The sequence below is a fragment of the Convolutriloba macropyga genome, chromosome 11, assembly GCF_964194025.1.
Source record: "Convolutriloba macropyga chromosome 11, txConMacr16.3, whole genome shotgun sequence".
NCBI classification, from domain to species: Eukaryota; Metazoa; Xenacoelomorpha; order Acoela; family Convolutidae; genus Convolutriloba; species Convolutriloba macropyga.
The window spans coordinates 7,168,449-7,312,627 of NC_134478.1; the positions used below are offsets into that span (position 1 = coordinate 7,168,449).

At 34.7% G+C, this 144,179-nt stretch overlaps 1 protein-coding gene across 1 annotated transcript; it reads right to left on the reverse strand.

Annotated features, from left to right (window-relative positions):
* Positions 1-42,651: 42,651 nt before the first annotated feature.
* Positions 42,652-111,378, reverse strand: LOC142349351 (uncharacterized). The gene is made up of 5 exons (XM_075400834.1): positions 110,725-111,378; positions 109,998-110,122; positions 49,255-49,641; positions 43,667-43,810; positions 42,652-43,140 (listed from the first exon to the last, which is right to left on the reverse strand). Exons 1-5 carry the CDS (start codon positions 111,183-111,185, stop codon positions 42,743-42,745), a joined length of 1,515 nt encoding a protein of 504 aa, XP_075256949.1. The 5' UTR covers positions 111,186-111,378; the 3' UTR covers positions 42,652-42,742.
* Positions 111,379-144,179: the final 32,801 nt, after the last annotated feature.

The following is a 144,179-nucleotide window of genomic DNA, read 5'->3' on the forward strand; positions in this document are numbered from 1 at the left end:
TCAAAATTCAAAACTGACTAAAACTGAAATTTTAGCCCCCCCCCCCCGATTTTCTGACGGGAAAACCTGAAAACCTGAGCAACCAACAGTCATAACACTTGGTTTTGGTAACCTTTAAGCTACCCGTGGAACTCGCGAATGTTTTTGCATCAGACCCACAAGTGTGGCTATTAACACTTATTAAGTGCAAAAGCGCAAATTTCATATAATTCTGATTGATAGTTATTTTTGCATATGGTAATTTTGCGAACTCTTAGCTTTTGTTTATTGGCAATTGCTATATATTCAAGGCATCTAGTGCTACGCAGGAACCACACTTGCTTATGTCAACGAAAACAAATATTGCAGTAACTTGATATTTACAGTGTGAGTTTTGACCGAAATAACTTTTTTTGATTAACCAATCAGGAAAAAGTTATGATGATGTTATAAATATTTAACTTAAAGATTATTTTCAACTGTTTATGTGGATAAAGAAATTGTATCATTTCAGAACCAATAAAAACTGTTACCAGAGCAGTTGGCTCTCAGAATAGACAAAAATTTGATTCCTCATCAATTTTTTTTCTTTTATGCTAAGATTTGCTAGATCTTAAGATCTTGGAAGTTTTAAGTGAGTTGAGTTTTCTTTTCCAGAAAGAAGCAACAAAATTAGCGACTGGCTGGAGCCTTACAAACTTCAGCACGAGATTGAATACAATTTATCACTAAGGATTGAGATTGAATACATTCTCTCACTTAGGATTTTCTCAACTTCCAGCAATATATTAAAGCTACAGTCCTTCAATACAACCGAGCGACTAAAAGTTTCGAAGACATTGTTAGCCAATTGGAACCCAGCGAAGAGCCAGGCCGGCGTACAGCTCAAGAACTAGGATGTGATAATTTGGTTCCACTTAGATTCTTGAGCAGCCGCAACACTTGCATGTGCTATAATGAAAATTTTATATATGTATCATACTGAATATTAGATTTTTGCTGTTTTTCAAGATAGACTGCGTTCTATGATCACAATTTAGAATCAATTGTTTCTTTGCAACAATGTGAAATGTTTTTTGTAAAATGACTGCATCTCTTGTCCCTATTTAAAAGACCAGAAATTACTAATGCTCTTTTTTAAGTGTTGGCAATAATCCAACATTCCAAGAACTCTTTTAGGAGATATAGACTGGAAATATAATATTTTCTGTTGTTTCTTTTTAACTGCTGTTACTCATATTGTTATTTTTCGCTGTTTAATATTTTCAAGGAGACATGTTTGATGATGAAAAAAGGCCATTTCTGCAGACTAATGAAACAACGGATACTTTTCGTGACACCATAGTTCGGGCTCCCAATTTTGCTCTAGGTTTAGAGTTCACGGAATTGCGAGTTGCAACTTTGATTTCTGCATTAGATGACTACATAGCAATAAAAATGACACTAATTGGTAATCAGAACTGTAATAGCCTCTCATCTAACCTCAGTCTCTAGAGTCTCTTTTGGAAAAACTCTCTGAAAGTAACTTTTGTCAATTAGGTACACATTTGTGTAGTGACAACCTGGCTACAAATACAACTAATTAAAAATATATCATAGTAGCTATCTCTAAGACCAAAGATTTTTATTTGCTATTACTCCGCAGAGCTTTTATGGCTTGACAATTGATAGTTTCGATGAAAACCGTACACAGCTTTATCAAAATTTGATTTCAAAAATTCGGAAATGCGCTGATAAATTTCGTTATGTTTTTAAATCAATTTTAAGAATTCAATTTAATAGACCGAATTAACTATTTTAACTATACTAACTATTTTTGTTTATTTTTAAAATAGCCTCATCTAAAATTGAAATTTTGCAAACAAAACTTCCATCAATTTGATTTTTTAAAAATTCAGTTGGATAATTTTTTGTATATCATGTTTAGGGCCTGCTCAAATTTTTCTTTGTTGCTGTTTAGTACTACTGCAAAATGAAATATCTTCTTCACTAACGAATAGCCGACTTGTTTATTAAAAAATATAGTTAATGATGATATTACAATTGATGTGCCACCTTGAATCCGCTGTTTGTAGTGATTTTTACTCTATTTAGCTTTCTTAAGCTGTAGTTTGTGTTACCAACTATGAGCCGTTTCGCTTATAACAGAACAATTTGAGTAACATAGTTTTTGCTCAATTTGTTGTAAAATTTGTATGAACCATATTTGTTGTCTAAATGCCAACCAAGTATTGGGCTTTATATGTGGCTAATTATATTTCAAAATACTGCTCAAAAATTTCTGCAAAATTGAAAGCAATGCCCAATGTTGAATTCGTGGTGTTAAATTTTTACCATCTGTGTTTAAACCATCTGTGTTTACCTGAACTTGATGCCCGCTAGAATTGTGGTTGTATTCCTTTTCCCTTGAAGATATTTCTCAAGGAATTTTTGATTTCAAGTTCCGTAAAACAACAAATCAACATTTCTGTTACAAACCTAGTCTCAGTCTTAAAATTGAGACCTAAAATGAATCAGATTGACGAATGTTGAAATAAATGATGAAATAAGTGGTGAATATCAGTCTTTTGCTAGATTTCGTTTTGGTGACCCAATAATCCCCGTGACGCATGCCTTTGGACAGATTTCTCGCCGTGTCCACTTTTTTGGCACCCACAAAAGGCCCTCGTTTGTTGTGGCCTTTTTGATTTTTCTCGTTTGTTGTGGCCCATTTTTTTCAGATTTGACGTGAGGTACTACTCCTGGAGCCGGCAAGCGCTTGCAGATTTATTGCAAGCGCTGGCTTACTTAGATGCTTTAGCTTGACTTCAAACTGATTGACTCTTAGCAATGAAATAGTCATACGTTGACGAAAGTTCGTCCCGTGACTCTGATTGGGGGGTCATCGTTGTGATTTTGGGTGTTCACGTGGGCCAGTGGTCCGAGGTTCTTCTAACGATCTGCTTCAGAAAATTTTTTTACTGAAGAGGGGCGGGCTGGACCAAAATCTATGACAAAAAAATCTTTTTTTGTTACATTGAAGGGCCTAGAGCCGAGGCCTCTTCTCCTTGAACTGAAGAAAACATTTAATGACATTATGATGAATTTTTCTTGCTTTCTATAACATCCTTTTGACTTTGAATATTTCCGATGCTTCCAGGAAATATGTTTGCTTTAACGACATGATTTGTTTTTTTATGACTCAGGTAATTATCCAAAAAAATCTATCAGCAGACTAGTTAAGTGGCAGTTCAATTCAAAATTTTTCTGGCTCTGAAGATTGAACCAACAATCTTTTAATTAACTCAAATCCAAAGGCGATTATAAAAATTTTTTCTTAATGAAAAGCCCAATTTTAAGAAATACAGTTCTGGAGCGACAAAAATCGTAGAACAATAGAAGAGCTAAGCGAGAACTCAAAATTTCCTGAAAACTTAATCTCACTGTTTGATATCCTCAGTGAATACTGCCCAAAATAATACACAACACAATCGTGCCTCCATAACAACTTAATGCAAACAACTGTGAATTTCCGATGTCTCCCTTCTTTCAGAACGTTTTTTTTTGTGAAACCCTAGTTTTCTTGAAGTTCATAAGTAGCATATTAACATTTTGTAAAATATATCTGTATAATTATTAAATCTGAAATCTCCCTTGCCCATGAACTGATTCCTGCTGTATCGAAGATATAAGAACAAAAAAATGCCAATGTTAACTTTTTCGATGAAACGTTCCATATTTCCCTCAACCGCTGGCTTCAACAAAAACTGGTGGTTTCTTGACCTGACTTTCCAATCATAGCCTCTTTCTTGCTCACTGTTCCTTTATTTTTTGTCACGGTCAACGGATACAAATTTCCAAAAGCTGCTAGTTTTTTTTAACGTTTTCCGTATTCTTTCTAGAGAGTTACAAAACTGATAAAATTGTCGATTTTAAAAACTATTTTTCAGCCAGTCTTTTTTCCTGTTTCTTAAAAATTGGTGCCAGACGCATAATTTAAATAGACGTTGTCTATTAAGAGTTTTCGTGGTTTTTTTTTTTTGCACTAAACATATTTCCAGCTATTCCAACTAAACCCATTTGGATTTTCATAAAATTGATGAAATATCATTTCTCAAGAGGTATCAAGCTGCTCAATTGTCTTGTAAATTAAAATAAACGTTCCGAAAGTTTCTGCAATTTGTGCAAATCTCAACATCAAGACAACTTCAATGTTTGCCAGAGCTTTTTGTTTTGTTCATTTAATCAAACCTCCATTCAAAACGGATGCAGGTTGTTTAATCCAGTCTTAGGCGTTTCCGCCTTACTTGTAATGTATTGATCTTTAAAATAGCTTTTAGTTTTGTCTTTGTTATAAAACTATTTCAATGAAGACAAATTTTAGGCAAGTATCAAAATGAATTTTCCTATTTAAAACCTCACAATGTTTTTCTATCTCTGTGTTATCTAAGATACGCAAATCTTGTTGTTTATCCTGCAACATCATTTTTAGCACTAAAACTTTGGTTTCATCAACTGTTTAAAAAGGGTAGATTGTTATAAATTCTCGGGTTCTGAGGGATCAATGTGTTTTTCAGCAGAACGTGGATCATGGTACAAATGATGAAAAGTATTACTTCGAGCTGCTCATTTGGCTTTGAAATGCAGTCACAAAATAGCTGGCAAATGGCTTTTTGTAAAAAAAAAAATTCTGGAGTGAAAGAGATTTGCGAGCAGCAGATATACTTTGTGAGAGCCTGGGAAAAGATCCCAGTTATTTTGTGGAATATTTTTCTGCATTACTTCAGTTTGACAACCTCGCTTTAACATTTAGAGTACTTGCTATGTTTCTTTTTTTCACTAGTTATTAACCTTCGGTAAAATTAAAGTTGAAATGGTGATTTACAGCAGTCTTGATTCCATAAAGGTTTCATAATTTTTGTATAAGGTTTAGTTTTTTTAGTTTGATAGTGTGCTCATCGGAGTGTTTGCTTAAATATACCATTGGTCTTCCAGCCGGCTCAGAAAAAGATCAGTTTGTCATCTTGTTTATTTTGAGCGTACATCGGTTGCATTTATTTATTTATTGTTCCGACCCCTCTTGAGGGAGGGGAGGAACTATATACTCAAATGGGGTTTTTTTGTTCCGTGAATTTTCGCCGATCGATATATTCATCGTAGAGAGTTGAGACTGGTATCATTAGAAAGCTCGTCCAGCGTAGAATATGGAATTTAAAAGATTTTAAAAATTTCCGTTTTCTACAGGGAGTTAACGTGGTTTAAACTTCTGAGAAAAAAAGGGTGAATTCACGTTGTTTTTATTCACATTTTTCGGAATTTTTGCGTAAATTTTCGTCAATTTGGCTAAAATTTGTTATAATTTTTAAGAATAGTGCCGTTGATTTTATTTTTGAAGACGAACAAGCATTGTTGATTGTTTTGATTTTAACTCTCGTCTCAAATTTGCTAAAATGGTTGCAGTTTCCTCCTGTTCACACACCCATTGCTGGTCTTTGCAGATATATTCCAATTTAAACCAATCAAAAGTCAGCAAATTTCTCAAATTCGTTTCTTCAAAATCAAAGAATTCGAGAAAACTTTGGAACGGCAGTAGATATGGAAAATCCAATCTAGGGTTTCCTGACAACAATATTCCCCCTCTCCGAATCCAAGAGCTATAATTACGTTAGCGCAAAGGTGATCGTCGTAAATTGCCTGAAAAACAAAACAACTAAAAGTTATCATCAGCTTGATTATCTTGTAAGTCGACATTATCATTCAGCATAACATGACCAATGAGCAAATTAATCAATTTTTTAATCATTAGTGTAATTTGAAAACCTGGGGAATGTTCACGCTTGCCCGAAGATTGTCTTGACTTGTACGACGCATGCGACCGCATACTAGGAAAACAACATTTGAGTTTACTTTAATTTCATGACGAAAACTAGGTTTAACTCTCACTGGCAAAGTCTTGGTTCACGGCCGATCATTGTAATTAATATCAGTTCAGTTTGATTCATCTTTAGATCCGCACTCGCTACCATCTTGGATAAATCTTAGTAATTTCTCCTGTATTTGCTCCCCAATTTTCAACACATTAGGAAAATTGAATTTTATTACATTTTTTTGAAAAAAATTCTGCAACAAGTGCTTTTTAGCAATTTTGTTGTTAACTGAATGTTATGAATGAGAACTGTGATATTTTTTGATAAAAATGAGGTAAATAGAGGATTGATTGTTCCGACCCTCTTGAGGGGGGAGGAACTATATACTCAAATGGGTTTTTTTTGTTCCGTGAATTTTCGCCGCTCGATATATTCATCGTAGAGAGTAGAGACTGTTATCATTAGAAAGCTCGTCCAGCGTAGATTGTGGAATTAAAAAGACTGTTTTAATTTTCGTTTTCTACATCGAGGTTTAAACTTCCGAGAAAAGTAGGGTGAATTCACGTTCTTTTTGTTCACATTTTCCGAAATTTTTGCCTAAATTTTCGTAAATATTGTTAAAATTTATAAGAATAGTGTCGTTCATTTTAATTTTAAAGACAGACAGGCATTGTTGATTTTTCTGGTTTAATTTTTTTGGTCAAAAATTTTGGCTAAAAATTTCAAAATTCAACCTTTTTCATCAAAAACAACACGAAATAAGCTACTTTAGTCCACTTTGATTAAATTAAACGGCAGTACACTCCCAAACAACACTGATACAACCATTGTAGACTCAGAAAGGGGCTACTCCTACTTCAACTTCCGCTGAGAATGCTCTGTAATTAAACCTTTGCCGTTTTTTGCTGACTTTGCTCATTGATTATCAAAAATGCAGAATCTAGTTTTGAGTTTTCAACTAAAAAATTATCTATATCTACAAAATTCGGTAAAATCAATTGTTCCTAATGGACAATAAACATTAGTGGGGCTGGTTTTGGGCCAATCTTGGACTGTTACAATCCAAAAAGAATTCGGATTGCAAGCAGTTGGTCTTTTTTTTTTGAAAAAAGACCTTTTTTTAATAATAAAGAACAGAACATATCAAAATGAAAGCTCAGGAGTGATAGATCCAATTGGCTTCCTAAGCAGTTCCAAGCTAATGCATTTACTTTTTTACTTGACAGTTTATGGTCGTTTCGACTTTTAAAAATAATTGATTTTTAAGTAAATAATGGCTTAATGAACTTTTTCTCTTTTTTTTAATTTGGACAACTTGTAGTTTTGTGTCAGCAAAGAAAGAATGCTTTTCCATTATACTAATTTAAAATTTAGTCTCTATTGGGGTTTTAAGCCTGAATTTATTGTTTTCTGGCTTTGATGCTGCTAGATTTCAGATTTTTTTTGTTTTTAGTTATTTGCCAGTTTTTCATGATTTCTAGTTTTGTCACATTATCAGATTATTGACAGTTCTCATATCACAATATTAGCGTTCAAAATAAGACACGATTGAACATACTAAAATTCCAAAAAGATATAGATTACCGTTTTAACGGCCTCGACACTTCTTTCTTGAAAAAATTAATTGAATTTTTTAAATTTTGTCTCTTACTGTCATTTTTACTAGGTCTTTTCGGCGGTATAAAATTTCCTGTATAGTTATAGGTCTCATTGACTTTTCATGGAGAAAAATATGAGCCGATGTTCTGATATTAGTAGATTGCTGATGGCTTTCACGACTTTAAAAACAATCGTTCTCCAAAACTAAAAAAACTTCGGAATCTTGTTCTTTTTATTTTTCTTCTTGTTACCTAGTCTCGTTAATTACAGATCAAATATTATGGGTATCAAGGGAAGTTGTCAAAACGGATTGGTGTCCCAAAATCTGTTTCTTAAAAGAATTCGTTATGACCTTACTGGCTTCGACACCTGTTTTTCACATAAAAAGTATATTCATTTGCTTTTTGTAATTTTTAACATTCTTTTTTGTTGACGCAAAACATATTTTGGATAATTGCAGGTCTCAAGGGTATCCTTTGAATGAATAAATGAGCCTATTTGAAGGTTTCATTTTGTAATTAATGTCTTTCGTGACGTTGGATGTAATTTGTTTCGAAAAAAAAACAAAATCATTACATACTTTTGCCCTTTTCTCTTTTTTGTCTGCTCGTTACCTAGTCTCACTAATAAAAGGCCACATACTATTGTTTGAAGAAAGACGCAATCGAATATATTTTGAGGGCCAAATTATGACTTGACGGTTTTGACAGCGTTTTTTTGGCAAGCTTCAATTGACTTTTTGTTTGTTGTTTTTTGTTGTTCTTTTTAGCCGCTTAAAAAATTGAATAAGAAAAGATCCTAATGCCCCTCTATAGAAGCATTGGTAATTTTAGACCTTTGAGATATTTTTTTGATTTCTAATGGTTTTCATTATTGAAGTTAACTGTTTTAAAAAAATAAGCGAATTTTTTCATTGTACTGTTTTTGTTCTAATTGTTACCAAACTTTTTAATAGACTGGTCCAATATCTTTTCTGGTGATTTATAAGTTATTTTGATTAGTTTTAGGTTTATCTGATGGTATGTTGACTTTGTTATTAAACTTTGTTTTTCAAAACGGACATAAAGTTTTTGATGTAATTAATGTTTGTTGTTTTTGCTGTTTGATTTTGCTGTTCGTCTTGACTCGCTTTCTTAATATTGGCATATCACAGCAATCTAATGCATCAATTTTTACTTCACTGAGTTTTTTGCTTTAGAGGCTATATATCGTTTGTATAATTTTCTTTTGAAAGATACTTGGGCTTTTTGGGTTTTTTGTTATTCCCAAAATATAATTTTCGGGTTTTCCTTATCTGTTCCTTATTTGGTAGACAATTATGCCAAAATTGTGGATGAGCGGGGTCGGAACCTTATGTGCCATCGCACTTTACCGAGCTCCCTTGTTTCGATCAGGCGGACAAAATTTTGCTGTGCAATTATTAAGCGTTAGAAATTGATTTTTTCTATGGACTAGTTGCTACATAAAGATTTATGGATTATTTTTCATGTATGGAAATACAAAAATAAAAGTCCTCATCTCTAATTGAAGAAATTTTTAAAACCTGAGTAGTGTTTGAGAACTCTAGGATTTCAACACCTTATTTTACTCATACAATCATGCACTGAAATATAATGTTGCCAAGCAAAAAAACCAACAACAATGGTTTCCAATGAAATTCTGCGTTGCTAATATCAGTAGGGCATAACTTTTTAAGAATAAAATTTATGAAACGTAATGTCCCTCTTAATCAGTATTATATATCCTCTAAAAAGCTTTAAACTTGTCGAAATTGCTGACTGTATTAAAAACCATCATTTTATTCCCACACTTTCCTTTACTCATACAATCAAGCATTGAAGAGCAATGATGCAAAGCGAGAAACCAACAAAAAAACGAAGTATCTCGTTGCAAACATCAGCAGGACAAAACTTTAAGAATAATATTTATGAAACATATTTTCCCTCTTGATGAGCCTTATCTATCCTCTGAAAAGAGATTTGTCGAAGTTCCTGACTGTATGGAAAACCAACATTTTATTTCAGAGTTTACTAAATTTATAAGAAATCATCAATCTTCAGTTTTATTGAACTAAAATGCCCAATATTAGCGAAGCATATCAGAGAACTCCTATTTTGGTCCTAACTTATATTTCTATGCAAGATGTCTATATAAAAGGAGTATATGATGTTGCCAGATCTAGAATCAATATGGGAGAGTAAGAGTTTTTATATATTGCTTGAAAGTGGAAACGTTTGTAATAATGCAAGCTTTTCATTTTTTTAGTACTTTTTTTGGTGTTTGAAGTAATTTAATTGAGCTGTAAATTTTGATCTGAGTGTGGTAAAACGTATTAAGTTAATGCTGAAATTGGAATTGTGAGGTTGAACTCAGTAGATACTTTGACATTCTTTTAATTACTTCATATTGTGAATAACGTTGTTCCGTGTAACCTTGAATCATTATCGGTAAGAGATTCTGTATTATCTTTTGTGTCACTTGTGCATTATTTTTTTCAGGACATTGTTTTAGTCTGTTCATATTTAGTATTTTTTCTTCTGAATTACCTCTTGATAATTCGAAAAATCAGTTTTGTTTGGAATACGTTGTTTGGTTTGAATAATGATGTCGGATCTTTTCTATTCCCCCCCCCCCCAGCATATATATTAGTGAGCATAAATTTTTTATGACCCCAGGTGCACGTGCTATTTCCGTACATAGTAACGCGCTACATAACAACATATAATTTGTAACTTGGGGTCATAAAAACACTGAGGGGGTGGGCGAAACAGAATAAATCCATGTTTTCCTTACTTTTTGAGATGATTCACAGTTTTTTGTTTAGTTTGATTAAATCTGCTTTTCGAATTTTGCTACGCCGTCAAAGGCAAGAAAAATGTCTTGTTGTATAATTATATTCCTAAGAGATCTCAAACAGTTGGACAAATTCTGGTCAATGGCGGGCATTACAGCTATTGTTGATTAGACTACAGGTGTCGCATTATTGTGCTGCATCTTTAGGTTGACTTCTGCGGTATCCACTTTGTCAAAAAAAATTTGAAATTTCTTTCTGGTCTAGAGTTATGGCTTAAAGTGTTGCGTGTTTTTGGATTACTGATTCTCTAGTCGATGAATTGATCACTTTCAAGAAAAATGCGATCGCTTTTGAACAGTGAATTTCTGGATAATTATTAATTGAGCATTTCTGACAAGTATTTCTCTTCTTGTTGCTCGAGAATGAATCACTTTTCCTGAAAATTGACGCACTGTTTGTGGTATAGCTTTCTTGTGTTGTCTAATTGTCTCAAAATCACACTTGTCGTCATTTTCAACAAATTTTTAGCCAATCAATCTTTTGTTTGAGTATTGATTGCTATTGTGCTGGTCAGTGAAACTCTGATTGTCAAGCGATGCGCGCTTCAATTTTGAATACATGATATTGGTCGCTAAGTTATTTTAGTTCAAATCCTTGAGAAAATATCAGCGGTGCGGTAACACTAGTCGAAAATTTTTCATTGGATGTTGTGAGATTAATTAACTAAAACTTTCATATGGTGTTTCTGATGGCAATAGGTATCTGTTCAAAGTCTGAAAATTTGATCAAACTAAAATTTATGCTCACAAATACAGTAGAAATAAATTGGCGCCACTGAGAATTCATGTGCCCTATTTTTATTCACAGTTATAGGCGAGGATTTCTTTCTAGCAGTTTTTTTTGTTCCTGAAATTGATTTTTTAAATGACCATCAATTGATTGCGAAAGAGTTTGATGTTGTCGCAATGTTCTAATTACAGTAGATGTCTTCTTTAAACATAATTTTAAAGTTTAACGATGCATTCCTTTATGGTAAACTAAGTTGTGTCATTATTTAGTTATTGTTAGGTATTTCTGTTATTATAGGAGGCTCTCCGTTGTAATTATTGGTTTGTGTGACCGTTGATTGAAATTATTACAGCCTTAAAAGTCTTCTTGGATGCAATATTTGTGGCTGGGATAATATTTGCTGTCTTATTCATAAGTTTATTCTTCTTACTATAAACGCTGTAGTATTACGAGAGTCGTTACAAATGAACGGATAATTAATCCCGCATTCTTTCGCTGCGCGCTAAACAAATTAACGCTCGTTAAGACTACCAGTACACAAGTATTTAAACAACTCAGTTCGACTTATTTAAAAAACACAACTTTAGGCCTGGATCTCCTCGCTTATATCCAGGATAGAAAATGTACGCTGTCGAGCGTAGGCGGCCTGTAAAACCACACTCACTTTTAATTTAAATTGTTTCTGCTTTTGACAGTTGCAAGGCAGATCTTTTCCCCCAAGTTCAATAAAGATGAAGCAGATTGCTTCAGGGGAAAAGACAATAGAGTCTCATAAAAAGCCCCCAAGAAAACCATAATTGTTGCGGTTTTAGAAGGGGGGAAAGAAGAAAACAGTCGCCTACGTGATCAATAATTGATGCTCTCAGCTTTTCAGATTTTTATTATTTTTTGGAGTTTCAATAAATTTTCCGTGAGATAAAAAAGAGTTAATTCTCTTGCCTTCTTGGCCAATAGGATAATTAAGAAGCACCTCAATATGAACGTGAGTTTGTGATTCGCTCCCTATCGGCCCAAACTGAGCTGAGAGGAATTTATTTTTTCCCTCAGCGAAGTGGGACGGAATAAAAGTAGAGAGACATAAACTACAACTAGAAATCAGCAGCAGATAACTGCTTCCATTTTTTGATAACAAACTCTAAAATAAAAAAGAGATTGCATATAACTTCCAACAAGACAAAATTTGACTAACAAATAAACAACCTAACTAACAATTCCTTCATAAAATTTTACAATTTTTTTGTCTGAACAGAACTACCACCCGACTAACCAGAAGAACTGATCGATCGCTAGGCAGCTCATCTCGATATCACAACGGCGCAACTGGTAATTAGTAGGCTGTAATTTTATAATTATTCTTTTATAAATTAAACACTTTCAGCCCCCCAACAATTTTAAATTGAGACTTATAGCACAGACAGGTCTTAGGCATATATCTTTGCCTTCGATTTGTTATATCTTGTCAAGTTAGACTGGCATACATAAGAGATCCCGTATCGTGAGATCTGTAGCAGACCCGCCTAATTTGATAACAATATCTGCGTTTTGTCGCATATGTGATAGTGGTTTCGTTTGCTAATAATGATTGCTGGATCTTTTTACAATGGTGTACTTTTAAGTACAATTTCTCTGTTGTCTTGGAATTGTGTGATTTGTGGTAGTTCATTTTCATAGTTGTATATCACTTTTAAGAGTTGAGAGAAAGCTGAAACGTGATGCTGTATCTGTTGCTACGTCAAGTAAGACGAATTGACGAATTAATATCAAATTTTTTGGAAAGGGTAACAAGTTTCAAATACGAAGTTGTTTGTTTTATGACATATTTTTTTTCGTAAATAATGGATCCTTTCTGCTAGCGCCCCCCCCCCCGCTTAGTTAGGCGCCCCAATTATAAATGTTCAAGCATATTGTTGACGCTAAATAAACTTTTACGTTAACATATGTAAACAATATGCATTTACAAAAGCTAGCACAGCTATGCTTTGAAAGTATTACGTATTCAAAGGTAATTTGTTCCATATAACGTAACCATGAATAAAAATATCTTTATTAGAATCTTCTTGATGCTATCGGCTACAATAAGGGCTCGATTTTTTATAAAAAATTTTTAAGGAAACTATTCTAAAAAGCTTTCAATCTACTTAGACATTTCTGTTTCAATGAAAAGCAAAAATCGCTCTTGAAATTCTGGTAATCTTAGATTTTTGGGGGTGCAAATAATAAAGTTTGTTTCTTGGTTCAAAACACTGAAAGTTGTCTGGTTTTTTGTGTTTGTGTGTGTGTGGGTGTGTGGGTGTGTGTGTGTATCTGTTTGTTTTGCTACTAATTTTTGGGCTATTTGTTTCTTAAATGAACTGCTGTGTCTGAAAAGGTAGTTATATAGCGATTAGAACAAACCTTAATCGTGACCTTCTTTCATTCATTCCGCAATTGTTATTCCTGATATAAAGATTGTTATTCCTGAATAAAATGAACGAAGGTCACGGTTAAGGTTGGATCTATTCTACTGGCAAAGGTTTTCATCGACATCCGTGGTCTTTGAAACAATAGAATTTTTACAATCTTTAGTTATATAATTGTTAGGTGTGTCTATGTGAGTTTTAATTTTTAATGTTTTTAAAATTTAGTTTGAGAGACAACTTTTATAGTATCCTAGATCTTGAAAACATTGGTTCGGTGATTTGGAAATAACAGTATTTTTGAAAATTTGAAACGGTCATTACGACGCAAAGGTATACCCCAAAATTTCCGCCTTATTAAAATTGGCTCCAAAAATGGATTTATACAATGAACAAAATTAGGAGACATACTTTGTATCTTACTTTTCGCAAAAGGGTTCCGCCAATTTTGCAAATAAAAGAGCATTCGAACCGAAAAGTAGGTTACAAGTCTTGTAGCACTTTTCCGTTCAATTTAGGTATCTATTATTCGCATTAAACGTATCTCTAATCCGCAACTGAGCCTAATTAAATGCGCGTATTTTGAGCATGCAAAAGTGGTTTAATACTTTGTAAAAAAACAATCGGAACGAAGTGTAGGTTACAAGTCTTGTAGCACGTTTCCGCCCAATTTCGGTATCTATTATTCGCATTAAAATTATCTCTAATCCGCAATCGAGCCTAAATAGATGCGCGCATTTTGAGCACGCAAAAGGTGTTTAATACTTTTCAATAAGCATTATATTAAAGATTCAATTGAGGCTTTTAAAGCTTTAAAGCGATTTAAATACAAACAACTTTAAAGACAAAGTCGAAAATCGACCCACCTGTTTTTTTCCGAAAAAACCCTAGCCTGTATACCAATCTTGGACTGGCAAACTCAGGGGAACTATAGATAGGGGCACTGATGTAGAAACAAAGGGGCATTTGTTTAACAAGAAGGGAAAATCGACCTCAAAAACCAAGAAATATCATCAAAAAATATTGAGGGATTTTTTTAGAAAAAAAATCAAATATATTCTTTTTTTTGTTTTTAATTCACCGAAAAAAAAACAAAGTTTGTAAACTAATCAAAAAATTTATTCTGAACACCAAAGTCGAGTTTTGCAGTTTCGTCCAGTGTTTCTCAAAATTCCTCACTTATTTAAAAAATATGATGTGACACTATGGGTTAAGGAGTCGTAGAATGTTGCTCAAACTATTTTCATAGTATCTCCTATTCATATGAATGGTATTAAACCAAAATGTTTGCTTTGTGGTCAATACTTTAAAAATTGGTACATCAGAAAAATAAAGTTTGGAAACGCGGTAAATTTGTCTCTTTTGTATGTAAAATACTTTCTTATTTCTGGACTATTGGGTCTAGGTGGTTCAAAGTGATAACAGAAAAGTTTGTCAGGCTACTTTTGGCTGTGATTTAATGAAATTTAAGATAAGTGTTATATAAACTCATGTTTTGCGTTTTCGTCCAATGTTTCTCAAAATTCGTCTCTCATTTAAAAAATATGATGTGACCCTATGGGTTAAGGATTGGTAGAATGTTGCTCATACTGTTTTCGTAGTATCTCTTAATTATAATTATTGTATTAAATCGAAAACATTTGCTTTCGAGTCAATATTTGAAAAATTGATACATAAGAAAGGTAAAGTTTGGAAACGCAAAAAATTCGTCTGTTTTTTATGAAAAATGCTTTCATATTTCTGGTCTATTGGTTCTAGGGGCTTCAAAGTGATTAGAAAAATGTGTGTCAGGTTACCTTTGGCTATGGTGTAAAAAAATTCACGATTAGTTTCATATAATGTCCAGTTTTGCGATTCCGTCAAATGTTTCTCAAAATTCGTCTCTTATTTAAAAAATATGATGTGACCCTATGGGTCAAGAAGTTGTAGAATGTTGCTCATACTATTTTTGTAGTATCTCCTATTCATATAAATTGTATTAAATTGAAAACTTTTGCTTTGTGGTCAATACATGAAAAATTGGTACATTAGAAAAATAATGTTAGGAAACGCAAAAAATTCGTCGGATTTTATGTAAAATGCCTTCTTATTTCTCGATTGTTGGGTCTGGTTGGTTCAAAGTGTTAACAAAACAGTGTGTCAAGCTAATTGTGTCAAGCTAATTTCGTAGTATCTCCTACTCATATCAATTGTATTAAACCCAAAACTTTGCTTTGGGGTCAACACCTGAAAAAATTGGTATATTAGAGAAATAATGTACGGAAACGCAAAAAATCCGTCTGTTTTTTATTTAAAGTGCCTTCTTGTTTCTCGACTGTTGGGTCTAAGTGGTTCAAAGTGATAGGAAAATGTTTTGCCGGGCTGATTTTGGCCAGGATATAAAGAAATTTAAGATTACTGTTATATAAAGCCAAGTTTTGCAATTTGGTCCAATGTTTCTCAAAAATCGACTCTTTTTCAAAAAAATTTGATGTGACCCTATGGGTTAAGGAGTCGTAGAATGCTGCTCATACTGTTTTCGTAGTATCTGCTATTCGTATTAATTGTATTAAATTGAAAACTTTTGCTTTGTGGTCAATACATGAAAAATTGGTACATTAGAAAAATAATGTTAGGAAACGCAAAAAATTCGTCGGACTTTATGTAAAATGCCTTCTTATTTCTCGATTTTTGGGTCTAAGTGGTTCAAAATGATAGGAAAATGTTTTGCCGGGCTAATTTTGGCCATGATATAAAGAAATTTAAGATAACTGTTATATAAAGCCAAGTTTTGCAATTTGGTCCAATGTTTCTCAGAAATCGTCTCTTTTTTAAAAAAATTTGATGTGACCCTATGGGTTCAGGAGTCGTAGAATGCTGGTCATACTGTTTTCGTAGTATCTCCTATTCATATTAATTGTATTAAATCGAAAACTTTTGCTTTCGGGTCAATACATGAAAAATTGGTACATTAGAAAAATAATGTTAGGAAACGCAAAAAATTCGTCGGATTTTATGTAAAATGCCTTCTTATTTCTCGATTGTTGGGTCTAAGGGGTTCAAAGTGGTAGGAAAATGTTTTGCCGGGCTAATTTTGGCCATGATATAAAGAAATTTAAGATAACTGTTATATAAAGCCAAGTTTTGCAATTTGGTCCAATGTTTCTCAGAAATCGTCTCTTTTTTAAAAAAATTTGATGTGACCCTATGGGTTCAGGAGTCGTAGAATGCTGGTCATACTGTTTTCGTAGTATCTCCTATTCATTTTAATTGTATTAAATCGAAAACTTTTGCTTTCGGGTCAATACTTGAAAAATTGGTACATAAGAAATGTAAAAATTTGAAACGCAAAAAAATTCGTCTATTTTTTATGTAAATTGCTTTCATATTTCTCGTCTATTGGTTCTAGGGGGTTCAGAGTGATTAGAGAAACGTGGGTCAGGTTAGCTTTGGCTGTGGTGTAAGCAAATTCACAATTAGTCTAATATAAAGTCCAGTTCGGCTATTCCGTCAAATGTTTCAAAATTCGTCTCTTATATAAAAAATATGATGTAACCCTATGGGTCAAGAAGTTGTAGAATGTTGCTAAAACAATTTTTGTAATATCTCCTATTCGTTTTAATTGTATTAAATTAAAATTTTTTGCTTTGGGGTCAATACTTGAAAAATTGGTACATTAGAAAAATAATGTTAGGAAACGCAAAAAATTCGTCGGATTTTATGTAAAATGCCTTCTTATTTCTCGATTTTTGGGTTTAAGTGGTTCAAAGTGATAGGAAAACGTTTTGCCGCGCTATTTTTGGCCATGATATAAAGAAATTTAAGATAACTGTTATGTAAAGCCAAGTTTTGCAATTTGGTCCAATGTTTCTCAAAAATCGTCTCTTTTTTAAAAAAATTTGATGTGACCCTATGGGTTCAGGAGTCGTAGAATGCTGGTCATACTGTTTTCGTAGTATCTCCTATTCATATTAATTGTATTAAATCGAAAACTTTTGCTTTGTGGTCAATACATGAAAAATTGGTACATTAGAAAAATAATGTTAGGAAACGCAAAAAATTCGTCGGATTTTATGTAAAATGCCTTCTTATTTCTCGATTTTTGGGTTTAAGTGGTTCAAAGTGATAGGAAAACGTTTTGCCGCGCTATTTTTGGCCATGATATAAAGAAATTTAAGATAACTGTTATGTAAAGCCAAGTTTTGCAATTTGGTCCAATGTTTCTCAAAAATCGTCTCTTTTTTAAAAAAATTTGATGTGACCCTATGGGTTCAGGAGTCGTAGAATGCTGGTCATACTGTTTTCGTAGTATCTCCTACTCATATCAATTGTATTAAACCCAAAACTTTGCTTTTGGGTCAATACCTGAAAAAATTGGTATATTAGAGAAATAATGTTCGGAAACGCAAAAAATCCGTCTGTTTTTTATTTAAAGTGCCTTCTTGTTTCTCGACTGTTGGGTCTAAGTGGTTCAAAGTGATAGCAAAATGTTTTTCCGGGCTGATTTTGGCCAGGATATAAAGAAATTTAAGATTACTGTTATATAAAGCCAAGTTTTGCAATTTGGTCCAATGTTTCTCAAAAATCGACTCTTTTTCAAAAAAATTTGATGTGACCCTATGGGTTAAGGAGTCGTAGAATGCTGCTCATACTGTTTTCGTAGTATCTGCTATTCGTATTAATTGTATTAAATTGAAAACTTTTGCTTTGTGGTCAATACATGAAAAATTGGTACATTAGAAAAATAATGTTAGGAAACGCAAAAAATTCGTCGGACTTTATGTAAAATGCCTTCTTATTTCTCGATTTTTGGGTCTAAGTGGTTCAAAATGATAGGAAAATGTTTTGCCGGGCTAATTTTGGCCATGATATAAAGAAATTTAAGATAACTGTTATATAAAGCCAAGTTTTGCAATTTGGTCCAATGTTTCTCAGAAATCGTCTCTTTTTTAAAAAAATTTGATGTGACCCTATGGGTTCAGGAGTCGTAGAATGCTGGTCATACTGTTTTCGTAGTATCTCCTATTCATATTAATTGTATTAAATCGAAAACTTTTGCTTTCGGGTCAATACATGAAAAATTGGTACATTAGAAAAATAATGTTAGGAAACGCAAAAAATTCGTCGGATTTTATGTAAAATGCCTTCTTATTTCTCGATTGTTGGGTCTAAGTGGTTCAAAGTGGTAGGAAAATGTTTTGCCGGGCTAATTTTGGCCATGATATAAAGAAATTTAAGATAACTGTTATATAAAGCCAAGTTTTGCAATTTGGTCCAATGTTTCTCAAAAATCGTCTCTTTTTTAAAAAAATTTGATGTGACCCTATGGGTTCAGGAGTCGTAGAATGCTGGTCATACTGTTTTCGTAGTATCTCCTATTCATATTAATTGTATTAAATCGAAAACTTTTGCTTTCGGGTCAATAATTGAAAAATTGGTACATAAGAAATGTAAAAATTTGAAACGCAAAAAAATTCGTCTATTTTTTATGTAAATTGCTTTCATATTTCTCGTCTATTGGTTCTAGGGGGTTCAGAGTGATTAGAGAAACGTGGGTCAGGTTAGCTTTGGCTATGGTGTAAGCAAATTCACAATTAGTCTAATATAAAGTCCAGTTCGGCTATTCCGTCAAATGTTTCAAAATTCGTCTCTTATATAAAAAATATGATGTAACCCTATGGGTCAAGAAGTTGTAGAATGTTGCTAAAACAATTTTTGTAATATCTCCTATTCGTTTTAATTGTATTAAATTAAAATTTTTTGCTTTGGGGTCAATACTTGAAAAATTGGTACATTAGAAAAATAATGTTAGGAAACGCAAAAAATTCGTCGGATTTTATGTAAAATGCCTTCTTATTTCTCGATTTTTGGGTTTAAGTGGTTCAAAGTGATAGGAAAATGTTTTGCCGCGCTATTTTTGGCCATGATATAAAGAAATTTAAGATAACTGTTATGTAAAGCCAAGTTTTGCAATTTGGTCCAATGTTTCTCAAAAATCGTCTCTTTTTTAAAAAAATTTGATGTGACCCTATGGGTTCAGGAGTCGTAGAATGCTGGTCATACTGTTTTCGTAGTATCTCCTATTCATATTAATTGTATTAAATCGAAAACTTTTGCTTTGTGGTCAATACATGAAAAATTGGTACATTAGAAAAATAATGTTAGGAAACGCAAAAAATTCGTCGGATTTTATGTAAAATGCCTTCTTATTTCTCGATTTTTGGGTCTAAGTGGTTCAAAATGATAGGAAAATGTTTTGCCGGGCTAATTTTGGCCATGATATAAAGAAATTTAAGATAACTGTTATATAAAGCCAAGTTTTGCAATTTGGTCCAATGTTTCTCAAAAATCGTCTCTTTTTTAAAAAAATTTGATGTGACCCTATGGGTTCAGGAGTCGTAGAATGCTGGTCATACTGTTTTCGTAGTATCTCCTATTCATATTAATTGTATTAAATCGAAAACTTTTGCTTTCGGGTCAATACATGAAAAATTGGTACATTAGAAAAATAATGTTAGGAAACGCAAAAAATTCGTCGGATTTTATGTAAAATGCCTTCTTATTTCTCGATTGTTGGGTCTAAGTGGTTCAAAGTGATAGGAAAATGTTTTGCCGGGCTAATTTTGGCCCTGATATAAAGAAATTTAAGATAACTGTTATATAAAGCCAAGTTTTGCAATTTGGTCCAATGTTTCTCAAAAATCGTCTCTTTTTTAAAAAAATTTGATGTGACCCTATGGGTTCAGGAGTCGTAGAATGCTGGTCATACTGTTTTCGTAGTATCTCCTATTCATATTAATTGTATCAAATTGAAAACTTTTGCTTTCGGGTCAATACTTGAAAAATTGGTACATAAGAAATGTAAAAATTTGAAACGCAAAAAAATTCGTCTATTTTTTATGTAAATTGCTTTCATATTTCTCGTCTATTGGTTCTAGGGGGTTCAGAGTGATTAGAGAAACGTGTGTCAGGTTAGCTTCGGCTATGGTGTAAGCAAATTCACAATTAGTCTAATATAAAGTCCAGTTCGGCTATTCCGTCAAATGTTTCAAAATTCGTCTCTTATATAAAAAATATGATGTAACCCTATGGGTCAAGAAGTTGTAGAATGTTGCTAAAACAATTTTTGTAATATCTCCTATTCATTTTAATTGTATTAAATTAAATTTTTTTGCTTTGGGGTCAATACTTGAAAAATTGGTACATTAGAAAAGTAATGTTAGGAAACGCAAAAAATTCGTCGGATTTTATGTAAAATGCCTTCTTATTTCTCGATTGTTGGGTTTAAGTGGTTCAAAGTGATAGGAAAATGTTTTGCCGCGCTATTTTTGGCCATGATATAAAGAAATTTAAGATAACTGTTATGTAAAGCCAAGTTTTGCAATTTGGTCCAATGTTTCTCAAAAATCGTCTCTTTTTTAAAAAAAAATTGATGTGACCCTATGGGTTCAGGAGTCGTAGAATGCTGGTCATACTGTTTTCGTAGTATCTCCTATTCATATTAATTGTATTAAATCGAAAACTTTTGCTTTCGGGTAAATACTTGAAAAATTGGTACATAAGAAATGTAAAAATTTGAAACGCAAAAAAATTCGTCTATTTTTTATGTAAATTGCTTTCATATTTCTCGTCTATTGGTTCTAGGGGGTTCAGAGTGATTAGAGAAACGTGTGTCAGGTTAGCTTCGGCTATGGTGTAAGCAAATTCACAATTAGTCTAATATAAAGTCCAGTTTTGCTATTCCGTCAAATGTTTCAAAATTCGTCTCTTATATATAAAATATGATGTAACCCTATGGGTCAAGAAGTTGTAGAATGTTGCTAAAACAATTTTTGTAATATCTTCTATTCATTTTAATTGTATTAAATTAACATTTTTTGCTTTGGGGTCAATACTTGAAAAATTGGTACATAAGAAAAGTAAAGTATGGAAACGCATAAAATTCGTCTATTTTTTATGAAAAATGCTTTCATATTTCTGATCTATAGGTTCTATGGGGTTCGGAGTGATTAGAGAAACGTGTGTCAGGTTACATTCGGCTATGGTGTAAACAAATTCACGATTAGTCTTATATAAAGTCCAGTTTTGCTATTGCGTCAAATGTTTCAAAATTCGTCTCTTATAGAAAAAAAATGATGTGACCCTATGGGTCAAGAAGTTGTAGAATGCTGCTCATACAATTTTTTTAGTATCTCCTATTCACATCAATTGTATCAAATTGAAAACTTTTGCTTTGGGGTCAATACTTGAAAAATTGGTACATAAGAAATGTAAAGATTGGAAACGCAAAAAATTTGTCTAATATTTATGTAAAATGATTTCATATTTCTGGTCTATTGGTTCTAGGGGGTTCAGAGTGATTAAGGAAAAGTGTGTCAGGTTACTTTGGGCAAGGGTGTAAACAAATTCACAATTAGTCTTATATAAAATCCAGTTTTGCTATTCCGTCAAATGTTTCAAAATTCGTCTCTTATTTAAAAAATATGATGTGACCCTATGGGTCAAAAATTGTAGAATGTTGCTCATACAATTTTTACAGTATCTCCTATTCATAATAATTGTATTAAATTAAAAACTTTTGCTTTGGGGTCAATACTTGAAAAATTGGTACATAAGAAATGTAAAAATTGGAAACGCAAAAATTTCGTCTATTTTTTATGTAAAATGGTTTCATATTTCTGGTCTATTGGTTCTAGGGGGTTCAGAGTGATTAGAGAAACGTGTGTCAAGTTACCTTCGGCTATGGTGTAAACAAATTCACGATTAGTCTTATATAAAGTCCAGTTTTGCTATTCCGTCAAATGTTTCAAAATTCGTCTCTTATATAAAAAATATGATGTGACCCTATGGGTCAAGAAGTTGTAGAATGCTGCTCATACAATTTTTTTAGTATCTCCTATTCATATCAATTGTATCAAATTGAAAACTTTTGCTTTGGGGTCAATACTTGAAAAATTGGTACATAAGAAATGTAAAGATTGGAAACGCAAAAAATTTGTCTAATTTTTATGTAATATGCTTTCATATTTCTGGTCTATTGGTTCTAGGGGGATCAGAGTGATTAGGGAAACGTGTGTCAGGTTACCTTGGGCAATGGTGTAAACAAATTCACGATTAGTCTTATATAAAATCCAGTTTTGCTATTCCGTCAAATGTTTCAAAATTCGTCTCTTATATAAAAAATATGATGTGACCCTATGGGTCAAAAATTGTAGAATGTTGCTCATACAATTTTTACAGTATCTCCTATTCATATTAATTGTATTAAATTGAAAATTTTTGCTTTGGGTTAATACTTGAAAAATTGGTACAAAAGAAATGTAAAGATTGGAAACGCAAAAAATTTGTCTAATATTTATGTAAAATGATTTTATATTTCTGGTCTATTGGTTCTAGGGGGTTCAGAGTGATTAAGGAAACGTGTGTCAGGTTACTTTGGGCAATGGTGTAAACAAATTCACAATTAGTCTTATATAAAATCCAGTTTTGCTATTCCGTCAAATGTTTCAAAATTCGTCTCTTATTTAAAAAATATGATGTGACCCTATGGGTCAAAAATTGTAGAATGTTGCTCATACAATTTTTACAGTATCTCCTATTCATATTAATTGTATTAAATTAAAAACTTTTGCTTTGGGGTCAATACTTGAAAAATTGGTACATAAGAAATGTAAAAATTGGAAACGCAAAAATTTCGTCTATTTTTTATGTAAAATGGTTTCATATTTCTGGTCTATTGGTTCTAGGGGGTTCAGAGTGATTAGAGAAACGTGTGTCAAGTTACCTTCGGCTATGGTTTAAACAAATTCACGATTAGTCTTATATAAAGTCCAGTTTTGCTATTCCGTCAAATGTTTCAAAATTCGTCTCTTATATAAAAAATATGATGTGACCCTATGGGTCAAAAATTGTAGAATGTTGCTCATACAATTTTTACAGTATCTCCTATTCATATTAATTTTTTTAAATTGAAAACTTTTGCTTAGGGTTAATACTTGAAAAATTGGTACATAAGAAATGTAAAATTTGGAAACGCAAAAATTTCGTCTATTTTTTATGTAAAATGCTTTGATATTTCTGGTCTATTGGTTCTAGGGGGTTCAGAGTGATTAGAGAAACGTGTGTCAGGTTACCTTCGGCTATGGTGTAAACAAATTCACGATTAGTCTTATATAAAGTCCAGTTTTGCTATTCCGTCAAATGTTTCAAAATTCGTCTCTTATATAAAAAATATGATGTGACCCTATGGGTCAAAAAGCTGTAGAATGCTGCTCATACAATTTTTTTAGTATCTCCTATTCATATCAATTGTGTCAAATTGAAAACTTTTGCTTTGGGGTCAATACTTGAAAAACTGGTACATAAGAAATGTAAAAATTGGAAACGCAAAAAATTTGTCTAATTTTTATGTAATATGCTTTCATATTTCTGGTCTATTGGTTCTAGGGGGTTCAGAGTGATTAGAGAAAAGTGTGTCAGGTTACCTTGGGCAATGGTGTAAACAAATTCACGATTAGTCTTATATAAAATCCAGTTTTGCTATTCCGTCAAATGTTTCAAAATTCGTCTCTTATATAAAAAATATGATGTGACCCTATGGGTCAAAAATTGTAGAATGTTGCTCATACAATTTTTACAGTATCTCCTATTCATATTAATTGTATTAAATTGAAAACTTTTGCTTTGGGGTCAATACTTGAAAAATTGGTACATAAAAAATGTAAAATTTGGAAACGCAAAAATTTCGTCTTTTTTTATGTAAAATGCTTTCATATTTCTGGTCTATTGGTTCTAGGGGATTCAGAGTGATTAGAGAAACGTGTGTCAGGTTACCTTCGGCTATGGTGTAAACAAATTCACGATTAGTCTTATATAAAGTCCAGTTTTGCTATTCCGTCAAATGTTTCAAAATTCGTCTCTTATAAAAAAAAATATGATGTGACCCTATGGGTCAAGAAGTTGTAGAATGCTGCTCATACAATTTTTTTAGTATCTCCTATTCATATCAATTGTATCAAATTGAAAACTTTTGCTTTGGGGTCAATACTTGAAAAATTGGTACATAAGAAATGTAAAGATTGGAAACGCAAAAAATTTGTCTAATTTTTATGTAATATGCTTTCATATTTCTGGTCTATTGGTTCTAGGGGGTTCAGAGTTATTAGAGAAACGTTTGTCAGGTTACCATCGGCTATGGTGTAAACAAATTCACGATTAGCCTTATAAAAAGTCCAGTTTTGCTATTCCGTCAAACGTTTCAAAATTCGTCTCTTATTTAAATATTATGATGTGTCCCTATGGGTCAAGAAGTTGTAGAATGTTGCTCATACTCTTTTGTAGTATCTCCTCTTCATAAATATTGAATTAAATTGAAAACGTTTGCTGTGGGGTCAATACCTGAAAAATTGGTATATTAGAAAAATAATGTTCGGAAACGCAAAAAATTCGTCGGTTTTTTATGTAAAATGCCTTCTTATTTCTCGACTGTTGGGTTTGGGTGGTTCAAAGTGTTAAGAGAATAGTGTGTCAAGCTAATTTTGGCTATGATGTAAAGAAACTTAAGATAAGTGTTATATAAAGTCAAGTTTTGCTATTTCGTCCAATGTTTCTCAAAATTCGTCTCTTTTTAAAAAAAATTGGATGTGACTTTATGGGTTAAGGAGTCGTAGAATGTTGCTCATACTGTATTCGTAGTATCTCCTAATTATATTAATTGTATTAAATCGAAAACAGCGTGTCAATTCTTTAAAAATTGGTACATAAGAAATGTAAAGTTTGGAAACGCAAAAAATTTGTCTGTTTTTTACGAAAAATGCTGTCATATTTCTGGTCTATTGTTTCTATGGTCTTCAAAGTGAATAGAAAAATGTGTGTCAGGTTACCTTTGGCTATGGTGTAAACAAATTGACGATTAGTCTTATATAAAATCAAGTTTTGCTATTCCGTCAAATGTTTCAAAATTCGTCTCTTATTTAAAAAATGTGATGAGACCCTATAGGTCAACAAATTGTGGAATGTTGCTCATACTATTTTTGTAGTATCTGCAATTCATATTAATTGTATTAAATCAAAAACTTTTGCTTTGGGGTCAATACTTGAAAAATTGGTACTTTAGAAATATAATGTTTGGTAACGCAAAAAAGTCGTCTGGTTTTTATGTTAAAAGCCTTCTTATTTCTCGACTGTTGGGTCTCGGTGGTTCAAAGTGTTAACTAAATAGTGTGTCGTGCTAACTGAGGCTATGATAAAAAAAATTAAATTAGTGTTATTCAAAGTCAAGTTTTGCAATTTCGTCCAATGTTTCTCAAAATTCGTTTCTTTTGAAAAGAATTGGTGTGACCCTACTGGTTAAGGAGTCGTAGAATGTTGCTCATACTGTTTTCGTAGTTTCTCCTAATTATATGAATTTTTTTAAACCCGAAAATTTTTAATTGGAGTCAATACTTGAAAAATTGGTACATTAGAAAAGTAAAGTTTGGAAACGCAAAAAATTCGTCTGTTTTTTATGAAAAATGCTTTCATATTTCAGGACTATTGGTTCTAGGGGGTTCGAAGTGATAAGACAAATGTTTGTCAGGCTGCCTTTGGCTTTGATGTAAAAAAAATTCACGATTAGTCTTATAAAAAGTCCAGTTTAGCGATTCCGTCAAATGTTTCAAAATTCGTCTCTTATATAAAAAATATGATGTGACCATATGGATCAAGAAGTTGTAGAATGTTGCTCATACTGTATTCGTAGTATCTCCTAATTATATTAATTGTATTAAATCGAAAACATTTGCTTGCGTGTCAATTCTTGAAAAATTGGTACATAAAAAATGTAAAGTTTGGAAACGCAAAAATTTTGTCTGTTTTTTTACAAAAAATGCTGTCATATTTCTGGTCTATTGTTTCTATGGTCTTCAAAGTGATTAGAAAAATGTGTGTCAGGTTACCTTTGGCTATGGTGTAAACAAATTGACGATTAGTCTTATATAAAATCAAGTTTTGCTATTCCGTCAAATGTTTCAAAATTCGACTCTTATTTAAAAAATGTGATGTGACCCTATAGGTCAACAAATTGTGAAATGTTGCTCATACTATTTTTGTAGTATCTGCAATTCATATTAATTGTATTAAATCAAAAGCTTTTGCTTTGGGGTCAATCCTTGAAAAATTGGTACTTTAGAAATATAATGTTTGGTAACGCAAAAAAGTCGTCTGGTTTTTATGTTAAAAGCCTTCTTATTTCTCGACTGTTGGGTCTCGGTGGTTAAAAGTGTTAACTAAATAGTGTGTCGTGCTAACTGAGGCTATGATAAAAAAATTTAAATTAGTGTTATTCAAAGTCAAGTTTTGCAATTTCGTCCAATGTTTCTCAAAATCCGTTTCTTTTGAAAAGAATTGGTGTGACCCTATTGTTTAAGGAGTCGTAGAATGTTGCTCATACTGTTTTCGTAGTTTCTCCTAATTATATGAATTTTTTTTAAACCCAAAAATTTTTAATTGGAGTCAATACTTGAAAAATTGGTACATTAGAAAAGTAAAGTTTGGAAACGCAAAAAATTCGTCTGTTTTTTATGAAAAATGCTTTCATATTTCTGGACTATTGGTTCTAGGGGGTTCGAAGTGATAAGACAAATGTTTGTCAGGCTGCCTTTGGCTTTGATTTAAAAAAATTCACGATTAGTCTTATAAAAAGTCCAGTTTAGCGATTCCGTCAAATGTTTCAAAATTCGTCTCTTATATAAAAAATATGATGTGACCATATGGATCAAGAAGTTGTAGAATGTTGCTCATACTGTTTTCGTAGTATCTCCTAATTATATTAATTGTATTAAATCGAAAACTTTTGCTTTCAGGTCAATACTTGAAAAATTGGTACATAAGAAATGTAAAGTTTGGAAACGCAAAATATACGTCTGTTTTTTTTATGAAAATTGCTTTCATATTTCTGGTCTATTGGTTCTAGGGGGTGGAAAGTTATTAACAAAATTTTTGTCAGGTTACCTTTGGCTCTGGTGTAAAAAAATTCACGATTAGTCTTATATGAAGTCCAGTTTTTCGATTCCGTCAAATGTTTCAAAATTCGTCTATTATTTTAAAAATATGGTTTGACCCTATGGGTCAAGAAGTTGTAGAATGTTGCTCATACTAATTTTGTAGTATCTCCATCTCATATTAATTGTAATAAGTCAAAAACTTTTGCTTTGGGGTCAATACTTGAAAAATTGATACTTTAGAAATATAATGTTCGGTAACGCAAAAAATTTGTCTGTTTTTTATGTAAAAAGCTTTCTTATTTCTCGACTGTTGGGTCTCGGTGGTTCAAAGTGTTAACAAAATAATGTGTCATGCTAACTGCGGCTATGATATAAAGAAAATTAAATTAGTGTTATTCAAAGTCAAGTTTTGCAATTTCGTCCAATGTTTCTCAAAATTCGTCTCTTTTGAAAAAAATTGGTGTGACAATATTGGTTAAGGAGTCATAGAATGTTGCTCATACTGTATTCGTAGTTTCTCCTAATTATATGAATTGCTTTAATCCCAAGAATTTGCTTTGGAGTCAATACTTGAAAAATTGGTACATTAGAAAAGTAAAGATTGGAAACACAAAAAATTCGTCGAATTTTTATGTAAAAAGCTTTCATATTTCTGGACTATTGGTTCTAGGGGGTTCGAAGTGATAAAACAAGCGTTTGTCAGGCTGCCTTTGGCTATGATCTAAACAAATTCATGATTAGTCTTATAAAAAGTCCAGTTTTGCGATTCCGTCAAAATGTTTCTCAAAATTCGTCTCTTATTTATAAAATATGATGTGACCCTATGGGTCAAGAACTTGCAGAATGTTGCTCATACTATTTTCGTAGTATCTGCTACTCATGTCAAATGTTTTAAACCCAAAACTTTGCTTTGGGGTCAATACCTGAAAAATTGGTATATTAGAGAAATAATCTTCGGAAACGCAAAAAATCCGTCTGTTTTTTATGTAAAATGCCTTCATATTTCTCGAGTGTTGAGTCTAAGTGGTTCAAAGTGATAAGAAAATAGTTTGCCGGGCTAATTTTGGCCATGATATAAAGAAATTTATGATTACTGTTATATAACGCCAAGTTTTGCAATTTCGTCCAATGTTTCTCAGAAATCGTCTTTTTTTTAAAAAAAATTGAGGTGACCCTATGGGTTAAGGAGTCGTAAAATTTTGCTCATACTATTTTCGTAGTACCTCCTATTCATGTGGATTGTATTAAACAAAAAGTTTTTGCTTCGAGGTCAATACTTGAAAAATTGGTACATTAGAAAAATAATGTTCGGAAACGCAAAAATTTCGTCTGTTTTTTATGTAAAATGCCTTCTTATTTCTCGACTGTTGGATCTAGGTGGTTCAAATTGTTAAGAAATTAATGTGTCAGGCTAACTGTGGCCATATTGTAATGAAATTTAAAATTAGTGTTATATAAAGTCAAGTTTTAAAATTTTGTCCAATGTTTCTCAAAATTCGTCTCTTATTTAAAAAATATGATGTGAACCTATGGGCCAAGAAGTTGTAGAATGCTGCTCATACTATTTTCGTTGTATCCCCTATACATATCAATTGTAGTAAATCAAAAACTTTTGCTTTGAGGTCAATACTTGAAAAATTGGTACATTAGAAAAATAATGTTAGGAAACGCAAACATTTCGTCTGTTTTTTATGTGAAATGCCCACTTATTTCTCGACTGTTGGATCTAGGTGGTTCAAATTGTTAAGAAATTAATGTGTCAGGCTAACTGTGGCCATATTGTAATGAAATTTAAGATTAGTGTTATATAAAGTCAAGTTTTAAAATTTTGTCCAATGTTTCTCAAAATTCGTCTCTTATTTAAAAAATATGATGTGACCCTATGGGTCAAGAACTTGCAGAATGTTGCTCATACTATTTTCGTAGTATCTGCTACTCATGTCAAATTTTTTAAACCCAAAACTTTGCTTTGAGGTCAAAACCTGAAAAATTGGTATATTAGAGAAATAATCTTCGGAAACGCAAAAAATCCGTCTGTTTTTTATGTAAAATGCCTTCATATTTCTCGAGTGTTGAGTCTAAGTGGTTCAAAGTGATAAGAAAATAGTTTGCCGGGCTAATTTTGGCCATGATATAAAGAAATTTATGATTACTGTTATATAACGCCAAGTTTTGCAATTTCGTCCAATGTTTCTCAGAAATCGTCTTTTTTTTTTAAAAAAAATTGAGGTGACCCTATGGGTTAAGGAGTCGTAAAATTTTGCTCATACTATTTTCGTAGTACCTCCTATTCATGTGGATTGTATTAAACAAAAAGTTTTTGCTTCGAGGTCAATACTTGAAAAATTGGTACATTAGAAAAATAATGTTCGGAAACGCAAAAATTTCGTCTGTTTTTTATGTAAAATGCCTTCTTATTTCTCGACTGTTGGATCTAGGTGGTTCAAATTGTTAAGAAATTAATGTGTCAGGCTAACTGTGGCCATATTGTAATGAAATTTAAGATTAGTGTTATATAAAGTCAAGTTTTAAAATTTTGTCCAATGTTTCTCAAAATTCGTCTCTTATTTAAAAAATATGATGTGAACCTATGGGCCAAGAAGTTGTAGAATGTTGCTCATACTATTTTCGTTGTATCCCCTATACATATCAATTTTAGTAAATCAAAAACTTTTGCTTTGAGGTCAATACTTGAAGAAATTGGTACATTAGAAAAATAATGTTAGGAAACGCAAAAATTTCGTCTGTTTTTTATGTGAAATGCCCACTTATTTCTCGACTGTTAGATCTAGGTGGTTCAAATTGTTAAGAAAATAATTTGTCAGGCTAACTGTGGCCATAGTGTAAAGAAATTTAAGATTTTTGTTATATAAAGTCAAGTTTTGCGATTTCGTCCAATGTTTCTCAAAATTCGTCTCTTATTTAAAAAATATTATGCGAACCTATGGGTCAAGAAGTGGTAGAATGTTGCTAATACTATTTTCGTTGTATCTCCTATACACATCAATTGTATTAAACCAAAACTTTCGCCTTGATTTCGATACTGAAAAAACTTGTACATTAGAAAAATAATGTTAGAAACGAAAAAAAAAATTCGTCTGTTTTTTATGTGAAATGCCTACTTATTTCTCGACTTTCGGATCTATGCGGTTCAAATTGTTAAGAAAATAATTGTTCAGGCTAACTGTGGCCATAATGTAAAGAAATTTAAGATTATTGTTATATAAAATTAAGTTTTGCAATTTCGTACAACGTTTCCCAACTTTCGGATCTATGCGATTCAAATTGTTAAGAAAATAAGTGTTCAGGCTAACTGTGGCCATAATGTAAATAAAATTAAGATTATTGTTATATAAAATCAAGTTTTGCAATTTCGTCCAATGTTTCTCAAAATTCATCTCTTATTTAAAAAAATATGATGTGAACTATGGGTAAAGAAGTTTTAGAATGTTGCTCATACTATTTTCGTGTATCTTCTATATCTATCAATTGTATTAAACCAACAACTTTTGCTTTGAGGTCAATACTTGAAAAATTGGTACATTAGAAAAATAATGTTAGGAAACGCAAAAATTTCGTCTGTTTTTTATGCGAAACGCCTATATATTTCTCGACTGTTGGATCTAGGTGGTTCATTTTGCTAAGAAAATTATGTGTCAGGCTAACTGTGGCAATATTGTAAAGAAATTTAAGAATATTGTTATATAAAGTCAAGTTTTGCAATTTTGTCCAATGTTCCTCAAAATTCTTCTCTTATTTAAAAAATTTGATGTGACCCTATGTGTTAAGGAGTCGTAGAATGTTGCTCATACTATTTCCGTAGTACCTCCTATTCATGTGGATTGTATTAATTAAAAAGCTTTTGCTTCGAGGTCAATACTTGAAAAATTAGTACATTAGAAAAAAAATGTTCGGAAACGCAAAAAATTTGTCTCCTTTTTATGTAAAATGCATTCTTATTTCTCGAATGTTGGTTCTAGGTGGTTCAATTTGCTAAGAAAATTATGTGTCAGGCTAATTGTGGCCATAATGTAAAGAAATTAAAGATTATTGTTATATAAAGTCAAGTTTTGCAATTTCGTCCAATGTTTCTCAAAATTCGTCTCTTATTTAAGAAATATGATGTGAACCTATGGGTCAAGAAGTTGTAGAATGTTGCTCATACTATTTTCGTTGTATCCCCCATACATATCAATTGTAGTAAATCAAAAACTTTTGCTTTGAGGTCAATACTTGAAAAAATTGGTACATTAGAAAAATAATGTTAGGAAACGCAAAAATTTCGTCTGTTTTTTATGCGAAACGCGTACATATTTCTCGACTGTTGGATCTAGGTGGTTCAATTTGCTAAGAAAATTATGTGTCAGGCTAATTGTTGCCATAATGTAAAGAAATTAAAGATTATTGTTATATAAAGTCAAGTTTTGCAATTTTGTCCAATGTTTCTCAAATTTCTTCTCTTATTTAAAAAAATTGATGTGACCCTATGTGTTAAGGAGTTGTAGAATGTTGCTCATACTATTTCCGTAGTACCTACTATTCATGTGGATTGTATTAAACAAAAAGCTTTTGCTTCGAGGTCAATACTTGAAAAATTGGTACATTAGAAAAATAATGTTCGGAAACGCAAAAAATTCGTCTGTTTTTTTTTGTAAAATGCCTTCTTATTTCTCGACTGTTGGATCTAGGTGGTTCAAATTGTTCAGAAATTAATGTGTCAGGCTAACTGTGGCCATAGTGTAAAGAAATTTAAGATTAGTGTTTTATACAGTCAAGTTTTGCAATTTCGTCCAATGTTTCTCAAAATTCGTCTCTTATTTAAGAAAAATGATGTGAACATATGGGTCAAGAAGTTGTAGAATGTTGCTCATACTATTTTCGTTGTATCCCCTATACATATCAATTGTATTAAACCAAAAAATTTTGCTTTGAGGTCAATACTTGAAAAATTGGTACATTAGAAAAATAATGTTAGGAAACGCAAAAATTTCGTTTGTTTTTTATGTGAAATGCCCACTTATTTCTCGACTGTTGGATCTAGGTGGTTCAAATTGATAAGGAAATAGTTGTTCAGGCTAACTGTGGCCATAATGTAAAGAAATTTAAGATTATTGTTATATAAAGTCAAGTTTTGCAATTTTGTCCAATGTTTCTCAAATTTCTTCTCTTATTTAAAAAATTTGATGTGAACCTATGGGTAAAGAAGTTGTAGAATTTTGCTCATATTATTTTCGTGTATCTTCTTTACATATCAATTGTATTAAACCAAAATTTTCGCCGTGATTTCGATACTTAAAAATTTTGTACATTAGAAAAATAATGTTAGGAGACGCAAAAATTTCGTCTGTTTTTTATGTGAAATGCCTACTTATTTCTCGACTTTCGGATCTATGCGGTTCAAATTGTTAAGAAAATAAGTGTTCAGGCTAACTGTGGCCATAATGTAAAGAAATTTAAGACTATTGTTATATAAAATCAAGTTTTGCAATTTCGTCCAATGTTTCTCAAAATTCGTCTCTTATTTAAAAAATACGATGTGAACTATTTCTAAAGAAGTTGTAGAATGTTGCTCATACTAATTTCGTGTATCTTCTATACATATCAATTGAATTAAACCAACAATTTTTGCTTTGAGGTCAATACTTGAAAATTTGGTACATTAGAAAAATGATGTTAGGAAACGCAAAAATTTCGTCTGTTTTTTATGTGAAATGCCTACTTATTTCTCGACTTTCGGATCTATGCGGTTCAAATTGTTAAAAAAATAAGTGTTCAGGCTAACTGTGGCCATAATGTAAAGAAAATTAAGATTATTGTTATATAAAATCAAATTTGCAATTTCGTCCAATGTTTCTCAAAATTCATCTCTTATTTAAAAAAATATGATGTGAACTATGGGTAAAGAAGTTTTAGAATGTTGCTCATACTATTTTCGAGTATCTTCTATACCTATCAATTGTATTAAACCAACAACTTTTGCTTTGAGGTCAATACTTGAAAAATTGGTACATTAGAAAAATAATGTTAGGAAACGCAAAAATTTCGTCTGTTTTTTATGCGAAACGCCTACATATTTCTCGACTGTTGGATCTAGGTGGTTCAAATTGCTCAGAAAATTTTGTGTCAGGCTAATTGTGGCCATAATGTAAAGAAATTTAAGATTATTGTTATATAAAGTCAAGTTTTGCAATTTTGTCCAGTGTTTCTCAAATTTCTTCTCTTATTTAAAAAATTTGATGTGAACCTATGGGCCAAGAAGTGGTAGAATGTTGCTCATACTATTTTCGTGTATCTTTTATACATATCAATTGTATTAAACTAAAAACTTTTGCTTTGAGGTCAATACTTGAAAAATTGGCACATTAGAAAAATAATGTTAGGAAACGCAGAAAAATTGTCTGTTTTTTTTTAAATGCCTACTTATTTCTCGACTGCTGGGTGTAGGTGGTTCAAAGTGTTAATATTGCGTATCAAGTTTTAATTTCTGTAATGTTGTTAGTGTTGTGTTTTTTGTTCTCAGCAGTCGCTTTTAAGCTGTATATAGACATCTTCTTTCGAGAACTTAGTTGACCTACATTAATCTCTAAGTGACTTCTTACACTGATATAAAAATCACCTTAATTAAATTTTAATAATTCCGCCACCTTCAAATTTTTGGTTTTCAAGAAGAGCTGTAAAATCTTATTTCTGTCTGGAACAAAAACAACCCATATGAATTTCTGCAAGTGAAAACAGAAAATTAACCTTTCATTCTAATTTTGATTGTATCCGCCAAAATAACTAAGCTATATACCTGTGACAGTATATAATCTAGACAACTAAACTTATTTTTATCTTGTAGCTTCCTCAATTCACTGTTGGCTGCGCTTTGTGTTTTCTTACGAACTGCGCGGTTCGTACAACCTTAAATTTAGAAACTCTTTATCCAAAACAAAGACAAATTGAATCAAATTCATTCCCGAAAAAAAACAGCAAATTGTCAAACATTTTGTTTTACAGACGCATTTGTGTTGCGTGCCTTTTGCTCAGTGACTCCATTGTCACGTGCTTTTTGTGAAAACATATTTTGTCTTTTCAAGTAAAGAAAATTGGGCCAAAGTTTTCTTAACAAAAATTTTCGAGCAAGCAAAAATTTCGTTCGACATTCAAACCGCAACAGTGCAAAATAAACCAACTTGCAAACGGAAAAATTCAACAAATGTTTTTGACAGAATGATTTTTTCAAGGTTTCAATTGATACGATGAATACAGGAGATTAAGAGTTTCTTCTGAATATTATGTAGTGAAAATTCCGTTCAAAATTGACATTAATAGCTGCGAGGCTTTAGCCAATTCTCACTTGATCGGGAAAAGAGACATTTTAAAATCCTGGGTGATAAGTGTATTGCTAATTCTGCGCGTTTGAAACAAAAATATTTTGTGGACTTTTTAATTTTTTATTATTCTTTCGACAATTTTAATCTAATTTTTGGCTTGATTTGCAGGAGCACATAAAAAATAAGTTCATTGACCCCAAACGTGCTTTAAATTTTTCAGAAAAGAATAAAAATGGTAATTTCTCCGCTCACTTTGTGCCGGCTCTCAAAAAATAAAACCATGAAGTTTCACAAAATTTGCCACATAACTGATTTTTTTTTCCCGAAAAATCCCTCGTTCAAAAAAGTCTTTGTTTGTCCATGTGGGAGTGGCCGAATCTATTTTCGCTGATAGAATTTGTTTTCATTGGCCAAAAAATGCTCTGTTTGTCAAAATGTGGGAATGGCCAAATCTGTTTTCACTGGTCAAATCTATTTTCATCGGCCATATCTATTTTTACTGGTCGAATCTATTTTGTTGCATATATGGTGCCACAAAAATTGATTTTTTTTCCGAAAAATCCCTCGCTCAGAGAAGGCTTTGTTTGTCCATGTGGGAGTGGCCGAATCTATTTTCACTGATCAAATCTATTTTCATTGGCCGAAAAATGCTTTGTTTGTCAATGTGGGAGTAGCCGAATCTATTTTCACTGGTCAAATCTATCAGGTTTATACAAAATCTCCTGTGTCAATGTTAATTCAACGTGACAAATTATTCTGATTAATAAAAAATTTTTCGTTTCAAATGTTTTCTGTTTCAATTACTGGGGAAAAATAAAAAAAACTTCTATGAGGTCATGGTGATGTACTGGGGTAGATTAAATGAGCGGCTAGGACCTTTTGATAAGTAATAATAAAGTAGAAATAAAGCTTTAATAATCACTTTTATGCCCAAAGCGCTTTAAATTAGTCTTAATTGCGGATTTTAAGCTAAATCGAGCTACATTGCGTGCGATAAATCGATACATAAATGGAGGGGATGCGTGATACAAGCCGTGCGAAAAATAGGTTTTAAAGTTTGTACTTGTATTTCGCGGCTAGGATTAGGACAATTTCGCGAACACGGGTTGCTAATTTCCCTTCCATTTTGCCGGTTTCTTCTAAAGTAGCTATTTTCCATAATATTGTTCCACTTTCAATGTATTATCATAGTAAGAACAAACACGAGATACACGCATCGGGCATATCTGCCCATGACGATTTGTGCATACCTCTGCGTCGTATTGGTGCCATTAATTGTACAAAAGAAAAGTTTAAACTGTTTGATCTGCTATTGCTAATGACGAGAACTATTCTACATCTTTTTTTTTCAAAAAGAAAGACCAGCAAATGTACCTAATTTAACTCAATACGGAATTCAGCCAACTTTTACAATTTTTATAATTTAAAATATAGCGCTGAAAGACACATACTCATGCTTAAAACCTTTTTCTATCCTTTTTTTTCTTGAAAAATTTAGTTGCAGACTTCACATCCAGATGAGAAACAAAATTGATCAGTGTCGACTCCATGCAATCAGAGGAAAGTTGGAGTTTTAAAGAGATTATCCAGTCAGATGTCTTTAAAACCAATAAAAAATAGTGGATTTAATGGAGATGGGAAAATCGTCCAAAGAACTTTTGCATTCAGCATCAAAACTTTCAGCATTAAAATAGACAAATATTTGCATTATTATAAAACTTAGTACATATTCAGGATTTTTTAATATAATTTTAAGTAAATTGAATTTTGCACTGCATGCACTATTTTAGGGCATACTATAAACTAAATAGGTATTGTTCGGTTTCAAATTTGACATTTTCAGTTAGCAGGTTATTAGCAGCTTGCAATTTTTAAATTATGATCTCGCCAATCAGACTATCATGCTTTTCCAGCTACGGCAGACATCATAAATGTGATCATGCTGAACAAATCTTATTGATTCTGTAAGCCGAACTCCTTTTTTGTAACAAAACATGGGGGTTCTTGGTTACCTTTTATTCCCGAATTAATTCAGATTCCCATTGTTAAATTTATGGAACCGACCCTAGCCGAAATTTATCTCAGGTTGCTTGATCTTGGCTGTGTTCTTGAACGTTTTCTGTGACTGATTGTGTAATCTCGGCGGTTAATCTGAACCCAGGCAAGCATGCATAACCACTTCGGTTGGAATCCGAGGTTACCACTATCAAGTATTTCTCGTTAGATGGATCTTTGAACACAATTGTTGGGCACTTTTTTTCTTCAAATTGCTTTTGCAACCATTTTTTCATCTCTGTTCCTTCATTCGGTCCGAACCATTTGTAAAGCTGTTCAGATGAAGACTGAGTCATAACAACCATGTAAGATGATTGACCACTGTTGTAGCAGATACCAGTTATTATTTTCTTCTTTGAATATCCTTCTTGTATCGCCTTTTCTGTTTCAGCCCAACTGCTTTTTGTCCAAACACTCTGGTCACCTGGAAAAATATTCTTGCCCAGAGGTAGGAAATCTTATTCTTGGTAAGATTCTTTGTAAGAATTCATGTAAGAACTTACAATATCTTCACGCATGTTTCAAGGAAATAGTTATTTCTGGCTTGGTTAAGGCGAAGTTAGGAGAATGTTAAGGTGATTAATTAAGGTAATTTTAAGGCAAGTTAGAGCATGGTTTAAGCTTTTTTAAGAGGCAGTGAGGCCTTAACTTTTCAGGTAAAAATCAAGTAAAGTTAGGGTTAGTTAAGGAGAGTTAAGGAATGGCAAATCAAACTTAACAGTTAAGGTGAGTTAGGATGTTTTTAAGGTAAAATTACCTTAACTTTATTTAGTGTATACGTTTTATATGGACTAATTTAAAAAAATCAGTTTAAAAATATGGTAATAGGACATACCAAGGTTTGCCACGGAAATGGCAAAACTCAATGTCATGGTACCCAGGTTTAGGTGCGCGACCCTAGACCGCTCTGATCAGACCATTTGGGTCGCACACCGGTGGCGTGGTGCGACCCAAATCACATGGTCTGGGAAACGCTTGAGTCGCACGATGGTCTGGACAATGGTCGCACTACGGTCTGATCAGAGGGCAAAGTCTGGAAAATGGTCTGGACAATGGTCGCACTACGGTCTGATCAGAGGGCAAAGTCGCACTATGGTCTGATCATAGGTCGCACGAAAGTCTGGACAATGGTCGCACTACGGTCTGATCAGAGGGCAAAGTCGCACTATGGTCTGATCATAGGTCGCACGAAAGTCTGGACAATGGTCGCACTACGGTCTGATCAGAGGGCAAAGTCGCACTATGGTCTGATCATAGGTCGCACGAAAGTCTGGACAATTCAAATTGTTAAGAAAATAAGTGTTCAGGCTAACTGTGGCCATAATGTAAAGAAATTTAAGACTATTGTTATATAAAATCAAGTTTTGCAATTTCGTCCAATGTTTCTCAAAATTCGTCTCTTATTTAAAAAATACGATGTGAACTATTGGTAAAGAAGTTGTAGAATGTTGCTCATACTAATTTCGTGTATCTTCTATACATATCAATTGTAATAAACCAAAATTTTCGCCGTGATTTCGATACTTAAAAATTTTGTACATTAGAAAAATAATGTTAGGAGACGCAAAAATTTCGTCTGTTTTTTATGTGAAATGCCTACTTATTTCTCGACTTTCGGATCTATGCGGTTCAAATTGTTAAGAAAATAAGTGTTCAGGCTAACTGTGGCCATAATGTAAAGAAATTTAAGACTATTGTTATATAAAATCAAGTTTTGCAATTTCGTCCAATGTTTCTCAAAATTCGTCTCTTATTTAAAAAATACGATGTGAACTATTGGTAAAGAAGTTGTAGAATGTTGCTCATACTAATTTCGTGTATCTTCTATACATATCAATTGAATTAAACCAACAATTTTTGCTTTGAGGTCAATACTTGAAAATTTGGTACATTAGAAAAATGATGTTAGGAAACGCAAAAATTTCGTCTGTTTTTTATGTGAAATGCCTACTTATTTCTCGACTTTCGGATCTATGCGGTTCAAATTGTTAAGAAAATAAGTGTTCAGGCTAACTGTGGCCATAATGTAAAGAAATTTAAGACTATTGTTATATAAAATCAAGTTTTGCAATTTCGTCCAATGTTTCTCAAAATTCGTCTCTTATTTAAAAAATACGATGTGAACTATTGGTAAAGAAGTTGTAGAATGTTGCTCATACTAATTTCGTGTATCTTCTATACATATCAATTGAATTAAACCAACAATTTTTGCTTTGAGGTCAATACTTGAAAATTTGGTACATTAGAAAAATGATGTTAGGAAACGCAAAAATTTCGTCTGTTTTTTATGTGAAATGCCTACTTATTTCTCGACTTTCGGATCTATGCGGTTCAAATTGTTAAGAAAATAAGTGTTCAGGCTAACTGTGGCCATAATGTAAAGAAAATTAAGATTATTGTTATATAAAATCAAATTTGCAATTTCGTCCAATGTTTCTCAAAATTCATCTCTTATTTAAAAAAATATGATGTGAATTATGGGTAAAGAAGTTTTAGAATGTTGCTCATACTATTTTCGTGTATCTTCTATACCTATCAATTGTATTAAACCAACAACTTTTGCTTTGAGGTCAATACTTGAAAAATTGGTACATTAGAAAAATAATGTTAGGAAACGCAAAAATTTCGTCTGTTTTTTATGCGAAACGCCTACATATTTCTCGACTGTTGGATCTAGGTGGTTCAAATTGCTAAGAAAATTTTGTGTCAGGCTAATTGTGGCCATAATGTAAAGAAATTTAAGATTATTGTTATATAAAGTCAAGTTTTGCAATTTTGTCCAGTGTTTCTCAAATTTCTTCTCTTATTTAAAAAATTTGATGTGAACCTATGGGTCAAGAAGTGGTAGAATGTTGCTCATACTATTTTCGTGTATCTTTTATACATATCAATTGTATTAAACTAAAAACTTTTGCTTTGAGGTCAATACTTGAAAAATTGGTACATTCGAAAAATAATGTTAGGAAACGCAGAAAAATTGTCTGTTTTTTTTAAATGCCTACTTATTTCTCGACTGCTGGGTGTAGGTGGTTCAAAGTGTTAATATTGCGTATCAAGTTTTAATTTCTGTAATGTTGTTAGTGTTGTGTTTTTTGTTCTCAGCAGTCGCTTTTAAGCTGTATATAGACATCTTCTTTCGAGAACTTAGTTGACCTACATTAATCTCTAAGTGACTTCCTACACTGATATAAAAATCACCTTAATTAAATTTTAATAATTCCGCCACCTTCAAATTTTTGGTTTTCAAGAAGAGCTGTAAAATCTTATTTCTGTCTGGAACAAAAACAACCCATATGAATTTCTGCAAGTGAAAACAGAAAATTAACCTTTCATTCTAATTTTGATTGTATCCGCCAAAATAACAACTAAGCTATATACCTGTGACAGTATATAATCTAGACAACTAAACTTATTTTTATCTTGTAGCTTCCTCAATTCACTGTTGGCTGCGCTTTGTGTTTTCTTACGAACTGCGCGGTTCGTACAACCTTAAATTTAGAAACTCTTTATCCAAAACAAAGACAAATTGAATCAAATTCATTCCCGAAAAAAAAACAGCAAATTGTCAAACTTTTTGTTTTACAGACGCATTTGTGTTGCGTGCCTTTTGCTCAGTGACTCCATTGTCACGTGCTTTTTGTGAAAACATATTTTGTCTTTTCAAGTAAAGAAAATTGGGCCAAAGTTTTCTTAACAAAAATTTTCGAGCAAGCAAAAATTTCGTTCGACATTCAAACCGCAACAGTGCAAAATAAACCAACTTGCAAACGGAAAAATTCAACAAATGTTTTTGACAGAATGATTTTTTCAAGGTTTCAATTGATACGATGAATACAGGAGATTAAGAGTTTCTTCTGAATATTGTGTAGTGAAAATTCCGTTCAAAATTGACATTAATAGCTGCGAGGCTTTAGCCAATTCTCACTTGATCGGGAAAAGAGACATTTTAAAATCCTGGGTGATAAGTGTATTGCTAATTCTGCGCGTTTGAAACAAAAATATTTTGTGGACTTTTTAATTTTTTATTATTCTTTCGACAATTTCAATCTAATTTTTGGCTTGATTTGCAGGAGCACATAAAAAATAAGTTCATTGACCCCAAACGTGCTTTAAATTTTTCAGAAAAGAATAAAAATGGTAATTGATCCGCTCACTTTGTGCCGGCTCTCAAAAAATAAAACCATGAAGTTTCACAAAATTTGCCACATAACTGATTTTTTTTTTCCCGAAAAATCCCTCGTTCAAAAAAGTCTTTGTTTGTCCATGTGGGAGTGGCCGAATCTATTTTCGCTGATAGAATTTGTTTTCATTGGCCAAAAAATGCTCTGTTTGTCAAAATGTGGGAATGGCCAAATCTGTTTTCACTGGTCAAATCTATTTTCATCGGCCATATCTATTTTCACTGGTCGAATCTATTTTGTTGCATATATGGTGCCACAAAAATTGATTTTTTTTTCCGAAAAATCCCTCGCTCAGAGAAGGCTTTGTTTGTCCATGTGGGAGTGGCCGAATCTATTTTCACTGATCAAATCTATTTTCATTGGCCGAAAAATGCTTTGTTTGTCAATGTGGGAGTAGCTGAATCTATTTTCACTGGTCAAATCTATCAGATTTATACAAAATCTCCTGTGTCAATGTTAATTCAACGTGACAAATTATTCTGATTAATAAAAAATTTTTCGTTTCAAATGTTTTCTGTTTCAATTACTGGGGAAAAATAAAAAAAAACTTCTATGAGGTCATGGTGATGTACTGGGGTAGATTAAATGAGCGGCTAGGACCTTTTGATAAGTAATAATAAAGTAGAAATAAAGCTTTAATAATCACTTTTATGCCCAAAGCGCTTTAAATTAGTCTTAATTGCGGATTTTAAGCTAAATCGAGCTACATTGCGTGCGATAAATCGATACATAAATGGAGGGGATGCGTGATACAAGCCGTGCGAAAAATAGGTTTTAAAGTTTGTACTTGTATTTCGCGGCTAGGATTAGGACAATTTCGCGAACACGGGTTGCTAATTTCCCTTCCATTTTGCCGGTTTCTTCTAAAGTAGCTATTTTCCATAATATTGTTCCACTTTCAATGTATTATCATAGTAAGAACAAACACGAGATACACGCATCGGGCATATCTGCCCATGACGATTTGTGCATACCTCTGCGTCGTATTGGTGCCATTAATTGTACAAAAGAAAAGTTTAAACTGTTTGATCTGCTATTGCTAATGACGAGAACTATTCTACATCTTTTTTTTTCAAAAAGAAAGACCAGCAAATGTACCTAATTTAACTCAATACGGAATTCAGCCAACTTTTACAATTTTTATAATTTAAAATATAGCGCTGAAAGACACATACTCATGCTTAAAACCTTTTTTTATCCTTTTTTTTCTTGAAAAATTTAGTTGCAGACTTCACATCCAGATGAGAAACAAAATTGATCAGTGTCGACTCCATGCAATCAGAGGAAAGTTGGAGTTTTAAAGAGATTATCCAGTCAGATGTCTTTAAAACCAATAAAAAATAGTGGATTTAATGGAGATGGGAAAATCGTCCACAGAACTTTTGCATTCAGCATCAAAACTTTCAGCATTAAAATAGACAAATATTTGCATTATTATAAAACTTAGTACATATTCAGGATTTTTTAATATAATTTTAAGTAAATTGAATTTTGCACTGCATGCACTATTTTAGGGCATACTATAAACTAAATAGGTATTGTTCGGTTTCAAATTTGACATTTTCAGTTAGCAGGTTATTAGCAGCTTGCAATTTTTAAATTATGATCTCGCCAATCAGACTATCATGCTTTTCCAGCTACGGCAGACATCATAAATGTGATCATGCTGAACAAATTTTATTGATTCTGTAAGCCGAACTCCTTTTTTGTAACAAAGAACTCCTTTTTTGTAACAAAACATGGGGGTTCTTGGTTACCTTTTATTCCCGAATTAATTCAGATTCCCATTGTTAAATTTATGGAACCGACCCTAGCCGAAATTTATCTCAGGTTGCTTGATCTTGGCTGTGTTCTTGAACGTTTTCTGTGACTGATTGTGTAATCTCGGCGGTTAATCTGAACCCAGGCAAGCATGCATAACCACTTCGGTTGGAATCCGAGGTTACCACTATCAAGTATTTCTCGTTAGATGGATCTTTGAACACAATTGTTGGGCACTTTTTTTCTTCAAATTGCTTTTGCAACCATTTTTTCATCTCTGTTCCTTCATTCGGTCCGAACCATTTGTAAAGCTGTTCAGATGAAGACTGAGTCATAACAACCATGTAAGATGATTGACCACTGTTGTAGCAGATACCAGTTATTATTTTCTTCTTTGAATATCCTTCTTGTATCGCCTTTTCTGTTTCAGCCCAACTGCTTTTTGTCCAAACACTCTGGTCACCTGGAAAAATATTCTTGCCCAGAGGTAGGAAATCTTATTCTTGGTAAGATTCTTTGTAAGAATTCATGTAAGAACTTACAATATCTTCACGCATGTTTCAAGGAAATAGTTATTTCTGGCTTGGTTAAGGCGAAGTTAGGAGAATGTTAAGGTGATTAATTAAGGTAATTTTAAGGCAAGTTAGAGCATGGTTTAAGCTTTTTTAAGAGGCAGTGAGGCCTTAACTTTTCAGGTAAAAATCAAGTAAAGTTAGGGTTAGTTAAGGAGAGTTAAGGAATGGCAAATCAAACTTAACAGTTAAGGTGAGTTAGGATGTTTTTAAGGTAAAATTACCTTAACTTTATTTAGTGTATACGTTTTATATGGACTAATTTAAAAAAATCAGTTTAAAAATATGGTAATAGGACATACCAAGGTTTGCCACGGAAATGGCAAAACTCAATGTCATGGTATAAAATTCATAAAATGTTTAATTGGGTGCTTATTTTGATTTAAAGAAAATCGTATATTACCATTTTCCTCTTACCTGAATATTCCGGTGCCCCTGAAGTTAGAGTTATCCTGTACCAAGTTCCATCAGAAGTGATATTTGTGATAGAATAGGTCGGGTTACTCCAATCAATGTCCTTGTCTTCCTTCACGATCTGAAGTTTCTGCCCGTTTCCATAGCCTTGCATCAAACGTGGTCTGCTCTTCCTTGTTATCGGTGTCACAATAAACCAGGTAAAATGTATTCAAAAGTTAAGTTTAAAGAATTATCTGCTATTCTTCAAAAAAATTTCTGTGTATGAAAAAAGATTTATTATGTTATTCGCCAAAAATTGATTATTCAAGTTTTATTTCATAAACTCCACGCCGGTTTATAGTGTTATAACTATACTTATTGAAACCAGGACATTTTATGGCGGGAATACTGACTACATATACACTTCACTTTTCTTGTAGTACTAGTAGTAGGAGTGGTAGTAGTAGTAGTAGTAGTAGTAGTAGTAGTAGTAGTAGTAGTAGTAGTAGTAGTAGTAGTAGTAGTAGTAGTAGTAGTAGTAGTAGTAGTAGTAGTAGTAGTAGTAGTAGTAGTAGTAGTAGTAGTAGTAGTAGTAGTAGTAGTAGTAGTAGTAGTAGTAGTAGTAGTAGTAGTAGTAGTAGTAGTAGTAGTAGTAGTAGTATTAGTAGTAGTAGTAGTTCACCAATGGCCGAAAAGTTCACCAATCGAGATACTGTGGCAAACCTGAAGCAGTTGCCACACGCGTGTTTTCCTGCAAAGTACAAGATGTTCTCGGAAACGAGTTTGAAAACATAGAAGCGTTCAAGTATCTCGGATCATATGTCAGCCTCAAGCATGGAGACCTGCAGGAAGTCAATTGCAAACTTGCAGAAGGTAGACAACGGTTTGCTAACTTCCAAAATCTCTGGAAGAGCAAGCAGCTCAGCGTGCACCTCAAGTGCAATCTGTACAAAGCACTCGTTTTATCAGCCGTGCTGTACAGCTCAGAGACTTGGACTCTTTCGAAATTAATGGTGGAGAGAAAACTTGAGAGTTTCCACTGTGGTTGTCTTCGGAGAATTCTACGTGTGTCATATCTGGAGAAATCAACGAACGAAGAAATTATGTCAAGATCACGAATGCCCCAACTATCCACGATGATCATGCTCAAACGGATAAAATGGTACGGACACATCCAGAGAATGGAACCAGGAAGATTAGCCCGCAGTGCCGTCGATTGGGACCCGCCCGATCAATACGTCCATGCTAGACGCGCTCCTGGGGGGCAACGGAAAATGTGGATGAGTCAAATCCAAGGAGACTGTGTACGAAACAAAGTATCGTTCACCAGATTGCAGGAGAAAGCAGCAACCGGGTCAAAGAATGCCTTCAACAATTTCGTCGTACAGCATTTCACAGAATAACCAAACAAATAACTCTTCTTGTTTTGTTTGTATTTGTTGCCAACCGTGCCTTTATTTCATATTTGGAATTAAAGTGTTGAAACAGTAGTAGTAGTAGTTGTAGTAGTAGTAGTAGTAGTAGTAGTAGTAGTAGTAGTAGTAGTAGTAGTAGTAGTAGTAGTAGTAGTAGTAGTAGTAGTAGTAGTAGTAGTAGTAGTAGTAGTAGTAGTAGTAGTAGTAGTAGTAGTAGTAGTATTAGTAGTAGTAGTAGTAGTAGTAGTAGTAGTAGTAGTAGTAGTAGTAGTAGTAGTAGTAGTAGTAGTAGTAGTAGTAGTAGTAGTAGTAGTAGTAGTAGTAGTAGTAGTAGTAGTAGTAGTAGTAGTAGTAGTAGTAGTAGTATTAGTAGTAGTAGTAGTAGTAGTAGTAGTAGTAGTAGTAGTAGTAGTAGTAGTAGTAGTAGTAGTAGTAGTAGTAGTAGTAGTAGTAGTAGTAGTAGTAGTAGTAGTAGTAGTAGTAGTAGTAGTAGTAGTAGTAGTAGTAGTAGTAGTAGTAGTAGTAGTAGTAGTAGTAGTAGTAGTAGTAGTAGTAGTAGTAGTAGTAGTAGTAGTAGTAGTAGTAGTAGTAGTAGTAGTAGTAGTAGTAGTAGTAGTAGTAGTAGTAGTAGTAGTAGTAGTAGTAGTAGTAGTAGTAGTAGTAGTAGTAGTAGTAGTAGTAGTAGTAGTAGTAGTAGTAGTAGTAGTAGTAGTAGTAGTAGTAGTAGTAGTAGTAGTAGTAGTAGTAGTAGTAGTAGTAGTAGTAGTAGTAGTAGTAGTAGTAGTAGTAGTAGTAGTAGTAGTAGTAGTAGTAGTTGGTCGACGGAAGTTCTGCCCGATGACTGGAAGGTAGCAGAAATTGTCCCATTATACAAGACTAAAGGAAAGAGGTCAGAGTGTTCGAACCACCGAGGGATCTCTCTATTGTCAGTACCAGGCAAAGTGTTCGCTTCCGTTACTCTCAATCGATGCAAAGATTCAGTGGATCGCGTCTTAAGGGAAGAGCAGTGTGGCTTCAGAAAAAGCAGAGGATGCGCCGATCAACTCTTTGCCCTGCGTCAAATAATAGAGAAATCAATGGCGTTTCAATTGGATATTAGCTTTTGTTTCATAGACTTTCGAGCGGCATTCGATTCTGTCGATCGTGAGCAGATGTACCAGATAATGAAACACTATGGTCTGCCGCAAAAAGTGATAAACATCATAAGAAACAGCTATGATGGATTCAAATGTCGAGTCAAAGCCGAAGGTGAGAAGGGACGCTTATTTGATGTCAGAACAGGCGTTAGGCAGGGTGATGTGTGGTCCCCAATCCTATTCGGCCTTGTCATCAACTACATTTTAGCTAACTCGGTGCATGGAGGATTAGACATTGGGAGATTGGTGGCTGACTTAGATTTTGCTGATGATGTTGCTCTCGTGGGGGTCTCAGACAGTGAGGTGCAAGAAAACCTACATCGAATCGAGGCCCTAGCGGAAGCCGCTGGTCTGAAGAATATGGGCGTAAAATGCGACAACCCAAATGTTGTTGCAGTGCCTAGTATCCAACAGAACGTGGAGATACTCACTGGAACACATAAAGGCAAACTAGGACTCCTGGCAGAGACATCTAGCCAGTCACGACTAACCATCGGCACGGAGGTGCTGCTGGGAACGAAAAAGAAAGCGGGCTGGTTCGAAACACAAGATGGCCGGAAGCTCAGATTGAAAAGCTTAGCGGAGGCTAAGCCAGCGTTGGTAGCTTCACAACAACAATCTGCAGTAGCGGATTTAGAGTCGCTAGAAAATGAGAGTGGGTCAGCGGTGGCTGATCAAGAGTCTTTAAGATGTCAGAACTGTCAGCGGCAATTCAGTACAGTTACCGGACGCAAAGTGCACCAAACAAGATTCTGCAAAGCCGGTTCGTCAAAGAATGTCGTCGACAAGTCAAAGTTCGAGCAACTAGAGGCGAGCCTCACCTGTGACAAGTGTGAAAGGAAGTTCAAAACAGTCAATGGCCGAAAAGTTCACCAATCGAGATACTGTGGCAAACCTAAAGCAGCTGCCACACGCGTGTTTTCCTGCAAAGTACAAGATGTTATCGGAAACGAGTTTGAAAACATAGAAGCGTTCAAGTATCTCGGATCATATGTCAGCCTCAAGCATGGAGACCTCCAGGAAGTCAATTGCAAACTTGCAGAAGGTAGACAACGGTTTGCTAACTTCCAAAATCTCTGGAAGAGCAAGCAGCTCAGCGTGCACCTCAAGTGCAATTTGTACAAAGCACTCGTTTTATCAGCCGTGCTGTACAGCTCAGAGACTTGGACTCTTTCGAAATTAATGGAGAGAAAACTTGAGAGTTTCCACTGTGGTTGTCTTCGGAGAATTCTACGTGTGTCATATCTGGAGAAAGCAACGAACGATGAAATTATGTCAAGATCGCGAATGCCCCAACTATCCACGATGATCATGCTCAAACGGATAAAATGGTACGGTCACATCCAGAGAATGGAACCAGGAAGATTAGCCCGCAGTGCCTTCGATTGGGACCCGCCCGATCAATACGCCCATGCCAGACGCGCTCCTGGGGGGCAACGGAAAACGTGGATGAGTCAAATCGAAGGAGACTGTGTACGAAACAAAGTATCGTTCACCAGATTGCAGGAGAAAGCAGCAACCGGGTCAAAGAATGCCTTCAACAATTTCGTCGTACAGCACTTCACAGAATAACCAAACAAATAACTCTTCTTGTTTTGTTTGTATTTGTATTTGTATTTGTATTTGTTGCCAACCGTGCCTTTATTTCATATTTGGAATTAAAGTGTTGAAACAGTAGTAGTAGTAGTAGTAGTAGTAGTAGTAGTAGTTTTCAACCATTCTGCTCATTTTCCTAAGAAACTACGGTTTGGCAGCTCTAAGAACAGAAATATCCTGGTGGGTTTGTCCGTGCAGAGTCCATAATAAGTTTTCATCTTCTATTTTAATAAAAGGAAAAATTTTCTATATTTTTGAATTTTTGAATTCTTGACACTATTTTATTCAGATGAAAAATTGTCACCAAAGGTCCGGTTTTGTGGGTTGGTTTAATTTTTACATCGAAACAAACAGTTGATTTTCTGAAACCCATGTAACCTTAGCGCGTTTGACAGTGAAAGGCGATCCGAGTAACTCTGCTCGCCTCTTATTTTTGCTGTTTCGGCTTTAGTAGCGAAAAGTGTTAATTTATTAATTTAAAAGGAATCTGTTTGTTTGTAAATAACAGTAGTATTGGATGCATATCTATTACCTGCAATGTTTTTGAGCCTCTACTGTTGTGCAATTTTTAGAAATTGTTTTCTATTTGACTGAAAATTACTTCAGGGTTTTGTTTTTAATCTTTCCCAATTTTATAATACCAATCAGATTTTTTGATTTTTTTATAAACCTCAACATGATGCCAAAAGCTTAGAGAAACCGGATCTTTTCCGTTTGTGCCCCCCCAGTACGTTATGCTCCCCCAGTTACAGAACACGTGTCATTACATAGTTTCTCCTTATGTAAAAATATTGCACGTGCATCAGGGGGTTGCAAATAATATGCACCCACTAAGCTGGGGGGGGGCACAAACGGAAAATATCCGAGAAACCAACAAAAGCTTAGAAAAACCAACAAAAGCTTAGAGAAACCAACAAAAAATGTTTTGCCTATAAATCTCTTCTTGAATTGACACTAGAAAGCTCTTCTGTGGTGTCTGTTTTGAGGTTATCAAAAATTAAATTAGGCAAAATTTAGTTTTATGATTATGAAAAAAAAACGAACAATGAGTGGCCAAACTCTGTATATTGTGAAATTAAGCATTTCGGCTATGTATTAAGCCCAGTATTTTTGTTGTATAGCAACTGGGATGAATTTTGACTTCTCCATTCAAGGGCAGTCTCACGCAATCATAACTCACTTTGTAAACAAAAACGTATGTGATTTTAAAGGTTACTCAGGTGGTAAAATATGCCTTTATGGTGCATATTGACCGCTTTCCCCATATTCAAGAATAGCTTTTACTTAAGTTAACCGAGCTTGCTACGTTTCTTAAAAACAATTGAGTGAAGACCCCTAAAATCTTGGAACCCAAAGTTGCATGTTTGAGAGATCTATAATTTATCTATAAAACATATCATCGATGGAGCAGCTATAAACTAATCATCTCTGAATAAGAGAGGAAGAGGAGAAATCTATGCGCCTTGTATCATGTACAAGTAATGTAATCCAGTTGTCTCATCAGCCTCCAGAGAATACACACGGTAGTTGTCGTTGTAACCTTCTTGAATGAACTCAAAAATATTGTCCCAATTTGAACACCACCATTTCGCATCTCCTTTTACCAAGGTATGAGTCCCAAATATACCGTAAAATTTACCATCATGGACACTCTGACTGATTAGGGTGTCATTGGAGTCGATTACCATACTGCCCACCAAACTGTTGTATTCGTATTTATCGCCAATTTTTTTTGGGTTGTATGAAGTTTTAGTACCGAATAATGAGACTCTCCGCATCATTCTTTGTTCTCCCCACCATTTTTTAGGCAATCTGCCAGTTATTTGCAATGTCAGCTCACCATTGTCACCTGTACATCTCACAAAACCATGTTGAAAATATCAAAGGACAATAGTTGATGACAGAAAGTTGACCAGTTTTTTTTTGCCGTGAACTTTATTAAAATTTTAAGTTCTGATATAAAAAAGTTGAGATTAGCAAAAAGGTGAGCCAGTTTCAAATTAAATGTGCTATTGGACCATGTTTTTTCTTCGAAAGCAGGAAACTGTGTGGTACCATTTTAATAACAAGAAGTAAAATGAATTCTCAAACATTGTAGCAACGAATTGTTTTCATCTTTTTTTTCGGATAGCTGATTACCTTGCCTCCAAAAATAGTGAAAACAATTATAATGTATATGCAACAATAACTATTATTTTCAACCTCCAAATCACAATTTAGTATAATAGATATTAAAGCAAAAACAGTCATCATAAATGATCAACTTATTCAAGTTTCTTGCATTCGATTATTGTCGAGCCAGTAAAAAAGTACTCAATACTCTGATTTTTACTTCCGTAAATTTCTTCGGCTAATTAAACAAGTGTGGTTTTTAAATTAAAATTTAAGTAAATAATCTCTTTTGAATAAAAAGTAAATATTACGTTGACTTTTGAACCTAGAATTTATACATGTTCAAATAAAGTGAAGGGTGAAATAACTGCCCTTTAAATGCTTTCTGGTTTCAAAAAAGTTGACATAAATGTGTAACAAAAATTAAAACATAATAATATGAAATCTTAAAAAAAAAACAAAAACGGTTATGTTTTATTATATCTTTTTCCAAATCAGCAAAGAAACCAATGTTGCTGAAAACTTGAAACATAAAGGGAAAAACCTTCCATTGTGCAACCTAAAATTTTGTTTTATCTAATTAGTGATTCACATCTTTTTCTTTAGATTTTTTAAAAACGTAGTTTAGGAGATGCATTCATTTTATATTTTTATTTAACAAAAACTTGTGTTCTGCTGTCGCCGAATTTGATGACAAGTCTGCCAAACAAACTGTTTGTTTCATTTTTGTTGCAAAAATTGGTTGCTTGAAGTTTATACCGAATACTAAGCGACCTAGGCAATCTACTAACTGTTTGCTATGTTGAGTCACCACTCCCACCTATTCCTCAACAGTAGTCATGTTAAATCATTAAAGGACAAAACTTGATGACGAAAAGTACAATAAGAATCCTTTGTCATGTGAAAATAATTGATCAAACTTTTCCATAGAACCACTACATTTTTTTAGCAGAACAGAGGAAAAGTTTAAGTTTTAATATGCTTTTAGGAAACGTAAGTTATTCGAAATTAGTAAAAGATCAGTGGTCTTGACGGATCTCCTCATTTTGTTACAATGAGAAGTTTTTAAATGAAGAAACAATTCAATACGAATCATAAGCATTGTATCCTCACCTTTTAATATATTGATTTAATATAGGCAACGATTATTATCTTTTTCAATCTTTAAATGACAGTTTAGTCTAACAAAAAATTGAAATCAATACTAGAGATGACAAATGCTTAACTTAGTAAGATTTCTGATATTTGTTCAAGGTGATTTGGCAGAAGTAACTGGAAGTTTTCACTCAATCATTTTTATTTCAAATATTGATTTTCTTTTTGCTCAATTAAAAAAACAAGCGTTTTTCTGTTAAAAGCTTAATCTTTCGAAGAAAGAATGATGTCTGCTCAGAAAATTGGAACCAAAAAAGTGTTTGATTAAATTAAATATAATTAAGATCAATTAAAGAATTGTACGCGCAAGTCTTTTATTTTCATACTTAGAAATGAACCTTCTATTTTTCTGGTTTTGCAAAAAATATTAAATTTTTCTGCCGCTGTATTCAATGCAAACACTGCCCAAAAACGCTTGTTATATATGTATTTTTTGTCAAAAATTTTGGTGCTTTGTTTAGTATTGGCAAAAGATAATGAATATTTTTGATCCATTTTACTTCCCACAATCGCCTAAGCCGTATTCCAGTTATTTGAAAGTTTAAAACTCCGCTTCACAACAAGAAACACACATTTGAAAAATACATAATTTAAAAAATAGCGAAGAGCAGTTGTCGATAACAGTACCTGATTTAAGAAAAAATCCATTAAGCAGAAAAATTGATCAATATCCTGCTAATAGCACATTTTTGGTTCCCTAGTTTGTCGAAAAATCAAATTTATTAAAATTAAAATACAATTGATTGTGATTTCAAAAAATTGTTCTTTTTATCAAAACAATCTGTTATCTCATTTTTAAAATGATAAAAACAAGATTTACGGTGATCAAACATTGTTTGAATTTAGAAAAAACGCTGCATTAATGTAAACTTTAATGTAAACAATTTCGTTTGGTTCAACAAATAATTACAATTGGTTTGTTTGTTTTGTAAGAAAAAAAAACAAATTTAAATTATCGTAGACGCGCTGAGTAACCCCAGTTTTATGCCCTGCTTATGTTTTTTCTATCAACAGATCTCCTTTTCAAAGATAAAATGTGTTGTCTGTTTTGCGAAAACAGAGCGTGAGCTGTGTGAAACAATGAGAAGTACAAAAATCAATTTGTTGTCAATTTTTCATTTTTATCTAGAAATATTTACAATTTGCAACAGACGGGTGGCTAAAAACGTTAACCAAACCAACAAAAAACAGTTAAGATCTGAAAACAAAACCAATATGTAAAAAAAATATTCATTGCAATTTTTTGTATTTAATTTTGTTTAATCTAATATGCCTATCAGTATTCAATTAAAATTTAATGTCTGACTTTTCTTCTTTTTTGAATTCTTATGTACCTGATATCTTAATTTAAGAACTACAGCAAATAATGAGATAGATTATAGCTGTCACTAATCCAAATAAAGACCCCAACTAAAGGACTTCATTGATAGGATTTTTCTATTGCGCCGCGTTTCGTTTCAGCTATGTTGTAAAGCAGCAAAAATTAGTTTCAGCAAATTTTTTGCTTAACGTTTATTTAGTTATAATTCTGCTTTTTTTGAAAAATCACCTGTGGACGTTCATAGCTACCCACAGCTCGCATTTTAAAAAAAAGACTTTCACACAAAAAAATCTTGATTTGAGAAAACAACAAAAGTTAACAATGGGATTCATTTTTTTTTTACTTTGACAAGCGCAGATGGCCCCCGAATTTCAGAAAGTTACACAAAATTGATCATTGAATGAGTTTATTTTGGTCTGAGCGTGATGATATTGGTACTTTATTTGAAATCCATTAGTTGAGGTAATTTCCTAAAGAAAATGCCACCATCTCTTTTGAACGGTCTAACCCGCCAAAAAGGCCATTTTCGTGCTCCACAGGAGTCAAAATTTCAGCGCCGTTTCCCTGAAAAAATTTTGTGAGAAATGTGCTGATTGCGATTTGCTAACCAATGTACCGAAATCCGCTGAAACGTGAATGAGCTGAGGCTTTGAATTTAACTTCAAAATGCAATCAGAGTAGTATGGTAATCCGCTATATGATTGTAGGGGGGGTCCGACCTCCCCTTAAAGACTTTCTACCATCGAAAAATTAATTTTTCTCTTAGTGAAACCAAGTTTTTTGGTTAAGTTTCACTAGCCTGTGAGAAGTTCTTATGTTAAGCCGGCTGGCTCAGCTTAACCAAAAAAACTTGGTTTCACAAAGAGAAAAATTAGTCTTTCGGTGGTAGAAAGTCTTATAGGGTGGCGGTTCGAACCCCCGCCCCGACAGTCAAATGGTAGATTCCCGCTGTTGCAATGTTCGCTGTATATAGAATTAGGTGTTACCTAAGTTTTGGACTCTCACTAAATGTTATTGGTGAAAACATAAAAAATCCAATATAAGACACCAGGAGCCTAAAATTTTCAAATATTTCAAAAATTTTTTCGAAGTCCTAAAATGGTCTGAAATGGATTTTGCGGTATGAAAGAGCACTCAAAACTGATTTTTTGTTGACTTGAAAATTTTCTCAGATAAGGTTTACTTTAAAAAAATTTGTGAAAAAAAACAATTTGATTAGCAATATTTTAATCTTAGTAATTCTGAAACTTTCCTTCTGAGATGTCATTATTTAAAATACAAAACAAATACCAATTCAATCAGAGTCAGAGTTTCTAGAATCGAGACCTTTGCTTCCATTGAGTAGGTTTTTGTTCACATTAGCAGTTTTCTTTACTTGTTTGTTAATGTTTGCTAAAGTAGTATCACTGTCACTGCTGCTGGTAGTTATTCGGGCTTTCCTCGGCTTCGTTGGGAATGAGGGGGTTACTTATTTCATGATTACAGTCGTCATAATGATCAGACAGGTTTGAAAGGTCGACAACATCATATAACTCCTCATTCAAATACGATGGATGATGAAAACAGGGATCACGTGTTTCCCAGCCCAATGCCTCCCCATCTTCGGAAAATTCGAAAAGATTATACGGTTCATGCACTTCCGTATCCCAATTAGTTTCGACACACATTTTCTTCGTAATCTACTCATCCCTCAACGAAAAGTGTCCAAATGGTAGCGTAGTTTCTCGATCGGAGCTGATAAATCGTTTATCATCATATGCGCTCACCGCAATTTTGTTGAGACAAACAGTTTGTAATTGGTGTTTGTCGGTGTTGAACTTGATGTTTTCCACTCTCACTATATCTCCGGTTTCTAATGTCTTTTTGAACATCTCATGGTTCAATTTGGCTTGAGCCTATTTTGTGGTTCCTTTTGCGGTCATTTTGTTTTCCCGTTACCAACCAGAATAGAGTACATTTTCGGTTTAAGGGCACAAACCTCCTGTATTGATGTTGCCGCTAGCTCAACTTTAGGAAACTTTTTCGTTCGATCTACTATAGAGTTTGTGATCTGTTGGAAAACTTGAGAGATCGAAATGGCTTTTGAGATGCAAATTTTTTCCAAGTCGTTATAGCTTTCCAAGTTTTTGGTTTTAAGCTTGTAGATGAAAGAGTCTGAATACAACAGCACACACTCGGCTCGCTTTTTCATTACATTGTAGTGGAACTCCAGCATGAAGAGCTTCGAAAGCTCTAAAATGCTAGCATCAACAATTGTTGGTTTGTTCCACATGATAGACTGCTTTTTCTTATTGATCAGAGTTAAGTTTTCGCCTATGATTTTGATTAAAGAAATTTTAATATCAACTGTTGCATTAAGAAGTTCCTCTTCCTTTCTGACAAATGAAACTGACACTCGGTTTCGCAAACTTTCACAAAAGTCACAACTTTTCCAAAGGTCAAATTTGACATTAGTTTGTAGAAATTTTGGTTAAACTTGCTGGACGCTGTTTGTTGCTTTTGTTTGTTGAGTGCAATTTAGCTGGAAAGCCACTTCGATTGTCGGAATTTGACAGCTTGATGAACCTTGGTAATTTTTATGCCGTTGTTAACGTAAAACTTTAGGTTGCGATAGTGGGCCACATAGTTTTTCTTGGGATGGAATGTCTGTCTCAGCTTTTTGATATTTGATGCAGTCAATATAAGGGTCTTTCTTAGAGAAGTTTGAAAGTCACTCAATTCTAGGGGAGCGATTGATTCCTTGTCTGGTACGAGTGGATAGTCTGCATGTTTATCATGTAGTTCGTCAGGGTACTCCAAATCGACTTCAACCAGGAAATAAATATCCCCCTCATCTTCAGTCTGTAATATTTCGTCCAATGAAATGTCTTCAACGAGCTCAAAATCCTTGAGTGGCAATGCGTATTGGAGCATAATGCCACCGTAAAGATTATTCGCATCAATGTAGATTATTGATGAAACATCTTTCGACTCATCAAAATACGGCAACAAGATGTTGTTGGCAACCTAGTGTCTTGAGCTAAAGACAGAGGACAATCCTTCACGCATCATCCTTTCTGTCATGTCAAGTATTTGTCGATCAGTCATTAGCTCACGTTCTGGTGCACAAACTTTCAAGCAGGCACTTCCTGAAACGTTTGATGCCATATAGAATTGCGAACAGTCCAATTCGTATGTGTTATAACACACGGACCGCAGCTCCTCAAACAAGCCCGCTAACTGGAGAACATCTCCTGCAAGGTAAAGTTCGACGAACTGTTTGAGGCTTTCACAGTTGAACGCTTTGAACACATTATTCAATAGAATGAGTTCTTCATTGTTGACATCGATTTGGTTGTCTTTTAGACTGTTCTTCAAGTTCGCTTGACTTGGAAGAGACAGATCATTTAGCTTACTTAATGAGTCCACATATGAGTAAACAAAGTTTCCTTTCTTCTTCAATAATTTTTGTTGCTCGTCTGTATAGCCCCGATAGAATTGGTCTAGGAGAGAAAATTTTGTGTCAGGTAAACTTTGTACTAGTTTATCTAAGCTACAAGGCATGAAGTTGAAGCTGCCGATAAAACGAAGGTACTCGTACACTGGAACTTCGTCACGCTTGCGTTTTCGCGTTTCAACGAAAACGACAAAATAGAGTGCAATAAACTTCTCATCATTGGTTGGTATGACTTCAATTTTTGTCGACTGTGAAGCTGAGTGTATGGATTTCACAATATGATTTAAGTCATAATTCATCAGAATGTGCGCAATCACTGGAGTGTAGTTTAACGTTTCTCGTTTTAGCTTAAACTCGATGTGCATACCCCGATGAATTGTCCGTTGAAGTGACAGTGCTATAATACCTTTTCGTTATCATTGTTGAAATCAACATTAAAAATCCAATACTTTGACCATGTGTCTCTTGGAGGGGTTGTCCCGAGAAAACGTGGGAAGTTCCGCTTTTGCTTATAGAAATTTTTTGCAAGTTTCTCTATTTTTGTTACAAAGCGTTCCATACAATTGGGTCCAGTTTATATATCAAAATGGAGGGGCTCAGTGTTATCACGCTAAACAACAATCATGCAATAACTGCATGGAAGATGTTGTTCTATTGTAGAAGTGCTTGAAATAGTTGGGTTGTTTTTTGCCATTGCAACTGGCACGACCAGAGATTCTAGATCCAGGTACACAACAATAGGTGAAAACCACCTTGCCGCATAGTTCTCGAACTTTACCTTGTTTTTGTCGAGTGTGGGCATTGCTATTTGTACTGCCATTGCTATTTCCAGAAAAACCTTTTGATGTGAAGTGGGTAGTTCTAATGATGAACATACATGAAAACAATTCCGACAGAGCTCGTTCCTATTACGATACTCCCTTCCTTTGATTTTGCGATAAGTTTTATTAAATTGACAATGAGTACGTAGGTGTAGGTCTGCTCGTTTTATAGGAGCAACAAGTCCAGAAAAAAGGGAAATTCTTTTCCTTTTGACACCTTCAGGGGCAGTTGCTGTTTCTTGTCATACCTAAAGCAGAAATTTTATACGGTTTTCAGGGAGATTATAAAACAAAAAACAATTTTTTGACATTAGATAAGGGAGTTTTTAATAAAAGTGTTTTTTTTTTCGAAAGGTTTTTTTAGTAAGCAAAAGTGGTATAATTTAAAAATATTATTACTTGAACACATTGACTTGCACTTAATTGATATCCTCGAGCTTTGATATCTCATGCAGACTCATTGGAATTTCAAAGTTCCCTTTGGGCATCTTGGCTGATGGGTTCTCCTCGCTGTATGTAAGCACATTTGTCCTGGGTCTGAAGCACGGTGCTGGCTGATCCAGTTTTTCTTTTTTGTAAACTAGGTGGTATCCAGCTGTGTACCAGCATAGAAAGCAGTTGTTGTCGCTTCCATTGTGTATGTTTAGCAAATTCGAATGCCTTGTCAACGGATGTCCCTCATGAAATGGTATGAATTGCTACCGCGCACTGCAACGCATCTAGTCAGTTGCAGGGTATCCTTGTCTATAGAGAGCAGCTGCCAGCCACTTCCATAGCTTGAAAAGAGTACAAGCTTAGACACAATGCTATCAATGAGAGATTCGTAGTTTTCATCTGAAATCCCTGAGTGGTATACAGTCACTGTTTCTCTGTTAAAGTATACGCTCACTTCTTCAATTTCTTCCTCTAAAGTCTTTTGAAGTGTCATTTTCACGTTTGCTTGAAGTTATTTGGGAGAATTTGTGTGTGTGTTTTAGTAATATTCTTGACACCTCATCACGCTTTCTGAACATGTATTCCATTATGTCCAAATCTTTCTCCCCGGTTGAAATTCATAGTAGTTTACACCACTACTGATTGAACTCACAGTGGGTCTTGTCAAGTCAATCTCATCTTCTTCCATGTCCAATATTGACATGCCATGTTTGTTTTTAACGTGTTCCGCATAGTTAGTTTTGTTTGAAATCCTAAACGACAAGTGTAACACACTTTCAAAATAGGCTGCTGGTGAGAAATATGAGAATATTTGCGCAGCGTAGGCAAGCTTTATACATTCTCGGAACAATGAAAACAGCGAAATGTTGGTACATCCGGAAATATTTTATGGATGTTCTGTAAATGCTTATTAAGAGACCGTCGATTACAGAGTTGTGTTGAACAGTGGGGGCATTGTATCGCCATGCTGAGACAAGTTACCAGTTGGATTGTGAATGCGTATTCAAACTCGTGAAAATTTAAACAAAAAAATTTCGAGTAAAATTGCAAAATTCATTAAGGTTGGAACAAATTCAAGAAAGGAACGGTTGAAAGAAATGAAAAAATATTTGTAGGTTTAGTTAGACAGAAATTTTCAGAAGAGAAGAAGAGGTATGAGAAAAAGCAATGTAATTGTTGTGTGTTGTAAGAAAAGATTTTAAGATTTTGCTTCAGTTATAGCTTGAAGAATTTCCAACTTGAGAGAATAAAACTAAATCAGAAAATAAAATAACTGAGCACGGGTGTGACAAACATTTTTGAAATTTCAGAATATAGAAAGTTAACATTTACCTCGCGCAAATATTATCGTGTGCAACTTTCAAACTGTACTTGTTGTTTGATAGCTAGACACTTACCAAAATTTCAGGTAAAAGTCATTTGGATACTAAGGTGAAATAAAAAGCAAACCAAGTTTTTGTCTTGATAAATGAAAGAATGAATTTTATATGAAAATTAAATAAGATTCTTAAAAAAATTTATAAAAAAAAATTCTTGCTTTGGAAAGTGGAAAAAAGTTTATTTGCTCTTGCTACACATTCTCCTACAATTCAATATTTGAATTTCTCTTCAAAAACATATGATAACTTTAAAACGTTTTAGCGATGCCTGCGTTTTTTTTCTGCTTCAATCCTTTATTAGACATTGAAAACATTTCAATATGTTTTTACGTTTTAACCCTAAAGCTGTGCTATCCTTCGAAAAGTTTTGCACCTTTAAAAGTAGTACAAAATTTGTCAGTGCTTCCAAAGAAAAATTTGTTTTTCGTTTTTTTTATGTTTTCTTAGTTAAAAAGACTATATAATAAATTATAAATTATGAAGAAATGAAGTCAATTTTAGAAATTCAAATGTTAGAAACATGCAGCGAAAGATAAGGAACACCGTTTAAGGACTGTTTATACAACATTTTAATATTCAATTTAATTTAAAAAAGTTATTCAGATTTGTCAAAGAATTCTCGCATTGCTGAATTTTTCGTCTTTTTTGGAGCATTGACAACATAAGGGGTTTCTGTGTTCTCAGGCGTTTTTGACAATTTTCTAGTTTGAGTGACTTCATGCCCGTGGTGTACGGTGCCCTGTGGAGGAGTTTCACAGTTGTTGCCAGATAAATTGCGCAGTAGATTGTCGCTCACAGTTTGTGAGCTGTTAAAGTTGATCCACAAATTGTTGTTTTTCAAACTTGAGAAAAGAGATGGGCTTGGCTGTGTGCTGTCTGGGCTCAACGTGGGCTAGGGTCTGCAGTAAAAGTGCATAGTGGAGATGGATTTGTGGGTGATTCTGGAGAATTTGGAAGCCCCCAAAGATCTGCTAAATTGTCAAACTCTCGCAAAACACCGAGCGGGTTGTCATAGAAAGGAACACAGTTGCAATCGTATTTGTAAATAATTTTCCTTGTCTGCACTGGTAAAGTTGATATATCGTAAGCATGCATAGGGTCAGAGAGTGTTGAAGGTGGTACAATGCCTCCTGATGTAATGAAACCCCCACTGGTTGATTGAGGTTTGTCTGTTAACTGAGGAATGATTTTTACAAAAATTTTTGGAAGCATACAATGTTCTTTCGTTGTCCAGTCCCCTTTCTCGCTTAAATGTTTTTTGTTGTACAATCACAACAAAGTTTTCGTGCATTGTTTGGTAAACGATTGTGCGTTCAAATGAGTTTTCGCTTTCTGATAAAATATGGGAAGCCATTGAGAATGCGTTGAAAATATGAAGATAAAATGTTAATGTGCTTAAGTTCAAACGATACAGTAGAAGAAAAAATTGAAGTTGTTATTTTGGAATATTTACTGGAGACTTTAATTTTTTTGGAATAAAACCTGAAGCAGTCAATGAACGTACATTTAATTTACAAAGGCAATTATTTAGATTGTATCTTTTTCAATATACAATTGTATTTCAGCAAGCAGGTATTCTGTTCAAAATATTAAACTGGAATGGGTTTGGCTCATTATGTAGAACACTTTTATAAACAAATGTCTATCAACACACCCAGGGTCACAAATGATTCTACATTCTAATAAACTTTTATGTATTCAACTATCGCAAAACACTGGGTTTCAGACGTTATTTTCAAGCTAGCAGATAACACGGAATGCACTGACAATCTCGTTGTTTTGTTGAAAATACTATTGAGATATATGAGTTTGACACATTGCAGTTGCAATTACTGTTCTTGGTTGCTAAACATGTAGCTAAACATGCAACTACCATGTAGGTAAACGCTGTATTTTATACATTTATCTTATCAGTTGAAGAATTCTTTTTTAGCTCACATTTTTAGGTGTGTGCGTATGTGTGTGTTCAGATTAATCTCGTTGTTTGTTGGAAATACTGTAGAGATACATTTGTGTGACACATGGTAGTTTGCAATTACTGTTTGTTTTAGCGAACCATGGAGCTAAACATACAGCTAACATGTAGGTAAACGTTATATTTTTTACATTATTTTTATCAATTGAAGAATTCTATATTTAGCTTGCATATTTGTCTGCGTGTGTGTGTTCAAATTTCATTTCCAGAGAGTTCATTGGTATTTCATTATCGAAGTAAAACTGCTTGACTCAAAAAAATGAGAAAACAATTGTACAATGCCATTTACAGTTGAGAAAGACGCCGAGTTTGGAGACGCTCATTTTGACGTGAAAAGTGAAAAACATTTGGTCAGAGTGGAAGTTACGTCGTTTTAAAATTATACAAAAAAACTGGACATGATTAAGAATTCCAACAAAGAATAACACTAACGCTTGAAGAGTTTGAAAAACTGACCAAAAAGTCTCCAAAGTTTTGATCCGCCGCTAACAGTTCTAATGATAACGATATAACAGCTAAAGCACCGCCAGCAAAGAAACGAAAATGGACGCAAAAAGACGACGAGCACAAAATATCTGAATAAAAAAACCGTTTTGACAAAATGGTGGAAGCTATGTACGAGCGGTCCCCGCTTACTTTAAACAATTTCAAAAGAATTTCAGGTTTTTTGTCTCAGAAGAGAAACCATCTGCAATGTTTGCCAGGAATTACACTGTATGCATACATTTTGAAAACGGCTATTAGGAAGTGTTACCCTCTAACCATTATCATGTGTTGTTTGATGTGTCTGACGTTTCTACGGAAATATTAAATTGAAATAAGTTTTATGCAGTTCCTTGTTTTTAAACAACCTTTAAAACTTTTTTACCAAACGGGGCCACAGTGGAGACAAATGGAGAGATTTTTGAAAAACTCAAACTAGCAAACTAGCTGTGGAATACAACGGTTCAGCACCGCCGACAAAATGAGAAGCAAACACCATTCAGAAGCGCTTACCCAATTTGAGCAATGCCCTGAGCAAAACTCACCGCCAAAATGGAATTGTTGCTCACAAATCTATTGATAATGCTGAGAAAACATTGAATCAGCAATTGTCAACTGAAACTCTAAAGAGATTTGAAAACATTTTGTATGGTCGTCATGCTGGTGCTTTTTGCCAAATAATGGATATATTTGTGAGTGGCTATGGGAAATTAGATATTGAAATTGATGTTTTGTGTGAACGCTTAGTTTTTGAAGAAAAAACAAAATTTTGAAAAAAAAAATTAATTCATCAAATCATGTTAGGAGTGTTAGAGCATCATATGAAGCGCAAAACGAATCAATTGAACATCACTCATCTTTACAATTTCTTTTTCACCAAAAAGATACTGAGTAATCTAAATACAAAATCAGCCACACAATATTGAGTTTGGTTTTTGAATTGGCTGGTTCCTTAGCATTTCATATAAAGTTTATAAATTACCAGCAGAGGAAACAAGTTTATTGTGCAAATGTTTACATGAAGTTAGATTTTCTTCCAAGGGATCCGCAAAAATATAATCTCCATTCCTTCAACAAATAAGAATCCAATGTGTTGCAATTGATTGAGAAGTTGATACATTCACTATAATGAAACTCTTCTGAGAAAAGTGCAGCGGAAAATTGTCAACTGTAAAGACACCATGAAATTTGTACTTCAAAAGTTTACATCCTTGAACGAGGTTGTTTATTTCATATTCATCCAACAATTTTCAAGAATATGATTTTTCGAAACTCTTCGCGCAGAGCGATAAAAATTGTGTTCGCTTTTTCACCAATTATGAAAAATTCAATATTACTGCGCAACGCAGCTGAAAACTTAAGTTCAATTGAAATTGAACAGTTGTTAAGTTCAGGGTGAATAAAATCATGTGATGCCTGCTGAGGTTAGGGTATTCAGACAAACATATTCCATGTCCATTGTCAATATAGGCTAAATCTGACATTGTGTTGAAGTACAAGCGTTTAACGTCTGCTGTTTTTATGGGGCTGTCTGCAACGGGGAGTCCATTTCGATAAATACATATCTGCTCCAGATTAAATTTGCGAAAGTGAAAAGGATTGAGTTGTTTGCTTCCTAAGAAAACTTCATTTGTGTTAAGACAAATGGCAAGACGTCGAATAGGCTCCTGCTGGAAACATCTTCTTGTTTCCAACTTGCAAACCAGTAAAAGCCAGAAATGTTTTGTTATAGTTTCAAAGTAAGCATAGGACGCTGGGCTTGATAGTAAAGTTTTTTCAATGGCAGAAACGACATCGTCGTTCAATGTAATTTTTCTCACATACAAATTAACTTCTATAATTTTCACTTTGTATAATTTTCCGGCATCGTCAGATATTACAAAAAAATCATCTATTGATCTTCGAAAAAAAATCGCAAGGTGACTCCACTCAAAAGATGTCGATCACATGTAAAAAAATCTACTGCCACTTTTCCATAAAAAGTACATTTAGCAGATTGTCTAACCAAAGTTTTTCGTCTGTTAACTTCAGCTGTTGCTATCGCTCCAGGGTCATCCTCGTACGCATGACCTTAGCAAGCCAACCACGTAGCCTTTGCGTCTTTGTTGTGAAAAAAAAATTGGTTTCATTGAAACTTTTGTGAGCATAATTTCCATTTGCATTTTTTCAGTCCATTGGCAGATACTGTACAGTCAGAAAAGAGTGAATGTAAAACATCACTTTAGCAAATTTTCAGTCCGTTGGCAGATACTGTACAGTCAGAAAAGAGTGAATGTAAAACATTATTACAAAAGTAAGGAGCGTCTGTTTTGGTTACATCTGCTGCAGCTCCAGCATCATATTTTAAATCAGCTTCAGAAGCCTGAACTATCTTGCTTTTGATTTCCAGGAAAATTTTTTTGCAGATTAATAAAACTATTTCCGTCTCCAATAAACTCAAACTCAAGCATAGGTCCGTTAGGACTGTAAATTGGCCCTAGTTTTTGACGAAAGCTCCCATCAAAAGTTACAAGAAGCGCTGGTTTTTCGAATAAATCTAAGTAACTATGTGTTGCCTCCGTTGGTAACATATTACCGATCATCTTTAACTTTGGCAAAGAAATCCGACCGACTTCTTTTTGGCTGTTTGTATTTTGAAATGACTACTTTTCTTTTTTGGCTTCCTTTCCTCGTTTTTGAACCTGAACGATTAGATTGTCTACGATTCATTCGCCTTTGTCTCATTCGCAGTGCCAATGAGCTTCCTGTTTGCTCTTTGACTGTATTTGATATCGTGTTTTTCAGCGCCTGCTTTGGTTATTTTTTTTACTGACAACGTCCATTAACTCTGGTACGCTCTGTAACAGAAGTTCTTTTCCAACACATTTTGCTGCTGGTATAATAAACTTTCTTGCAAGAGGTAGAGCGATTCTTCCAATACCACTTGCTAAAGCTCCAAAACTGCTACTTCTTTGACTATAATGCCCCAAAAATAAGGCAATGCAGATGCTTGATTGGTATAGTACGATTCCATTGCTTTTACTCACAAAAATTTTTGAATTGTAACGTCAGAATGACTTTACCAGTCCCTGAAAAAGGGACTAAATGACCTGTTTCGGTGCGTAGTTCTATAGAAATTGACTGAATCGTATTTGAAAGTAGTTTTTTGTAGTCGAATTTCGAAAAAACTATTCTTTGTGTTGGTTCAAGCTCGCACACGCTACCGTTTTTGAACCGTTGTTTGAATCAATGACCCGTAGTAAAAGTGCTTTTGCATCGACAACGTATTGATACCCAATAATGTTTGTATAAATGAATATCAAATGTTTCCCGGCGCAAAGATCAGCTGGAAAGTCCCCCATAAAAGCCTTGGTATCATCTTTTTTCATCAGTTTGTTTGCAATTGTGTCCATTTTGTAACCAATGTGTGTTCCTCGCCAATCAGGGACGCCCTTGAAACCAATAATGCTTGAAATTTCTTGGCTTGGAGAAGTAATTCCCTAATTTTTTCCAACGACAATTTCAAATTTACCGGAACTTTTAATTTCTCTGAATGAGAAATTTGGCAAACCAACAGTTCTTTTAATGCTAGCTAACAATTGTGGCACAGTATCAAACGATCCTGGCATGAAAGCTAATCGCTCACCGTTGTATGGACGTGATATGAAATTGGCTCCAGAGCTCTTTTGTTGGTGATCTTCTAGACCACCTAAACTGTAAGAAGTTTGGACCCGGTTTGTGATGTGTTCTAATTTTGTTGGGAAAACAATTTCACTAAAAATTACTCTCCAGTCTGACGACAGTTGTATTTCATCATTGAAAAAATTATTGAATGAAGCCAATGTGTTTTGATCGAAGATCTTCATCGAAGCGGAGGAGATTACATGTACCGTAAATTCATCTTCAAAACGTTTGCTTGCCATTTTGCACAGGAATTTTTCGTGCTAATTGGAGTTCGGCTTGATAGAATTTACCCTGAATAATTTCCTTATCGGTGTCAATGAGAGAATACGTTGGAGGGTTCAAGGTTGGCAGAGACGAAATTTCAAAAATCTCGACTGTAAAAGACTAATTGTAACCCTTTCCAAACGTCTCCTCTTTTTTCAGTATTCGTACGAGATCACCAACAAAAAAATTTTGTTGTTGAGAAAATGTTGCATTCGGAATCAACGATACAAGCCGTGGAATGTTTTTTTGTGACTTTGTTTGGAGCAAGTTCGATGGTTCGATTAACTCTAGAATTGATAGTTTTAACAAACGAATCCATTTGATCTAGATGTGAATAGGTCCACTTCTCTTCTAAATATCTGTATATCATACTCTTGAGGGAACGTATATTTCTTTCAGCAAAAGCAGACTTTTTCTCACTGAACGTACTGTGCAAATGAATTCCGCGTTTGTTGCAAAGGTCTTTGAAAGCATCGAGGAACTCTGTGCCATCATCGACCCAAATTTTTTTTTTTAGTTGCTTATGTTTGATCATCTCTTTGAAAGTTTCTGCAGTTTTTGTAGCATATTTTGTTTTTAGTGGTTCAACCCTGAGATATCTTGACAGACTGCAACAAGAAGGTATTTTACACAACTGTTGTACTTTCAAGTTTATCAACAAATGGTAGATCTACGGATCAGATCTCATTTAGGTCGTTAACAATTACTTTAAGCCTTGGAAATTTGAGGCGACGTGAACGATATTTGATGAAGGATGGTTTCGTTTCCAGATACATTTTTACTTTTTTCATTGACAATTTACTCAAATTTTGCAGTCGTTTTGCGTTTCCAAATGACGCAGGTCCTTTTAAATAGAGGTTATCAAGTTTCTTCTTATCATCTATAGAACGCCCAGTCTTTTCTACTCGTGTCTTCGTCTGTCTTCTTTTTGCTCTCATCGACTTTTGGTTTAGCGTTTTTTTTCTTTTGTTTCAGATCTTCCTGTTGGTTTTTTTGTTGCTGCTGCTGTTTCTTTTGTTTTCGAGTCGGTTGCTCTTCCTCTGCTTCGCTGTAAAACTCATCGAGAATTTTTTTTGCATGGTATTGTAAACCAATTGCGCTGCTATATCAAGTTCACTCAATATTTTGGAATACGTTTGCACGTCAGTTTTTTGGTAGGTTGTTGTAAATTGTACAATAAATTTGTCACCTTCACTCCCTGAGGTTCATCTTCAATATGGAGAACATTATTCTCTTCACTAATATAAACAATATCGGAATCAAAAATTTTTTTCAGCATAATTGCCGCTTTTTTTGTTTTATTTTCATCCATTAGTTTTGGTTTCAGCATTCTTGAGTCAAAGGCTGAATCTTTCCGTTTTTTCACTACTAGTTCGATTTCACTGTCATCACTAACAAATGATTCTGATTTTATATCATCTGTATCACTTGTTCCATCAGCGATACTCCCTGTTCTCGTGATCAGTCTATCAGTGCTTGTGTCAGCATCTTGTAATTTTCTTTCATTGCTCTGTTCAAAATTTGTATTAGATCTTTGTGGGAGCGATAACTGAGTGGCTTTTTGTTGATATATTGGATTATCAAATATTTCTTCCTTGGCTAGATTTCTCGATATGAACATCCTCTTGGGTATCAAAACAAATTCTTCTGCATGCTTTATTCGACTTTTAAGTAAAGATAGCACGAGAATCCTATTGCCTTGATAAGTTCTGATTTTCTCACCAAAAAAATCGCTTTTTCTTCAGACTTGTTTCCTTTGATAATAATTGTTTAAATGACTCCCCTTGTTTAGTTACTGTTTGTTGACTGTTTGTTGACTGGAACATTGCCATTGATTACATTGAGCAAACACTCGCACAGGATATTTAAAAAAACTTCTTGGTGCTTGTTTGAGGAACTTTCTGAAGTTACTATCAGACAGCTCGAGCATTTGCTTTAGCATACATAACTCTTTCTCTCTCATCTGTCAAATTAGTTATAACCACTTTGGAGGAAGGTAGATAAAAAAATTGTTGAAACTGGTTGTACAATATTCGAACAATAAAGCAAGGAGTCTGAATTTTTTGGATCCAAGTCGATGAGTAAGTGTCCAAAGGGTAATTTTGTTGCTAACTTGTAGCTTTCTTTTAAAAAACTTGTGTTGTTTAATTGTTTGCCAATATAGGTAATCTGCTGTATTTCTCTGGGTGATTTGAGCAAAATGATGTGGGTTGAGTTGAGATCAATTGTTCTTGACCATTTACTCTGTTGGAATAAATTATGCTTAACGTAAATGATGCTAATATTTCTATGACGTCCTGCAGTTGCGAATTCAGAAATCTCTTTTGCAATGAAAATTTTCTCGCCAGAATCGTCAAAAACAAGCAGACAGTTTTCCAGCAGTGAAATGAAATCAAATCCAGAAAACTTTGTGAAAAAAATGCTCAAGTTACGCTCTATAGAGCTGATTTTTGGTTGCTCATGTTGATAGAAGTAGTAAATAGATTTAAATTTTGGATAAAAAGTGATTCTGAGTAACATTTGGAATATGAGCTCAGTCTTGTCACAGCAGGAGGGCCCACAAACAGCCATGGATAGTCTATAGCTTGTTGAAATTATTTTGTTCATAGCTTCGGATTAGGAAGCGCGTAGCCAACTATGCATGAATGCAAGGAAAACCAGTATGTTGACTCTTCACAATCAAAATTAAAAAAAAGACAAGTTTGATCAAAGACACGCCAATAAGAAACAGTTTTATTACGATTTGAGTAAAATACACTACTTCTGATCGTGGTAGTCTAGAGTTACATAAATTCCATGAGCGTCTCTCCTGATTTTCTTCATTGAAAACTAAATCACTCAAACCTTTTCCAGCAGGGGAATCTATCTGGTCTTCTTTATCACTCATTTTAATAGAACGTTTCATCAAAATTGAATTAAAACATCAGTTTTTGTGTTAGCTCATTATCTTGTTAGTAACTCTCTCAACCATAAAAAATTCATAGGTAGTATATCTAGAGTCTTTGTTTTCCTTCTTGTAAGTCACTTTGTAATTCGATTGCATGCCATAATCCTTTGCGTAGTAGACAATTGGCTCCACGTTTCCTTTGCTGACAACCTGCTTGATTTTATCAGGGAGACTTTCGTCGTCCAGGGTCACTTGAACCGATGCTGGCGACTTGTGAATATGTAAAGGGGTTAGTTTCAGTCTTTTCATTTTCTCTTGTAAAGACATGGTACATTTGAAAATATTCGAGCAGTGAGAGATATTTCTTCATCGTCTCAACCTCAGCTATGTTGCAAAGAATTTGTTGTTTCCTCAGAATAGATTGCCCCCGTGATTCTATTTTTTCCTCTCTGACCAAAGATAGAGTTATTTGATTATCATTCGCTATGCAACTGCATACTGTCTAGCTTCGAGTTAAATTCACTTGAAGAACTGAAGGAGCTACCTTCTCCACTCGACGGCTCATTGTTGGGCAGCGTTAGCCAATAGAATTACAAGGTAAGTTAAAAGCGTATAAAGCACAAGTAAAATATTTTATCGGATGAGAGATTTCTTCAACTTTGGAGCATAAGAGAGTGTCCAAATCTACAACTTCCTTCTGCAATAGGGTTTGCAGTGATTCCAATTTCTCTTTTCCTTTTGCATAAAATTTTCCGCATGGAAAACGAAGTTTAATTGCGATAAAGATTTGAGATAGAAACCAGTAAGAATAACTGCCTCTGCCGCAAGATAAACTGTATAAGAACCTACTAACCCACTGATGAGATTTCCTCTCACTAGCGGAAAGTAAATTGTATGGCAGTGGTGGTAGGAATAAGATTGTGTCCGAATAATTGTTTGAGAAAATCGATAACTCTTTAATTATAAAATTGGTCTTTTTGTGACAAAAACCTTCAAAATCTAAGACAACAACTTCAGAATTCAACATTCCAGCAAATTAAACAAATTACTTTTAAACTTTTTCACGAAAGGGCAAAACGTTAGACCAGTTATGTGACCAATATAAGCATTTGTGATTGGACAAGGTAAAACGTAGGAATATCCAGGGCTTTTCTGTCTATGCTCTGCAAAAACCCTGAAAAATCAAGAAGTATTGCATGTAATCAAAAAATTTTATAAGACTTCAAGTAAGTGTCTAACGAGGAGTTGTCTATACCAATAAGTCCACCATATGGTCTCAACTTGAGAACTATTTCTAAGTTAATGTCTGGGTCCAGATAATGACATGCTGGTAAAAAGTATACAAATCGTTCACTATATTCCGTGTAGTCAACTTTTCTTTGTTTGTAAATTTCATGAATGTTTTTCAAATCTATGGTTGCTATGATTGTCATGCTGATTCTCAAACAGAGAAATAAATAAATGAACAAAAGTCGCTTTTTTGTACGAAAATAATCAAGTCAACAAAAATTGACTTTTTCAAGAAAATTTTTCTATCTTTTATAGTAGAGACCTTATCCGAGAAAATTTTCAAGTCAAAAATCAGTTTGGTATGCTCTTTCATAACGCAAAAACCATTTCAGACCATTTTAGGACTTTGAAAAACTTTGAAAAATTTTCGAAAAAATTGTTGAAATTTTTATAAGTTCTGACCCCCCCCATACTGCACAGGTAAAAAAGTGAAGTCAACAAAAATCACTTTTGAGTGCTCTTTCATAGCGCAAAATCCATTTCAGACCATTTTAGGACTTTGAAAAACTTGGAAAAATTTTTGAAAATTTTGAACTTTTTGTATGTTTCAACCCCCCATACTGCATAGGTGAAAAAAGTGAAATCAACAAAAAAAACCCTTTTTGAGTGCTCTTTCAAAGCGCAAAATCCATTTCAGACCATTTTAGGACTTTGAAAAACTTTGAAAAATTTTCGAAAAATTTTTTGAAATTTTTGAAATTTTTAGGCTCCTGGTGTCTTATATTGGATTTTTTATGTTTTCGCCAAACACATTTAGTGAGAGTCCAAAACTTAGGTAACACCTAATTCTATATACAGCGAACATTGCAACAGCGGGAATCTGCCATTTGACTGTCGGGGCGAGGGTTCGAACCGCCACCCTATAAGACTTTCTACCACCGAAAAACTTATTTTTCTCTTTGTGAAACCAAGTTTTTTTGGTTAAGCTGAGCCAGCCGGCTTAACATAAGAACTTCTCACAGGCTAGCGAAACTTAACCAAAAAACTTGGTTTCACTTAGAGAAAAGTTAGTTTTTCGGTGGTAGAAAGTCTTGTAGGGGGGGGGGGTGGTCGGACCCTACAGTCATATGGCGGATTACCATACTACTAATCAGTTAACTTTAAATATAATTTACCAAAAGCACTTCTGCAGCAAATGAGTTCCTTCAAATTGTTTGAATCAACAGATCAACGCTGACGAAAATTTACCCCATTTTACATCAATAGAATTAAATTTTCCCGAGAATCAAAAGAATTCGCGCAATGGAATTTTAATAATCTGGTGCGCCCGATTTCTTTATCACGTAGCTCAAAATTACAAAAAGATACTTCAACGCTAATTAGAGGCAGCAATTCAAACTGAACCACGTTGTTTTGTATTGAACAAAAATTATTGTTTTTTATTGTTTTTGTTTATTGTTTTTGTTGTTGAGTCATATAAGTAGTGTATATACCCTCATTTTAGACAACCTTGACAAGAAACCAACCTTGGGAAGATGGGCTGGCATGAATTTTTGATACAAAATATGTATCTTGTTGTCCGATTAAGACATGAGTATAATAAAATCTTAACCAACATAATTCTCTATTGACAACAAAATTTTTAGCAAATAAATTGAAAATTACCAGATTGCAATTTTATAGCATTTGAATTTGATAGTTATCTTAACATAAAATTTAAAATTAATTTCATCGGCCTATTGTTGCACTCGACGATGAAAGACAAATTGTCTAATTTTGTCATCCTTAAGTATATCTACAAATTTAGGACGTTTTCCCAGAACAATGAGTTCGGATTGCACATAGAATTTAATTTTGGGCTTTCCACTTCAAATCCAAACTTATCAGTTGGTACGTAAAACATTGATTGAATCAAGAACATTCGCAAAGACTAAGAAAGAAAGTCAATTATTGCAGCATAAAATCTTGGACGTTTGATTCACTTATAATAAACTTCGAAAACAATGAGACTGAAACTTTGCTGAATTGGAAAAATTGAACTCTTCGGGGATATTTCAATTTACCACTCGTTCTCATTTTTTCTCGTCCCCGGAAAGTAAAATCTCGTTTTTCCACGACACTAATTTTCTCTACAATAAAAGTACAATTATGGTTCGATAAAGCAAATCTATTTATATATATATATATATATATATATATATATATATATATATATATCTTTATACACATACATATATAAATATATATATATATATATATATATATATATATGTGTATATGTATATATATATATATATATATATATATATATATATATATATATTTATATATATATATATATATATATATATATATATTATATGAGAAGTAAAAAGTGATAAATGAGAAGTCAAATGTATGGATATACCATTTCTTTGTTTCGTTTTTTTCGCTTCTTTTTGAAATCGCATACACAGCAAGTCTTTTTCGAACTTTTTTCTCTGAAGCTGTTACATTATTGGGCATTCCTTCACGTCATTTAAATCTCGCAGTTATTGGGTATCCTATTATAGGACGATCATAAAATCTTCTGTTTTTGAATTCATCTCGAACATTTTTCGTTTTTTTAAAAACATCGAAAAAAGAAGACTTATTTTTGGGTATTCTGCCTGCTTCATGACCGGTAAGATCATTCCAATCTCATCTCTACTCACAATTTTTGAAATTCATTTTCAGGTCACAAACGAAAAAAAAGCTTTAGATTTTTTCAAATGTGTCATCCAGAGCAACTACGCGTTGTCATCATGTTTTCAGAAACAAGTTTTGCAGACATGCAGCAAAGAAGAACTAATTGCAAAGCTTTTAGAGACCTATGAAAAAATACATTAAAACGACAATATCATAACAAACCTTGAAAAAGATCTTGTTAAGTATCAATTGCAAAAGTTAACTGTTGGACATCAAAAAGAAACTATTGATCGCATAGAAAGAGACATCAACATTTTCATAACACAAACTTCGAAAATGGATAATTTACTGAGAGACAAGAGACGTCAAAAAGCAACAATAGTGTGATTTCCCCACGGGAAAATTACAAACCAAAAATGATACCCCTATTTGCCAAGCATTTAGTTGACATTTCTCAGCAGACTGCAATCCACTCATATTCAATTATACCAATCGGAGATTTTTCTAATGTGGTTGCTTGCTATTCCCCTGGAGCCAAAACGGAAAGATTAATTGTACATGACGGTCATAAGTCATTTGGCAAAGCTTTTCTGGGCAAGAGGTTGGCAAAGCTTTTCTGGGCAAGAGGCAGCGACTCAACTCAAAGAAAAAGTCAAAATTTTTTGCTAAAATTCAAACCTCATCGTGTTGCTATATGCAAAATTGTTCCGGTAAAAGATGGTTGCTATGGAAGAAAAAGAAACAACGAGCAAATATCTAAATTCACTGATCATCTGAAAATGATAAGCCTGGAGCTTGATGGCTTCTATCTTTCGTCACGGAATGCGGTTTTGTAAATATCAATGGATGATACCTATTTTGATGGAGTTCATCCAAATAATGGCGGTACAAAGAATCTGGTAGAAAACATTCTTCACTATAAAATAAAGCATAACCGCCCGGCATCACAGATAACAAATTCGGAAATTACCAAGAAATTTGAATTTTGCTTGAATTGAGTAACTTTTATATATAACGATGTTTTTGCCAATTGGTTTTTACTTTCTGGTTTTTTGGGGGAATTTGAAAGAGCAGGTATACATTCAACAACGTTACTAAACTCAAGTAATTGAAAAACTTGACAATTTAGAAATTTTGCTGATATTTTTCCAGAGAATGCAGATTTTTTTTTCATTGCAGCTTATAGTATCGTTTCACTTTTTTTATCAAAAGTGTTTTGCTTCTTTGTGGTAACATTTTAAAAATCCTGGACACCTTGATGTTTCAAAATAGTCTGATTTGCATGATGTTTTATTTGGCGCTCGAAATGGCATTTAATTTCTACTTTTCAACGCTGGCAGCATACAAAATAAGTATCAAGATATATCACACTTGCTTCACAGCTGGACCCGGATACCACTGTTTTCGTAACTGAAACTTGGATGAGCGAAAAACAAATGTTTTAATATAAGCCTCAGCGCTGAGCACAATTTTATGCCTAAAAATTGGTCACATCAAACAAGAGCAGCGAATGGTGGGGGTGTAGGAATATGGAGTCCTAAGAAAAAAAATTTAAACGCAAGAGAATTTGAGCTACCTGATCCTAGGTTTTTTGATAAATTGTGGCTGAAACTGACAATCTCTTAGCGGAAAAATGTCTCATTGACATCTCTTATTGTCCACATCAAAGCCTGGATGACTTCTTTTTAGACAAATGAAAGGCGAGGTTTGTAGTGCGTTCTCAACTACAGATAATATACTCTCATTTGGTGATTATACCATTGATATTTTGAGCATAAATGGGCAGAAAAGCCTTCAGAATTTTGAGGCGGAATTATGATTACATTTATCCAACATTGATATTTTTTCTACACGCATAAGCAACAATACAAGCAGTTTGATACATCACTGTTTTTCGACGAATGGGCAAATCACTATTTGGAAAATCTGCTCGACTCCATTCGTAGTTGATCATAAATTTTTTTTCTGAGCAAATTTTTGTTAGAAAAAAAACAAAACTGTTTTATTAGAGGAGATACAAAAAATTTTTTTCGATGAAAATTTCAATGGGGATCTGGCTCTTGCAGATTGGAGAACACTGTATCAACAGAGAAATTGCAATGAAATCTTTGCAGAGTTTATCTTAACAGAACAACACTCGAGAAGAACGCAACAAAAGAGAACTTTTTCTCAACACTAGAGAAAAACGCACCAAAAGAGATGAAATTGATTTTCAAAATAAAAAGGACTAATTCCTTGTGTGACAAAAGAATTTAAAACCTTATGTGACAAAAGAATTTAAACAGTTAGTTGCTGAGAATCGTCGCTCTTTCAATGACTCCAAATTGACACAAAATGCTCAATCATTTCTATCAATTAAAAAGTATCGCAAATTTGTAAATCGAAAGTTAAAGGAAGCTAGAAATCAATTTGCAGAGGATTTTTTAGAAAATTGAAACCTCAAAGGAGAAATGAAAATCCGTTAAAAAAATTAGGAAGGAAACTACAGTCCAAACATTTTTGAAATTGTTGAATTTCATTGAAAAATTTCAAAAAACGAAAAAAAAGTGGATCTGTAACGTTCTTAACAGAGTTTTCAGCGAAATGGGAATCTACAGAATGTAGATTGTTTCATTGAACATCGAAAAAATAGAGCGGAAATTTCAAAATTTCAACTTTAGACCTATTACTTTGAGGGAAATCTAAGGGACAATCTAGACAACAACAAAGCACCAGGCCCGGGATCCGTAAATGCTTGGGCATTGTAATCCAGAAAAACGCTGTTGGAACAAACCTTTGGATTGTATTTTACGACTGTACTCAAGAGAAAACTTTTTTCAACAATGCTTAAGGATGCACACAACACAACAATTTTCAAAAAAGAAGATGTTTCTGTTTTAACTAGTTGTCGTCATATTTCCGTAACACCAACTTTTTCGAAGATTTTTGAAAGACTTTCATATAACCAGTTAGTAGAAAATCTTAAAAAATATAAGCTCTTAAAGAAAAAACCATTCAGTTTCCAATCTATAATGTCGTCTGTCGAGGCTTTGTTTTACTTTATTGAAAAAATGATAGGAGGTATGGAAGATAACAAAGACACAGGTGCCTTGTTCTACATTTTGCAAAAATTACCAACTCAAGTTCAAATGAGATCTTTCTCAAGAAAACTGAAAAGTTCAATCTCCTCAAATCCTTTCTCGCAAAATGAAAACAAAGTAAAAAAAAATATGGCATGGACCTATCAGATTAAAATAACTATTAACCATGGTGATCCACAAGGAACTGTGTTAGATACTCTTAATTTTCTGTTATATGTCAACAATTTTCCTGAAAAATTGGAAGGTGAAATTGATACTGTTCATTTTGCGGATGACACTAATATTATATGCAAAATTGAAAATATTGAAAATATTCCACATGAAATTGAAAAAATATTTGAGCAAACAGACAAACAGCGAGAGAATTAATACAATTTAAAAGCTACAAAACAAAGATGCGATTCTTTACAAATCAAACTAACTTGTTATCGTTAACTAGTTTTAACCAGTTATCGTCAGATCTAGAGTTTACTTTTAAAGGAGAAGTTGTCAATCATGCTTGTTGCTATCTGGGAGTACAAATTGATTCGAACCTAACCTTTGAATATCACATGAACTCAGTTTTAAGCAAAAAGGATCATGCAATTCGTTCATTGTATCTCGTAAGAAATCAAATTTCTTTGAAAGTAAGAATTGATGTTTTCAAGTCAGTTGTACTCCCTCATCTTTTTTCAGTGGAATATTCCTTCAAAGTATTGGAAACCGAAGGAACAATTAACTGCGGCATAAAACTTTTTTATTTTCGAGAATAAATTGACCACTCCACTGATCATCTCAATAAACATCATATCCTGCCAGCCGAATTGTTTATCTCAAAAGTTAGCTTAAAGAAGCTAGAAATAGATATAAGACACTGGTAAACATCTGAAAAATTTAAAATGTTTACTAGTCACCGTAACGCTAGACAGAGCAAGAGAACAAATCAACTTATTAAAAAAAGAGAACGAAAAAGAAGTGGAGTAAAAAAATCTTGAAAAGCGTTCAAAAGTGGAAAAAATTGCCCTCTTCAATGAGAACTTTTAACAGTAAAACTTGATTCAAGAATGCTTTAACCGAGTTCTTGCTCGATCAGCACAAGAGAGTACCCGTTAAAAGACAAATAAGAGCCTTCAAATCCTAATTTTACCTATGAAAACCAACAGCCACAAATTCAAGACTATCATATTAATAACAATACTGATTCATTTATTTAATTAACATTGTGAAGAATGTAGATATCTAAGCTTGAGGTTATATTCAGAGTAATTTACAGGTTTGCAGTAATATATATATTTATATATATATATATATATATATATATATATATATATATATATGTATGTATATATATATATATATATATATATATATAGATATATATATATATATATATATATATATATATATATATACCTATATATATATATGTTTATATAATTGTATACATATATATACATATATATATATATATATATATATATATATATATATATATATATATGTATGTATATATGTATATATATATATATATATATATATATATATATATATCAAGCGTTGAGATGTCCACACTATATCGAATGATTTTCTTTATCTACATCTCTACATCTTTATTGCAAAATAGTTTTAATATTGTATAGATAAGATCACACATGACAAAATTGTAAAACATAATTTTCATAATCAAAAACAAAAATATGGCGTTAAAGTTATTTAAAGTATTTTTTCTTATGCTTCCTTGCCTCTAGAGAGGCATGCATGGTCCTTTAGATTTCAATATCACTAAAGAATTACCTGATCTATACTTGCAAGATTTTTTGCATGCGGGTCTCATTTTAAGTAAGGTTGCTAAAAACAATGTTACACATTTGAGTCGTGCAATCTCTCATCTTAAACCAAAATTATTTTTCATATCACATACGAGAAGCCTCTCATTTCACCTAAGCGGTAATTAAGACTCCAAGGCGGCGAAGTTCAAAACGAAAAGCAAAGTTGTTTTTGAAACGCTCTTGCTTGTTTATTAAGGTTATAAGTCGCTTACAAATTCGCGTAAACTTTGTTTAAGCACAAGCTTGATTTCCTTAATTCTTTTGATTGATTGATGACTTCTGATTTATTTTGATTTGTAAAACTGGCGGGTTTTATGTTTTACCCACTTGTGCAACCTAGCAATTCATTGTAATCTGGGAATCTCTTGTGAATAAGTAGTAAACATTGGTGACCTTTTTTAACAACAAACACATTGAAAGCAACCAAACCTCTGAAATTGGAACACTGAAAAAAAATTTAACAAAATCAGGGAGCACTTTGAAATTTTTTGTTCTCAATACATTTTATAATGTTCTCATCACTCAAAATGTTTGCTGTATTTTAGAACCTTTTAGAAAGGAGCCGTCACTTAGCGACAGTAACGAAGAATCAGAAAAAAGAAAAGAAGATAAAGAGTTGAAAAAAAAGAAGAATGAAAGGAAAATAGGTAAGTACAAAAGAAAAAAGAATGTGTATTAAGAAAAAATGTCTACAGAAGGTTGTCTCTCAGCAACCAACTAGTCTTAATTTCATTTTGAAATTTTAACGAAGAACAAAGTTAACAAGAAACAGTCAAAGGGTCTTCATCCTAAGTAACATTTATATATGTGTACACCTATAAAATACATACTAATATAATGTTTTTATACTAATATCATTTTTATATACCTAGTGTCTAATATAAGAAAATTTTGTCCACGCTCCTGTTAAAAAAACAGAAACAAGTCTTGCACCTTTTCGATTTGCAACAGAACATTCCATATTTCTAGATGACATTAGTGCTCAATAACGTTTTTCAGTTTCAGGAAGCAGGTACATTGTTCTCCACTCTCGAGTAGATAGCGTTCATACACATACACACACATTAAAAAAACAGAAGAACACTCACAATTTGTTTTGTCGTAGCTAATAATCAAGTTTCCGGTTTTTCAATTTAAAAAAATGTAAAGCAAGAAAGAACACAGCAATTACAGTCAAACACTTTCTTTTTCAGAGGGCACGTTGAAAAGAAAAAACTTCGGATTTAGGTTGTTCGTTGAGAAAAGACTTAAACGTCAAGGTGAAATTTTCAGCAAAGTCAATAATAAACACATTCTGGATTTCTTTTCTGTAAAAAAAAATTGACGCTCTCTGACTATCTGCAAAGTTCAACAGAACCAACAAACTTTAGGTTAAAAGGAAAAATCAGACCACAACACCCTTCACATCATTTAAAAATCATGTCTGATCGCTTTTTGGCTCAAATTTTAGAACAAAGGAATTTTCTTTCGAAAAAAAAAGAAAAAACACCTGTTTCTGCAGCTTTCGTATATAAGCAATTATATGTTCCTGCCACAGAACGATAAAATTCTCAACACAATAACAGGACGTCCAGAGCAGCTGTTTTACTACAGCAAACCAACTGAAAACTCTTACTCGTGTCCATTGAAGTTGCTTTTGATAATACTTGTTTCATTCAGCAGTTACAAAAGTTGCAGTTAGACAAACTCTGCGATGAACTTTTTAAATACAGCCTCGAGCAAAATGAGTTGAAGGAAATAATGGAGAGATCAGCAGAACGTAGTCTGCTTATCTTGAAGTGGAAAAAATATGGCAAAGACAATTCAAGAAAAATTACTACAGACTCCGATAGTAAATTGCCAGATCAACAAAGAAGAGCAGAAACCACAGTAAACTAACAGCCAAAATGACGGACCTTCAACGACTCATAAAACCTACTACAATAGACAAAAAACGTACAATTTGAGAGACCGATCAAAAGCAGAGAGCAGCACAGATAAAGTACCTTTTCTTTCATATTCAGAAAAACAACAACAAAGCAGCGGAAAACCTCAACATGGAAGAAAAGATGACGATGACAAAAAACAAAGTAATAATTTGATAGGAAGCTCTAAGCATTCAGATACAACATAAATGGAAGGAGGGGACGCCGACAATAAAGACATTAACGACTAGTGTAACGCGAACACTTACATTGAGATTCCTCTGACACCTTTTGGGTACAGTCAAAAACAGAGACGTACCAATCCACAAGTCAACTTCACACATTTCCGAGAGAGATCATTACAGCTGAATGATGAGTCAAACACAGAATGCACTTCGTCAAGGATGATAGCGACTTTTCCAAACAAAAATGGGGACCATCACATAAGAGCAGAGCAAAGAAAAAGCAATGGTGATGAAGACTGGATAAAATCCCGAGATGCAATTGAAGTTCGCTACAAAGAGCAAAACATTGAACCAATTACCATAAGACGCGATGTTGGTACATCAAACGACACACCCAGGTCCTATAAACACGCTAAAAGGAAACAAAAAAGAAACCAATTAGATGTAAGTACTGAATCTTGCACCAACAATTATAATTAGATGGAACGAATATGTCCCTAGACAAGCTATTGTCCAACCTAATTTAATACATTTTAAGGACTGGATGGATAATTATGCCGAAGCTTGCGAAGATTTGTTAACATCGCAAAGACCCTCCAAAAAAGAAAACAGATCGTCTAGCAGATCAAACAGACTCTTCCAACAGCAAAGTAACAAAAGATGCCCTCTATGTGGAAACAGTCACAACTTAGGAAAATGCAACCAATTCCTCAATAAAGATATTAACGAGAGACAACAAAAAGTAAAACAACTGAAAATTTGCCCAAATTGCCTCACCAAACACCCAAAATGACAGTGTAACTGTCTTTACCGATGTCCATCGAAAACTGCAACAGATTTCATCACTCAACAATTGACAGAAACAACTTCAACAGTGCAGAGACATTTTCATCAACTCAGCAACAGCAAAGGAACCATCAGCAACAACATCAACAACAAACAAACAACCAGGTTCAAAACCATTTTGCAAACAATTATCTCAACAATCGTGGTCAACAAAACATCGGATGTCAAACAATGATAACCGCAAACAGATCACAGTTTCAACCACATGGTTTCAACTTGGGAAGAGTGGTTATTTACAATCATAAGAGCAACACGCGTAATGTTTTTGGTCAAAACAATAAAACTAACCGTTTCAATCAGAATTACAATAACAACAACAATGGAAGCAACTTCAATAGAAATTATAACAACCCGAACAACTTCATTCTAAATACAAATCAACGACACCAGAACACCGGCCATTCTCATAATCAAACAGAAACACAAAATCAGGGTCAAAGACAACAAAACTTTAACAACAACAACATCAACCCATGACCACAAAATCACAAAGCAGCAACAACCAAATCAGTTCGTGGATACGACCTCAAGTTTAACTTCAAGCCATTCCGGATATCCTTTACACAGAAGACGTATCAATAGAAACAGATGCTCTTTTGGATTGCGGGAGCGATAACAAACAAATAAGAAACTCAATGGCAAATGCACTTGGAATAAAAAACACTGATCACATTGCAGTACAAAATTCTACACTTTACGGAGAACATATCATGACATCAACTGAAGTCCTTGTGGGAATTGGAACACTCAACAGCACCCGACTTCTTTTTAACGTACATGTGTATGCCACGTCAGCATCTGAGTTTCAGATGCCGAATGTACCTGTTGAGAAGTTGAACGCTATCTGCGCCGACTACGATCATCTTAATAACATCACTTTTCCCCATATACGAGATAACAGAATAGGAGATTTAATAGGAGCGGATGCCTTCATAGCAACAGTACCACTCAAATTCACAACAGGACCACCAGGAACGCCATACGGTGTATTGACACAGCTTGGATGGACCGTTACAGGACCAATACCACATAAATACAAGCCAAGCCGTAATAAACAGGAAATCAATTACTAAATCACGCTTTACAACAGAATAAAAAACCAAAACAGGAAATAGAAAAAGACATGCTTCAAATGTTTTGGACAATGGAAGGAAAATTTTGTGAGCGAAAAAAAGACACTGACAGCAGAAGACAGGAAAGCTCTTGAAACACTAAAAAAGGACGACATGCCACAATGGTTCTCGTTATGAGATTGGACTACCTTGGAGAGATAACACTAAACTACCAAACAACTACTTTCTTGCCAAAGCTCAATTACAGTCACTTGAAAACCGACCTCAACAGGAACCAGACCTATTTTTTCGTTACAAACAAACCATCGAAACAGACATCGAAAAATGATTTGTTGAAGAAACACAGTGTCAACCCAATCTCACGAATTCACAGATTTGGTATCTCCCATACCACCCCGTTGAACACAAAATTAAGAAAAAGGTAAGACGTGTCACAAATGCAGCTTCAGTATATAAAAGACATTCACTCACTTAACAAAGCTCATTTGACCGGGCCTTGTTGGACTTCTTCTGAGATTTCGGCAGTACAAAATTGCAGTAACCGGAGATATCGAGGCGATGTTCATGTAAGTTGCCATACGATCACAAGATCAAAACGCACTCAGATTTTTGTGGAACAGAGATGGAGAAGAAAAACTTTTCAAGTACAAGAGACTAATATTTGGTGCAACTTGTTCCCCTTTATGTGCAATATACACATTTCACAGATGTGCGGACGACAACAAATTAGGTAATCCCGAAGCTTACTCAGCCATAAGAAACAATTTTTACGTGGATGATTACCCTCAAATTTTTAACACAAAGAAAAACGCAGCAATCACAACAACAGAGGTAAAGGTTACGTTACACAACGGTGGCTTCCAGCCTACAAAGTTTTTCAGTAACGACCCAAAAACCGTCAAGAAAATAACTGGAAAATATGCAGATACAGTGAAACAGCACGTATTTTAGGACAAATGTGGAATGCAAACGAAGATATTTTTATCTTCAAAAGACCAAACTTAAAACTGGATAGAAAAAGCATGCAACAACGTCAACTGCTGTCTCTCACCGCATCATTGTTCGATCCACTTGGAATCATTACGCCGTTTTCTATAAGAGTACGATGCATTCTTCAATCGATAGTAAAACAAGGTAACAACTGGATTAATCAGATCCCAAGAGCGTTCCAACAAGACTAGCAACAATGGGTCGACGAATATGAACGGATGCCAGAAATTTTTTCTGGCAGATGTCTGATCCCTAACCCAGATGCGAAGCTTGAGTTTCACATATTTTGCGATGCATCAAGTACTGCAATAGCGGCGACAATATACATCAGATCAAGCAGCGCAGAAGAAATAACAACTTAATATGTTGTTAGCAAAGCAAGAGTTGCACCCATTAAAACAACGACCATCCCGAAGTTAGAACTTGAAGGCGCAGCTATCGGAGCAGAACTTGCTTCCTTTGTTTGAAGCGAAATGACAGTACACCTTGACAAAATTCAATTCTGGACCGATAGTATAGGAAACTTATGCGACGAACCAAAACATTGATGAAAGCAGTCAATATCTTCCAAAAACGACCAGTCACGAACTCTTATGAAGACGCACGACACCATCTATTCAGACAATCACAGCATAAAACTTTTTCTGATAGCATAAGATACCTTGAACGGGGAACAGAACTAGACAAACTGGACAAGTTATTACAATTCACTCCCATCCTGGACAAAGATGGTTTAATACGAGCAAGAGGCAGATTAATACGCGCTAAAATACCCTACAGCCAAAAACATCCAGTTGTACTCGGCAGTAAGAATAATATTACTACAGTGACAATTGAGCAGGCCCACAGTGACTGTAGACATCTTGGAACAGAGTTTGTCCGAGCACACCTGCAGAAAAATTTCATCATTATGGGGTTGAGACAATTTTTGAAACAACTAAGCAAAACATGCTTCATTTGCCGGCGATGAAGAGCACAAAATATTACCCCCCTAGTGGCGGACCTCCCCAGTTTCCAATTCGCAGATGCAGGAAAACAGTATCTTTTTCTAAATTTTGTCTTTTTCTGACCCTTTTACATAGAGCACCGAAATCGCAAACTGGAAAAACAATATGTATATCTTTTCACCTGTCTTGTCACTAGAGCTTTGCATCTGGAGGTTTGTCAGACATTGGACGCAAATAGTTGCCTACTAGCCATCAGAAGGTTTGTTTCCCGACGAGGATATCCTGAGTTAATCATCTCTGACAGTGGATCGAACTTCACATCAGCGACAAAAATGTTGAATGTGAGTAAAATCAGCGTTGACTACAACTACATCAAGTCCCAGTTACAGCAGCAAAACATTACATAGAAACTGAATCCAATTCTAGTCCCTCACTTCGGCGGTGTATGGGAAAGGCTAATTCAGTCTGCCAAACGTACTTTGCTCATGAATTTAGGCAACCATTAATTGAAAGCCGAATTTTTTTAGACAACTGTAGCCGAAACTGAAGGACTTCTGAATTCTAGACCGATTACATATGTCTCCTCACACACAAACGAGGAAGAAGCACTAACCCCTAATCATTTCTTATTAAGGCGCCCCTACAGCCTTTACCACCGTTGACATCAACCAGCCGAACATTTAGTATAAAAGAGTCTTCTTACACAAAACATTACTGGGTCACTTTTGGAATCGTTTGCAAAAGGAGTACACGTCAGATCTTATCAGCCGCCAAAGTGGAGAACAGAATCAGAGGAATTGAAAAAAGGCGATTTAGTCTGGTTACTGCATGAGTTCACTCCTAGAGGTATTTGGCCAATGGGTCGAATTGCGAAATGCCACGACGAAAACGACGGACGAGCACGATCCTTAGAAGTAAAGATCTCAACTGGAGTAATAAACAGACCCGCAGTCAAGTTAGCTAAAGTTTTGCACAATGATTGAAACAATTATCCATTAGAGCTTAAAATTCAAACAAATTATTGGTTTTTGAATTTCCATAATCATCGTGTCCAAAGTCAGCGCATCAAATGCTCAATTGTACACAGTTTCAAACAATCCAGCACATGAAGAAGCCAACAACGTGGTGAAACTGCGAAACGAAAACAGAATTTTAACTTCCCTAAATCTTTAACTTCACTAAAACTACAAGAATTTCAACTCAAAGTGTCTCTTTAACCTCAACGATAACATTCATTACCATTTTTTTCATTTTTTTCTTATTCGTCTGTTTCACAAAAACTGCAGTCTCCGGATTCTAACCCACATAGTTTGATTGACAGCCTTCACATAAACAGAGTTTACAGTATATGCTGCAGACAATCTTCGATAAAACTTCAACTTTCACAGCTCCAATGAAGCAAAAATTTAATTGAACAACACAGTATTTCAATTACAACGCATCAAATTAAAACATCGATGCAAACGTATGACCACAAGTTTTCACCTGTTTAGCCGGTGTATATTTCGCCCTGGAAGAGTGTACAACAAGTTTATACACACACAAACAGGAAAACAGGAAGCCTCAAATATGACAACAGATGATCTTCACAGCTGCGACATTACAAAACAATCTTGAAATTACGGATCAGCAATAGAAGAATATAGTAAACTTGATTGTCGAAATCTTAAATTGTAAAATATAACAAGAGTATTCAGTTTTACCCTCATGCACACGGCCTGGAGTGTTCAAGCACACGCTTGATTTCCGTAATTCTTTTGATTGATTGATGACTTCTGTTTTATTTTGATTTGTAAAACTGCCGGGTTTTGTGTTTTACCCACTTGTGCAACCTAGCAATTCATTGTAATCTGGAAATCTCTTTGGAATAAGTAGTAAACAAACTTAATTGCCTTTTAAATGTGCCAACAACTACATAGCAATGAATATTAATTTCCCTGTTCTTGCCACAAATAGAATCCCAGTTGCCACCCAGCTTGAGATGCCACACCAAGAGAATGTCCCAGACAAGAGCAGCCTCTGATTAAACGGGCCCGGCCCAAAGTAACCTCTGGTCACAAAAGCTTAATATGTTTGTAAAAAAATTTATATTTGTAAAATTGAGAATATTAAGCCTTATCTTAAGAGAAAAACTTAATATCTGGTGAAAAAACTCAGAAAAATTCAGACCACTGTCAAATCCTCGTGCATCCTCGTGCACCCAGACCAGTTTCAGTTTGTTGTCCAGACTACTGTGGGGTTGAAACCCTCACTGAGCTGACCATCCAAGATCAAAGTGATGTCTGATTCACACATATCAGGGCATTGACGAAAAAAGATAGAAAAATAATATTGTGTCGAGGAGCACTTCGAAGTGGCATTAAAGACGTAAAACAAACGTTAAATTAATGTTTTCAGCGTCATTTTCGGTGTTTACACTTTTTAAAATGGAAAAAACATATCGAGCAAAAGAATTGATTAAACTGAACCATATTAACATCCCAGTCTACTAAAACTATTTAGATTCTGATTAAAGAATGGTCAGCCAAAAATTCCCAAAAACTGCAGTTTGGAGACTTTATGTAAGGCAAAGGAGTTGTTAAAAGTAAACCAAATTGACATCCCAGACAAGCAAAAAATTCTGACTGTAAAACAAACAAAATAGTTTCGTACTTTTCAAAACAGTCACCTTCAACTCTGATTTTTATCTATTTTCCCTAAATTTATTTCGAAAAATGGAGAAATGTTTTCAAGTAACGGAGTTATTTACAGTGAGCAATATTGATATCCCAGTCCACCACTAGAAAAGCGGTTGTCAACAATTGAAACGTCAATAATGGGCCAAATAATGTTTGCAGTAAAAGAATGTGACGTTTGGAAATGGCCGTTGCAAATAACCACTTTTTAAAGGCGCAAAAATTATATTGGACTCATGTTTTTATATGTCGTTTTTGCTTCTTTTATATTTTATATTTTAAAAGAGAGAGGAAATTTCTCGGGTCGGACCTTCCAGACTACCAATATAATTTAGAGAGATGAAGAATCAAATTCGATCAAGAACTGATCAGCGAAAGCCCGAGCACTTTTCGTATTTAAAAAACCCGTTCAAAAACTAAAAACTGGATAGCATCCACGCAATTCGTCTGTAAATGCTTTGTTACAATTGATAACATTAAAACGTATGCTTGTTAAAAATTGGCATTACGAGCAATCTACCGGTACCAAATTATTGAGTAAATGTACTCATTTTTCTTACTAGATTTCACTTTTCCTAAGTTAATACATCGTGCGTGGGAAACATACTTTTAAACTTTGTGTTAAAAAAGCAGTTCCTTATATGGAAAGTCTTGTCAGTGTTTTTCACTTTTAAACTGCACGATCAAAAGTGAAAACTGCTTTTCACGGCAAGAAGTGGCAAACAACTGTGCCGCATATTACTTGATGCATAAGTCCTCATTTTAGTAATCTAAAAAAATTAATTTTTAAAACTGAGCGGTAAAACAGTTTAAAAGATTATAGTTATGTGAATTTCCCTTACAGACATACGTAAGTCCCAGTTTGAGGTTCCAGACGGAAGCAAGTATGTCCAGACCGAAGATGAAAGCACGAGGGGGGCGCCGTGCGTTCAAAATTACATAGTCTGGAAACATCAAAAAACGCACGAAAAACTGAACATGAACGCACGAAAGTCTGTCGAACGCACGAAAGTCTGGACATGAACGCACGAAAGTCTGAACATGAACGCACGAAAGTCTGTCGAACGCACGAAAGTCTGAACATGAACGCACGAAAGTCTGAACATGAACGCACGAAATACTGTCGAACGCACGAAAGTCTGGACATGAACGCACGAAAGTCTGGACATGAACGCACGAATTTTAGTGCGTTCATGATCAGAGTGTCGTACGAGAGTCTGGACATGAACGCACGAATTTTTGTGCGTTCATGATCAGACTCTCGTACGAGAGTCTGATCATGAACGCACAAAAATTCGTGCGTTCATGTCCAGACTAAAAAACTAACCTTATGCTTGTAGATGCCCATTGAAGATGAAGATGCCAGGGTTCCATGAGTCCACAAATCCACATATAAAGTCTTTTTTTAACGTGAGGTACATGAACATCTTTATACTAATAGTAGACATCCTTTTTTGCTGGCGTGAGCACAATTCTAGGTGTCTATCTATCAGTATTAAGAATAAAATAAACCTCTAATAAGACTTTTTTATCAGACTTTTTTTATAAGACTTTTTTTTGACACTCATTCAAGAAAACTAAAAGCAACATAAACATATATCATACATCGTAAACACACATCATAGAACAAACCAGAAGACCGAAGCGAGACAACGCGAGAGACGAGCGAGAGAACGCGAGACGAGCGAGAGACGAGCGAGAGAACGCGAGACGAGCAAGAGACGAGCGAGAGAACGCGAGACACGAGCGAGAGACGAACGAGAGACGAAAACAGGGGCGAGAGAACGAGGGGAGAGGAGAGGGAGAGCACCGAAAAATCTTGACGCCCGAAAGGCGTCCCACCCATTTTTAACTCTATATTTTTGATTTTTTTTCTTAAAAAAAACCGCACGCAAAACTAACCTTTTTCCTAGGCAAGCTATAGCAAAAATTCTTTCTGTGCTAGACTCTAATTACACATGGGATACCCCATACCAAGTTTGGTTAGATTTGGACAACTCCTTGACCCGATCAAAAAGACCTATTTTTAAAATTCGTTATTAGCGAAATTCGCAATTTTCCGTATGAAAAACTAACTTTTTTCCTAGGCAAGCTATAGCAAAAATTTGTTCTGTGCTAGACTCTAATTACAAATGGAATACCCCATACCAAGTTTGGTTAGATTTGGACAACTCCTTGACCCGATCAAAAAGACCTATTTTTAAAATTCGTTTTTTGCAAAATTCGCAAATTTCCGTATGAAAGACTAACTTTTTTCCTAGGCAAGCTAAAGCAAAAATTGTTTCTGTGCTAGACTTTAACTACAAATGGGATACCCCATACCAAGTTTGGTTAGATTTGTACAACTCCTTGACCTGATCAAAAAGACCTATTTTTAAAATTCGTTATTTGCGAAATTCGCAAAATTCCGTATGAAAAACTAACTTTTTTCCTAGGCAAGCTATAGCAAAAATTACTTTTGTTTTACACTCTACATACACTGGGGATACTCCATACCCAGTTTGGTCCCACTTCAACAACTCCTTGACCCGGTCAAAAAGACCTATTTTCAAAATTATTTATTTGAAATAATTGCACCTTTCCGTATGAAAAACTAACTTTTTTCCTAGGCAAGCTATAGCAAAAATTCGATCTGTGCTAGACTCTAATTACAAATGGAATACCCCATACCAAGTTTGGTTAGATTTGGACAACTCCTTGACCCGATCAAAAAGACCTATTTTTAAAATTCGTTATTAGCGAAATTCGCAATTTTCCGTATGAAAGACTAACTTTTTTCCTAGGCAAGCTATAGCAAAAATTCGTTCTGTGCTAGACTCTAATTACAAATGGAATACACCATACCAAGTTTGGTTAGATTTGGACAACTCCTTGACCCGATCAAAAAGACCTATTTTTAAAATTCGTTTTTTGCAAAATTCGCAAATTTCCGTATGAAAAACTAACTTTGTTCATAGGCAAGCTATAGCAAAAACTGTTTCTGTGCTAGACTTTAACTACAAATGGGATACCCCATACCAAGTTTGGTTCGATTTGGATAACTCCTTGACCCGATCAAAAAGACCTATTTTTAAAATTCGTTATTTGCGAAATTCGCAAATTTCCGTACGAAAAACTAACTTTTTTCCTAGGCAAGCTATAGCAAAAATTCTTTTCGTTGTAGGTTTTATATACACTTGGGATACTCCATGCTGAGTTTGGTTCGATTTGAACAACTCCTTGATCCGACGAAATAGACCTATTTCTAAAATTGCATAATTGCAATGTATTCGAAAGAATTAAAACTTTCCGTATGAAAAACTAACCTTTTTCCTAGGCAAGCTATAGCAAAAACTCTTTTTGTTTTAGACTCTACATACACTGGGGATACTCCATACCGAGTTTGGTTTCATTTGGACAACTCCTTGATCCGACGAAATAGACCTATTTTTAAAATTGAATAATTGCAATGTATTCGAAATAATTAAAACTTTCCGTATGAAAAATTAACTTTTTTCCTAGGCAAGCTGTAGCAAAAATTTCTTTTGTTTTAGACTCTACATACACTGGGGATACTCCATACCAAGTTTGGTTCCATTTGGACAACTCCTTGATCCGACGAAAAATACCTATTTTTAAAATTATTTATTTGAAATAATTGCACATTTCCGTATGAAAAACTAACTTTTTTCCTAGGCAATTATAGCAAAAATTCTTTTTGTTTTAGACTCTAGGTACACAGGGGATACTCCATGCCGAGTTTGGTTCGATTTGGTCAACTTCTCGGCCGGACAAAACAGACCTATTTTTAAAATTATTTATTTGAAATAGTCGCAAATTTCCGTACGAAAAACTAACTTTTTCCAGAGGCACACTATACCAATTTTTTTGTTTTAAACTTTCATTATACAGGGGATATTTCATATCAATTTTGGATTGATTTGAACAACTCCTTGATCCAATAGACCCATTTTTAAAATTCAATAATTGCAATTTATTCGAAATAATTGCAACTTTCCGTATGAAAAGCTAACTTTTCGCTAGTCAAGCTATAGCAAAAACTCTTTTTGTTTTAAATTCTATATATACAGGGGATGCTCCATACCGAGTTTGGTTAGATTTGGACAAAGCCTTGACCCAATCAAAAATACCTATTTTTAAAATTCGTTATTCGCAAAATTCCATATGCGAACCTAGCTTTTTTCCTAGGCAAGTTATAGCCGAAATTCCTTTTGTCCTAGTCTATAATTACAGCATAACGAGTTGAGTTCAATTTCAACAACTCAATGACCAATTCAAAAATACTATATTTCAAAATTAATTATTTGAATTAATCGCAAATTTACGTATGAAGACCTAATCTCTTTCCTAGAACAAACTATACCAAAAATTCTTGCCCACTTTAGGAATTATACACCACCTTGGAAATCTCGGATGCCAAATTTGGCTTGCATCATGTTTAAAATAAATAGAGCTGATTGAAGAACTATTTTTAAAACGTTAAATTTCATTACACTAAAAGGCATTACGGAAGATCGTCATTATTCTAAACACAAAATGAAGTAACCAAAAATATAACAAACAGAAGAGTTCATAACACAAAAGGACTGGCTAGTTATGTTCAAAATGACGAAGCATTGTGATAAGATAACTTTCTTGATACTGAAAATAGAACATTTTGTTTTTAATGGCCATTAGAGTCACTTCAATCTTTTCCTCAGTATCCTCTACAATAAAACCGAATAGCACGGCGCGTTGAGCTTCAGTTTTCACTAGCTTCAATTTTTTTTACAATTTTCAGTTTACGAAGGATGCAACTTCTAGAAGTGCTTTCGAAAAAGAAAAGAATTTCTCCAGTCACAAACTCACCTTCTGCCCAAACCGCAACATATTTATCCGCGAGACATCCTCGTCCATAGGCAGCAGATGTTAAGAAAAAGTCTCCCCAATAGCGACAAAATAATTTTGTTTGAGGACGTTCCCGACGAAGTTTTCTCGTATCTGTGTTGTCTACAAAGCCGTACGCTTCATCAAATTTCCTCTTCTGGAGAAAATCAGTCAGCATTGAGGTGAGACAGTCCTCTTTTAATTTCATTGTTGCAATCATTTTTGCTCTTATGAACCGCCATACCATTAGCTGACATTGATTAACAGTTCCCGTGAGCGGAGCAATAAGCAGCCTATTGGCAGATTTGAACATTGCAGCAGAGGTAGTAAATAAAGGCCCGATGTTTTTTGCCTGCCAACCTAGATGCCGCAAGAGGTGAAAACTTATAGATTCCATCTTTTTTGTCTTTTCTGCCATGCTCACACAGAACTCGGAAAGTAGCCTCTCGCAAAAATCAGCGTTTTTGCTTGATTCGTAAAGTTCGCGGATCGAGAAAACCAATTTATTTAAATCAGTCTCGTCGCTTTTTCTCTCATCGCCAAATAAGTAAAGAGGGAAAACTATTGGAGACAGATAAAGCAACATTACTTTGACTTCTTTCGCTTTAAAATTGCTGAGAGCATCAAGAGGTCTAATCATATTTTTGAATTCTTTCGGTACATCTAGAGAAGCGAGAAAGGAATTGATTTCTTCTCTATGATGCGGCATCATCCTTTCATAATGATAGAGCAGAAGATCTTTTCCCACACCAAGAAACAATTGATGCATGGGATCAACTGGCGACGAAAGGGGCAAATTTGAGATAATGTAAAAGCTTTGCTAAGACCTCTTACTCCATGGGTTTTGACTTCGCAATCTGCATTTCGACCCAGTCGTTCTTTCAATTTTTCAACGTTTTCTTTTTTCTAATTCCTGTACATTCATCAAATGAGAACTAAAGGAACGCATGACAAAAACTTCATCATGAGGGTATCGATGAGCACCTCCAACATGGTTCCCTCTCTGTGTACACAGTTTGCACCCGTAGTAGCCGTTGCACTGTTTCATTTTTAACACCTTTGACTTGGCAATGAGGTCTGCAACAAACAAAATGGGCTCAAAAGTAACCGACACACAGGCCCCCTTGAATTCAATTTCTCCATCGACTGACAATTTTTTCTGCACATGCTCAAACACAACATCAAAATCGGGATAGCCTGCTCCAACAAAAAGGGCTCCAAGTACCAGATTTTTGAAAAGTTGGCGCTGCTTAGGAGGTAAGTCGGCAATCGCGAAGAACATGGGCCAAGCTGAAGCCATCGGTGTTTTACAAACATTAGCTCCATCTGTGTTCGTAATTAGCCTGATCTTCAATCGCTGCTTTTCTATGCGCAACTTTGGCATCAGAATATCCTTTCCATCTTCTTTGTCTTCGGCGTACTTAAAAATGTCGGCAAGTGAATCTCTCAGAATATTGAGAAGAAGTGGACGAAAACTGAGGAGAATCAATTCACCATTATGAAAATACTGCTTGCTCGACTGATATTTGGCGCAAAAGTTTTGGAATTGTTTTCTAAAAGCCCATGGGGAAATTGTCTGACCAGCAAAAAGCAACTGATCTCGTTTTAGAAGATCGCTCAGAAGTGCGTCAGAACCGTTATGCAACGATACAATAGCCAATAAGGACGCCGCTAAATTTGTGGCTGAAGCACCTGCTATTTCAAATAATTGATTTTCTTCAACCACTTCCTGAGTACCACTTTCAGCGCCTTCTTCAATAAGAGAGTAATCTCTGAATAAATCAATTCCATGATTGAACTCTTCGCTCTGCTCGAAAGAAAGGCTGATATCACTACAACTAATGTCTGAAACAACTTCATCATCTTCCTGTTCCGACTCTTCACTTTCAGTTAACTCCCATTCTGGATCTGGACTTTTCACGATGGAAATGGTGCTAGTCTCTGAAACGATACTAGCATTTGAGTCTTCGTTGTAAAATGTGGCTAGATCAACTAGCAAGGAGCCGCGCTCATCATCTTTCATTACTTTTATCCGAGGCTTTGCAATCCGCTTTCGTTTTGGTGGCCTGTCATTTAAATTATCTTGCTGTATCGGACTCTGTCACGACTTGCATGCCATGTTTTGATTCATGCCCACAAAGACAAAACATGTTGCTCGTACCAAAAAAGTCGTCGTTATAATAAGTTAACAGCTCTTCTCCATCCTTGATTTCGCTTAGAGCTCTTAGACGCACGCATTCTCTTCCGCGGAAACCACTTTTCATGTAATAGTCGCAATTGGGTATGCATGAATGATTCGCCCATCTTGCAACTCCGACTACTAATTTCTCGCCCTCCATCGATGACCAGTCATCAATCTCGTGGCCTTTTGATTTCCTACCCAACAATCCAACAGCGCAATTGATTTCCCCGCACTTGATGGTTTTTCCACTTCGGTTAACTAAGCAATACCCGCCAAATTTATCCGGTTCAATTCTCAATCCAAAATCAACTGCAGATTTGTAAATGTCTTCCATGTCTGTATGCAATTTTTTGAATTTTCTATCGGTGTTTAATAGATTCATGTACCTTTCTTTAGAGAGTAGATTTGTTAGAGCGTGAACTTCGTGTTCAGAGTGTTCAAGAAAATGTCCCGCAACATACCCTTCGACTTGAGCAAGCTTTTCACACTGGTCCATAGAGCATCTTAAACGATTGAACCATGATTGAAGCATTAAAGCAAAAATTCAAAATCTTTGATTGTTGTGCAAGAATTAAAAATGAAGAAAAAATGAGATTGGTAAAGCAGAAAACTGATTTGATCAAAATCATCTTCTAGAAACTAACAAGTGCCCAAAACATTAGGTCATTGTAAAATGACAACAGCATTAAAAGTAAAGTAAATCACAAACTGCTAATCATTATCAAACTTAATAGGGCGCACATTTTTCACAAATTGTTAAAATTGAGAATGTCTTTGAAAACTATTGCACAATTCACAAAACACATTCAACCGAAAACGGTAACAATTATAGGTTCTCATCATTCTGCTCTGCATTTAACTTCAATTCTAGCAATATCTTTAACTCTTCTAACTCGCGACATCTACAGTTGGGGCTTTAACTGGAATCATTTCCAAAGCTATCATCAATAGCAGCCAGGGTTACATCTGCGGTGTTCTCACTCATCTGGACTCGGTTCAGATAGCTTTGTCTCTCTCTTCCAGCCTTATTTGCGGAGTCCTTCGCTTTTTGCAGTGCCATATGGAGCGTTAGCGGATACTTCTGGGTTACAACATCTAAGCAAGAGAACGCTTTGCTGGTTATAAACAATCCCATATAAAGAACAAGTCAGAAGTACTTAAAACTCGAGCAGTTATTTTGAAGCATGTTGTTTTATATTATTGTCCTAAAACAAATGAAAATCTGTTAGAAAAAGTTGAGAACGAACCTTCAAAGATAACAATTTTGTCTCTTGGAGCTTCGATGCGGCCCAGAGAGCGTTCACTGCCAATCATATCTTTAACCAAGCCATCAACACCGAAGATAGTTCGCCGCAAGCACCGACCAAGTTGTGTTGGATGAGCATTCGCTTTCAACGTCTTCATTAGGTCGTCACCCTCAAAATCCACGCGATGGACAGGATAAGCTTCCAACAATTCCGGAACATCATCAATACTTTGGAAACCCGACTTTTGAAGTAGGGAAACTTCATTTACGTCCTTAACCTAAAACTTTTAAAGTTCAAAAGGGCTCAAAATTAACAACAGGAGAGAAAGAACAAAAATACCATTTTGTTGAGCTCTCCTAATAGCTTCCTTCTTTTCTTGTCGTGCCTAGTCTTGATTGATTTCCCGACTTCTTCAGCCCGTTGCATTCTCTTTTCGTGACCTTTCATAAACGCCTCGAAATCCTTGCACATGGCAGAAGCACCCTAGAAAAAAATGCTGACAACCACTTGAGAAAAAGAGTACCTAAAACTTGCAAGACAGCCAAAACTTTTCATTGCACAAACTTTTGAAAGCAAATCAAGTTAGCTTTAGTTACTTTTTTGTCTGCAGACACTACAGCTTTTTCTTGGAACAGAAGTCGCGGGACCACAGCATTTTCTTCTCTGGCTGAAATTGGCGCTTCCACAATAACTGCAGCCGTTTCATCTTGAAGATTTGAGGCCGTTGCAACTATTGGTGAGTCTTGGGAGAAGAACGAAGGAGATTCAGGCACAAAGTCAACAGGCAATTGAGTCACACTGCTTTTCTTTGGCTTGGAATTCAACTCTGGAGAGACACAACTGAGATACGTTGGTGGCAAACCTCTCTTGACCCTTTCAGAAGTCAATTTCTTGTGCAATCTCACTTCATCTGCGGGACCATGACCCAAATAAAGCATTCGATGAGTCCCACGGTTGTGTCTGATAAATTCACTCTGTCGTGGTTTCAGTGCAATTTTATCTTCATCTGAGTACCCTCTTGGCCAAGCTTTACTGTTCTGCGTAGTAGATACACAAGCTTTTTGATAAAAAAAAGCAAAACAAGGTATTCCGATACTGATAACGGATACTCATCTCAACCTGTACTTCCGGATCGGTTTCAAATTCCGGCTTCTTAACTTGCCTTTTAGGACGGTCTTTCGAACTTGAGGTTTCCATAGGTCTGAAAGACACAAGACAACTTAGCTCACTTGAGACATAAAGTAGTTTAAAAAGTTTATCATATGAGTTTAGAGACAACGAAACCAGGTCTTGTTGGTATTAGATACTCCACTGACTTTAAGTGAAAACAAAACGGAACCTCTCTACTGATTGAATTTGAATAAAAAGATACTATAAAATTCAGTAGAAATATGAAGCATTTTTGTTAAGCACCACTTTCTAAACAATTTTATAACTTTAAGTTAAAAAAATAACAATCTAAACAATAGCAAAAAATTTAAAAGACTTTTGAACTACACCATACTATACACAAAGTAAAACGCAACCAATTTCTGAGTAAGTGCTAAATTTCTTTTCGATTTTTTGTCCTCTTTTTTGTTCTGATAGAGCTCTTCCTTCTTCCCTTTCGCATCTTTGCTGTATTTACCTTTGCTTTCGAGCCGCTGCTTTGCATTTAACCCCGCCTTATTTGCCGCTTTTTTCGCCTGAGATCTTGCGTCGGGGAAGTTGTCATTTGGGAATTTTCTCTGGACTGCTCCTGAAAAGAACAAATTAAGGTGCTGCGCACTCATTTTGCAAATAACTTCGGAATGTTAAAAATTTTGGAGATTTCTTACGAAAAAAGGTGAGCATTGATTCCTTTGATGAACAAACTCTTCCGCCTGACATGTTTTTGGATGGCAATATCATCGCGTACGCTAAACCATCAACTCCGTATATCCATTTGCGGAGCGCTAAACCGTATTCTGAAGCTTTATGGCCACTGTAGATGTGGTCAAGGTTCTTGCCGTTCAATCCAAACTGAACGGGAGGTTTTGTCTCAATCAAACGAAATAGCAAAGCTTCCTCCAATTCCTCCTGCTCTACAAAATTTTCAGTTTCTTCATTTTGCCTATTTGGCACAACTGGAAGAAGAGAGCTGTCTTGAAAGCCGTCAATTGCTGCGAGAGAATCAGTCACATTTAAAAACACCGAGGGTATTTTCTACAGAAACGAAGATAAAAATAAAAAACTTCAAAAAAACAACTCACGATTGTATTTAATTTCCGTTTAATGTTGTTCACATCTTCCATCGACTGACTTGTCGTGCTCTCTAGAAGTGTCACCATATCAGACATCCTCTTTTCGTTTTCCAACAGAACTTCCGAAAACTTCTTGTGATCGGGGCAGCACTAACAAAAGAAAAATGAGGAGTCAAATTAATTTAGCGAACAAATATAAGTTAAATTGGTTAAAACGGATAAAAAAATTTTCGAATAAAATAAACGCACCAAAACAACTTCACCCTTGGGCAATTTTGAGGGTAGCTTAACAGTCACATCGCTTCTTTCTTCGCCTATTTCTTCACTGTCATCAATGAAAGCTTCTGGATCATCAAGCTCGAGCTGTTTCCGCAGTTCGAGAAGATCTTTTTCATAATTATCAGTCCATGTCTGATTACTTTGTACAAATGCCAGTCATTGTTAATAAACAATCTAGTTTAGCGCCTGTCGTTCGCTTGAATTTATCGCATTGACTTAGATATCCCCAGGCATCTGATTCAGAATCAATGATACGAGCATCATTTTTCTCAACACTCATGACTAGCCAAAAAAACTTGGGATCCATTTTCAAGACCTGAAATAAATGAAACGATGATGCATAAATGAAGACGGTACACAATTGAGTCGGAACTAAGCTCTAATAAACTGTGACACAAACTGAACCGCTAAAATTTTGATTACACTTTATAGTAAACAAAACATTGGCTGATAGATCACGAAACAATAACAAACAGAGTTTAGAACAATTAAGTATATCTTTCTAAAAGAATCTACAAGCTGGAATATCTGCAACGGGCTTCTCAAATACCATTTGGTATATAATCGCCCAAATCTGATGAGTGCAAAGAAGCTGTTGAGGGAAAGGTGTCATCTGCAGTTAAGTCAACCACTTCAATGTTAGCTTTTTCAAGCTCGGTAACTCGCTTAGTTAACTGCTCAATTTGCTTTTCGAGTTCACAAATTTCACTCCAAACGTTATCCGCTGTTTGCCTTTCTTGGTTTTCCTCAATACTGCTTGAACGAGGCTTTTCAAATAACAATTTTTTCCCTTTTATGACAACTCTGCTTTGCAGCATCTTTGAAACTGAAAAATAAACATATTATTTCAAAAAAAAAAAATGATCCCATGAAATCAATCAAACAAGTCCTTCAAATCAAAATCAAAAGGTGTTGCACTCCTTTGAAATTCGCTTCCACAGTGGCATTTCAATACTTAGTTCGGCCAAACTTCGACATCTCTATGACCAATTCAAAAATACTGTTTCAAAATTAATTGTTTGAAATAATCGCAGATTTCCCTATGAAAAACTAACTTTTTTCCTAGGCAAGCTATAGCAAAAATTCTTTTTGCTTTAGACTCTAGGTAAACAGGGATACGCCGATTTTAGTTCGATTTGGACAACTCCTTGATTCGACGAAATAGACCTATTTTTAAAATTCAATAATTGCAATTTATTCGAAATAATTGCAACTTTCCGTATGGAAAACAAACTTTTTTGCTAGTCAGGCTATAGCAAAAATTTTTTTGTTTTAAATTCTATATATACAGGGAATGCTCCATACCGAGTTTGGATTGATTTGAACAACTTCTTGACCCGATAAAAAAGAACTATTTTTAAAATTCGCTATTTGCGAAATTGGCAACTTTCCGTATGAAAAACTAACTTTTTTCTCAGGCAAGCTATAGCAAAAATTCTTTCTTTTTTTCACTCTAGGTATACATGGGATACTCCATACCCAGTTTGGTCCCATTTCAACAACTCCTTGATCCGACGAAATAGACCTATTTTTAAAATTCAATAATTGCAATTTCTTCGAACTAATTGCAACTTTCCGTATGAAAAACTAACTTTTTTGCTAGTCAAGCTATAGCAAAAATTCTTTTTGTTTTAAATTCTAAATATACAGGGAATGCTCCATACCGAGTTTGGATTGATTTGAACAACTTCTTGACCCGATAAAAAAGAACTATTTTTAAAATTCGCTATTCGCGAAATTCGCAACTTTCCGTATGAAAATCTAACTTTTTTCCTAGGCAAGCTATAGCAAAAATTCATTCTGTTTTACACTCTAGGTATACATGGGATACTCCATACCCAGGTCGGTCCCATTTCAACAACTCCTTGATCCGACGAAATAGACCTATTTTTAAATTCAATAAGTGCAATTTATTCGAAATAATTGCAACTTTCCGTATGAAAAACTAACTTTTTTGCTAGTCAAGCTACAGCAAAAATTCTTTTTGTTTTAAATTTTATATATACAGGGAATGCTCCATACCGAGTTTGGATTGATTTCAACAACTTCTTGACCCGATAAAAAAGAACTATTTTTAAAATTCGCTATTCGCGAAATTCGCAACTTTCCGTATGAAAAACTAACTTTTTTCCTAGGCAAGCTATAGCAAAAATTCGTTCAGTTTTACACTCTAGGTAAACATGGGATACTCCATACCCAGTTTGGTCCCATTTCAACAACTCCTTGACCCGACGAAAAAGACCTATTTTTAAAATTATTTATTTGAAATAATTGCAAATTTCCGTATGAAAAACTAACTTTTTTCCTAGGCAAGCTATAGCAAAAATTCATTCTGTTTTACACTCTAGGTATACATGGGATACTCCATACCCAGGTCGGTCCCATTTCAACAACTCCTTGATCCGACGAAATAGACCTATTTTTAAATTCAATAAGTGCAATTTATTCGAAATAATTGCAACTTTCCGTATGAAAAACTAACTTTTTTGCTAGTCAAGCTACAGCAAAAATTCTTTTTGTTTTAAATTCTATATATACAGGGAATGCTCCATACCGAGTTTGGAATGATTTCAACAACTTCTTGACCCGATAAAAAAGAACTATTTTTAAAATTCGCTATTCGCGAAATTCGCAACTTTCCGTATGAAAAACTAACTTTTTTCCTAGGCAAGCTATAGCAAAAATTCGTTCAGTTTTACACTCTAGGTAAACATGGGATACTCCATACCCAGTTTGGTCCCATTTCAACAACTCCTTGACCCGACGAAAAAGACCTATTTTTAAAATTATTTATTTGAAATAATTGCAAATTTCCGTATGAAAAACTAACTTTTTTCCTAGGCAAGCTATAGCAAAAATTCTTTTTGTTTTGGACTTTAACTACACTGGGGATACTCCATGCCGAGTTTGATTCGATTTGAACAACTCCTTGATCCGACGAAAAAGACCTATTTTTAAAATTATAATCGCAAAAATATTCGAAATAATAGCAAATTTCCGTATGAAAACTAACTTTTTTCCTAGGCAAGCTATAGCAAAAATTCCTTTTGTATTAGACTCTACATACACTGGATATACTCCATATCGAGTTTGGTGTCATTTGGACAACTCCTTGACCCGATAAAAAAGACCTATTTTTAAAAATATTTGTTTGAAATAATTGCTAATTTCCGTAGGAACAACTAACTTTTTTCCTAGGCAAGCTAGAGCAAAAATTCTTTTTGTTTTAGACTCTAACTACACTGGGGATACTCCATGCCGAGTTTGGTTCGATTTGAACAACTCCTTGATCCGACGAAAAAGACCTATTTTTAAAATTATAATCGCAAAATTATTCGAAATAATAGCAAATTTCCCTATGAAAAACTAACCTTTTTCCTAGGCAAGCTATAGCAAAAATTCTTTCTGTGCTAGACTCTAACTACACATGGGATACCCCATACCAAGTTTGGTTAGATTTGGACAACTCCTTGACCCGATCAAAAAGACCTATTTTTAAAATTCGTTATTTGCGAAATTCGCAAATTTCCGTATGAAACACTAACTTTTTTCCCAGGCAAGCTATAGCAAAAATTCATTCTGTTTTACACTCTAGGTATACATGGGATACTCCATACCCAGGTCGGTCCCATTTCAACAACTCCTTGATCCGACGAAATAGACCTATTTTTAAATTCAATAAGTGCAATTTATTCGAAATAATTGCAACTTTCCGTATGAAAAACTAACTTTTTTGCTAGTCAAGCTACAGCAAAAATTCTTTTTGTTTTAAATTTTATATATACAGGGAATGCTCCATACCGAGTTTGGATTGATTTCAACAACTTCTTGACCCGATAAAAAAGAACTATTTTTAAAATTCGCTATTCGCGAAATTCGCAACTTTCCGTATGAAAAACTAACTTTTTTCCTAGGCAAGCTATAGCAAAAATTCGTTCAGTTTTACACTCTAGGTAAACATGGGATACTCCATACCCAGTTTGGTCCCATTTCAACAACTCCTTGACCCGACGAAAAAGACCTATTTTTAAAATTATTTATTTGAAATAATTGCAAATTTCCGTATGAAAAACTAACTTTTTTCCTAGGCAAGCTATAGCAAAAATTCTTTTTGTTTTGGACTTTAACTACACTGGGGATACTCCATGCCGAGTTTGATTCGATTTGAACAACTCCTTGATCCGACGAAAAAGACCTATTTTTAAAATTATAATCGCAAAAATATTCGAAATAATAGCAAATTTCCGTATGAAAACTAACTTTTTTCCTAGGCAAGCTATAGCAAAAATTCCTTTTGTATTAGACTCTACATACACTGGATATACTCCATATCGAGTTTGGTGTCATTTGGACAACTCCTTGACCCGATAAAAAAGACCTATTTTTAAAAATATTTGTTTGAAATAATTGCTAATTTCCGTAGGAACAACTAACTTTTTTCCTAGGCAAGCTAGAGCAAAAATTCTTTTTGTTTTAGACTCTAACTACACTGGGGATACTCCATGCCGAGTTTGGTTCGATTTGAACAACTCCTTGATCCGACGAAAAAGACCTATTTTTAAAATTATAATCGCAAAATTATTCGAAATAATAGCAAATTTCCCTATGAAAAACTAACCTTTTTCCTAGGCAAGCTATAGCAAAAATTCTTTCTGTGCTAGACTCTAACTACACATGGGATACCCCATACCAAGTTTGGTTAGATTTGGACAACTCCTTGACCCGATCAAAAAGACCTATTTTTAAAATTCGTTATTTGCGAAATTCGCAAATTTCCGTATGAAACACTAACTTTTTTCCCAGGCAAGCTATAGCAAAAATTCTTTTTGTTTTAGACTTTAACTACACTGGGGATACTCCATGCCGAGTTTGATTCGATTTGAACAACTCCTTGATCCGACGAAAAAGACCTATTTTTAAAATTATAATCGCAAAAATATTCGAAATAATAGCAAATTTCCGTATGAAAACTAACTTTTTTCCTAGGCAAGCTATAGCAAAAATTCCTTTTGTATTAGACTCTACATACACTGGATATACTCCATATCGAGTTTGGTGTCATTTGGACAACTCCTTGACCCGATAAAAAAGACCTATTTTTAAAAATATTTGTTTGAAATAATTGCTAATTTCCGTAGGAACAACTAACTTTTTTCCTAGGCAAGCTAGAGCAAAAATTCTTTTTGTTTTAGACTCTAACTACACTGGGGATACTCCATGCCGAGTTTGGTTCGATTTGAACAACTCCTTGATCCGACGAAAAAGACCTATTTTTAAAATTATAATCGCAAAATTATTCGAAATAATAGCAAATTTCCCTATGAAAAACTAACCTTTTTCCTAGGCAAGCTATAGCAAAAATTCTTTCTGTGCTAGACTCTAACTACACATGGGATACCCCATACCAAGTTTGGTTAGATTTGGACAACTCCTTGACCCGATCAAAAAGACCTATTTTTAAAATTCGTTATTTGCGAAATTCGCAAATTTCCGTATGAAACACTAACTTTTTTCCCAGGCAAGCTATAGCAGAAATTCTCTTTGTTTTAGACTTTAACTACACTGGGGATACTCCTTGCCGAGTTTAATTCGATTTGAACAACTCCTTGACCCGATCAAAAAGACCTATTTTTAAAATTATTTATTTGAAATAATTGCTAATTTCCGTATGAAAAACTAACTTTTTTCCTAGGCAAGCTATAGCAAAAATTCTTTTTGTTTTAGTTTCTAACTACACATGGGATACCCCATACCAAGTTTGGTTAGATTTGGACAACTCCTTGACCCTATCAAAAAGACCTATTTTAAAATTCGTTATTTGCGAAATTCGCAAATTTCCGTATGAAAAACTAACTTTTTTCCTAGGCAAGCTATAGCAAAAATTCTTTTTGTTTTAGACTCTAACTACACTGGGGATACTTCATGCCGAGTTTGGTTCGATTTGAACAACTCCTTGACCCGATCAAAAAGACCTATTTTTAAAATTATTTATTTGAAATAATTGCTAATTTCCGTACGAAAGACTAACTTTTTTCCTAGGCAAGCTATAGCAAAAATTCTTTTTGTTTTAGACTCTAACTACACATGCTATACCCCATACCAAGGTTGGTTAGATTTGGACGACTCCTTGACCCGATCGAAAAGGCCTATTTTAAAAATTCGTTATTTGCGAAATTCGCAAATTTCCGTATGAAAAACTAACTTTTTTCCTAGGCAAGCTATAGCAAAAATTATTTTTGTTTTAGACCCTAACTACACTGGGGATACTCCATGCAGAGTTTGGTTCGATTTGAACAACTCCTTGACCCGATCAAAAAGACCTATTTTTAAAAGTCGTTATTTGCGAAATTCGCAAATTTCCGTATGAAAAACTAACTTTTTTCCTAGGCAAGCTATAGCAAAAATTCTTTTTGTTTTAGACTCTACCTACACTGGGGATACTCCATACCGAGTTTGGTTCCATTTGGACAACTCCTTGACCCGATCAAAAAGACCTATTTTTAAAATTCGTTATTTGCGAAATTCGCAAATTTACGTATGAAAAACTAACTTTTTTCTAGGCAAGCTATAGCAAAAATTCTTCTTGTTTTAGACTCTACCTACACTGAGAATACTCCATATCGAGTTTGGTTCCATTTGGACAACTCCTTGACCCGATGAAAAAGACCTATTTTTAAAATTATTTATTTGAAATAATTGCAAAATTCCGTATGAAAAACTAACTTTTTTCCCAGGCAAGCTATAGCAGAAATTCTCTTTGTTTTAGACTTTAACTACACTGGGGATACTCCTTGCCGAGTTTAATTCGATTTGAACAACTCCTTGACCCGATCAAAAAGACCTATTTTTAAAATTATTTATTTGAAATAATTGCTAATTTCCGTATGAAAAACTAACTTTTTTCCTAGGCAAGCTAGAGCAAAAATTCTTTTTGTTTTAGACTCTAGGTAAACAGGGGATACTCCATGCCGAGTTTGGTTCGATTTGGACTACTCCTTGATTCGACGAAATAGACCAATTTTTAAAATTGAATAATTGCAATTTAAACGAAATAATCGCAACTTTCCGTATGAAAAACTAACTTTTTTCCTAGGCAAGCTATAGCAAAAATTCTTTTTGTTTTAGTTTCTAACTACACATGGGATACCCCATACCAAGTTTGGTTAGATTTGGACAACTCCTTGACCCTATCAAAAAGACCTATTTTAAAATTCGTTATTTGCGAAATTCGCAAATTTCCGTATGAAAAACTAACTTTTTTCCTAGGCAAGCTATAGCAAAAATTCTTTTTGTTTTAGACTCTAACTACACTGGGGATACTTCATGCCGAGTTTGGTTCGATTTGAACAACTCCTTGACCCGATCAAAAAGACCTATTTTTAAAATTATTTATTTGAAATAATTGCTAATTTCCGTACGAAAGACTAACTTTTTTCCTAGGCAAGCTATAGCAAAAATTCTTTTTGTTTAGACTCTAACTACACATGCTATACCCCATACCAAGGTTGGTTAGATTTGGACGACTCCTTGACCCGATCGAAAAGGCCTATTTTAAAAATTCGTTATTTGCGAAATTCGCAAATTTCCGTATGAAAAACTAACTTTTTTCCTAGGCAAGCTATAGCAAAAATTATTTTTGTTTTAGACTCTAACTACACTGGGGATACTCCATGCAGAGTTTGGTTCGATTTGAACAACTCCTTGACCCGATCAAAAAGACCTATTTTTAAAAGTCGTTATTTGCGAAATTCGCAAATTTCCGTATGAAAAACTAACTTTTTTCCTAGGCAAGCTATAGCAAAAATTCTTTTTGTTTTAGACTCTACCTACACTGGGGATACTCCATACCGAGTTTGGTTCCATTTGGACAACTCCTTGACCCGATCAAAAAGACCTATTTTTAAAATTCGTTATTTGCGAAATTCGCAAATTTACGTATGAAAAACTAACTTTTTTCTAGGCAAGCTATAGCAAAAATTCTTCTTGTTTTAGACTCTACCTACACTGAGAATACTCCATATCGAGTTTGGTTCCATTTGGACAACTCCTTGACCCGATGAAAAAGACCTATTTTTAAAATTATTTACTTGAAATAATTGCAAAATTCCGTATGAAAAACTAACTTTTTTCCTAGGCAAGCTATAGCAAAAATTTTTTTGTTTTAGCCGCTACCTACCCTGGGGATACTCCATGCCTAGTTTGGTTCCATTTGAACAACTCCTTGACCCGATCAAAAAGACCTTTTTTTAATATTATTTATATGAAATAATTGCAAATTTCCGTATGAAAAACTAACTTTTTTCCTAGGCAAGCTATAGCAAAAATTCTTTTTGTTTTAGACTCTGCCTACACTGGGGTTACTCCATACCAAGTTTCGTCTAAATTGAACAACTCCTTGAACCGATAGTAATCTACTTTGAAAAAAAATCAGATTTTGAAGACTGAAGATTAAAATGGGGTGTTTTCAACGATTCTGTTTGTAATCTAGGGCTAGCCCTGCAGAATCCTTGAAAACAGACCATGTGCAGTACAAATAGAACAGTAGAATGCAAAATCAGCATCAAATTAGGGTAAAAACGTTTAATGTTTAATATCTTTTGTGAATTCGCTATAAAACTATGAAAACATCAAGTATCAAACTAAACAAGGTAATCAGACTCTGCAAACTAAATCAAATCATTGACGCAACTTTAAACTAATCATAAACAAGCACAACGTCAAAGGGCAAGCACGTAAAATCGTCAAAAGCAAATCTACTATCATTTCTAGGTGGTAACTTCTTGCCCCAGCACGAGTACTGGGTAGGGACATTCAATTTGGCAGGAATTCTGTATCGTGGAAGCGCAATAAATTTTTTTCTGCTGTCCAGTCCGATGTTTCTTATTCTGCCAACTTTTTCGATTATCATGCCACCGAACTTTTCGGGTTTCTTCTGGATTCTGATCTTAGCCCGCTTGCAATCGCCGATGCCGAAAAAATTCACCCAGCCATTATACTTCCACTCATTTTTCAATCCCTTTTTTGATTAGGCCTGAGTTTTCCTACTTTCACAGATTTAGCCTCTTTAAATAGCTTAGAAACTTTTGCTAAGACTTTCCCGAGTTGACAATTGGCTCGAAAATTTACGAATTTGATAGAAGTTGCTAGACCCAAATCAACTTCACGACGTCTCTTAAACAAACACTTTTCGTCTTTCGAATTCAAATCCTTCAAGCATTTGGCTCTTATCTTTTTAAGCTTTCCCCTTGGGTAAACAAACTCATCGTCATAAAGATCTTGTCTAGGTACATCATCATCAGAGGTACTTGCTGACATTTGTCTCGATCTAAAATACTCAATTCCAGTCGCTATAGGCTCTAAAAGGGGTCCCACACTTCGCCCTGTGGCTTCCTCGCCTGGAGCTGCCGTTTTCTCCCTTCTCCGCTTCTCTTCTCCGCTTCTACCCTTCTCCGCTTCTACCCTTCTCCGCTTTCTATCTGGGGGGGAGGTTGGGGAGCTTCTACGCATACTGTCACATATTATAGCTCTACTCTACTTCTCCTGCTTACACTGACAATTCTGATATATCCCACTTTATATTATGCCTCATACAAGGTACGTATTACTTGTTGAACGGACAGCGTCTCATCGGACAGCCTACGCTTTCAGATGACATGCTCAGTTCCGAGTGACGTGGTCACTTGAAAGCACACGCCGTATTCGAATATTTCATAATCTCAACTGCTATTACTTACCTGGTAAGAGGTAAATCACAACTTGCATTCAAATTACATACTTCAAAAGCTTGTGAATTGCACAGTGCGATGAATGTAATTACTTTGATCGTATAATGAGTATTTGAAAAATATTGAGTGAGCGAGTTCATACGAGGCTCGACGGGTCTGGGTCTGACGGGTTTTTCAAAGTGCAATATCTCCAAGACTACTGAACCAATTCTTAAAAATAAAAGTGTTTTGGAATCAAGAAGGAAAATGCTATCATCTGATGCATAAAAAAGTTCTGAGAAACAGCTTTAAAAAAATCATGATTTTGACCCCTTGATGCAAAACAGGTGTTTTTCAGCATTCTTCGGGAAAGGCAAAAAAACTCACCTCGGGTTGCAAAACTTATTCAAACAATATATATGAGTGTAAAGCAGAGAAGGCAAGCTTTATTTTGGACACTAGAACGTATCTTAACTCTTTCTGTGCTTGTAGTTATTAACAAAAACAACTTTGAATTTTCGTTTTTTTGCAAATTTTCATCTCGATTAGGTGGCGTTCCTCGGCCTAATTCTCAAGAATATCAAAAATTTTCAATTTAAAAAATCATTGTTTTGTGAAGCTTAGTTGATAAGCTGTACAAAGATTACAAAAAAGTATAGTTTTGAAGCTGAAACATTAGTTAAAAACAGAAAATGACCTCAAAAAGGGCGTTTTTCTCAAGTTTTTTTGAGTTATTTTGCATTTTAATACACAAAATTTAATGAAACGAATACTCGGGTATAATTATTTGGAAAGTAGAGGCAATGAGCAAAAAATGAGTATACGTTTGCTATATTTCTTTTCCAAAATGAATAGTTTTCTTGATAAGAATAAAAACTCCGACAAAAATTAACGAGACTTTTTTGCATTGTGACAAAACGATTTATTGTGTGGGCAAGCTATAGCAAAACTTTTTTTTGTTTTAGACTCTAATTACATTGAAGATACTCCATGCCGAGTGTGGTTAGATGTGAACAACTCCTTGATCTGATTAAAAATACTATAAATACAATAAATCGATAATCGATTTAATCGTAAACTTCTGTGTGAAAAACCAACCTTTTCTCTAGACAAGATATAGCAATAACTTTTATTACTTTATAGTCTACATACAATGCAAGTATTCTCTAGAGAGTTTGGTTAATTTTGAAAAACTACTTGGAGTAATCAAAAACAATATATTTCAAATATAATATTTCGAAATAATCGTAAATTTCTGTATGAAACCACAACCTCATTTCTAGACAAGCTGCAGCAAAAATTCTGTTCATTTCCGACTGTACATACACTCGGATTACTCCTTATTGCATTTGGTTAGATTTGGACAATTCCTTGGTCCGATCAAAAATACTAAAATTCAGAAGAAAAATTTCAAATTAATCGTAAATTTTCTTATCAAATATCAACTTTCTTTCTAGACAAGCTATAGCAAAAACTCTTCTTTATTTAGATGCATCATGTATTGGTAGTACGGCATACCACGTTTACTGAGATTTGGGATACTCCTTGACTGGATCAAAAAACTAAATAATAAGCGAATAATAAGCGAATAAGTCGATATTTTCGATTGAAAAGCTAACTTTTTTCCTAGCCAAGCTATAGCAAAAATTATTTTTGTTTTAGACTCTCTATATACAGAGGATACTCCCTACCGAGTATGGTTAAGTTTGGACAACTCCTTGACTCAAAAATTTATATTTCAATATGAATGATTTGAATAAATCGCAAATTTCCGTTTGAAAAATTAATTTTTTTCCTAGACAAGCTACAGCAAAAATTCTTTTTGTTTTGAACACTATATGAACAGAGAACACTTCAATCCGAGTTCGGTTAGATTTGAACAACTCCTTGACCCAATGAATTTTCTATAGTTTTGAAAATAGAATAAGCGAATAAGCCGATATTTCCGATTGAAAAACTAACTTTTTTCCTAGGCAAGCTATTACAAAAATTCTTTTTGTTTTAGACTCTAGGTACACAGGGGACACTCCATGCCGAGTTTGGCTCAATTTGAACAACTCCTCAACCCAAACAAATAGATCTATTTTTAAAATTGATTAATAGCAATTTATTCGAAATAATTGAAATTTTCCGTATGAAAAACTAACTTTTTTCCTAGGCAAGCTATACCAAAAACTCTTTTTGCTTTACACTATCATAGCGCTGGTGATACTCCATACCAAGTTTAATTTGATTTGAACAACTCCATGAGTATATTTCTGTGAGTATATTTGTATATTTCCGTGTGAGATACCAACTTTTTTTCCTAGGCATGCTTTTGCAAAAATTATTTTAGTTTCAAGCTCTATATGCACAGTGAATACACCATTACGAGTTTTAAAGATTTGGACAACTCTCTGACCCAATCAAAAATACAAAAATACTTTATTTAAATTTAATAACTCGAATTAATATTAAATTTCTATATGAAAAACCAAATTTTTCTCCAGACAAGCTATAGCAAATTATTTTTCTTTTTTGGTTCTACATACACCGGAAGTACTCCCTACCGTGTTTGGTTAGATTTGGACAATTCCTTGACCCGATCATAAATACAAAATTACTATATTTCAAAAACTTTAATTCGAATTAATCGTAAAACAGTATATGAAATAGCAACTTTTTCTCTGGACAAGCTATGGCAAAAATTTTTTTTTTTGGATTCTACATACACTGCGGTTACTTCCTAACAAGGTTGGTTTGACTTGGACAACTCCTTGACCCGATCAAAAATACTATATTTCAAAAATGTTTATTCACAATAATCGTAAGTTCCCGTATGGAATACCAATTTTTTTTTCTTGAAAAGCAATAGTAAAAATTGTTTTTGTTCTTCCTTTTACGTAGGAAAAAAGAACTGCATATAGAGTTTGGTTTGATTTGGACGACTGCTTGGCTGAATAAGTCAGATTTTTCAAAAAAAATTATTCGAAATAAACGGAATGGACATTTTCGAACAGTCTGGACTTTAAATCACGAAAACCCGGTGAACGAAACTAAATCTGGGGAAAACATAAAAATCTGAACGTGAACTCATCTTAAAACTGTCGAAGGCTCAGAAGTCTGGACATGAACGCACTAAAACCTGGTGAAATTAATAAAATCTGATGAACGCACGAAAGTCTCTTGAAGCTCGAAAGTCTGGACATGAACGCACGAAAGTTGGTTGAACGCACAAAAATTGGTTGAACGCACGATAATTGGGTGAACGCACGAAAGTCTGGACATGAACGCACGAATGTCTGGACATGAACGCACAAAAATTGGTTGAACGCACGAAAATTGGGTTAACGCACGAAAGTCTGGACATGAACGCACAAAAATCGGTTGAACGCACGAAAATTGGGTGAACGCACGAAAGTCTGGACATGAACGCACGAAAGTCTGGACATGAACGCACAAAAATTGGTTGAACGCACGAAAATTGGGTTAACGCACGAAAGTCTGGACATGAACGCACAAAAATCGGTTGAACGCACGAAAATTGGGTTAACGCACGAAAGTCTGGACATGAACGCACAAAAATTGGTTGAACGCACGAAAATTGGGTGAACGCACGAAAGTCTGGACATGAACGCACAAAAATTGGTTGAACGCACAAAAATTGGGTGAACGCACAAAAGTCTGGACATGAACGCACGAAAGTCTGTAGAACGCACGAAAGTCTGGACATGAACGCACAAAAATCGATTGAACGCACGAAAGTCTGGTGAACGCACGAAAGTCTGGACATGAACGCACGAAAGTCTGGTGAACGCACGAAAGTCTGGACATGAACGCACGAAAGTCTGGTGAACGCACGAAAGTCTGGACATAAACGCACGAAAGTCTGGCGAACGCACGAAAGTCTGGACATAGGCAACTTCCGTCTGGGACGGTCTGGACATAGGTACTTTCCGTCTGGGACGGTCTGGACATACTTGCTTCCGTCTGGCACCTCAATCTGGGGTACTTCTCACAATTATTTGAGACGTTTTTTGTCATTTTTAGGCTTCTAATTGCTTTGTGGAAATCACTTTTACAAGTTTTAAGCGCTTTCTCCACTTAACGGAAGTGGGCGCCTGAAAGTGCCAGCCACATTCTTTGGAAGTAGTTTTAGTGCGCTACCGGTAGATTCTCGTAACGGGCTTCGTTTGCAGCAATGGGAAATTCGAGGCTCATTGCTGGAATTTTAGTCAATTGCTTTTCCTCTAAATGCTTGAAATATTATCTTTTGCCACTCGCAAAAGTTTTATGACTCGATCTTATAGAAAACAATTTTTAATTACATTCACGGCCATCTTTAAGTGGTCGCATATTGATTTTTTCGGGCTATTTAAAATTATGCTACCTGTATCAAGGGCTGTATCACTTTGACCGCAAGCAGACAAACACTCAAATCCAGCTATGCCCTTTTCGAAACAATAGTTTGCCCATTTTCCACTGTAGCAAGTGTCACTGATTATCGTGTCACCGCTAAAAATCGCTAAAAGATGTAAGATTTGCGGTGAATTTGAGTAAAAGTGTAAGATTTGCGTTCAATGCGATGAATGCGGTGAAAAAAAACTTTTAAGCGGTGAAATTTTTTTTTCAGCGCTTAAGCGTTGAAAGAAAATTTTTCACCGCTACAAGCAGGATGCGGTTAAAAAAAAGTTTTCACCGCTACCAGCAGAATGCGGTGAAAAAAAATTTTTCACCGCTACCAGCAGAATGCGGTGAAAAAAAATTTTTCACCGCTAAAATCGCAAATCTTACAAATATTCACCGCGCTAATTTCAACGCTTATCTTATATTCACAGGAAATATCATTGAAGTAAGTGACAGATAGCGCAGTGGATTACGAAGTTGGTGACACGCATGAGGTAGAGGTTCGAACCATTGTACGGCAGTTTCTTTTTTGTAAGAACTCCGATGAATGCGGTGAAAAAAAATTTTTCACCGCAAAATTCAACGCAATTCTTACAAAAATTCACCGCTTTCAGCGCATTCAACGCTAAAAGATGCGGGCGCTTTGCGGTGAAAAAAGTTTTTTTTTCACCGCTATTCACCGCTAATCTTACATTATTTTTTGTCAAAACCTCGACCCGGGGGGGTAGACCATGTCACCAGGAATTCTGTCAAATATCTCTTTAATGCTGATAGATCCATCAGAAAAACACCAATTGCCAGTATCGACTTCACCGTGGCCTGTGTAATACAACATTGGCTTAAATTCGTTTTCTCTGCAAAACTTGAAGAACTCATCAATATGATTCAGTGCGTCAGCTTTTTTAATACGTAAATCCCTGATTGTGTTTCTCAAATTCGAGGTGACAGTTTCCTCCATTAAAAGAAGATCTGACGTCACTTTTTTCAGAAATTTTCCACCAGATGTGTTTGGAGCTCCTCGTGGTCTTCTGTCTGACACATCTATAGTGTTCGGAGGGTTACTTGTCCCTGATATCAATAAACATTGTCTGACGCGATTGGTTGGACTCCATTTTTCAATTTCGGATAAGGAGACCGCGTTGTAGGTACTGGCTGGTCTCGCGAAAACCATTTTGGTTCTAAATTTTTGTTTTATACCCTCGTAGTCAAGTCAGCTCTGATGCAAAACTAAACGTTCACCCAACTAAATTATTATTATTTTCTAACTTTCAGCAAACAACTTAGTTTTAGTTCGCTGAAAATATATTTACAGCAACCAAATCTGACTGTTTTCAGCGGTGAATACTTCGATTCGTTCAAAATACTTTTGAATAAATTTGATTCGTTCAAAAAATAAATTGAAGACTTTCTCGACGCTTGAATTTTTTAACTTAATATATAAATAGATGTTTGACGACGTCTCATAGAAGTACCAAAATACAAAAACATAAAAAATCTTTGGCCAAAAAATTGGTTGTACCTGCCAGCGTTCCAATTTTATGCGCTCAAGTAGAATACAATCAACAAAACATACTGCGGCTCAGTTAAATCTGCATTTTCTAACTATACATGTTGGGCCATGACCACGCCTCATGTGAACGAATATAACTTTATCAAAAGTGAAAGTGAGAATGGCGTGTCGTAGCATCACCTAAATATTTTTTTTGGATAGCAGCATATGAGAACCTAATTATGATTAAGTCATATGACAAAAGCCAGAGCTTATGACAAATGTGCTGAGTGCAATATTAAACAATTTGGTGTTGACAATTTTAAAAAAAAGACAGAAATTTTTTGCTTTCTGCTTTAACCTTATTGTCCAGACATATACCCTAGAAGAACGCCGACACTTTTCTTGCCAGATCTTGCAAGATTCTTGCAAATGACGCTTATCTTGCAGGATGAAAGATCCGGACGCCTATCTTGCGAGATCCTTACAATCTGTAAGATTTTACAAGATAGACGTCAAAAAAAGCTAAAGAAAAAGTGGGATTTTGAAGACCGATTAACTTAATGATCATGTTCTCAAGATCTGTCAAGATGGTACGTAATCTTACAAGACTCTTGCAAAACGGCCGTCGGTAATAGACTAATAGGGAAGTTTCGATATAATGGCATGTGTTCCAATTTCACCAGCACCACAGTTAAAATATGACAGATTTCTGAGAAATGTATAGCTCACTTTTCGTCGACAAATATTACTGTGCGTATGACCACTACGCACCACTCGAACAATGAGAGTTTCTTCATGTTTGCTTTCTTGGTCGCAAACAATACTTTTTATATCCCCTCCAGAAATTAAACGCTTAATTGTTTAATTGTGTCGTTTCAACTATGAATTAAGTTGTCCCGCGTATGCCATCTTGGTCGGTAAAATTCGCTTTATATCCAATCAAAAAATTAAGACTTTTTTCTTCCAGCTGGCGATCTTTAATTGCTCAAATTAAATTGATTGAAGTTCAAAAGAAAATCATGAATTAACTGCGACACAGTTGTGACGTTGTTGAATTCAGTCTAAAAAGAGGCAACATTTACATCTATATTATTTCTGAGAACTATATAACAAAAAAGCGCTCACTTCAGAAAAACAGTATTAATTTGTGATGTTGTTGATTTCAGTCTTAAAAGAGGCAACATTTACATCTATATTATTTCTGAGAACTATATAACAAAAAACGCTCACTTCAGAAAAACAATACTAATTTGTGGCGTTATTGAATTCAGTCTTAAAAGAGGCAACATTTACATCTATAATATTTCTGAGAACTATATAACAAAAAAAGCGCTCAATTCAGAAAAACAACATTAATTTGTACCATTGTGGAATTCAGTCAAAAAAACAGGCAACATTTACTTGCATATTGTTTCTGAGAACTATAGAACAATAAAACGGGCTCACATAAAGAAAAACATCAATTTATTCAAGAGGTTTGATGAAACCCAAATATATCGAATTTTTTACGCTGATCCAAAGAACTGGTGAAAGGAGAGTTATGTTTTTAACTAAACAAATGAATGCTTCATCAGCGTTTATGGGCTCAATGAGAAAAATGAAGCAGTTTCCTAAAAAACTGATTCAAAACATAGATATCAACCGTAGTTAGATAACAATAAACAGCGAACAGTTCTCGAGTTTTTAATTTGCTGTTCAAATCTCATACTTGACTTCATTTTTGAGACCCTTCAAACAGTAGGTTCTTTTCCTTCTTTTTTAGACTTTGTCACTCTATCTGTCATTTCTGTCACTTTCTCACTCTTTTTTCTGTCCTATAATAGTGGGTACCAAGTAACGTAAGTGTGTTTGATGTGTGTGTGTGTGTGTGTGTGTGTGTATTTGTGTGTGTGACTGCGCATGTGTGCATTTGTTCATGAATATGTGCATGTGTGGTTGTATATAAGTTTACTTGTGTGTTTAGTGTGCTTCTGTGTGTCTCTGTGAGTGTGGTCTGTTTGAGTGAACATATGTGTATGCGTGATGTGTTTGGTTTGTGTTGGCGGTGTTTTTGTGTTTTTTTGGTGTGTGTGTGTGTGTGTGTGTTTGTGTGTGTTTGGTGCGTGTAGGTTTTTAGTACTTGTTTTTGAATGTGTGCCTATCTTGTGTTCCTATCTGCATATTGTGTCTGAGTACTATAGAACAATAAAGGGTGGTTACTTTAGAAAAACAACATTGTTTTGGGACGTTGTTGAATTCAGTATGAAAAGAGTCAACAATTGCCAGCGTAATATTTCTGAGAAAAATAGAAAAATAAAACGTGCTCACTTTAGATAAACAACATTAACTTACGCAAAATATTTGAATTAAAACAAGCATATCAAAATTTTTCCGCTGTTCAAAAAACGGGTCAAAGGAAATTACGTTTCGAATAAACGTATGAATGCTTCTTTAGCAATAATGGAACCAATGGAAAAAAATGTAGGAATTTGGTTAAAAAAAAATCAAAACATTGATATCAGTAGTGATGTGTCTTTCTGGGCAAACTACGGGGGGGACATAAGTGTCTTCCTGGGCACACTACAGGGGGGACACAAGTGTCTTCCCGTGAACACTACGGGGGGGGACACAAGTGTCTTCCTGGGCACACTACAGAGGGGGACACAGGTGTCTTCCCGTGAACACTACAGGGGGGGGGGGGATACAAGTATCTTCCTGGGCAAACTACAGGGGGGACACAAGTTTCTTTCCGTGAACACTACAGGGGGGGACACAAGTGTCTTCCCGGTCAAACTACAGGGGGGACACTTAGATTTTTTCTTTGTTTTTCTCTGAGTATTATGGAGTGGGAGGGGGGACACTTGCATTTTAAAAAAAATCAGTTTAAGGAAACCAACCAGGAAGAATTTTAAAAACCTTGGGGGAAAAGGAGCTGTCATGTAGACACAAACAAAAAAAAGTAATTATCATACCCTGCAAAAGTCACCTAATTTTCATTTGTCTATAAAGCTTGCTCAAAAACAGCATGACAACAACAATCGCGACGTTAGATTTAAAAACCATTCATGAAATCTATAATTTAATAAAAACAGACTATCCAGAGCATAATGAAAGATTTCTTTACTTTTTGGCAACCTGCTTGCACTTGGACCCTGATGTTAACCTCGAAATTGCACTAAAACTGAGGCCTTATGGTGGGATCATTGGAATAGATAACTCTTCATTGAATACTTATTTGAAATCATTTAAAGTGCTTCGCTTACATGCAATTCTTCATGATGCCTCTGGATTTATTGCAGAGTATAGCCAAAAGGGTCCAGGATACTCGTACGTTTTGCCTTGTCCAATCACAAACGCTTACGTTGGTCACCTGACAGGTTTATTCTTCTGCATGTTCGTGAAAACTTTTAAACGTAACTTATTCAGTTTGCTGGAATGTTGAGTCCGGAGATTGTTGTTATAGATTTTGAAGGTTTTCGATACAAAAAGAGTGGATTCATTAAAAAAGAATTATCTATTTGTTCAAACAACTACTCAGACACGGTTCTTTTTCTTCCTCCAATTTCCTTCAACTCGCTGTCCTCGAGTGAGAGGAAATCGCATCAGTGGGTATCGAAGCATTTGCATGGCATTTCGTGGGACAGCGGCAGCTACCCTTACTGGTTTCTATCACAAAAATTTATAGCAATCAAGATCCGTTTTCCTACTGCTAAATTCTACGCAAAGGGGAAGGAGAAGACGGAGACACTGCAAAAACTCCTTCAAAAAGACGTCACAAATTTAGAAACCTTGCTATGTCCAAAAATTGAAGAAATCTTCACTCCAGTAGAGCACTTGACTTGTTCACTTCATTCATCTATACTACCATTCAAGCAAAAGAAAAAGCATTGCGCAAAGAGAAAGGCACAGGTGTACTTTTATTGGATAACACTACCAACTAATGAGTCGTCGTGTGGAGAAAGCAACTCCTTCAGTTCTTCAAGTGAATTTATCTCCAAATTTGACAGTATGCAGTTGCATTGCGAGTGATAACCAGTTGACAGTGACTTTTCTGAAAGAAGAAAAAATTGATTCTCGTGGACAAACTATACTGAGGAAGCAGCAAATACTTTGTAATACTGCTGAAATTGAAACACTAAAGAAATATCTTTCACTGCTGGAGTGCTTTCAAATGTATCATGTCTTTACAAGAGAAAATGAAAAAACTGAAACTAACCCCTTTACCTACGCCCAAGTATCCAGTGCCAGTACCAGTACCCCTGGACGATGAGAGTCTCCCCGATGAAATCAAAGAGGTAGTCAGAGAAGGAAAGGTGGAGTCAATTGTCTACTATGGCAATGACTACGGATTCCAAGCGAACTATAAAGTAAAATATAAGAAGGAAGACAAAAACTCTGAATTTGTTACATAGGAATTTTTATGGTTGATGAACTAAATAAATAATAAACTAACAGAATTTTTGAATTAAATTCATTTTTGAAAATCCTTCGCTTTCAAAATGAGTCAATCAGGAGATCAATTAGATTGCGCTGGCAATGGAGGAGCAGGAATCACTGATTTGGTTTTCGATGATCAAAACCAAGAGAGACGGTCTTGGAGGTTTTGCAATTCTAGATTACCGCGCTCTGAGGTAGTTTATTTTACACAAGTTTCGATAATAGTTTTTCTTATTGTAGTTTCACTGACCAAATTAGTTTTCTTCCACCTCGATTGTGAAGAATCAACATTTTGGTTTTCATTGCTATCGTGCACAGTTGGATACGCACTTCCAAATCCTAAGTTATGAATAAAATAATCTCAACGAGTGATCGTCTCTTCATGGGAGTCTGTGGTCCTTCAGGTTGTGGAAAGACCGAAATTATTTTTCAAATGCTTCTTAAGAATACGTTTTTCCCTAATTTCAAGTCAATATACTATTTCTATCAACATGATCAACCAAAATTTCAAACGATGGAGCGTAACTTGAACATTTATTTTACCAAATTCTCGGGATTTGAATTCATTTCACAGTTGGAGAACTGTTTGCTCGTCTTTGACGATTCTTGCGAGGAAATTTTCAATGACAAGGAGTTTTCAAAACTTGCAACAGCTTGACGCCACAAAAAAATCAGTGTTATCTATGTTAAGCATAATCTGTTTCAACAGAGTATATGGTCTCGAACAATTGATCTCAACACAACACACATCATTTTGTTCAAATCTCCCAGAGATATACAGCAGATAAGTTATATTGGAAAACAACTCAATAACACAAACTTTTTAAAAGACAACTATGATCATGCAACAAAACAACCATTCGGACACTTATTGATTGATTTAGATCCAAAAACAACCGACTCACTACGTTATTGTTCAAATATTGTACCACCGGGGCCAACAATTTTCTATCTGCCATCTTCCACAGCTGTAATTACCCACCTCACAAATGAGAGAGATATGTATGCTGAGGCGAATGCTCGAAATGCCGGAAAGCATGCTAAAAAAATTCATCAAAAAATCATCAAGTAAATTTAAAAAATTTCTCTGTGAATGCTTTCTCAATGTTATAAATGGAGACGTGCCCACAGATAAAAGTTTACTTGAAAACTACGAAACATCATTCCGACATTTTCTTTCCAAAGAGACAAGTTTGAGGAAAAAGCGTCAGCTATTGGTAAAAAATTTACATCTACTTCGAAACATAAGTCTCTCTTGTTACCTTTACTTGAAGAAGTACTAATGCATGCGGAAGAGTTTGTCTTGATACCGAAAAGAATCTTTGTGTCAAAACAACCGACTAGGACACAAATTTTGGATAATCCCATTTATAAACAGAAAGCTGCTCAATTGTCACTCCTCCAACGAAACAACCCAACCGATTTTGAAAGCAAAGAGGCGACTGAACAGGAAACTAAAAAAAACTAATATCGTGAACAAGCGCAAAAGAAGAAGAACAAGTAGTGTTGATTTAAAAAGTGAATTGGATGATGGAAGTGAAAGTGTACAGTCTTTCTTTAGTGATGATGGCGAAATTGAGCCCTCATTGGAAAAAAGACAATCAGACTTTGACTCTATAATGTCAGAAGTAGAATTAATGGAAGAAAACAAAATCCAAAGAGCGGAAATCATCCTAAACAAGATATTAAGTTCAGAAACAGTTTCCATTGAGGACCCGAGTGGTTTCCTTCATATTGAGGACAAACCTATAAGAGTTAAAGTGTCAACTTTTTTGTACAATTTGCAACAGTCGACAAAGAAAATTGACCTAGCCGTGTATACAAATATTTTGCACGAACTCAAAATACCCCCGCACTTAGTATCCAACACTCATGCTAAAAAAGTTCTCAAAGAAGTTTACAGCGATGAGGAGAAAGAAGAGGAAACCGAACAAATTCAAGGAGAATCAGAAAAACAACAAAGAAGCGAACAGAGCAGTGGAATTCAAAGTAAAGCCTCCGGATCAAAAACTGCAGAACCAAAAAACCAAACAAACAAAAAGACAGAGCAGGAGACGAAAGGAAAAAAATGGTCTAACTATTAAAGATGTGAAACTACTGGATAGACTCTACTCTAAAGGTCCAGCATCATTCGGAAGTTTAAAGCGATTAAAAGATTTCAGCAAACTGCCAATGACAAAAGTCAAAATGTATTTGGAAACAAAACCAGCCTTCACAAAACATCGTACACAGAGGTTGAATTTTCCGCGATTAAAAGTAATCGTCAACGATCTGAATGAAATCTGGTCTTTAGATTTACCTCATGTTGATAAACTTGCAAAATACAATCGTGATGTTAAATATTTGCTCGTAGCAGTTGACTGCCTCTCGAGGTATCTACGTGTTGAACCGTTGAAAACAAAAAATGCAACCGAAACTGCAAAGGCCTTCCGAAACATGATCAAACACAAGCAACCACAAAAAGTTTGGGTGGATGATGGAACGGAGTTTTTGGGAGCTTTCAAAACACTCTGCAACAAGCGAGGAATTCATTTGTATAGTACTTTCAGCGAAAAGAAGTCTGCGTTTGCAGAAAGAAACATCAGGTCACTTAAAAATATTATTTACCGATATTTGGAGGAAAAATGGACGTATTCTTATATTAACATTTTTGATCAATTCGTAAAAACTATCAACTCCCGTGTTAATCGTGTCACCAAACTTGCTCCTAACAAAGTTACCAAAAAAGATGTACTAAGACTTGTATCATTAACTGTGGAGACACGTCGCAGTCAAAAACCAAAACTTTACGTGGGTGACTTTGTTCGAATCGTTAAAAAGGAAAAAACTTTCCGAAAAGGATACAAGCAATCTTTCACTGACGAAGTTTTTGAAATTGCCGGTATTCCGACGCTTAATCCACCTACATATTCTCTTATTGATTCTAATAAAGAAATTATCCAGGGCAAGTTTTACCAGCCAGAATTACAACTAGTACGAGAATCTCCAAATCAAAATGAGTAGTAACCGTTTTGAGGATGAGTTCACAGTACACGTTATATCATCTGCTTCGATGGACATTTTCCAGGAAAACACTTTAGCAAATTTTAGAAATTTGCTTAATGATGAAATTAATCTCACAGGAGACTGGAGAGTGGCTCTGAGTGAAATCATTTTTCCAACGAAAATTGAACACATAGTTAATGGAGATTTGGTTGCGTTCAGTCTCAGGGGATATGAGGAATCACAAAACCGTGCAACTGGATCCAACGTCATTTCACGACCCTACAAAGGAGAAAAACTAGCGTTTATGGCTGGCACTTATGATACAGTTGCTTAACTTTTAGCAACTATCAAGAGAACAGTCGGACTGCCTAACTTCTCTTTCCCAGAAATCAAAAGCAGTGGGAAATACGAAATCAATTTTGGTAAATACGAGGGAATTACCTTTCCAAGTGAAGAAATACGCAGTATAATTGGCTTTAAAGGTATTCCAGATGGTTACGGAATTCTTATTGGATACAAAATGATTCCGACAAGAGCGAACCGATTAATGAAAAATGATGAGACGAAAACCTATTATGGTGATTTTCCAGCAGACCTTTGCGCTGGAAAGCATTTAATTTTTATTTACACAAACATTATTGAGTATCAGTATGTGGGTGATGCGAAAGCACCATTGTTAAGAGTGATTGATTCAAAACATTGTTTGAAAAACGGTAGCTTTTGTGAGTTGGAGCCCACTCACCGTATAGTTTTCACAAATTTAGACTACAAAAAACTACTTTCGAACACCATTCAATCAATATCAATTGATCTACGAACTGAAACGGGACAGTTAGTTCCCTTTTCGGGGACTGGTAAAGTTATTTTAACACTACAATTTAAAAAAATTGGTGATTAAATGGATTCCTACTACGAAAACCAAGCATCATCATTGCCTCACTTTTCCGGTCACTATAGACAAAGAGGTAGTGGTTTTGGAGCATTAGCTAGCGGTATTGGACGTGTTGCACTGCTACTTGCTCGGAAGTTTGTTCTGCCAGCAGCTAAACGCATCGGAAAAGAACTGTTGCTACAAAGCGTCCCTGAGTTGATGGATGTTATCGGTAAAAAGGAATCACCAAAGCAAGCTCTAAAGAACACCATATCAAACCCAGTGAAAAAACAAACAGGTGGAATGAGAAGGAAATTAAAACGTTTACGCGCTGGACCAAGGAAAACAACCAAACGCAAAACACCCATTTCACGAAAAAGAGTACCCAAAAGAAGTCGGTCGGACTTCTTCGCCAAAGTAAAAGATGATCGGTAATATGTTACCAGCCAAAGCAACGCATAGTTCGTTGGATTTATTCGAGAAACCAGCTCTCCTGTTTACATTTGATGGAAGTTTTTGTCAGAAATTGGGACCGGTTTACCGCCCTAATGGACCAATGCTAGAGTTTGAAGTTGCAGGAGACCGCAACAATTTCATTAGTCTCCAAAAAATTTTTCTTGAAATCAAGTGCAAGATTGTACAGTCTTGTGATGCTGATTTGAAATATGACAACAGACGCGCCATACTTTTGCAACAATGTCCTACATTCACTTTTTTCTGATTGTACAGTATCTGCTAACGGTTTGAAAATTTCAAGTGCCAATGGTAACTATGCCCAAAGTTTCATTGAAACCGAGTTTTCTCACAATAAAGATGCCAAAAGCACGTGGTTGGCATGTCAAGGCTATTCTTATGAAGCAAACCCAGGAGGGATTGCAGCATCCGAAATCACCAGACGAAAAGCTCTGGTCAGAGGATCTGCTGAGTGTACATTTTACGGAAAGGTGGCGGTTGACTTCTTTACCTGTGATCGACATCTTCTCAGTGGTGTAACACTCCGAATCTCTTTTCGGCGATCAATTGACAATTTTTCTTTAATTTCAGGTGACGCTGCAAAGTCTTACAAAATAAAAATTACAGAAGCTAACTTAAATGTACGGAAAATGACGCTGAACGATGATGTTGTGTCAGCAATTGAAAAGACCCTTCTGTCCAGTCCAGCATCCTATCCTTACCTAGAAACGATTACTAAAACTTTTCTGGCTTCTGCCGGTTTGCAGAGCTGGAAGCAAAAAGATGTTTTTGGCAGAGAACCCATTAGAAGACTCGCCATTTGCTTAAACACGAACGAAGCTTTCCTCGGAAGCAAGCTGCTTAACCCATTTCACTATAGAAAATTCAATTTGGAACAAATCTGCATTTACCGTATTGGTCGTCCCGTTGCTGATAGTCCTATTTCAACTGATGATTCAAAACGTGTTTACTTTAACACTATGTCAGATCTAGCCTATATCGACAATGGACATGGAATCAGTCTAGAAGACTACCCAAATCATTTTATTATGGTTTTCGTTCTGACGAGTACTCAGCAGGCGTCTCACGATTTTATTCACCCTGAACTTACAAATTGTTCTGTATCAATTGAACTAAAGTTTTCTGATGCCTTAGCTCATAATGTAGAAATATTCATTATTGGGGAAAAAGCAAGTACCATTTATATTGATTTGGCGCGGAAAGTTTCAAAGAATCATATTTTAACAAACTAATGGACGAAGACAACTTGAACTCTCTAATTCAGAGATGTTCGGAACTCAAATACAAATTTCGTGGAGTTTATGCGGCTGATAATTTTCCAACCAACTTAACCTACAACAGCTTCATTATAGTCAATATTTCAACGTCTACATTAATTGGAACCCATTGGACATTTCTCTGCCCATTGGATACTTCTCTTAATGTTAATACCGTATATGAATTACTGAGAAACCAACCTACACAGAAACAAAACTCAATTTTGTGTGGCTTATTTTGTATTTATATTGCTCATATTATTTTCAGTGGACAAAAATTTGTAAAAATGAGTGATATTGATTTGCTTCGTTTTGAGCTTCATATGATGTTCTAACATTACTAACCTATATTGAAAATAAATTTTTCTTCACAAAGGAAACGAACACACAGAACATCAGAATCAATGTCCAACTTTCCATATCCACTAATAAAAATATCCATTACTTGACAAAAAGCACCAACATACGGTCCAGAGAGAATCGATTGAAATCTTTTCAGAGTTTCAGTTGTTAGTTGATCAGTTTGAATTGGTTGATTTTTTTGCTTCGATGCATTTAATTCCAAATTTTTGTGTCCAGCAAAGTTTCGGTATAAGCAGTCAGTTTGTTGAAATTTGTTTGGGACTTTTTTCGTAAAATTTGGCAAACGCTTTTGAATGGAAGCAGTAGTGTCTACTTTTGAGAATCCGTTGAAATTGCTTTTGTTGTACTCCACTGCCAGCAAGAGTTTTTGAAAAACATCTCCCTTTGCCTCCAGTGTATCCGAAGACGAGAACAGATACTTGAAAGTTGTAAAAAAACACGAAACTGAACACGGTTTTGTTTGTTTGAGAAAGTCTGCTGAGAACTCCGACACGTCGATAAGAACATGGTAATGATTAGTAGGGTTATAATCACAGTGGACACTCTCAAAATGCATGCAAAGTTCTTGAGAGAAGAAAAAGTAGGTTTTTCTTCCGATATGAAATATTTAAAGTTTTTCTGAAACTGCTTGAAGAAACCCGGAGAACGCTCATACATTGCTTCCACCATTTTCTAATATAAAATAATTAGTCTGAATTGTCTTGCTCGTCGTCCTTTTTAGTTTTACGTCTTTTTGCTGCTGGAGCTTTGTTAGCTTGATCGTTTTCAGTAGCTGTACCTACAGCAGCAGACCGTATTTTTGCTGACCTTTTTGACAAAAACTCAAACTCATATAAAGTTAGAGTAATTCGTTGTTGAAGTTCATATTCCTTGTCAACTTTTTTAAATAGCTTGAGAAATACATAGGCACCCGTATTTTCATAAGACTTCACTGTTGCGCGTATCAATCTTTTCTCTGTCCTAGAGATTTCAAAATACACGTCTCCAAACTCTGCGTCCTTATCAGCAGTAAATGGCATTTTCAAGATTTGTATACTTAAACTGTGTCAAACTACCTGTTTTGAAAGATTTTTCGGAAATCATTTTATTTGCAAGTACCTTTAACACACAAAACACAATCAACACTTGAGTGGCTTGCTACTGATAAGAGCGCTCTTGGTTAACATGTAAGCTTCTGATTTGAATTTGAATGCAAATCTAGATTATAAAACTTAGCAGTTTCGTCAAAATGTAAGACAAAACTCGTGACCCTCACTTAAACTGTTTTATTGCATAGGTTAAAAAGTTTTTATTTGGATAATAATAATACTTAACATAGAGCAAGACATAGTGCAATTTAATGTAAAACAAATGTGACCTCTGGGTGTGTCCATAGATAAGAAAGAACTCAAAATTACACAGCAAGCGTTTGATAGCAGGCTTTAGGCGTTTGATATAACACAGTCTATGCTAAACAAAACTGGTTGTAAAGTTCTTGTTATTGTACACATTATAAAGGTTTAATAAGATTGAATACTATTGTGTTTGAGTCCGTATAGATAGGACAAAGTTATACACTTTGCAACTAGTTACCAATACATAAAACTATAACACAGACAAGTTCATGTAGAATAAGCATTCACAATTGCAGTTACAACCCTTGACCTGGGTGTGTTAAGTATTCAACAAATTTTACGCACAAGTGCTGCTAATGTTGGTATTTGCCGGATTTTATTTATTCGCTTTACACTCAAGGCTATAGTTGTCCAGTTCTGCTCCAATTTCAAGAAAAGAAATTGTAAAAACGCTTTACCAATAATGTCTTACCACATTCTTTGCGAGTCTGAAGGTTCTTGGGAGCGCAGTATTGTCTATCACACTCAATACGAAAACTACATTGTTTTTATACAGCAAAAGAAAAATAGCGAAAAAGGCTGTTGGAGATCAGTTGAACATTGCATCATACCAAAAATGTTCGTGAATTTTGTTGCAACACTACCAGAAAAATACGTATCTACAGAAGACAATGGCACAAAGCTGTGCTAACAGCTGGAGGATACAGCGTTCCTCGAAAAACGTCCCTACTTTTCCCCTATGACATTGACACACTTTCTCCAGACACAAAGAGACTTTTGTACCGATACGAATGTGACTGTGTGCCTATTTTTGTGAATCAACTCGGCCACTTCCAGGCAATTGAAGAACTGGCTCAACTTTGGGGAATTCAACCTTCGCCAACCTCACCAGCTACTTCACCAATTGGATCACCGGCAACAAACGACCCGAGCCCCATTGTTACGCCGGAAACAACAGATACAAAACGAAAAACAGTCATCGCTTCAATCATGAACAAAATGTCTTGGAATATGGGGTCCACCGAGCAGTTTGAACCGAATTTCGATAGTTCTCTTCTTTCAGAGACAACTTTTGTGACACCAACCCAGAGTGCAGAGAATGCTACAGTATCCTTCGAAACGTACAGAACCTCAACCAACACGACACCTTTGAATTCAGAGACTCCCAAAGTATGCAACGCTCCACAGAAAAAACGTGCCAATCGAACACCACTTATAGATATATTTGAGGACTAAACTAAACTCTGAGAACTGAAACTTTTTGAAGCTGTCACCATTTCTATGAATCTGTAGATAAATAAAGTGTGTGCTTTAATAATATTTTTGGGTGTGATTGTGTAAAAAAAAATATTAAGTTTCAATTGTAATCTTAATTGAACATCATAATATCTCTTTTTGTTGAGAGAATGAAACGGGCAAGACAAGGCAGAATCAAAAAAGTATTCCGTCAAATTGTTAGCTAGTAAACGTTGAAAGAAAGCAATCTCACATATTATAACAAAAAAACACAGCAAGCAAAGCTCTGTTTAAAACACATATTGAAGAATGAAAAGTTTTGAAAAGGTAAAAACTCAATTTTCATATATAGGAATTCTGTAAAAGTGCAAAAATCTCACTACTTAACTAGTTACCAAAAACTTTTATTTTGTTAACCATATAGTAAAAACAGGTTTTTAAATGGTAAAAAGTCAATTTTCATATGTACGAATTCTGTGAAAGTGCAAAATTTTTACTGCTTAAGTAGTTACAAAAAACTTTTACTTTACTAACCATAGGGTAAAAAAAAGGTTTTTAAATGGTAAAAAGTCAATTTTCATATGTAGGAATTCAGTAAAAGTGCAAAATTCTCACTACTTAAATAGTTACAGAAAACTTTTATTTTATTCACCATAGGGTAAAAAAGGTTTTTAAATGGTAAAAAGTCAATTTGCATATGTAGGATTTCAGTAAAAAGGCAAAAATCTAACTACTTAGGTAATTATAAAGAACTTTTTTTTGTTGACTATATAGTAGAGAAAAGTTTTTAAACACTAAAGAAGTTCATTTTCTTTAAATAGAATGCTTTTCGTATCAGTATTAATGGTAAATATAAAATCCTTAGTTTCAATTGCTTTCTAACCAACTTTGTCTTACATATAGCTACAATTTACTTTTGCACAATGATAAGATAGAATGTCTTTCAAGGAGTTACATTGTGTTCACACAAACACGCTGATAATAGCAGTTTAGAACAATTTTAGTCAATAGTATAAGAATATGGCCAAGTATTCCAGAAACCTAAACGTGAAAACTGATAATAAGGTTGGAAATACAACGGAATTTCGATACAACCCTCGAAGAGTAGAAAAAGTCTAAAACGAGTTTTGTAGAAGAGTACTTAGAACACTTGAACTGTTTCCGACAGAAACGAGTATAATGTAACTATACTGCGTTAGCTATGCTCCAGTTGTGGTAGATAAAAGCTTTAACTACAACTACACTATAACCTTTCACCATGCATGGAAATAATGGAAATGAGTAGTTCTGAAACAGGAACACACCGCTTATCGGTCAAAAATCAACATGGGTTAAAGTTGGCCTACACGCCTACCAATAGTTGCATTCCAAACTTGGAAAATTGTGTCAAAGTGCAAGCACACCTTTATAGGGAAATTGTTCTCGTGTAAAACACAACTTTCAAACAACTAACACTCCCCCTAATTGTACTAGTTAACTGTTATTACAATTTGACTTCATTTGCTCAGTCGTTTTCTCAGTAAAACAGTCAGTTGAATTTTCGAAAGAAAAATTTGAAAAACTCAAAAATGACCCAACCGTGTGAAATTTGCGCAATGGAACTGGCCGACAAAAGAAGCCTTCGAAGACACAAACAGCGAGCTCATGGAGTTCAACAGGAATTCCCAGCCTTGGAGTGTAGCACTTGTGGTTTTGAGACTCAAAACATTCTGATAATGAACCAACACAGCCGACGGGAGCACGGTGGAGAAGTTCAAAATCAGTGTGCCTACTGTCCTCTGGTTTTCAACAACCAGAGTAACTTTCATCAACATCTGAAGAATGTTCACGGGTTGCCTGTTTGGAACCGAGGCCAAGGCAATAATCAAGCAGTAAGTGGAGAAATATTTGTCAACCGTGTACCCTAATTCGATGCTTTTGATGATTTGCTGTTCTTCAATTCAGTTAATGACAAATTTGGTTTTCTCAGATAAAGAGTTAATGACTTCGGAAGCTCTTTGACAACAAATTTAGACGCTTTTTAGATGTCTTAATTTGCTTAAAATCGCTTAAATAGCCTAACTTTTCTTTTGCCGGTAGTTTACTTGCCATCTTTCTTTTAGTTGAAATGAGGAACAAACACAAAAGTCTTGTTCTTGCTCAATGTGATGCGCAAATAACCAACGAGATGATTGCTCAAAACGGCCGCTAAGTTATTGTGATGGTTGAGAATTTTTCAACTGAGCATTACCTTAAACTTGTAGAAGAACAAACTCTGTATGCCAAATACGACTCATTGCTTCGAGTCTGCTACAATGAGGCCACCAATTTGTCGTTTGAGTTCAAATTGGATAATTTCGGAGGCTAAGGACTGTTTTTCAACGGCACTGACACTTTGAAAGTTTCAAAAAGAGAAGTTCTGGAAAATTTGTGGGTAATTTTAGAACAAGTGGACTCAACTGACGAAAACAAAATCCTGCCCATATCCGTATTCAAGCCTACAACAAAATAAAAGTCTGCAACTAAAAGTCTGCAACGAAATGCGCTTAATGTGTGGTTCTGTTCGTTTTGTTAATCACTCGTGTGATCCCAACTGTCAATTTGTAGTCTGTGAAATAGGTGCACAGAAATGTGTTAAAGTAGAAATACTCAAAGACATACATCCTGGAGATGAACTTCTTGTGTATTACGGCGACGACTATTTTGGCGAAAATAATATCTATTGCAAATGCAGAAAAGATCATTTGCATGTTCAGCAAGCAGCAGAAGCAACTCAGGCAACTGAAGTTGACGATAAACTGGAGCTGCGTGTCTTTGATCCAGTTGAGTCTAACCGACTGTCTTTATTTAGACAAAATCGTTGAAGACTAGTTGTTTCTAGGAAACGCCCACGAGTAGAAGAAGCGCGCTCATATCAGGCAAGTAGCTCTGACAACTCGAGCGATTGTTCGTCTGATAAAGAATCGGAGAACGAACAAAATGAGTTGATGGAGGTTGTTCAATCGCAAGTTTTAAATGAAGTTGAAAATGTTACTCAGTCCAGCAATTTTAATATAACGACACCTCAGGATTCTGTTGCCCCGGATTTAGAAATTGAAAACGTCAGTGAAATTGTTCCGAATGTTTTTTCAAGGCCTGCAGTTGGGTTAAGCTCTTCTGAATCAGAAGATGATTGCAGTCAGGCAAATTATAACCCAGAATCTGACTTAGTGAGTTGTGTATCAGCAATTATTTCCAGGCATGGAACGTCCGACTCGGAAGCAAAGGAATCGATCAGTTTATTGCGATTAGTTGGCACAGAGTCAACCAAACCAAGCTTCAAAAGCATGAAAAGGAAATACCAGCCTACAGCGCAAGAAAAAAAGGAACGTTTGAAAGCTTGTGGCTCTGGTTTCCGTTGGTCTCTTGATTTCATGACGGAGCTGCAATCTGTAATTGAGAAAAACATTACAGAAATCTTTCGCTATGACAACGAACGAAAAAGAATCAGATTTGAATCTTCCTGCTTTCTTCAACTTGAACGCGAAAACACTAGAAATTTTCATAATTCTTAATTCAGATGGCGTTAAGATAATGAAAGCATCCTCAAAATCTATCTGGCCGGTTTGGTTGGCAATTGCAAATTTACCTCCAATTTTGCGGTCCTCCTTCAAAAATATTGTTTTGGCTGCGCTTTGGTTGGGTAACAAAGAACCAGCTTGGGACGATATCTTCGAGGTAATGTTTTAAAATAAAATAAACAAAACTGTAAATTAAAATTCAAATTGATTTGATTTATTATTGATTTTTTCCAGGATTTGCTGAACGAGTTTGCCATTAAATCTCTGCAAATAAGGTTTAGAGAGTCTACCTTCAGCCTGAAATTCAGCATATTTCTTGTGGTGTCCGATTTACCGGCAACAGCATCAATATTTAACATGCACCATCATCTTGCACGTTATGGCTGCACACTGTGCCTTGTGCAAACTCAACTAGGCGAAACGGCTCGCCACTATCCTATTGACAATTTTAAAATGCGAACTCCTGAATTACACAAAAAGCATCTGAAAGAAATTGAGCAAAATCATCTGAGAGTTTATCGTGGTGTCAAAGGCAGATCAAAGATTTTTGCTGTAATTCTTAACTTACCTCTAGCGGCTCCAATTGACGTCATGCATCAAATTTATCTTGGGGTTGCCAAAGTTTTATTGCAAGTGATTGCTAAAAAGACAGCGAGAAGCGAACTTCAACTGATTGAAAGTGCCGTCAAAACTATCGCGGTAATTTTTTTTGCTTATCTTTTGGTGATTTTCATTTCATTCTTATTTGATGTTAAAAAATCGAGATTGTTTTCAGCTCACCTGCGAATTCAAAAGATCTGTCAGACCACTGCGTGAACTGGATTTCTTCAAAGCGAACGAATTGAAGCTATGGTTTTTTTATATCGGCCCAATTCTTTTCCATTCGACTGTCAATGAAGATCTTTACGATCGCTTTATTCTTTTGAGTTACGCCATTCGTCTTCTCATGATTTCTTCTTTGCATGCCAATGAAGCTGAAAAATTGATTCGAAGTTTTCTCCTACAACTGAGAAACTGATATTCCGAAGAAATCTTTTCACCAAATGTGCATGCACTCTCTCACTTAGCGTGGCAAGTAAGATCTTTTGGACCTTTATAGACAGCATCCGCAATGATGTTTGAATCGGCTAACTACCTCTTGCAGTCGAAATTCACAGGAACGGTCAATCATTTGCAGCTTTTAGTCGAGCGTTATATTCGAAACAAAGATTCGTACCGAAGAGAAATAGGGGACAACAAACTTGCAGAATTCGCCAGCAAACTTCGCGGAAAAAAGAGATTCTTCAAACAATGTTTAAGTTCTGGAATACCAGATGATATCAGAGCTGAAGGAGACGTATTCTACAGCAACGCAAAGCTTAGCTTCTTTGAACTCGATTCACTCTTCCATCAGTCGTCACGAAACAGTGATATTTCTTATAGAAGCAATGGAAGGCTTCGTTATGGCCAGATAAGGGTTTTTTTCCACAAATAACGTTGAGAAACTATCGGTTTTTGTACTGGAAATTATTGAAGTGAAAAAATGCAATCAAGCAACAGCAGCGCCCGCTTATTCTTCTCTCATTTCCAGAAGAACTTCAAAAATAGAAACAGTGTTTCAGGATGCAATCAAAGACAAGTTTTTACGTCTTGATTTCAATAACACATTGTTCTTGTCACCCCTTCTGAAATGCTTTGAACATGATTAGGATCTAGAAAACTACCCAAAGACCTTCAAAACATATTAATATTTAATTTTTGTTGTGTATGTACCTTGATTATCTTAGTGCAATTTTCTTTGTTGATCAAATGATTATTTTGATGAAAATTTAATTTTCTTTGCTTTTTGTTTTCTTTCTTAGTTCAGCTTCTTATTTCATGTTGAGCTGAGGTTCTGTATGTTTGCAATTTCTCTTTTGCTTCAATCTTAGAGAAATCTTGTTTCAATTCTCGGCAACCGTATCTAAGACAAATATTAACTGGTGACACATTGCAGTAAACTGTTCAAAAACGCGGGAAATTTGAACTAATGCATAAATTTCATGAAAAAGCTATGAAAGGGTATATATTTTATTGATTTCCTGGATACCATAGAAAAGCCATCTATAAGTTAAAAAAAAGAAAAACAAGTAAAAACTACAGTGGTGATATTAATATGACATTAAGCTTTCGAAAAATTTAAGTTCCTTTAAATTCTTCTTGGCATTCATATGCATTTAGGAAACACAGAGCAAGCATGCGGAAAACACGTACTATACGCGGATATTTAGAGAACCATGGAGCCTCAGAAAAGGCAGTTATAAGTTTAAAAGCACAGAAAAACAAGTAAAAACTACAGTGGTAATTTTACAAAAAAGCAAATTCAGTTCTTTTTTAATCTTCCTGGCAACCATATGAATGTAGGAAACACAGAGAAACAATGCAAAAGCCATGTACTATATTTGGAATTTTTGAGAACCAGTGGGTCTTAGAAAAGGCATTCATAAGTTAAGAAATACAGAAAAACAAGTAAAAATTACAGTGGTGATATTAATATGACATTAAGCTTTCGAAAAAGCAGATTCAGCTCCTTTATATTCCTCTTGGCATCCATACGCATGTAGCAAACACAGAGCAGCCATGCAAAAATCGCGTACTATACGTGGATATTTAGACAACCATAGAGCCATACAGGAACCGTTATGGAACAATTTGTGGGTCATGCAAGAACTATGTATGAATCTTGTAAGAACCATTTGTGGATCATGTATGAATCATGTAACTAATCACAAAGGTTTTTTGCAATAACCTGATATGGACCATGTTTGGATCATGTAAAAAACATGTCAGAACCATATATGAGCCATCAAAGAAACATGTAAGAACCATATATGGATCATGTAACCACCTTTTATCTAATCACAAAGGTTTTGTTGTAATGACCTTGAGTGGACAAGGTAATAACCATATAAGAAACATGCCGGAACCATGTAAGAAACATTTAAGAACCACATATGGACCATATAAGAACCATATATGGACCATATAAGAACCATATATGGACCATATAAGAACCATATATGGACCATGTAAGAACCATATATGGTACCAATATGCCATAAGTCGTGTAAAGCGTTTAAAGCTGGAACTGCTGCATAAGCTTTGTATGGGCGTTGAAAGAACGCACAAATGACCATATTGGATTCTTGGATGCCATATAAGAATCATATATGGAGATCTTGGCAACCATGGCAAGATCATATAAGAAAATTTTGTATGCCCTGTATGGGACCATATATGGTTCTTGGATATGGTTGCCAAGAAAGGTCAGCCCGGGTTCTTAGTTAGAGTTTTGTAATGGTAGCCCGGTGATTCCCCGAAATTTTCTTTTGCCTTAATGAATGTTAAAAACGTCAATAAGTGGTTCGGAGGTACTGAAGATTGGGTAGTTTTTGAAGTATTTTACGAAAATAAACAAGGATTACTTTTTTTCTTTTGTTTACTGGATAATTGCTAAGACCTCTTGATTTTGTTTTCGTCAGTTTTATAACCGAGCCCGTTGAAGGAGCAGGTTTAAATTATTTTGTTTGCTCCACCGAGGCTCTCTAACCTGCATTTCTATTTCTCTCATGGTAATTTTTTGCGTCTCTAGCGTTTGTTTTGTCTCCTTTCGTGACATTTCGTACGTCGTTTAGCCAGGTGTTTTTAAATTTAACAATTTACTTTTAATATGACCAAAAAAGATTTGAGCCCTAAATTCTCATTAAAAACTGTAATACCATGTGGTTTCTGCTCCAAAAATTGTCAAAATGTCGTTTTGTTGGATTTTTGGGCGCAAATTGCAAATTTATTTAATTTTATGCATACATCAGATCTAAAATAGATATAAATAGCGGTGACTCCTTTTTTGTGAGTTTTCGCGGACATCTGGGCTTTTATTTGTCACTCTTAGTTTTGTTCATTACAATATTGTTGTTAAGTTCTGCGGCGACAACTGCTATTTCGAAATTTCCACCATTTTGTGCATAACAAATACAGGATTGATGAATTGATCTGCACAAAAGACATTCTCTTGGACAATTTGTTCTGCTAAAAAACAGTTTGTCTCATTCGGCTTTTGATTTTGTGATTTTGGTAGTTGTATTGGGACTGTTTTTTTTCTCTGGATCTTTCTGTAGTTGCATTTCATACCAACATTAAACCGTTTTAATGAAGTTGATATACTAATCCTTAAGTTTTGGCTCAGTTGTTTAAAACATCGGTTATCAAGTGCTTCGTTTCTGCTCTTAACTTGATGAGGCCCACTTCGTTTATTTGTTCTTCCATTTAAATACTTTAATTTATTTACCAAATATTTGGCTGGTATTCTTTTCCATAGTCCACCATTTTAGTTGTTCGGTGGATAATTTAAAACTTGATTTAAATTTTGCAGTTTTTATCTTTTTAATGGCTTCCTAACTAAATTCTACAAAGTCTTGAGTTCTAGAAAAAAAACAGTTTTCTGTGTTGTTTTAAGAAAACAAAATACCACCACTGCCACAAAAATGTTTTTTGGATCCTACTGAGCGCCTATAAGATCAATACTTGATTTTTTACTAACCATTGTTGTAGCAGAGCATTTATTGATATCCAGGCTGTTATGTCCTCTATAATTGGCAATCTTTGTTTTTTCATTACAATAGCTCTTAAGTTCGGCGGTGGCAACTGTTATTTTGAAAGTTCCGCTATTTTATGTATAACAATTACAAGACTGCTGATATGGTCTGCGCATAAAATAGTTTTATGTATGATTTGTTCTTCTAGCATCAGTTTGTCGAACTCTCTTTCTCTTTTTGAGGTAGGGGTATTGGTACTACTGCCCTTTGTCTTCTCTGGTTCGGTCTGTAATTGTTTTTCAAACTGACATGATATATAAATTCATACCGTTTTAATGAAGCTGAAATACTAATCCTCGTTTTTCCGTTAGTTTAATCCTCTTGATTTGATGATGAGGACCACGTCTTTTTTAAATTCTTTCTCTTAACTTTTTTTGTCTTAACCAAATATTGGGTTGGCCTAATTTTCTATGATCTATCATCTTAGTTGTTTGCGGTGAATGATTTAAAAGGTGTTTAAGTTTTGCAGTTTTTAATATTTTAAATGATTGATTATTAAATTCAACGATTTCATGATCTGCCTGAATTTGTAGAATTGCGGTCGTGCTGTTTAAAAAAATCTGATAAACCTTTTATGAAAACTAAAATTCGCTGTATCTAGGATGGTGTTATTTTCATAATTATCTATTTTTATCTGAATCTCAGTGTAATAACAAAGATTGGGATGTTTGTTAGTTGTTCGGTTCTTTCTGTTCTATTTTCGAATCCCAGGCCTCTGGCGTTAATACTTTTTCTTGGCTTTGGAAGTTCTTTTACTTTTTTCCATACAGACCCATTTTTGATCAGGAGTATTTTTTGTCCCGGCAATTGAGCAGTTCTTTAGTTTTTTGGTGTTTTCGAGTCCGTACGACGGCTATCGGATTTGGTTTTGTTGGCGATGGGTCAATTGATCTTCTTTTGTTAGTTGTTGTCTTCAGTATTTTTGGAGTTCTTCGAACGTGTTACTCGTTTCTCGCTAGGTGTCTAATTGCAATTTTTCCTGTAATCTGTTAAGAATATGGCTCGTATCAGGTTTGCCTTGGATCATCTCCTGAGTTTGATCGGCCAATTGTTAGTTGTTTTATCGTCGCAGTTGAACCAGAATTCCAGATCGTTCTTATGCTTGTGTGAGGGTTCCCTTTCTAGCGAAATCAACTCCGCATGTCTCTCTCTTTATTTCGGGAATTTCAGTTGCCGACTTGTCTCAGAGTTGATTTCCAGGAAACTTTGTCACCAGGAATTTTGCTCTTTTTCTTGGAATTCTGACATTTTACACGAATGCAATCTTTATGGTGAGTATGGTCTACGTTGTCGTCTCTTTCTCTGTTTGGTCTGTTATGGACGGAACATTCTTTTTTAATTCCATTTCTATTTAGTACACAAGTACCATCTATTGGGCAAATGTATCCCTATAGTCGACCGTATTTTCTGTTTTGTAACCTTATCACCGTTGGGGCAACCTTTGGTTTCGGTTATTATCTTGTTACGTTCACGGCGCCTTGTTATAAAGGGAGTTAGGGTTATTTTTTTGGTGGAACAAGTCAGTTACAACTGGTGTACATTGTAAAAGATTTTTAATGATGGTGACGCAGCTTAGACTGAGTATGTTCTTTGTTTTTTTTAGATATTTTTGTTTGTGTTTATCTGTGTGTGCTGGTGCGCATTTGATTGTCTTGTCTGATATGTGTTAGGTGTGTAATTGTGTGTAGGGTGTCTGCTTTTTGACTCATTGAATCTTATCTTCTATTATATTGAACCTACTGCTGGAAAAAATAACTTTCCGTGTTCACTCTAAATAAAGCTTCAACTGGAAAAACACCTGAATTTACCTGAATCGTTCAGGCAAATTGTTCCCACCTGAACTACACCTGAACTTACCTGAAATTTACCTGAAATTTACCTGAAAATTTCAGGCGTCACTGGCTGAACTTTTACCTGAACTTGCCTGAAAATCACCTGAAAAATACACCTGAAAAGTTCAGGTAGTTTTTCTGGTTCAGGTATTTTTACCTGAATTTCACCTGAAAATTTCAGGTTTTTAACCTGAAGTTTTCAGGTGAAATTCAGGAAAAAATACCTGAACCAGAAAAACTACCTGAACTTTTCAGGTGTATTTTTCAGGTGATTTTCAGGCAAGTTCAGGTAAAAGTTCAGCCAGTGACGCCTGAAATTTTCAGGTAAATTTCAGGTAAAAATACCTGAACCAGAAAAACTACCTGAACTTTTCAGGTGTATTTTTCAGGTGATTTTCAGGCAAGTTCAGGTAAAAGTTCAGCCAGTGACGCCTGAAATTTTCAGGTAAATTTCAGGTAAAATTCAGGTAAATTCAGGTGTAGTTCAGGTGGGAACAATTTGCCTGAACGATTCAGGTAAATTCAGGTGTTTTTTCAGGTAAATTTAAACCAGCCGAAAAACAACCTGAGGAGCTCAAAAACCAGAAAACACTATTAGAAAGCGCAGCAAATGCGGATCCTTACAAGCCCTCACAAACAGAGCACACAAAGGAAACAGAGGGCAACAGAGAAAGTGAGCAACTCTCGGAAAAATTTTCCCCAGTCAATTTATCAACCGACAATTGAGAAAAATTTTCCAGTATAATGTAATTTTTAAGTGAATCTCAGCTCAGTATGCACATAGTACACACCTTATACAGGACCGCCATCGAGAAGGCGTCCACTAAGGCCCCGAACTATTGGAGAGCACTAATAGGATGCGCGGCAAAACCGGATCCATAGATGCTCTCACTAATAAAACAAACAAACAAAACAAAAGACAACAAACAAATGAGCAACTGTCGGAAATATTTTCCTCAGTCAATTTATCAACCGACCATTGAGAAAAATTTTTCCTGTATAATGTAATTTTTAAGTGAATCTCAGCTCAGTATGCAAATAGTACACACCTTATACAGGACCGCCATCAAGAAGGCGTCCACTAAGGCCCCAAACTATTGGAGAGCGCTAATAGGATGCGCGGCAAAACCGGATCCATAGATGCTCTCACTAATAAAACAAACAAACAAAACAAAAAACAACAAATAAATGAGCAACTGTCGGAAATGTTTTCCTCAGTCAATTTATCAAACGACCTTTGGGAAAAACTTTCCAGTATAATGTAATTTTTAAGTGAATCTCAGCTCAGTATGCACATAGTACACACCTTTTACAGGACCGCCATCGAGAAGGCGTCCACTAAGGGCCCGAACTATTGGAGAGCACTAATAGGATGCGCGGCAAAACCGGATCCATAGAGGCTCTCACAAATAAAACAAACAAACAAACAAAACAAAAGACAACAAACAAATGAGCAATTGTGGGAAAAATTATTCCCAGTCAATTTATCAACCGGCCATTGAGAAAATTTTTTCCAGTATAATGTAATTTTTTAAGTGAATCTCAGCTTAGTATGCACATAGTACACACCTTATACAGGACCGCCATCGAGGAGGCATCCACTAAGGCCCCGAACTATTGGAGAGCGCTAATAGGATGCGCGGCAAAACCGGATCCATAGATGCTCTCACTAATAAAACAAACAAACAAAACAAAAGACAACAAACAAATGAGCAACTGTCGGAAATATTTTCCTCAGTCAAATTATCAACCGACCATTGAGAAAAAATTTTCCAGTATAATGTGATCTTTAAGTGAATCTCAGCTCAGTATGCACATAGTACACACCTTATACAGGACCGCCATCAAGAAGGCGTCCACTAAGGCCCCGAACTATTGGAGAGCGCTATTAGGATGCGCGGCAAAACAGGATCCATAGATGCTCTCACTAATAAAACAAACAAACAAAACAAAAGACAACAAATAAATGAGCAACTGTCGGAAATGTTTTCCTCAGTCAATTTATCAACCGACCATTGAGAAAAAATTTTCCAGTATAATGTAATTTTAAAGTGGATCTCAGCTCAGTATGCACATGGTACACACCTTATACAGGACCGCCACGAGAAGGCGCCCACTAAGGTCCCAAAAACTCTGTCAGGGGAACGGAAGATAATCAGAGAAAACCGAAGACCACACATTTGAGTTTCAAGAGAAAGAGATCCAAACAAATCAGAAAGCAGAGCCAAACAAAGATTAAAAAATGAAACAGTAGGGAAACGAAAGCAAAAAAGTAAAAACATCACAAAAAAAAGAACCAGCCCAAAAAGACCAGTACCAAAGTCTCTTAACAACAGACATGACCTCTGAATCAAAAGGGCATGAAAACTAGATATGAAACAATCAACCAGAAAACGTTCCATCAGAAAAATTCACCGTAAATTTTAGATTAAAGAACCGCAAAAAGACATCGAATGAAAAGACTGTGAACGAAAGACAAGACAAATGAAAAATAGCGCACAAGAGGGCCCAGTATGGTTTCCTTGAACAAGTAAAAACAAACAAGACGGGAAAAGTTAAAGAAACAAGCAAAAAACTCAAGTAGAAAAACTCAGAACATCAGGCAAAAAATCTATCAAGCTAGAAGCAGATTTTTCGTCAATACCGACCTCTAAAATTAAGAAAGCTATCCTCATTCCTAAATAAATAAAAAACAAAAAATACATCGCTTTGGCAAACTACCACCAAAACAGCCAAAAAACAAAATCCAGAATCAAAAACACGCTGAAAACCCATGGCGATGAAAGATTTAAAAAAACCAAATTACAATTAAACTCAACCAAGAAATCAGCAGTCAAAAAGAAACAACAGATGCGCTCTTTCTACAAAGAATGGAGCTACGATGCCTCGCCACAAAGAAAGACAAAACTAGAAAAAAAAACAAAACAAATTAAAATATGCTGTTTGCAAAACAAACTACAGCGAACAGAAGTTTGACCAAACCTAATTATCAGAGTGTTACAGTAGGGAACTGCGAGTAGAAACAAAGAAAGCAGAACAAAAAAGAAAAACAGCATCAAAGTTTAAGAACATCTGACAAAAACAACCAAGCCGAAAGAAGCATTTATACCTCAATGCGGACCTCTAATATAAAGAAGTAACCTCATGTCTAAAAAAATTACAATACAAAGCTCTAATGAAACATTCAAAAAGAACAGAAAGTAAAGAAAAAGCCAAATACCAATTACCTTTAAATCTAGAACGCAAAACAAAACAGCTCAGTATTTAGGTCACATAGACAGAACTGGAAACAAACGAGAACAAAAAACAAAACAAAAACACTACAGAAAAATACAACACAAACAGCCACATTTTAAATACAAAACCAAAAGCAATACAAACCCATGGCAAAAAAAGATTTTGAAAATCAAATCCAGAATTAAACTCTATAAAAACCAGTAGTAAAAAATAAGTAACAGATGCATCCTTTCTACGATAAATGGAAGCTACAAACCGGCGCCTCCCAAAACAGACAGAGACATTAACAGCAAAAAACTCACAAAATTACAACAAAAGATATCAAAAAATATCAAACTTAACGAAAAGAACACTTAGCAAGAGAAACAGCGACTGAGCACTAAATTTAAAAAGCATAGCACGATAATGAGAAAAACAACGAAAAACGATTGATACAAAAAACTTGAAACCCCAATGCAATCAGTTTTTTTCTCATCACGTTATCTTCCGCTCAAAAACGATTAGTACCGATGAGTTGCAATGAATGAAAATTGCTGGTTTATTAGGATAGTTTCTATCATGAGAACAGAAATAGGTTGAAAAAAAATAGAGGAGTGAATATTAAATATCTGAAGACCAAAGAAGTTTAATTGGAAACAACTTGCATCTCCTCCCTCAGTATGGCATGAACACTCTTCTTGACATCAAAACTTAAAACAACACCACAAAGCTAGGGATTTCGGGAATTACGTAAATGAAGTGAGTGGATGTTGTACATAAATAAAGGGAGCAGCAACGAAATTGTTATAGTTTATTAGATACATCACCTCAAAACGCAGATTTTAATGTTTTTTTGAAGTTTTGTGCGCAAATGCTTTTTCTTTTTTATTTTCTCTCAAAATTTAAATGAAATCCGTTTAAATAAAATGTATAAATAGGATTATCCGATTAGCTAAAATTAAATATGAGATCTCTCGGTTAAAACTCGTCAGATATAGCGATTAAACAACTAACAGGAAACGGAAGTTTACAATCTTAAAAAAAGACAGTCAAGGGAAGTTTTAACCGAGAGCTCAAAGATACTGGATAAAAATTAATATTAAAAGCGGCAAGAGAACGGTATAATAAATGAAGCAATAGTTAAATGAAACTTGAACTAATTAGAATTAACGTCAATTAGAACAATCTTGCATCTCCTCCCTCAATAAGGCATGAAGGTTTTTTTAAATAGAAACACAAGAAAATTGAGTAAAATGAAATCCGTTTAAAGAAAACAACACATAATAGGATTATCCGGTTGATTAAAATTTTATATAGATCTCTCGGTTAAAATTCTCCATTTATTAAGATGAAACAAATAACACCAAACAAAAGTGACTGAAGGCCGAGAAGCCTAAGAGTCACTTTCCTACCCTTACAAAGTTCCGAAATTAAAAAAGTCAGGGAAAATTTTAACCGATAGCTCAAAGACAGTAGATACAAATAAACAACTTTAATGTTAAGAAATAGCGGCACAAGAACAGGATAATAAAATGAAGCAATAGTTAAATGAAGCTTGAAGAACTAATTAGCGTTAACGTCAATTAGAACAATCTTGCATCTCCTCCCTCAATAAGGCATGAAGGTTTTTTTAAATAGAAACACAAGAAAATTGAGTAAAATGAAATCCGTTTAAAGAAAACGCATAATAGGATTATCCGGTTGCCTAAAATTTTAAAGACCTTTCGGTTAAAATTCTCCATATATTAAGATGAAATAAATAACACCAAACAAAAGTGACTGAAGGCCGAGAAGCCTAACAGTCACTTTCCTACCCTTACAAAGTTCCAAACTTAAAGAAACAGTCAGGTGAAATTTTAACCGAGAGCTTAAAGACACTGGATAAAAATAAACTTTAACGTTTAGAAATAGCGGCTTAGGAACAGGATAATAAAATTAAATAATAATTAAATGAAGCTTGAAGAACTAATCAACATCAGTTAAAACAACCTTGCGTCTCCTCCCTCAATAAGGCATAAACGTTCTTCTTGGAATAAAAATTAAATGCAACACGTCAAAGCGAGGGATTTCGGGAATTCTGTAAATGAAGTGAAGGGATGTTGCACATAGACAAAGGGAGCAGCTACAAGATTGTTATAGTTTATTGGATAAAACATCAACTCAAAACGGAACATGTAATTTTTTTGGAATTTTGTGCACAAAGGCTTTTACTTTTTTGTTTTCTTTTTAAAATAGAAACATAACAAATTTGAGTAAAATGAATCTGTTTAAATAAAATGTATAAATAGGACTATCCGATTGGCTAAGGTTAAATATGAGATCTCTTGGTTAAAACTCTCCAAATATTGCGATAAAAGAAATAACACGAAACGGAAGTGACTGAAAGCCGAGAAGCCTAACGGTCACTTTCCTAACCTTACTAGTTCCAACCTTAAAAAAAGTCAGTCAAGGGAAGTTTTAACCGAGAGCTCAAAGATACTGGATAAAAATTAATATTAAAAGCGGCAAGAGAACGGTATAATAAATGAAGCAATAGTTAAATGAAACTTGAACTAATTAGAATTAACGTCAATTAGAACAATCTTGCATCTCCTCCCTCAATAAGGCATGAAGGTTTTTTTAAATAGAAACACAAGAAAATTGAGTAAAATGAAATCCGTTTAAAGAAAACGCATAATAGGATTATCCGGTTGATTAAAATTTTATATAGGTCTCTCGGTTAAAATTCTCTATTTATTAAGATGAAATAAATAACACCAAACAAAAGTGACTGAAGGCCGAGAAGCCTAACAGTCACTTTCCTACCCTTACAAAGTTCCGAAATTAAAAAAGTCAAGGAAAATTTTAACCGATAGCTCAAAGACAGTAGATAAAAATAAACAACTTTAATGTTAAGAAATAGCGGCACAAGAACAGGATAATAAAATGAAGCAATAGTTAAATGAAGCTTGAAGAACTAATTAGCGTTAACATCAATTAGAACAATCTTGCAGCTCGTCCCTCAATAAGGCATGAAGGTTTTTTTAAATAGAAACACAAGAAAATTGAGTAAAATGAAATCCGTTTAAAGAAAACGCATAATAGGATTATCTCGTTGCCTAAAATTTTAAATAGATCTCTCGGTTAAAATTCTCCATATATTAAGATGAAATAAATAACACCAAACAAAAGTGAATGAAGGCCGAGAAGCCTAACAGTCACTTTCTTACCCTTACAAAGTTCCAAACTTAAAGAAACAGTCAGGGGAAATTTTAACCGAGAGCTTAAAGACACTGGATAAAAATAAACTTTAACGTTTAGAAATAGCGGCTTAGGAACAGGATAATAAAATGCAATAATAATTAAACGAAGCTTGAAGAACTAATCAACATCAGTTAAAACAATCTTGCGTCTCCTCCCTCAATAAGGCATGAACGTTCTTCTTGGAATCAAAATTAAATGCAACATGTCAAAGCGAGGGATTTCGGGAATTCTGTAAATGAAGTGAAAGGATGTTGCACATAGACAAAGGGAGCAGCTACAAGATTGTTATAGTTTATTAGATAAAACATCAACTCAAAACGGAACATGTAATTTTTTTGGAATTTTGTGCACAAAGGCTTTTACTTTTTTGTTTTCTTTCTAAAATAGAAACATAACAAATTTGAGTAAAATGAATCTGTTCAAATAAAATGCATAAATAGGACTATCCGATTGGCTAAGGTTAAATATGAGATCTCTTGGTTAAAACTCTCCAAATATTGCGATAAAAGAAATAACACGAAACGGAAGTGACTGAAGGCCGAGAAGCCTAACGGTCACTTTCCTAACCTTACTAGTTCCAACCTTAAAAAAAGACAGTCAAGGGAAGTTTTAACCGAGAGCTCAAAGATACTGGAAAAAAAATTAATATTAAAAGCGGCACGAGAACGGTATAATAAATGAAGCAATAGTTAAATGAAACTTGAACTAATTAGAATTAACGTCAATTAGAACAATCGTGCGTCTCCTCCCTCAATAAGGCCTAAATGTTCTTGAAATCGAAACTAAATACACCACGCTAAAGAGGCATTTTGGGAACTCTGTAGATGAAACGAGTGGATGTTCCACATAAATAAAGGGAGCAGCAACAAGATTGTTATAGTTTATTAGATACAACATCATGTCAAACCGCAACTTGTAATTTTTTTTAAATTTTGTGCGCAAAGGCTTTTTTTTGTTTTTGTTTAAATAGAAATATAACAAATTTGAGTAAAATGAATCCGTTTAATTAAAATGTATAAATATGATTATCCGGTTGGCTAATATTTAAAATATGAGTTAAAATTCTCCATATATTGCGATAAAAATAAATCAACGGAACGAAAGTAACCGAAGGCCGAGAAGCCCATCAGTGACTTTCCAAACAATTTTTTGTAAGCTTTAAGCCGGATCTACAGGCAACTGAGAGGTGAATAAGATACCAGTCAAAATTCAACTTAAGGAAAAAACAATTAAGGAGAATTTTAACCAAGAGTTCGCACAGTTTAGGTTAACACAGACATCTGGTAAAGTAGTTGTAAGGCAGAAAAATCAATAAGTGAAAGAATCTAGGCAAATTTTTCACTATCAAGCATCATACCAGCAATTTTAGCGATTGTTCGGATTAGTTTTTGCTGTCCGAAGTCATCTAGGTGACACTTATCAAATTTGCGAAAATGACATGGATTAATAAGTTTATTAGGGTAAAACATATCACCAAGCTTTTCTTTCATTTTCTTATTAAAAGCTTGAAGTCTAGAATGAGAAAATTTATCAACATCAGTAGAGCTATATTCTGCATGGTCCATTCGAGGCAACAATTCAAGAAAAAGCACATGATGTTTGTAAGACAAATGTTCAACCAAATCAGTATAATATTTCAAAATTCTTTCTTCTGATGTACTGTTAAAATCATTATTTCCAACACACACTAAAACGCGACGATATTGAACAATTTCTGGGAAAAGCGACATAAGGTCTTTAGCGCACCTACCACCTTTACTTTCATTATGCACAGCAAGATCCTTGATGCAATCATAAAACCCATAATTGTTAAAAGCATTTCGCATATTTGAGTCACCTACAATTAGCACCTTATCATTTAATACTAACCTAACATGCGTTACCAAATAGAACATATAGTCCAGCATTGTTTGAACGTCGTCGTTTCTGTCGTTGTCGTAAAAGTAGAATTTGAACCCATTTCTTCTGACCGTTCTTTTGACATCCAAATCTACGTCGAAAAAGATCAATAAAAGCTAGAGAAACGGACTTTATCACAAAGACCATAGAACTAATATAATGTTACATAGACAACAACCACAAAACAAAAGATAGAAACCGACTTTACCTCAAAGACCACAGACCTCAAATAATGCTACAGAGGCCAAAAACCAAAAAAAGCCGTCACAAGCAGAAAAATCCTACTGTAAATCCGACGCGTAATTATTGTATCGCAAAATATGCCTCAAAACAACATGGTCAAGTTTGCAATCTGGAACAGAACACTTATGCAAGGACAAAGGGTGAAAATCAAATAAGGACTCATATTGAATTAGATAAACGTCGGCCTCATCATCAACTGATACGCAGTAGGAGCGTGACTTATTCTGGTAAAAATGAGTTTTGATGGCTCTACAAGCAAAAAAAATTTTTTCTTTCGCAACTAGGATCTTTTGTACCAAAACAAAGACAGGTGAGGGACAATCTTCAATAGTGACATCCGAGATCAGCACATCGTTAACAGAAAACCTAGTCCCTTTTATTATTGCGCTCATTGACTGCATGCACTCCTTCGACGATAAACACTTCTGAAATTCAACGTTTCGACACCAAATGTCGGATATTTTATCAAACTTACAACCGGGAAAACTATCAGACTTCATTGGCACACCATCTTTCCACTCATGATACTCATTTACTTGATGACGTATCGCTAAACTCTTGCAAATGTTTTTGAAATTGCATATATTGTGCGTTAAACGTTTGAAAAACTGGTGTTTTCTTTCATATCGTAAAACGCTCTGATACAGAAAGGGCCCAGAGCATTTAAGAATTCTAGGAAAGTGGACCAACTTATGCTGTTTGGAGGTCACCAATTCCAATGGAAACAAATTTGTATAAGACTCCAGATGATCGTCTGAAACAAAAGACAAAATTTTTGGAAGATTTAATATTTTAGAACAGACAATCAGTAAATACTCACGAATTAAAACTTCAAGCTGTTGGTAGTCGGATTCCACAAACGCCGGGCTAAGCAGAAAACTGATTAGATCAAAAAAGTCAAGCAGAAACTTCCAGACCTCAGTGCATGGAACAAGATCATAAACCATAAGAGGTAAAAAACGATATAGTGTAAACATTTGGTCATACTTTTCACGAAAATGACCGTGACTTTTGTCTTTAATCCTATCAAAATCAAACTCAGAAGGCTTTCCATCAATATCACGTCCGTAACCAAAATTATTGATCCTAGAATTTAAAATATCAACACTGAGACACTCCGGAATAAGGTCATTTAAAAGAACCCGAATAATAT

Bases quoted from the DNA above. Each gene is read 5' to 3' on its own strand.
- LOC142349351 (XM_075400834.1), bottom strand. From the start codon at position 111,185: ATGGTTTTCGCGAGACCAGCCAGTACCTACAACGCGGTCTCCTTATCC. The intron at 49,642-109,997 runs GTAGCATAATTT...TGAGATGTACAG, and splicing joins TGATACAGCCCTTGATACAG to GTGACAATGGTGAGCTGACA. The intron at 43,811-49,254 runs GCGCATAGATTT...GTTTGATGCAAG, and splicing joins TTACTTGTACATGATACAAG to GCTATGGAAACGGGCAGAAA.